We start from the raw sequence: 143076 nt of genomic DNA on the forward strand, positions 1-143076 counted from the left end.
TTGTAAACGCTGTATTTCACCTATGTTTAGCTTTACTGATTACTGATGAATTATATCTGCTTGTTGGTAATTTACCTTTGCAACATGTCACCAGCGGCATGGCGGCCATTGGGAAACTTGGGCATTACCTTGAACGGCAGGTTAATTTCCGGGATGATTGAAAAACCAACGCCCAAACAACCACCCCAGTACGCAAAATTTGTTTATAAGGGACAGCAAGCAGACATCAAACTGCTGAATGACGTAAAGTTGACTTTTTGAGACCCCCTTTCGCCCCGATAGTTCATATCCCGTGTGTGGCAGATTTGTCTGATGACTCAGCTGCTCTGCAATGTGCATTTTATTTCTTAATTATGATACCTTAAGTCTTGCCAGAGCATTGATTGTCCTTTCCTGAGCTCGTCAAGCCTTAAATCTGTGCCCCTCTGAAGCATAACTAATAAAGTAGAACAGGCACAGCTCCAGGAGAGAATAAGTTGTCAATATATTTCAAAGTATAAAATAAAATGATGGAACTGCACAGATTTCCAACTAAGCTATAACACTCCCGGGTGTCATTTTAAAATTTATTTCAAGGGTACAATGACACCATTCCTCAAAAAAAAAAGATTTTCAAAAGTGATTCGGATTTGAAAAGGTGCACTGGTTCTACAAATTCTAGTTTATACAACATCCCTTGTTTTCTCCAAGATGCCCTTGTATGTAATCGACTGAGTGCTCAGATTTTTATAGCCTGTGCGTCAGTGATGGGGTTTCGGTGGGCAGCGGGGAAGAGGTGGAGGCCTGCGGATGTTAGCAAAGGGGATGGAAATTACCTTTCGTAACAGCTACAACACAGTGAAATGGAAGGAGGTCGTTAATATTCATTGAGCACGGCACATCGCATAGCAAAGGGGAGTCGGAGTGGAGCGGAACATAAAATGTATGTGAAAATGAGCAGCAGCAGGTTAAAAAATGAGTGGCAGAAGCCACAGATGATCATAATCGCAAGTGCTGGTGTATACACTATGCAAATTCATGCTGGATTGCAGCACATAGTTCAGCTCTACATGATGGTCTGTCAATAGTTAGGAAAAAGATGGAATTTGATAAGGTTTTCAGGAGTAATTATGTGCTGCGGCTCATAAATGGGGATACAAAAAGGTACTTCAGGGGTTTCGCAGATTTCATTGTGGTTCCTGCAGGTTTCTGCAAATCTAATTTATAGCTTTTTAATGCCGTGACAGGAGCAGTATCTTTTTTTTTTTTTTCAAATCAAGAGCAAAATAATTGGAACATGAAGCCTATCATAATGATAGATATATATTTTTTAAAATCTCAAATTCATTTGAAACAATCGTTTTTCTTTACTTGAGCATGAACAACACCCTGCAGCATTAATGTAGAAAATGTTATGTTTTGAGCATTTAGCATACATGTACATTTGAACATATTTAAAAACAGGCTTGAATGTATTTGGAAATATTTAAAAGGATTAGTGATTCCATACTATATTGCTGGGCGTGTATAAAAAAGCATGCGTGTGGCTAATGACTTAGTTCTTAATAAGTTTGCCATCCATTATCCATGTATTAGCCATTGATGGTAATGGCACAGAGTGCCCTCTCAGATGATTAATTGATTTTTCACACAAATCCCCATTGATTACCAGTAGTGCTTTATTTTTTAATGCTCCCAAGAGATTGGTCTTGCTGTAATTTACCTTCTTGTTTTGCAAGCGGTACTCATTGCTATCTCTAACATTCCCAGAAGCATACATCAGGTCATGGCTGCTCACTTTGCTTGTGTCAGGAGAAATTATTCTGAGTCATTTTAATATGAGAATGCATATCTGTCTTCAAGGCTGCCACATTGTAATGGAGGCAAGAAATGGAAGGAAGAAATGTATGTCTTCCTTGATAGATGTGGAGGCTTCCGGGACAAAGATAAAAAGAGTGATGTCTGTACTGTAAATGAGGAGCCTTGTTAAGTCTACAGACTCTCACCCACCACACACCCACATTGATTTATTGTGATAAAATGCTGCTGAGGCGAAGCTGCTCCCAAAAGAATTGAAAATGCACTGCAGGGACTATTAACAGGACATTTAGGGCCTGATTTACTAGGATCCCAAATACTGGGCGCTAAATTGCACATGCGCGTGAAGAGACTGTGCATGTTGCTTATGAAAAGCCATGAGCCCAGTTAAGGCACATATATATTTGTATATACCGGTATACATATATATTTAAAAGTCTTGTCACTATTCCTCAAGATCAGTCCAACTGGAATTAAACTGATGAACTTAACAAAGAGGCTAGTATCATTCGAAAAAGTATAAGAATCCTTCTCTCAGCTTTGCTCCCAAGCAAGTTCTTGACCGAGTATTTTTGTGAAGTGAAAAAGCTTATTTACCCCGACTGCCTTCTACCCGAGAAAGGAAAGAACAACGCATGATTCAAGGCGGCTATTTTCCCTCGCATTGAACTATAGACTCCCGTAGTTTATTCAGGTCCACAGGATTTGTCGGTAGAAAGCGAGCAAGACAGAAGGAGCAGAAGGAGGAGGGGGAGATCAATGGTTTGCTGACCCTGACAACAGATCAAGAGCTGAGCTTTTCCAACAAGCCAAGAATGCAGAATTTACCAAGAAAGGAAGGGGGTTTAAATAACAAGAAAACAGTCAAAGAAAAAGAGTGCAGAAGAAGACGAAAAATCTCTTTTTACAGCATTGTAAAGGTATATACTACTTGGCTCATCATACCTTTATTAAATGAATTAAAAAAATGTTTATTGGAAATCAAGTCTTCTGAAGCCAATAAAATTGTGCTCCTGCCATGGCAAGAAACTAAATTTATTCACTGAAGTATTACAAATTCAACAGGCAAAGCTCGAGTCAATCACAAGACAATGAGATACAGTGCGTAGCTTGTAGGTACGAGCAACAACATGGCAGGCGACACAGTGACGAGACACCGAACAAGGAATGAGCAAAGATAATAACAAAACATGGAATTATAATCGTGGTAAAATAGCATAACATTTAAATATATATAAATCAGGTGGGTGATCAGTGAAAACATACATCTGCCAGAAGAGCAGGTGTAGTTCACCTTCTGCGATAAGCAGATAATTGGAATGAACCAGTAAATGAACACCAATAGGTTGGCCCATTATAAGAAAAGCACATTTCTATTTTCAATGCAATTTAATGTATGCAGATATTTATCAAGAAATTATTTGCTGCATGTTCTGCTTCTGAGTTGAACATTCTAATATCTAATGAACAAAACAAGCGCTTGGTACTCTTTTCACAGCATCACAGGAAGTTAGAAAAAAAGCTAAAACTGAATTGCGAGGTAGATGCGTTAATTACTCGGCCAGCATGCCACCAGGTTATCGTTAGAAAGCATACATCATATAATGAATTTTCCCAACAGCCAGCTTTTAAAAAACAAGACAAATGAGTCGTGCATCGACCCTGGAAGTTTAGACATGTTTATAACCCTTTTGGATTCACACACAGCTTGCTCGTTTAAAGAACGTGTGTTCACGATTGTGGTGCATAAAAATTCCCTACATGAGAAATAAGTTTCACAGAAGATGCAGTCTAAGAACCCAAAGGTTTGGGACCGCCACATCTGCAGAAAAGCCATCTTCTCTTGGCACAATAATGCAGTCATTGTGTGTAGGAATATGTGTGTGTGTGGCCACCAGCTTCACACTTTTGTTACTACCACTTAAATTTGCATAATCTAAATCTATGCTCAGACACCACTGGTAACTTTATGCAAAGAAAAAAAAACATTTCAAAATGTACTGCCTGTGCCTCCTCACCACAGTAACCACAGCCATCATTATGCACAGTGATGCCATTTTACAGATGCCTTTCAGTTACTCTATTTAAAGACTCTGCATTTCATTTCAGGTTTGATAAATCACACCGAGGTGTGCAAAATGAATCTATTTGCATCTACCCTTCCAAACTATTTGTATTTAAGGGGAATCAACGTGCAAAATAAATTGCACACAGACTTTCATCATTTGACAGACGCCGGTGTTGGCCACTTTGCGAATGTAAACCTTTAATAAATCAGGACAAAACAATACAAACAAGAACAATGAAACCCAAAAAAAACAGAATTCAAGGATGCTTTCATTACCTCGATGTATTATAAATTGTTAGATGCAAAGTCATGTCTCTCAAAAGTCCGGTAACACTAATAATTGACATATTTTTATGTTTTTTTTTCTTTTCTAAGAGTGGTGTGGGTGACTGGTAATAAACGAAGCGCTAAAGTAATCTCTATGTAATTAAAGTAATTCTTTAGGCAATCAAGTACTTAAGTGGTAACATAAGGTATTAAAGTATTGAAGCAATTGATTACTTTAGGTAATCAAGTACTAAAGTTATTACTGTACTTTAGATACAAAAGTAAAGTAAAATAATAAAAGTAATCAATAATTTAGTTTAGGTACTAAAGTAAATGATTACTTTAGTGCTTGAGTAAGTAAAGTAAATGATTGATTTGAAAATCGATTTTCTAAAACAATCGATTAGTACTTATTCTTGAGTAATCAAGTACTCTAGTGCTTGGTTTATCGAGTACCAGCAATTTCTTGACCTTCGTTTATCAAAATGATTGAAAAAAAAGGAACATTTAAATAAGTACCTGAATGTATGGACTCAAAAATCATTGTTGGGATTGAAGGAGTTAAAACATGAAAAATAAATGTGTTCTGCTTTTTAATCACATAATAGACAAAACTTGATCCCTTTTAGTCTTTTCTTCCTTCTCCTGTACTATCTTGTTCTCCTATTTTATTTATAGTAAAACGTCCAGCTCATTGCTCCAGGTGATCTGCGGGAAGCAGAGGTCAACAACTGCCCTTCTGCTTCTTCCTTTACTAAATTATTCATCCAGGCAAGAACTGACAAAGCCATCACTTGAACCAGAATGGGCACAAATCTGACATGACATTTCTCCTCAGGTTGTGGCCCTTCCAGTAACAAAGTCTTACCCTGAATCTGTTCTACTCTGGGCAACTTGAGCAACACATCCAATATTGTGAGAAAGTGAAGTATATAGCTGCAGGCATGCTTGTGGCCTTCAGTAGGTTTGATTGGAAAATGATGTACATGCTTGGAACTGAAAGCTGCCGTGTTCCCCGAATATGTACTTTTGCTAAAAGTTAATACGGGTGACATTTGGTCATTCACATTAAAAAACAAAAAAAAAAAACAGAATCCAAAATGGGAAAAACGAATGGGCCAAAATAACAAAAAATAAGTCAAAAAGGGCCCAACTTTTCGATATATTGATTGATTCCCCCGGATTTGGGTCCAAAAAAATAAACCACAAAACCCTGCCATATAAAATAACACGGAAAAAAAAAAAAAAAACCATAATTGAAAGTGTATCAATAATCCATAAAAAACGTTGGTTTTGTTTTGTGTTATATAAAACATCTCAAAATTGGGACATTCAATTGTTGGCTCAATTCAGGTAATTTATGACATTTCCGAACCCATAAAATTTGATTGTTTTGTAGATTATTCAGTAGACTCAACTTTTTTTGTGTTAATAACCCAAAAACTTGGATAATTTTATGGCCCAATTTGTTGGTGTTTTTTTGGGAGGGATCCAACTGATTCTCCCCAAAATGTGTTGATTTTGTGGTTTATTTGATTGACTGTTGAGTGTTTTGTGTTACATAAATAAACCAAAAAGTTGGATCAGTCCCTTATTTTTGACCCAACTCTTGTTAGACTAAACCAGTTCACACAAACGTGCAGGCATAATCCTCGAGAGAGCACTTCGGCCTCATTACCTGCTGTTGGTTGCAAGATTGTAAAAATGATCTGTGGATGTCATAAAAACACAATTTAGGGTGCGGAGCGCAATCCAAATACATTCATTTTGACATACGTATTGTACTAAATATTTTAATAATTAAAGTGTACTATATTTTTATAATCTGACAAAAATTCTTCTGGGAACACTGGAGCTAAAAAGGCCTGTATCCTTTGTTAAAATTGACCAGAAAATAATTTAATAGAATCATATAATATACAGTCATTAATACTTGGTTCAAGTTTCATGTTTTTTGACAAAAAATGACGCCATCCAATATTTTGAAAGGCTGATGACATCAAAAATTCAAGTGTCTTGAATCTGAGCTATTCCCATTGTTATATTATTTTCAGTTAACACCTTGGACAGTGAAAACAATTCCACGCTTGTCTGTTTCATGAGTGATGGTTGTAGAAAGAAAGCGGGAGCAAGAAACACAGGGGGAGGAGCAGAGGTGGTGTGGCCTGTTTCCATGGCAATGGCATGGAAGATAAATGAATTCGATTTGTTTGTGCCGCACATAAACATTCGTCTCCATTGGCTCCTCACTTCCTCAACTTTGTCATTCCTGAACTTTGACTTGCATTGTTTTGCTGGCTATTATTATACTGTACAGTCTGCGTTTCGGCTCTGGTAGAGCTAATTTAGATGCATAACACTCAAACCCAAAAAGACAACAAACTTTAAATGTTTATTCTGCTTACGTTACACTTGCTTTGTAGCAAACAACATTTTTGTTGTTGTTTGTTAAATAGAGCCATGTTGAAATATGTCACATTCATACCTGTACATTAATCAGGAGCTCTTTTGAGCGCTCTTTATAATCCCTTGAAAGAAAATTAAAACTGCATCTTTGTATTATTGTCACAATTCTAAAGTGTATACCCGTTGCTTTCCTTCAGACTTGTGAGTGTACAATCTAATTGAATGTCACAGAGCTTTGACAACAAGCGTTTTATTATAGTTACCACAAGCCTATCAATAATGGAAGCATTAAGGGAGGATAATTGTGATTTGTTTGTATTTTGTTAACAAGACAAATCTTTAAAGTGTCATGTAATTAAAAAGCATCGTACCTCCCTTATTTGTGCATATTGTGCAAGTATTGATTGTACACATTAGCTTTCGTGAAGAGAAATCCAAGAAAATAAACTGTACTAACTATAATGTATATTAAGAATTCTTGCAAACTTTTTTCCTTCGTACATATTACTAGTTTGAAACAAATCAGGGTTCACTTGAAATAGATAGCTAATTTACCGATAGAAACAAACGACAAAAATGATTTTCCTGATTTGATGTTGGTAGAGTAGAAGTTTATTTTTGAGTGTGACGTCATGGAAAACATGCACCTCATTTACCACGATGATCAAATTGTTCATCTGCTGGACAATGATATGCTTACTCTGGCAATAGTACTCTGATTCTAATGTATTTGGATTCAATAAGTGAACAATGGTTGCTGATCTGGGGTGTGAGTCCAGGCCTTTACATATATCTGCTGTTCTTTGGCAGGAGTACTTGTGTCTGCAACAGTGCATTGGCTTGATCAAAATAATAACTTGACTCAATTAAATTATGAAGTAATCTGTTAATTATATTGATCTCTGACCACTGAAAAAAAGGGATAAGCTCCTCCCAACAAAGTTGGAGTAAAGATTTTTGTGATTTGTTATGCTGCATTGCAGCAGAGGTTCCCGCATGGTGTATAGTATCTCTCTCCGAGTCGAAGGAAGATTAAGACAAAAAAAGGCAGTTCTTTGCACAAGTTTCCACTCATCAGCACATCAATCCAGCAGACTTAAATGGTTTGATCAGCACTCACACTGTGATATACACAGGTATTAAAGATGATCTCAGAGTTGTTTTTCCTGTAGTCTAAGACTTGGAGAGTTCTTCGTCACAGAACTCACTTTATCATTTCTGATCTTCCCCCTAAAATTTTCTTTTTATATTTGGCTCACTATATTATTTAATCCGTAGCAGTAATGCTCCTATCATTCCAGGCGTTTCACTCTCTGGACCAGATCAATGCAATTTATTAGCCTCTGCGCCAACACAGACATCAATTTCAAAAACATCGATAGCATTCTGTGCACGCTGTTGCTTGCTTCATGATGATGTGGACAGATTCGCCAAGCATCTTTCATTTTTGTGATAAATCAGCTAATCCCTGCAGAGAGCTGTAAGGCAGAGCTGGCTGAGGAAGTGTGGTCCTGGGTCAGAGTATTGACAATGACTTCTTCTGCAGCAGTCAAACCTTCTTAGACTTGCGGGTTACTTGTGACACACAACCTTGCGCGTAAGTGGGATGGGCAATAAATGAAAAAAACAAAAACGTTATGTTTTACCCTGTTATTTTTTCAATGCATAAAAAACTGATATTGTGATTAAAAAATGTTTTAAAGTGCATCTGCAATTGTATTAAAAAAGTAAAAGAAAGGTCTTAGTGAGGCTACTACAGAAAACAGTCAAAGCTCACTACTACATACTAAATCCAGTTTGTTGCTGCTTACTATCTTGTAATGATTTATTGCAGACGACAGAACAATGCATATTGTGGCTGAATGTTCACAAAAGCAGCAAGTGTCCAGAGTACCCAGCACCATGGAGATCAATGAGAGAATCAGTGTTCATGTGGAATGAAAATTAGTCGCATAGAATCGATGCTCCTCCCTCCTCTATCCTCCCACAGTTGAAATTAATACGCCTAATTAAGTGCCAGAGGCGACGCCGCATAAAGAACAAGAGACGCCGAATCTCGACTGATCAATAGGGCTTCTTAAATGGATCACCTCACAATCCAAAGATCACCAAAGGGTGAAGCTAAAAAATGGAGGTTAACCTGTATTGGAAAGTGGAATGGCTATGTTTACATGGAATGAGGTATTGTATTCCATTTTAAAATGATAATTAACAACAGTGTTCAGTAGAGTAGGGTTGTAATTATAATAGGTAATAACTATACATATTAGTAGCGCATTAGAGATATTATTGACAATAACAGCATTATCCAACGGCACCTGTGTGTCTAAATGTTTGCGGACATTGGCCTTGTGTTTTGTTTTATCTTTATTTTGCCACGTAATATGAGTCAAAATAAATGTTTTAATATAAATTCAAAACAACAAAAATCTTTTGTTAATTTACAGTGATGTACACTTGGCTCATAAAGACTTTTAACATAAGCTTCACGTATTTTATAGCTTTGTCGCTCTCCATTTTAGCCCGGAAATGGAATTTTCATCCGTATGAAGATATCTGTCCATTTGATGGGCTATAAATTGCATCGTGCTATTATGAATCGCATTCACTGCAAAAGCAGTGTCCAAGTTTCGATCATCGTGAAATCTTGTGAAATATCGCATACCAGTGTGCAGAGGCTCATAAGTCCACCCCAACACACAAATGTAATTTTAAGAAATAGATTCAAGTAATAACAACAGCAAATCTACTCTCAGCTATAAGAAATGAATCATTCCTCATCACCAGTAAAAAGAAAAAAAGACTCTTTTTAATTCAACACAACTCTTGCATTTGAACCTGACAAGTCTTTTGATATACTAGTGCTGTTTTTAGCCCGACTGATGACATAGTTGCAGTCAGAAAACTAGGAAACAAATTCCCTGGCTTGTCTAATGCAGATTAACGTCCTCTATCATGCTTGTGGTGTTGGCTGAGGGGCAGATGCCGATTAGTCACTGGTCGCAGAGAATTTATGATAGCCCTTCATTTTCACATTAGGTCACTGGCAAACAGTTTGAATATCATTTAGTTTAATCAACCATGTGAACACATTGTATTGAGTTTTAAAGACATGACTTCCTCTGAGCTTCATAAATTCTATCGTGTATCAACTGGATTATACTTTTACGATTTTCGATATTTGAACAGTAATTTGATGCTGCTTCAAATGTGACCCTGTGGGAAAACCTGCATTCAGATGGGTATTTTTAAATGTGCGGGTGGATTAAAATGCTGTTGTAGCATTCAAAGTATATAATGAAGGAACTGAATGGAATTATGAGATTTTGGCACTTGTTAATTCAAGCCATTACGCAATGGCATTCACCTACATTGTTTTAGTTGATAGGCTGTGGCCCAGATTCCGGCCCCAGGCGCTCACTCATCCGAACATCTCAATATACTCATCCTCATCCACCTCACAGTTTATCTCGCAAAAACCCCTGATATTTTGGGCTTTAATGATGATTAACCATGTGGCCCAATTTTACATTAGAACGTGTGTTCTCTTACTTTTTTTGGATGGACGTCAACCACAAAGAAGTGTTATAAAAGGAAATGCCTGATGAAAAGCAATGTATTATAATAGTTGTTTCTGGTGGTTACTTGAAAATGTGCGTGTTTGTTTACTCTTTCATGTTATTACTGTTTACTTTTTGCTATTTATGTTTCTCTTTGGCCTGAAAGATTTCATATTTAGGTTGGCAGCTGGCTATGTGAAATAGAGGGAGTTATGATTGAAAACAAATAGTGTTTCCCACAAGAAATAAGAGATGAACATGAACTAGTTCATTACCTAACTATTAAGTTCTTGAAAGTCAGATAACCTATTTAAGTGCAAAGAACACTTTGTGAGAAATAAGAAGCACATTCACCCAGTAATTATTGTTTAAATCCTGTAACAATCAAAAATCCTGTTATTATGCTGGTATTGCTGACCATTTTGTAATTATTCACAGGACTTCTTTTCATTACCTGGTTATGTTTTCACATTTAAAACTTGAGAATGTAATAATACTTTTTTGTGTAATAATGGTTAATAGAGGTTCCACTATCAAAAAGAGGGCTTAGTAATGTAGTGGGTAATGAATGCTTAACTGTAAAATAGCAATGGGTATTCTAGGTTGTATTTTTAGTTTCCAAGTGGGTCATATAAACTGCCTCTGTGGTCCTGTGATTGCAATTGATCTGTACAGGGCGTCAAATACATGACTGGTCGGGTGCACACACAGTACAGTGTTGTAATGTGTGCATCAGTAGTGCTTTGTTTGCTTTGCGACGATGCTGCAGTGTGACAGCTTGGTACTGAAATTTTGATACTGCATGTTCTGCGGAACACTTCTGATTAAACAAACATTATTATTCCTTGTCAACTGGTCTGAGATCATAAACAGAAGTACAGAAGGAGATCATTAAAAGCTCCTCCAAAACAATTTCTCTATGTTTACCTGTTGTGACGATATGAACAGTACTGTACTGTACAGTGCTGCTTTAAGAAGCCGTTTATGCTAATATCTAATTCCCTGAGCCTGAAATTCAACTCCAGCTAACCTGCGATAGAATTCCTCAAGGCAATATGGTAGAAGTCTCATTATGAAAAACAAAACAAAGAAAAACAAAACAAAAACACATAACGATAGAGAATATCACACTTTGCTTGACTAAGTACGCCCACGCACAACTGGAACAAGTTGCATATTGTATAAAAACCCCTACGGGAAAATACATAATAGCCTGCAACAGATGCATGCTTTGGATTGTTACATGAACCACAAATTAAAATGTTTTAATTAAGTATGAACTTATTTAATGAATAATATGAATATTTCATGAGGCCAACAAGAGAGACACAAAAATGTTCTAAGAGAATTATTAAACACGAATAAATATCTGCAACAATATTAAAAACAGGCAGTAATAACTAGAACTGTGCTTCAGAATTTTCTATCCTTGTGCATGCAAAAACTTACTGCAACACTCACAATGAGCAATGGAATGTGAACTGGAAATAGTCCCTACAAACATTTGCAACCTCTTCTATTACTCTTCTTTTTTGAATTTCATTTGTATGGGGGTGAAACGGTGCAGAGATCTGGCCTTTGCTCTTTTGGAGAGTCCGAGTCGGATTGGCCGTGTGCATGTCCTCAGAGGCTGTAGTCTGTTGACCTCCCAGGATGGTGCTGCGCACAAAAGCGCAGTGTAAAAGGATGCATCTGCCTTTCAAGGTTTGCATTTGTTTGATGGTATCTACAGTAAATGCACCTCACGATGTTTACACTTTTACTTTGATTATGCTGCTCTAGCTGTTGCCAGCATAGCATTCTTGTTCGTGTGAAGATTAATTGAAAAGATACTCTTTTAAAAAACAGATACTCTTTTAGAAAATGAACTCTGAGTGATGAACAAAAGCTGTCATGTTGCACCTTGTTACATTCAATTATCACTTGTACTCTACAGCTCATTAGTTGTTTGCGTCGCAAAATATGAAATGTCTGCAGCTGAACTATATGCCTTCTATAATGCCACTGACTTGCGCAAGAATACACTGAAAAGATAGTGACTGCAACTACTATAGTGTGGAAAAGAATGCATCTTTTTTTCACTGTGCGTGTGTTACTAATAAAACTGGACAGCACACTTGATACAGAGCTTTGTTGGTTGTTGTAGAATTAAAAATGGAATTTAAAAAAATACTAATGTCACATTTTTATAGAGAATGAATTTTTAGTTCAAATCAATAAAATTGTTCTGGTGGAAGCATAACAGCACATTAAGGTAGTACATTTTAATTAGTGGACAAGAGGTAACAGGTGTAATGCGATTTTGTTCTGTGACATAGCGTTTTTGGAGATGGGCAAGTCCTGATACCAGGTATCTCAAGATAGCAGCAGATACCAGCACCGGCCAATTTCTTTGAGCGGGTTCACGATAAAAAACAAGAAACTACAAATTAGAAGAAAAGAAAATTGCCATTCGTTTAAAGGAAAGGCTATTCTTGAATTGGAAGGTTTTTCTTTAAACTGATCGTCATGGTCTCTGTATTTGGTATTGGTGACGACAGAAAAGTCGAGTACCTGTCCTTGTATTGGTATTAGTGGTATGGTAAAGTGGTATTAAACATCTCTAATTGTTTTGGAGAAGACTTCAACCGTTTCTGAATGGAACCAACTTTCAAAGGGGAAACTCATCATTCTGATAGTAACAATAATCACCACCTTTGAATTAAGATTGTGATCACTGACTCACTGTGGCTTTGTGGCTGCAAGGGAGGTAGACCAATGAAGGACGGTGACCAAGCTGTCCTTTTCAGCCCTGTCTGCTGGGTCTCTGAAAGCGACATATTGAAAATGAGACACAGCCAGGGATGAGTGGCTAATCCGATTTTATTTGTTATCTGCTCCTCCTCATACAATGTGCTTCCATTCATACCAGTGTTATCGTTTCCCTGCAGGTAACTGAGGAAGGGAAATGAACCTCTGAATGCTTACAAGAGGTTACAAAATGATTTTTCCCCCCAGAATAGACCTCTTAAAAAATTACACCTTTGAAAAAAGTGAGGCTCAGGGAGTCCATTTAGATTTTCTGGAGCAAGATTGTTTTTAAAAAGTTAATGAAAATCAACATTTGGGTAATTGCACATGAGAACAATTTAAATGAAAACTAACCTTTGAGTTTCTCTGCAGCATGACTTGATGCTTCTGGGGAAATGTTTGAGCCACTGGGCATTTCCTGTTCACCTTCACAGCTGGTTATACCACAAGCCTCTGGACCTTTTATGCATATTTTCATGCTGCAGCCTTCATCGAGACCTAAATTATAATATATACATGGACACAATTTCACAAAATTGTCTCAAAATAGCTTTTGCAGTATGAAACAATTTAAGATAGTGAAGCCTTTCAAATCTAACTTAATGCTTTTTAACTTTGTGACAGAAACAGTTCATGTTTTGTTTTCGAATTGAGACCAAAATAACTGGAACATAATACAGTTTATTGCAAAAGTAAGCTGTAATGACTCCTTTGCAAAATGCTGTAATAATGTTATGGGGATATGCATTGTCATTCGTGAAGAAATTTTCCAGCAGACAAGCCAGAAATAAAACATATGAAAATATCATGTTACATTGTCGATTTTATAGAGTTGTTGAAAAAAAATATAACCAGGTATACCGCTACTAACGCATTTCCAAAATTTCAAGAATCATAGGTGTTTGGTAAAACACTCTAATAGCAGTGGTTAATTTCTTGAGGGTCCAGTCAACTTCAATTTTTATTCAATCATATATGCTCAATTAAAGCACATTCATCCAATCCCTGTCTATTTCTGATGTGAAATGAGTTTGATGACTTGCGAAAGAACAGGATGTTCTCTTCACCAGTGGCCTTAAGCCAGTACATAAAAACAACTTTAAATGAAAAATGAGTGGCCAGTTAATTGGAATACTAAGAGGAGTTTTAAATCTACAATGGTCTTGAAGTAACCGTCTCAAAGGCAATGTTCCTAAATAGTCTTGGGCCACTGAGAATAAAAAGCTCAAACGAAATGAAATTTAGTTACCTAAAGTCGAATCTCTTTGGAGAGCAAGTGGTGTGCTGCTGCTGTGACATTTGCTCTTAGAGACTGTATTGCACGGCTCATCACTGCACTGCTCAGGCGGAGTCCCATTGTCACATGCAATTTCACTTTTACAGATATCAAAATACACGTTCAGTTCCTTTAAGACCAGGTCGAATTCTTTTTTCATCTCAAACTCGGGAAATTGAATTGGATTGTTCTTGTTCCCGGCAGTGTCAGTGGAAAACTCTGAAGCAATCATGTCCTCCCCTGATAGCTCTTTAGTACTGTAGCCATCAGTAGTCAAATCTTCATTGGCTAAGTGCTCGACGTGACACTCGACTATTCCACCTTCATCTTGGACATTGTCCTCTTCCACCTCTTTTGGCATTTCTCCATGCTTGCCCACTGCTTCGAGCAAGTTCAGATCCATGTGAGGGGATTTCATAAGTTGTGTGGCCAAGCTGATGCCTTGGACAGCATCGTCATTATTTGGTGACAGTGGGATCTTGTGGAAGTTATCAAATCCTTCCTGCGCATGGCTGTAAGTCACAAAAGCAGATGGCAAACGCGAGAAGCTGTCCATACAGTTTTGTGGGTTTTGTAAATGACCTTTTAGGCTTAATACATGAGGGGCTGGTACAACGGCATTTTTTAATGAGGCCAAAAGCTCGTCTTTACACTCCAGTATGTCCGCTGTTTGGTGGTATTCAGGGAAACTACGTTGTGTGATGTCATGTCTAGCTTCCTCTCGTGATATTAGTTTGGTGTCATCTGTTAAGCCCTCGTTGGGCGTTAGTTCACTCCTGTCCTCATTGCTTGATCTATTTTGTTGGAGAGCCAGCTCATGTGATTTTATTTCACCTGTCATTTCTTCGATTTCCTTTGGCTTGTCCCTCGTATCGGTTCCAGGCGGTGAATGTTCGATATGCTGGAGCTTCAGGTAGTCGCAGCTGACAGGCAAACAGCTGAACTGCTCATCCAAATGATGTCCCGCAATAACACGGCTATGTTGTCTTCCATCCCCAGCTGGAAGAGGTTTTGTCGTCCTTTGTGGACTAACGCTTGCTGTCAGATGACAGCTGCCTTCATAGCCAGATGTGTTGTGTGTTCCAAAGGAGGGAACAGAAAATGACTCATTAAAATTTTTGTCTTCATGCTGCTGTGGTCTGATTAGGTTAGGAGACAGAACTGTCTGATCCGAAGTCCACTGTAATGGTCTGGCATCAGATGTGGGAGGAAGAGGTATTTCCAGCTCACTGACTATCACTGATGGAGGTAATTTTTCACCTGCGTTGCTCTCAGAGTTACAGCATTTCCCTTCAGCCTCCCTGACAGTTTTGCTCAAGACCGCAAGCTCAATTACTCTATGAGGATCTGCATCATTATCTCCTCCTATGCTGATTCTTGTAGACATGTGATTCTCGAGCATGTGATGAACTTTTTCAACCTCTGTTTCGCCCGCAGTCTCACCATGCTCTCCTCTTGCCCGTCCAAAGCCATTAAGATGTTCTGTCTCGGTTGAAATGCGTTCAGCTGGTGTAGCGTGGCAAGAGATAAGTGACACCTCACTTGTTTCTTTATCTTTCGCTTGGGCATTTGTTTCCCTGTCACACACAGCCCGACTATCGCGCATGTCCACATTTCTTTTATCCTCCGCCGACATTACGGGAATATCCTTATCAGGAGGCAAGACAAACAATTGAAACTCCTTAACATGACTGAGCGATTGCTTTCCCTCATTGTGTTTCACTCCCTGTTGGAAGATAGTATCAGTAAAATCCTCCTCCTTTTGATCACGCTTATCAAATGCAAGCAATTGGCTACAAGTACTCGGAACAGCGTCATGTCGGTTGGAGTCGCAAGAGCAATCTGACTGATGTCTGACTTCCGGATCATTTGACGATCCATTTTTAGAAAATAAGCTGCGATCAGCAGGAGGTTTGTCTTCAAGGAGGTGACTCTTGGTATGACTGGACACGTCAGCAATGGAATCTTTGAAAATGCTAGACCCTAATAATGGGTTAGGGCTGAGCTTGTCTAGCTGATCATATTTTTCCAGATGAAGGATGGGACCCTCTTCAGTGATAACACAGAGTGTGTTTGAGGTTGTGACTTCAGCCTGAGGCCCGACAGTTGAAACAGTGTCTTGAATTAGTTCACAAGGTCCGCTCTCCTCATTATGTCTATTTTGTTCTGTGCATATTGGGGTTGCAGCTCTGGGTGAGGTCAAAGACGGGGAGCCAACATTTTGTAATGTCAATAGATCTGGGAGGTCACCTGTGCTTCTATTGTTGTCAGTCGCTGTATCATCAGTCCTTGGTCTTTTCGGGGAGAGGAAGCTGCTTTCGATGTCTGTTTTAAGGCTTACATTTCCTTGCACTTTGACATCCATTTTCTCTGTAACTGTAAACAGTAATACATTAATTAATTTAATAATTTTAGTATTTATACATTTGTTCATGCAATTATTTCTTGTAGAATTAGAAGTACTGACTCTTCCGTAAATCAGATAATTATTCAGCATATTTTGAAATAAATACAGACCACATTGGATGAGGTAAACACTAATGATTTTCGAAATCTATTGCCAGAAATTCAACTGGTGTTTTGTGTCATCAAATACCTCCAAATAAGACACAACATATTGAGAAAGGAAAAAAAAAGCTAGCTAGCTTTCAACATTTTTGGGGGTGGGCAAACATGAGTTAATCTTCTATGCCTGTAATTAACAGAGAAATGTTTCAGGAATTTCAAAAGCTTGTTAAGGAGGCAACAGAGATACTTCCACTGTACATTTTACGGAGAGGAAAACACGTATTTGACAAGTTAGAGTATTATTTTTTGAGAATATCACATTCATACCAGCGTGACGTTTTCACGCAAAAATGGCGTCACGAAAAATGGCGGAAACTATTCAAAAGTCCTACAGTATTTTTAACACCCAAGATGCTCGGTGTGTTAAACTATTCAATTCATTCAAAGTAGTTTCTGAACAATAAAGAAACAATAATTAGTAACTAATTGACTCTACTCACTTTTTAACAAGCCAGGCAGTTTAACCAGTCTAAAACAGGAAGTCACTTTCGAACTTGCTAGCATCACGCTTGGAATAGCTTTCCGGTCAAGAATTTTTAGTGTGGCGCCAAACGAGTGATGAACAGTGTTGTCGGTAAATATCCCACTTTTAATTAAGCTTGTGCCGAATTCGACGTTTGTTGTACTTCGCCGATAGTTTCCACTGCATTTTGTACGTACGTTAAAAGGGTGTTTAATGCCATTTCACGTCACGCTCAACCAGGGGAAAAATTAGCGACAGACACACACACACACACACACACACACACGAACACGTACACACATGCATAGAGGAGATAAGCGCATCTCTCCCTCTCCCTCTGTGTCTCCTGCTCAGTGCATCACGGCAGTGTGCGTTTAGCAGCATCATCCTACGCACCTGCACCGCTCACTATTAGTCTCGAGTCGTACGATACGCACATACAAAAACAGGATAGAAAGAACGATAAAAGCCAAGAAAAGGCAAGCTTGTGGCTCGATTAAGGACACCGCTTTTTTTTTATTGCCTTTGCAGTTTCGGACCTTTCCAGACGTTAGATTGGACTTCCATCTTCGACTTTGCAGGTAGGAGACGTTCCGTTATCTATTTGCGCATTTATTTATTTACGTGTTATTTAACGTTTACCTGCATGGTGCAATCTAGCACGTGCGTCATCTCGTTTGTTTCTTTTGAGGATGTTAAAGCGACAATGACGTAAAGATCACGGAACGCACTCCTAAACAATGTTGTCAATGTATGTTTTTGTCACCAAATTTACATTTGTGTGGGGGTCCTTTGTGTGCGTCTTGCACCGATTCAACAATTTAAAAAAAGTGAAGTGTTGCTTTGACGCCTGTTTAGTATGATCGAAAATGGTTTTCATTAAAGCTGTAATGAAGTGCAAGTTGCAATTGTCTACGGGAGAGAGGAAGATGGAGTTTTTTCCATAACCTACATCATCTCTACTGTCACTTTTTGGCAACGAATGCAGCTTGACCACACCTCCACACCTCCTCTTTTTTCATAATGATCACACGCTTGCTGACAACACAAAGATATGCACACACACTTACATATGCATTCAACATATATGTTTCCAATATGCCATTGATCAGCCTGCTTTGTCCAAGCTTATTTTCCTCTCCCTCTCAAGGTCATCCCCTCTAAGAGAATAATGGTAAGGGAAACTGTGTTATGTAATAACCATCCCACTGCCTGACTGTGGATCTGCTGCACATTGTTCACAAGGGATGTTAGATCAACCTTTGCAATATGTCTTCATATCCGCATACATGCTGACGACTGTGCGTCATCATTTTTCTCTTTTTGTCCAGCCTCAAGGGTTAGAAGGACAAAACGCTTTTTAGTCCAAAGTCATTGTAGTGTGCTCTTCTGCAATGCAAACTGATTTTGACTTTGAAACTCACTTCCTCAACTAAAATAGACACACAATTAATAACATTGCATTATTTGGGGTGTTGTAAAATATTGCTAAGCAAGATAAGTGGGTGTGTTCAATGCTTTTGCACACACTGCTGGAGAGAGAAGAAATGAAGGCATCATCATCAGTTGCTGCATCTTTAATGGCAAGGGAGGTTTTCTTTTGTTCTAGAGTTCCAAAACACACAGATGAAAACTTTTCATGGAGATTGTTGGGAATTCTATGTATCCTCCTTAGACCAGGCCTATCCAGTTGTTTCCACAGTTGTGGACTTTTTTTTTTTCTATATCTTTCTGCAAAGTCCTAGTGTGATCTGTAGAGGACATAGTGGCCTTTCCATTGATATCTCATGTCTTTGGGAGGAATGTAATCAAGTTTGCTGTCTCGCTGAGACAAAATGGACACAGCAGTGGAGACTAATGAATAGACTGGGCATCAGGAGGATATGGAATGTTAGGTTTGCACGTCTGGTTCATTCGCACGCTCATTTGTACATTAGTAAATTAATATAAATTACCCATATTGTAATAACTGTTCATTAGGTAGCTTTTCAGGAACCGTTTTTGCCAAGATAAAATAGACATGACTCAACTTCAGCATGTGATTTAGTTTTGAATTTTTAAATAAGGTACTCATAGAAACATTTTGTAAAAATAAATATAGTATTCCAAAACTCTTCAATTAAATTTATAAGATTATCTGGAAATGTTCTGGATTTGCAACCTGCACTTCAATTCCGCATTCAATACCTCCATAATCTCTATGCGTCACTCATTACGAGGCATATAAATGGTTTGTTTTTTTGTCTTCAATACTGTGTACACACCAATGAGGAATTGATCTGGTTAAACTGTACATGACAGCCGTGATTCAGCTCTGATACCCGTGTTGTGAATGAAGAGGAAAGTGCATGTGTTTGCATCTGCGTGTGTGTGTGTGTGTGTGTGTGTGGGGGGGGGGGGGGGGTGCAAAAGGTCCTTTCAATCACGGAAATGGTCATGTCATGCCAAAGCTTGCTTTTAATACGATGACTGACAAAAAGAATGACATAGTCAAACATCTTAAAGAATAAATTGGTATAACTGAAAATTCCACTCAAACAGTGGAATCGCTGAAGGCCTCGAACTTGTTTTCAATGTAAATATAAGGGATCTGTTTTTGTAAACTGTTCAAGTCTAGTTCAAGCCTACACTAAAACTAATAAGCAACATAAACAATTGCTCGAGTACATATTAGTGCTGCAGCAAATAAGCAATAACTAATTGTAAATTATTTTACATAATCGACTAATTGTTTGGAGACCTAAACTTGTCCAAACCCTCAGAATTTCAGCTCCTTGACAGTTTATATCAGATTTCATTAGTCTTTCTTGAAACAAGACTCATTAACGGTATGCTTGATAAATTAATTGACAACTATTCGATTATCAAAGGAATCCACAATTATTTTTAATTTAGTGATTAGATATTTTTTTTTAAGTTTAAAATTGTCCAAATTCTCAGAATTTCAGGTTCCCACCAGTACATATTATCAAAATTTGATGCCCCCCATCAAAGCAGGTAAATTATATTCATATTGAATTAAAATAAAACATTTGCTTCTCCTTTGAAAAATTGTAATCATTCAATCAAACATTAACATGTATTTTTTTTCTTTTTTTGTCTCCGGCTCTCCAATTCATTGTTTAATCGACAAAACAAGCAACAGTTGAATGGATTATTAAAATAGTTGTTAGTTGCGGCTTTAGTTTAACAAAAGCAAAACATTACAAATATCAACCTTATTTTGGGAAAACAATGGTCAACACTGTTATTTATTTTCCCCAAATAGTCTCAAAATTCAGTATGTATCTGGTGGTATTTGTTGTGACAGGCTCTTCTTTGGAGTCTATCAGAGCTCACACACATTTTCAAAAACACACACACACACGTCTGTCTTCTAGCACCTGCAGCCTCAAGGCTCGCTCCATCTAGTCAATATACAGGAACAGGAAAAACGCTTTAATGAAAGGATTCGTCGACTCGCTTTCTACACAAATGCAGCATACATGAAGAATATTCAATACATTTGTCAAAATCTCAGTCTTTTAACACCTGTAAAACTGAAAGCACAAATTGGTTTTAATCTCTAGCATGCATGGACTGGTGGTCAGAATAGAAAGCTAACCTTGCATTCAAATGATCATATTTTACATTTGCAAAATGCATTTTGTGTCAAAGGTATCGTTTGAACAACTTAGTTGTGTATTCATGAGATCATTATATTTTGATGCCAATAAAGTCATAAAGAAAATATGTATGAAAACCAAAATATCACGGATTGGTAAAACATATAGTACAAAACGTCAGGTGAAATAATCTGGAATGTATGACACATCTGGCTGAGCTAATTTCATTTATTGTGACTGCTTCTAAATGTGAAACTAACAAAAACGAGGTCAAGCAGCTGATCAAAGGAAGCAAGGAAAGGTGTATGTCTCACAGCTGACCTTACTACGAAACAAAAACAACACACCTGAGGACTTTATTCAAACACACTTCAGGCTAGTCAAAAAAAACACCAAAAACGTTTTACCCTCCTTGTCTGAGTTTTCTAGAAATCTCAATTTTCACAATTGATGAATCACTGTTCTCTTTTTGTCATAAAAGACAAACATCTTTGCGTGTATGTGTGCACTTGTTTGTCTGCAGGCAAAATGGGGAAACAGAACAGCAAGTTGACCCCCGAGGTGATGGAAGATCTGGTGAAGAATACAGAATTCAATGAACATGAGCTGAAACAGTGGTACAAGGGTTTCCTGAAGGACTGTCCTACCGGACGTCTTAACCTGGAGGAGTTCCAGCAGCTCTACGTCAAGGTGAATCACACAATCACATGTACATTATCGAGCCTATACTCAATGTTTGGTTGCTTTCCATTGCATCTAAATGTCCATTTCCACTTTCTAAACCTGTAATTTGGTTTAAACTACTGAAGAGTCAAGATATAGTAGTGTGAATTCACTCCCAATTACATTTCTTTCCGTTTTTTGACTCACCAACTTAGCATTCATTCCTTGTTATTTTGATAAAAGGTTGTTTACAATCATGCGTCAGAGGAAAGAAAAGGGTTAGATAGCTTTGAAAACAAAACAAAGAGGAGATGAAAAATGTATGTACTATCTCACAATGTTTTTATTTGCAGCTGTTTGTCTGGCCTGTCTGATTCATGGGCCAGATGAGTGAATCGTCCGATTTTGGCCCTTCCAACATTATGAGCTGGAATCAAAACAAAACACAGAAACAGAATTTGAAATTCATTCAGTCATTTAAAGTCAAAGAGCATGGTTTGTGAAAGTAGTAGGCTTTACATAATCTGGATGTTTGGCGCCAATCATGATTGGTGATCATTGTGTTTTAAAATAACCGATAACTAAGCCAATCACAAGATGGGGCAATATGTCTTTTGCAATAACTTGTTTATTTACTGCTTATGAACTGCTATACAATTCATAAAGTATCAACCAAAATAGGGGACTATTGTCACATATTTGTGATGTTTGTTACTTTTATGTGCTTATTACCATATTTTCCGCACTATAAGGCGCACCCTCAACTAATGACATATTCTAAAACTTTTTCCATATATAAGGCGCACCGGATTATAAGGCGCACCCTCAATTAATTGCATATTTTAAAACTTTTTCAATCATAATATAGTAATACGCAAAGTAATAACAACAATAACTCAAATAATAACTCTAAACTCTCAATAGCATAATAGCTCAATGTCAATATGAGCAACGTTGTTTAACTGTAAACACACAAAAGAAACAGGTAAAGCTTACTTTATCAGTTCATTCCCTATCTACCAATCCCAATCTCAATATTCATCCATATATAAGGCGCACCTGATTATAAGGCGCACCATCAGCTTTTTAAAAAATTTAAGGCTTTTAGGTGCGCCCTATAGTGCAGAAAATACGGTACCTTTGTCATATGGGGTCCTGTATTGTACTGTTTTGTTCCTTGACATGACTGTTTCAATGCGGTTGCTATGATCCTTGAGTTTACTTTATTAAGTCATAGAGGATTTATGTATAAGTTCTCTGACATAGTCAGAAGGTCAAGCCAAGTCAAGCTGTCTTCTTTGTTTCTACAGGTTTAGTCTCCAAGTCTAGTCTTTCCAAGTTTGGCTATGTTTGATTTTTATGCTTTCTATGCCAAAGGCCTCCAACTTTTCCAATTCTTTGTCCCCACTGCTCTTGGGTCCAAACTCTGCGACTCAAATGACGATAAGTTAATGATTTTAGATGAGATCTATCGGCATGTTCCAATTTGTCGCTACTGTTTCTGGGCAGAAAACCAACAGTGAGGCAGATATCAGATGGGCACATTAATATGTAGCCTACTGTATCTCATTAAGTAGTGGGTGTGAATTATTCACCAACTGACAATGTGACAGTTATACTAATTTAGACCGTCACAAGTGGGATGGTTTCTTTGAGAAACATCAATAATATTTGTATAGTAGGCAACTAATTTGTACGGAGTGACATTCGTTTACATAAGTTAATTTTTTAATTGAATTAGTATTTTTTCCACATTATGCTTAATTTTTCAGAGTTCAGATGCCAGCCTGCATTGTGAGTAATGTAAGAATAAGCATTAATCTTTTATAACCGGTGCCAGGAAATGCCAGAGGGTGCTGCAGTTACGTAAGACCCTCCTGCACGGGCACTGAGGTCACAAGTGCACTTCCTTTAAATGTCAATGGAGCTCATGCATCAGCTCCCAAACAGAAAAGAAAAAGAGAAACTTTTTGCATCAGCGCCTTGAAGCTTTTGATTGAAAATTCACAGCTGAGCGTTAGCTACAAACATTTCCATTTGCAACTCATTGATCCTCCTCATCTGATTTAAACTAGAACATCCCAAAGGGCTTGGCTATGTCGCACAACTGGTAATTGATAAAATTGTTACACAAAGAAAATACATATTAATATCACAAAAAAAAACCACAAGAGTGACACATTTTACAAAAAGCAAATTCAGATCTGAATGGTCCTGTAGGTTGGGAGGAAAATCCCATTATTGATGCATCCTATTGTGTTTCTAGGCAACAGTGAATCCATGATAGAGCTTTATTTAAATCCAGCTAGCTGATAAGTGGAAAAACGGTCCGCTGTGACCTCACTTTAACAGGACACATTGTTCCTGTGAAGAGTGACTGTGTGTATGTGTTTGTGTGCGTGTGTGGGGGGGTTCATATATTTGTTGGGAGTTGCGTTTGCTTGAAAGCAGGAAACGAAGAGGCTAAGATAGGAAACGCATGCATGTTTTGTGCACATTATTTTTCGTCATTAACTCTAAAGGTGAGCGGGGTCACACCTCTGCAGTCACATTTTTTTTCTCCCACCACTGCACTAACTTCTATGCTTTTCTTTTCAAACTAAAGCCCTAGCTGCCAAGCTGCTAAATACACTGTGAAGGCACTTCTGATTAATAAATGTACTGTTTGGGTTGTTAAGAGTAATGGATGATACATGACATTGTGGCACATTAATTATAAAATGCTTGCTATAATTTCGAACGATATGTGTGTGTTATATGAGCTTCACTGATTCTAAAATACTTTTTAGCAGAACAGTGGCGGTAGCAGTATGACTTGGCAAGTATGACATTTAAATGAACTAAATCAATGGCCTTTCACAAGTTAAAACCAACAGAAAGCACAGATTATATTATTTTTTTCTTCAAATTTTGTAAACTTATATAACAAAGCATTCACAGATGTCTCCATGTATTATGGGAGGATACTACATTTAAGATGAGCCACTTTGGTCACTAATCAATTTGAATGTGTTCATGCCCACAACGGCGCTAATGGCCCTTTCTTTAACGCCGGTTAATGAACTTAGCAAGACCTGGACCTCAAACATGTTTCAAACTGTCATGAAAATAGGAAGTTCTGTATATACAGTAGGAAAACCCTTGACTAACTGGACAACACAACATTTGAGCTTTAGTTTAATATTAATTGGTATTTTTGATATTACATGGCATATCTTCTAATTTAATTATGTACTGAATTAAATCAATCAAATGATTTGTTAATCTTGTTGAAGAAATATTCACTGTTCAAGGTTGTATGATGCATTTGAAAATATATTTAAGTGGCTTAGGTACATCATTAGAGGTTTAACCTATTCATAAAGGCGGTTCTTACCAGTTTTTCAGACATTCCTTTAATCTTTCTCAAGTGAGAGGTTAATTGGATTTTGTTAAAGCTGCTTAAAATAATCAAATGAATTCTATGAAAATAATGAACACTAATGTGGACATCGGCATGGGTTTTCTGAAGCTTCCGCTTGCAGTTCAAAAACATGTATGTTTAATATGTTGGGGATGCAAAACTGACTTGAGTGTGAGTTATTACGCAAATGCTTGGGTAATTCATGTGAAAACATGTTGGTCAATAACACTGAATGAAAAACTCAAGACTTAGAAATCAAAGTTAAGTTGCAGTTATGCAGTGCTACTGTTGACACCAGACCAGCCAAAATGGATGAGTGGCTTGTTGTGACAATTCATTCACTGAGGCACTTATATGTCAGTGTGTGAAATTTCACATCCCAGACACATCAGTTCCTTTGTAAACCATAATGATGATGATGATCCTGAAACAGTTTGGCCGAAAGTTCTTTACTTTCTTTTTGATGCTAAACACAGTCAGAGATTGCCAGTATCCTTTAACACTATAGTACAAGAGGTTACTTCACAGCGGCTTGTTAGACATTATTATGCTCCAATGGTTCCCTTTTTTTTTTTTGCATGCATGCGAAGAAGAAAATCTTCATACACAAAACTAGACTCAGAAACTAGACTCAAACATGACCAAAAAAAGTAGACTTGGAAACTAGACTCTTAAAAGTAGCCTGAAGAAACTGAAATCTGAGACGAGATTCAGAAATAAACTTACAAAACAGCTTGAGAGCTTGACCATTCTAACCACTTGTCACTGAGAAGCGAGAGCTTGCAGTAAATCTTGTCAGACGTCAATCCTATTTGTCATAATAAAGCAACCATAGCAATTGCATGGCAACAAATACATCAAGGAACAAAGCAATCTAACAGTGAATAGCCTATTTGACAAAGGTGATGAATACACAAAAATGACAAAAGATGACAAATACATGAGCATTATAACAAAAGTGACAAATATATAACCATAGCAACTGAAGTCATAAAGGAAAGCAATGCAAGTGTAACAATAGAGTGACATCCATTCATTTACTGCGGCTGTTCTTGAGTCTGCACATCTGTGTCATGTCAGTATCTGTGTGTGTATGCTGTGCATGTGTGTATGAGTAATCAACAAACATAATGATGCGAAGGTAGATGGTGAGTCGGCCATATGTTGACATCATCTGGCCCATCACCTTCGTCAGTGAGAAAGCATGGAAACAATTACTAGAGCAATATGAAACCGTTTCACATTACTGTTTTGGGAAAATTCCATTCATTTTTACACTGTCTATTGTTTTTGTATCCTACTGTAGAACTGTGATCTGATTTAAAGAAATTTGGGACAATTTTTGTAGTGGTATATCTAATACATATCTTATTCAACTTCAGTTGGATGGATAAAAAATTGCCGCCAATGATCGTAATGGACTCATGCATCGTTGTGTAAAGGTAAACAAAACAAAGGCTTACAAAGTTTTGCAAAGGAGTCAATATAACATAAGTTAGCATCATGTTCTTCACGTTCCGATTATTTTCCTTTTCATTTGAAGATGAAACCTGTTACAATCCCATGTTTTCCTCTGAGAGGTACACATACTACCTTTGAAGAATCACTGCCCTATATGACTCAGGGTGAGATGTGAGGTAGACCATGAATGGATAACTCATGTTGACACATTGACACAGACGATCATTCACACCCAACCATAGACGGACACATTTTCTATATTGCTTGTCAAGTTCAGGGTCAGGGGGAGCTGAAGCCTGTTACAGCCTGCTTTTGTACCAGAATGGTGAAAGGCTATATCATGAACTGGCAATGGGTCAATCGGAGGGCACATATAGAAACAAGCATTCACACTCACATTCTCATTCGCGACACTGAGGGAACCAAACTAACGACTTACTGCACGGAAAAAACGGGACTCATTAAACTTGAGTACTTAACATACAGTACATGATTTTGAACATGTATCCTATAAATCAGCACACATTGTAACCGCGAGATTGGAATGTGGACGTTTTTAGTGCAAAAGACAAAAGACCAAAGTATACCGGTTGATTCCCCATTGAGTAGCTTCGATAAACATGTAATTACAAAGATTGTTCACGATAAAGCGCCAGCTCAAAAAACACAATAGCTAAATGCATCCTGGGGGTCATGAATACTGAATACATTTTAAATGCCCTGTAATTTTGTACTAGTCATAATATTAAACATTTTGGTGTTTTTTTTGTTGTTGTTGTTTTTTTTTTTTTTTGCTTTAAAATTCAAAGTTGGTCATGTAATGCTAAGTGAAGCAAAATGTCATGAAAGAAAAATTATGTTTCAGATAATCTCACAAACATTGTAGAGAAGCACCGCGGAAACTACTTTGTGCAACACTGGTTCCATATAGCCTATGAAGGTACTGTACATTGAATGGTTAGCATGATTATCTCTTCATCGAGCTCTGTGGGAGCTTCATTAAGTTCCTGATCATTTGAATCAGGTGTGTTATAAAGAGAAACTTGTAAAACATGCAGGACATAGGCCCCCGTGGACTGGACTCGGACACATTTAAACCTAAATTGAAGTGATTAAAAATCAGTATTATCTGACGATTTTGCACATGATTTATTTTGAAACGCATCAAACCTTTTTAAAATGAATGATTTTTTCTTACATTGCTTAATATGAACTAAGATTATTAATTATACAGCCACATTATGGGTTTCGGGAAAATGTAGCGGTTGCGTTTCACTGTTGCATCACTCGCACTTATGCATGTATTCACAGTCTACCTTTTCATGCTTTCGCACCTCTCTGGCGTTGCCTTTGCGCCTGAATAAGCACGAGCGCGTTTAAAAAGCTTGTCTCACCCCATTCAAGCTGCTTGGCGTTATATGCTGCCAAGCAAACTGCGTCACAATGAACCAAGAGCAAACCCCAGGTTCACCTGCCAAACCTGGCAGCCAAGCAGTGACTCACACTCTGCTTGTTGCACTGCTTGGCTGCCCGTCTCGATCTCATTTCAGTCAGCACATAGGGGGCAGGAAACGGCCACAGCGTGAATGATGCACACATTTGCAAGGGGGGTGCGTCGGGAAATACGTATACCCCCCAAGACAAAAAGGGAAATTGTGCTAGGAACAGCTGGGTTATCTTTAGTGATTTGAAAGGAATTTTAGATTATTCAAAGTATCCACTCTTGGTGTGTCAGTCAGCTTTTCAATATGGATTTTGTTTTATGACTTGGATGAGGGCGGCTCGGTGTAGCAGTTCGATTCCAGCTGGCTCCGGCCCTCCTGTGTGAACTTTGCATATTTTTCCCTGTGCCACACACCAAAAACATGCATGGCAGGTGTATTGGACAATTTAAATTATCCTTAGGTGTGATTCGGTGCGTGAATGGTTGTTCGTTTCTGTGGGTGCAGCAATTGGCTGGCAAGCAGTTCAGGGTTGCCCCGCCTACTGCCCGAAGTCAGCTGGGATAGGCACCAGCAACCCTGTTTTAGAAAATGGATGGAAGGACTTGGAATGACTTTCAGTTTACAGCTGCACATTTTTTAATAGCTTGTCCCATAAGAAGGAGTTTGTAGTAATAAATATAGCAATTGTTGAGATATATATTTTGTGAAATTGTTCTTAGTTCAACTCGACATCTGACTGCACAATCCACGTGATAGAACGATAACAAAACAAATGTCATTTTTTTGGTTTGTATTTATTTATCTGTGGCTACAGGTCAATCAGTTAATTTTGAATTTAATTTCATTGAGAGGATTTCTTTAAAAGAAATGTTATCCTCACTTTGGATGTCAAAACATTTTTGAGACTTTTCTTTTCTTGTGGGAGACAGTCGGGCTCTATAAATATTAAATATGGCCGACCTCCGTATACAGTATTTCACAGTGCGATGGATAATATCCCTGCGTTCAAGTACACATAAATCACATTGTGATTGTTGACTTCAAATTCATTGTGTGCAAAGGGGAAAAAAATGAATACCATTAGTTCTATTAAGAGTTATTACAAAAATGAACTGTACATAAAAATATCCATCCATCCATTTTCTATAGCCGCTTATCCTCACAAGGGTCGCAGGCTTGCTGGTGCCTATTCCAGCTGGCTTCGGGCAGTAGGCGGGCGGCGAGAACAATAGCAGTGCGCTGGCTGAATTTCAGTCTCTGCCTTGCATGTCACTGAGGGTTTATGTAAGAAGGAAAACAGCCGCTGTCCCTCTCACGCAGACCCGCTCAAACACATACAATCACACGTGGTAAATATCCTCGCAATGGATTATGCATGTACTGTATTAGCGCTTTCAGTTCCTCCCAAGCTTCCGTGCAAAGGAAGAAAAGAAAGAAATCTAAACAGTGCAGTCTGCCCGAGGTCCTGCCGGGTACTCCAAACCAGCTTCACTGCACCTGACAATGTTAGTAAAGCGATGCACGAGAATGAGGCATTATTTACGCAGCCCTCTGGCTGCACGTTAGACTGACAGGAAGCAGAGGAAACAACTGATAGTCGGACTGTGATTCATTTTGCAGTGGGGAAAAGACAAAGAGCATACCTCCAATGCCTTAAAGCATAAGCTTTAGACCTCTTCAAAAAAGTTGACCTACTTGCTGTTTTTGTTATTAGGCCAATGCGACAAACATTTTACTTTGGCGCCATCTTGTGGAGTCTTGCGTGCAAGGAAGTACGTATACTGAAGTGAATGAATGAGCTGCAAATATCATGCTTTCCCATCACTTTGTGGCATCTGTAGGACAGGAGCAAATCTGTTCATATTTTTTTAACGCAATCCATTTACAGCAACGGAATGTTTAACTTTTCAAATTAAAAGCAAACAAATTGAAACACGATGATACATATTGCTAAATTGTAGTATAGAAACTCATGTTGTTTTGTTTTTTTTCACGTATGCACACAGTCATTAATCACACTATTTTTCTGCATTTGAGCCATAACCATAACAGATTATATTACACGGTCTATATTCTGGAGTAGCTGAATAAAAGACTCCTAGAGATACCGCTCCAAATTGTTGTTCCAGAAAAAACAAGTAAATATAAAAATGTTAGAATGTATAAAATTAAAAAAAATCTATACATAATATAAATATTCAGGTTCAAGTGCAATTAATGATTATTTTAATAAATACAGTAAACCATTTTTATCATCTGATTGTTGGTTTTAATCCATAATTGGCAAAAATGTTGAGCATTGAGATCCAAAAAAAAATAGATGCTTGCAAATGTATTTGTCAAATTCAACACAGTCTGCTTTCATAGAAAACTAAATGAATCTGATTAGAGAAGAGAAGACAACTTTTTGAGTATCAAAAATATGGAGCGGTTACTTTGGCAATCAATTAGTTCTTGATCAACTCATTCACTGCCAGCCAAATGGATTTTTGATTTATGTAGCTTTTTAGACGTCTATAGTGGTCAATGGCAGTGTCCGAGATAATTGATTCATTGTTATACCTCCACAAATGTTTTTTTTACATGAAGAAGGTGCAGGTCATCGAATTTTTCGTTCCACGTTTTGTTAATGTATTTTTGCCATTTCCTTAATTCAATTACCCACAAAATTCAAGCAAAAGTGGAAATACTACATCAAACACAATGCATTAATTCGTACTAGATAAGCACAGTAAAGGGCGGAAATTTGAATCTCTTCAAATTGGAGATTTGTGAGGGATCTTTTTTCTTTTTTCACAATCTGGATTCATTGGATCCTTTTTAGTTTGCTGATAACTGCTGTCGAATATAATCCAGTTACATGCAATCTGCAACTCCCCAAACTGCAACAGAATGTGCATAGAATAACTAAATCAGCCCATTTGAAATCCTGACCCTTGCAAGCTCATCACTGAAAGCTTTTAAGCTGCAAGATGTCTGTCCAGCTTAGCTGTTATCTGAAGAGCAGCAAGCAAACACAAATGTGGATGTGGGAGCTGCTGCTAAGGGGGTTATTTTCAACCCAAACTTGCTAAATCCTTTTCTCACTTCCTGATGAGCTTCTTTGTGCTATTTCACCAGTGTGTGCGTCTGCGTGTGTGCGCGTGCGCAAAATTATGCATCTGTTCTTCGATGTTGCATCAAGGCTGTGAGAAATGGCTTTCGCTGAAGTGCGACTCGTCAAGTGTCTCCTATTTTCCCTTCTCTGCCAATCAAAGTGTTTGGATGAGCACCAGTGCCAGCTTGCAGCCTGATTAGAGAGGCTTTAATGTTCTGCTTAACAACAGTGTGTGTAGTGCGCGTATATGTTTAGCGTGTGTGTTCCCCGACCGGCCCGTGCCAGGCTCACACTATCACGCTGACGGGAGCTCTCATCAAGCCAGCTGTGTCTGTATAAACTCTGATATTCAACTTGTAAACCCGACCTCATCACAAAACCATCAACTACAACAACCACGGGATCGGAATGAAATTTTACGATGGTGACCGCTTAAAAGGGTCTGGAGCATTGCCATTTTCAGGTGTAAAAAGAAAAAATGTCACAAAATAACTATTTTTATGTTTATTAGGGATTTTAAACAGCCAATAACTGTTCAGCTCGTGAACGTCACCTGACCACATTCAGGGAGCAGGTTAGCGGTGATCGTTCGTTACCTTAACACTGAGCATGCGATGTCATTTTCAGGCGTCAGTAAAATAGCAAAGTGCGTTTTTAAAATGATCAGTTGTGCATGACAGATTATTTACGACTGAAAAAGACAAATTCAGTTTAGTATGCCTAAAAGGAGGGGTCCACACAAGACAGTTTTAACCTAAGACATTGGCAATTATACATTTTTGGGACTTTTACTGTTCAAAAAAAGGGGGGAAACTCAATATGTATAGATATGCATGATTCCACAGAATATTTTGAGTGCTAATGTTAAAAAAAGCAAATCATGTTTCAGTTAACTGGCTCTAAATTAAAAAGAACGATTAAATATCATGGCTAAAAAATGCATTATATTCACTTTGCTAATACTTACTTCGTATTTTGTCCATACATTTTCACATTTCACATCAAAAGGAAAGCATTGAAAGAAGACACTTGGGAGCTGAAATTTCACCCAGCTGGTAACATCATGCCAAAGTTCTCCCTCTTATGTGGACCCGTCCTCTACAACAATGAAAACATGCAAGTGTCACACAAGCACGCATTGACTTGTAATTGTCCTCGTGGTTCATGAACAAAATGAGGCGGTCGTCCCGAGTTAAATTGACATTCTTGCTGTCACTGCGAGCTTCTAAAAGTCTTAGTACATCAGTGACAGAACTCTGTGAGCGTCTTGCATTCCCCCTACCCCCACCCATTTGTCCCACTTTTTTCCTTCCCTCTCTCACTTATGATTTTACATAACACATTGTGTTTCATAACTTTGCAGATTTTTAAGGGGCTGCAGTTACTTCCTCTCCCCTCCGTCATTGCTTCATTTGCTTTTGTCCTCACGCCAACCCAACCCCAAATGTCTCCTGCTGTTCATCCCTCATCCAGGGTTTGGCAGCATGAGGAGCGGCAGGTACTTGTCGTGTGACGTGAGGAGAGTGCGAGACAGTCACTTGCCTCTTCATTTAGGTCCTTCACAAATCAGCGCGTCGACTCCGAAACAGAGCTGTCACAGTTCCTTGCGCTCGCTTGGATAAAATTGTCACTGGTCATAAGATTAAATGGATAATCTATGGAGAGTATTGCTGCAACAAACCTTCAAAATGATGTCTTTGTTCTTTTGGGAAGGTGGAGGAGTGGTTAGCAGAGTCCCAAGTTCAATTCCAGCTTGCTCTGGCCTCGCTTTGCTGAGTTTGTATGTTCTCCCCGTGCCCGTGCAGGTTCTCTCTGGGCACTCTGGCTTCCTCCCACATTCCGAAAACATGGTATCAATCTAAACTGTCCTTAGATGTCATTGGGTGTGCGAATTGTTGTTCCTCTATGTGTGCCCTACAATTGGCTGGCAACCAATTCAGGGTGTCCCACACCTACTGCCCAAAGATGGCTGGGTTAGGCACCAAAAAACCCGCGACTCCAAACCCTAGTTTTGGGGTATTTTGTGAATCAAAAGTATTGCTCACGAAGTGAGTATCACACTGATGTGGGTCTAAAAAATAAAAGCGATCTCAAACAGGCTATTTGTGTTGAAGGGAAAAAGTGGTTTTAATGTTCGCCTTTTTCTCTTTTTAGTTTTTCCCTTATGGTGACGCGTCCAAGTTCGCCCAGCACGCCTTCCGGACCTTCGACAAGAACGGTGACGGAACCATCGACTTCAGAGAGTTCATCTGCGCGTTGTCCATCACATCACGGGGTAGCTTCGAGCAGAAGCTCAACTGGGCCTTCAACATGTATGACCTGGATGGAGATGGCAAAATAACACGGGTGGAGATGCTGGAGATCATCGAGGTAGGAAGACCAGTAAATTCGATTCACTAGCTTTGTGTCTAACGTGCACTGCACAAGCACTGTATAGAATTAACAAGTTAATTGCCAAAATAAAATAAAAAAGGATAGTGATGTGAAATGACGTAAATACATGTTGAGCTAATGAGTGGAGCACAATAAAATAGTTTGTGCAGTGGCATTTGAATTTGTTGCCAGGCACCATGAGAAGACACGCTCACTCACAAAAAATGATCGTCTACGCAAAAGTACTGCAATTAACTCGTCTTCCTCAGTTTTATTCTTTGCCACGGAGACATTGTGTGAAACTGTGGAGTCATTGACGATGAGACAGGATGACAAGAAATAAACAAGGGAGCTCGTCGGTATGAGTCATCAAATTTGCCTGCTGGAAATCTTGGATCTGGCTGGCCAATTCACACATTTCCTTCGAGCGTGCGGCTTTTTGTCTGCGAGCTCCGAAAACAGGCAAGTGGAAAATCGGGGAGGTGGGAACCGTGCACGCTGTGAGTTTTCTTTGTCCTGTAACACCTCCTAGAGGGCGGAGGCGCCAAAGCTGTTCTTCACAGTGCACTGCAAGAAATAGAGAGAGGGATGATCATTTCCCAGCAGCCAAAAGGATCAGATCGTAATCGATGTGTTTGAGTGTATAAGTGATTAGAGATAATCCGCGCCGTCGAAAGATGAATGTGGCTAAACTTTAAACGTGTTTTTCTCAAAACTAATGAGTTTGAATTGGCGTTGATCAATTTGCTATAACTTTCGTCAGTTTTTGACCTACCTCCATGTGTTGTCGAGCATTGTAAAGGGAATTTAGTGTGGAATTAGACTATAACGATATCCCAATTTTCATTTTTGGAGACAGAGATATATATATAATGATTGAAAAAGTCAATGTCAAAGCCGTCTCGTTATTTTTCAAAAACGAAAAATAGAAAAACTCAAGCTTGGTGTTGTTGAACATACTTTCAGATTTTAACTGATATTCCAGTGTGTCTTTTCTTGCACGTCTTTGAAAATTCCACAGTTAATATGCTGACTGTGGCCTGTGTGACCACAGTGCAGTGGTAAAGTTCATCACTTATGCATCCTCCCTGCATTGCTTGTGGCTCATTTGTCATCATAAATGTTTATACAATTTGGTTATCACACATTTATAACACTTTTAAATGTTAAGTCAGGCTTCTTTTATGTCAAACAAACTGTTAACAGATTTTCTCTGACCCGGTTTTACCTTAATATTTAAAAAAAAAACAACCTGGGATTGATTATCTGGAGTCAGTAAAGAAGTACTGTATAAATGTGTCTGTGGAATTAAACGAATTAAAAAGAATGCCATGTTGGGACTAGTGGCGCTGCATAGAACAGATAGAACATTTTCAAATTCCACTTTAAGCCAAATATTAATTGCAGATTGCTTTATAGAGTGAAAAGGAAATCAAATTAACACAGAGGTGCCCTCCTCTTATCTTTCTAACCTTGCAGGCAATCTACAAAATGGTGGGCACGGTGATCATGATGAAAATGAACGAGGACGGCCTGACGCCCGAGCAGCGGGTGGACAAGATCTTTTCCAAGATGGATAAGAACAACGACGACCAGATCTCATTGGAGGAGTTCAAAGAGGCGGCCAAGAGCGACCCCTCCATCGTATTACTCCTGCAGTGCGACCTCCAGAAATAAGGTGAAGGGCGAGCGGAGCAACCCCGAAAACATGCCGCTGCCGCCTCCACGGACTGCACAGAAAGAATTTCATGTTCCATTCAGTTTGCAGCTATTTCCACTGAACAACAACAGAAAAAAAAAATGCTTGGACTATCTTTCAATGGATCTTGCTTCTTGTATTTGAAACACTCGTGTGCATGAGAATGTTATTTGCTTTAACAAAAAATACACATACAATGACACGCATACATGCGCATACACAACAATACGCCACTGTATATTTACACCACGCACAAGTAATATATGAAGATATATATATATATATATAAATATATTTAAATTATTTAATGATCAAATGCTAAAATGTGAAGTGTGCAATGTTTTATTTTCTTCCCTCTAGTTTCATTGGAGCATCAATGATGTGCTACACTGGGTTTGCCGCTATACTCGATTTGTTGTTCCACTGATGCTAGCTGTGCGTGTTTACTAAAGTCGACCAAACCAAATTCCTGTGGTATTGCAGCTGCCTCTATCCGTCAAATGTTAGCTCTAGATAATAAAACAGAGAGATGGCTTGTCCGGCATTTTCCTCCTCAAACAAATGCTTGTACTGTATACAAGATAAAACGTGTAAATAGAGTACATTTGCATGCCTTTAGGTTCTGCCTTAAAACTCGTCATTTTGCATCCTGCGATCGAATCAAGAAAGCCTTATTAAATCTGATACGTGAGGTCAACTTTTTATTTTGAACGGAAAAGGGTTGGGAACCACATTTTTTTTTAATGTTTTGTGTATCCGCACTTCTCGACAGCTTTAGTTGTGGGAGCATGTGTCCTTGTCGAGTAGCTTTAGTAAATGTCACTAAGAACCTGATTTTGGAGCAACAAAACTCACCTTGATTATAAAATTGCACGCCATTGATTAGAGGAAATTTGAATGGCGAAAGAAAATTTCGGGTGTCAAAAGGGCAAAGAAATGGTGTGAGTTTCCTCTAGACCAGTGGTGGACACTTCAGGGGGGTATGTTGATTTTGAACGAGGTTTCCGTAGGTATCACAAATTTAACGCTTTTTAATTCCGTGACAAAAATAGGACATTTCCTTTTTCGAATGAAGAGCAAATTATTTTGACAACAAAGCACCTTATTTCTATTATTGTGACTCCTTTGCTTTTATTATGTTATTTTGTCACTAAAACGCACATTGTAAATTAGTGACTGCATTTTTTTGCAGATGAGCCAGAAATAGAATATATGTTACACATTTTATCTTATGGAGTTGCCAAATAAAAGGTTCGAAAAATGAAAGTTTTTTTTTTCTTTTTCTTGATAAAAAAAATGCTGTGCGCTTGTTAGGGGATACTTGGCTGAAAAAAAAAACAAGAAAAAAATCACGGGTACCACAGCCCTAATCTTTTTTCATCAAGGAGTGACTGATTGATTTGGTATTAAATATTAAATATCAATAGCAGGAAACAGAAATCTGTTTACCACACAATATTTTTTTCACAAGATTTTTTTTCCTCTCCAAATCTTAGAAGACTATTTTGATTTTTACGTAAAAAATTCCACCTTGCCCGCTTTAAATCAACACATCCTATTTTCATTAGCAAGTGTCCTAATGCTCAGCCACATAGCTTGTCCTCATTGCTTCAAATTTCTTTTCACAATTTTTTTTATACATGTCTGTTACTGCAAAGCTCAAGATGCCAAATGTAAGCAAAAGGCAATTGTACAAGGATTTCTTTTTTGTAGCATGTGTCTTGTGTTCCTGATGACATGGCTGCACTACACCCTGTGTTGTGATTCAAACAAATAAAAGGAACTCTATGGGCTGCTTTCAACTTTCTTCTGCAAAGACTCACCAACATGCCTAAACGAATTTTTAAAGGTGCTTCAGCACCCTAAATATCAGTGAGACAAAACACTAATTTGGTGTTTTGTCTTGTTCCCAAGAATCACAACTTACAAACCTGTGTGACATACTACCAAAACCTGAACACATTTACAGTATGAGGCAACAGAAAAATGGTTTGGTGTGAAACTAAACTTGAAAATGATACAGATATGAGTGGTAAAGAGTCTTAATTAAATCTAAAATATACAAATAAGAAAGGAAACAGCAGAACTTACAGAAAGAAAGTTTATTTTACAGATAGCACAACAATATTTTGGTCAAGTCAAAGATGTTGAAGAAAGAAACAATAGAAGAAACATTAAGGTCTAATGTTGCAAACAGCATTCCTGCACTTAAGCCCAAGTCTGCCTTCAACCCAAATCTAACGTGAACATTTTCAGAAAAATAATTCCTCGTTCACAATTAAAAAAAAAAAAAAAGATGCCCACTTTCATGGAAGCGAAGTATTTGACAACCACCCAAAAAAAAAAAGGGGGGGGGGGGGGGGTTACATAATTTTACTTTGGAGGATCTGTATTGATGCCATATTTCTCTTTTAGGAGCTTCAACTGCTCTTCTTTCTTTTTTGTGTCCATTTTCTGGAATGCCTGTAAAACGAACATACAAGACAAGTAAAAACAACTTACGGTTAAATTTTAAGTCATGAAATAGCAAACATTAATGCAGATGACAGGATAAAAAAATCTAACAATCACACTTATGCTGATTTAGAAAAAGGAAAAAAGCAAAAGGCTCACACATACCCGATTTGCGTTATAGTAGAGAACCACCAGGTAGCGGTTGCAGACATTGAAGCCTGAGAGGTGATCGCAAGCATTTTTGGCATCAAAAATATCTTCATAAACCACATAGGCTGTTCCTCTTGTTTCTGGTGTATTACCTCTGAAAAGAAAAAAAAAGGTAGGGGTTTTAATTGCTGTAACATCTGTGGCACGCTATTGAAGAAAAATGTTTTGAGGTTTGACAAATATGATTAACTGAACCACAAAACATCGCATGATTGTCAAGGTGGATTTATATCGCTTGATACTTCAAAAATAATGGTTTGCTGAGATTTGAAAAACAGAAATGTGAGGATACTACTTGTCCAAGAAATTTCTGTTTTACTTCTGTGAAAGATGTAAGAAACTATAATCAATATATGTCGTACTTACGTTCTGATTTGACGAATTGGTCCATATTTTCCAAAAATGTCATACATTTCCTCCGCTGTGATTTTATAGGGAAGATTCCTGATGTAAAGGATTCTGTTTACTTCTGGAGGCAGTCGTATCTGCACAGAATAACAAGAGAGTGATGCTAACAAGTCAATGTACATACTCGCAGAATGCTAAATCCCGGAGCGTGTGACGTCATGCTAAGCGGGTTAAAGTACTCATATTTGGAGTAATTGGGAGGGAAATAAGCTCACATAACTTGCAATAAGTAACATTTGAAAGGAAAATTAGTATTGTGGAGTACAATTACGGCTTCATAGGCCGCACAATAGTCACAAAACGATGGTAGGTTATCTCGATCGCAAACAACATCGTGCTATTCATAAGGTAAATGCATATAAGGGTCAAATTGACCCAAAACAACAAAAAAAGAAGTAATAAATGACTTACGTTAGCGCGCTTCGCTGCTTGCATAGCCATGATGAATAAGTATTGCTGTCTTTTCGGGAGAAAATAAAAACTGAATGCGTCAGGAAAGCAACACAAGGAATCAAGATGGCACGGTCGCCTGTTGCTGACGTATTTCCGCTATAGAATTTGAGCTTGCCTGCCCTCTACAGGATAAGTGCACATTGTGCATCAGCATATTTTACTTTTTTGACATTATAAACGCCTGTGAACATTTTTCTTTTCATTACTTGTCTACTAAGATCGAAACACGAATTTATTTAAAAATGTCCTTTGTTTTCTTGAATCTTTTTCTATGAAAAAAGTGTTTTTTGAAATCCGAAATTGTAATTAGATCTTCGCACACACATGCACAACACTAAATATAAATAGACTTCATACGAACAACATTTATTTTTTATGATTAAAAATTGATGATTGAGTATATTGTTTTTTTTTTGGAGGGGGGATAAAATAAAAATAAATGCGAAAAGATGTCATTGTTTCTGGGTCTGAGACACTCAAACATTATTTTTAAAGTTAAACTTAAAAACTGAGAAAATATTAATAATTAAAAAAATATTTAAAAAAGGACAAATAATAGTAAATGAATAAAAGCTCAAAGGAAGGGGATTGTAATTTCCGGGTCCAGCGGAGGGAAAAAAATGGGCGTGTCTGGAATCGCAAGACGTTAATGTGAAACACGGTAGTCATCGACTTTTTCTGTCAACGTTTTCTAGTTTGGTGTACTATAAAGTTGATTTAGAATCGACAGTACAAAAAATATGAAGTAAATACTATTACACGTGTTAAATTCCCCGACATTTGTGAGACTCCATCTATCGAGTCCATTAGCACCTCAGCGGATTCCGGCGAAAGCTAAATTGGCGAAACAATCGACGCCATATTCAGCTCGAAAATCTACGACATCGCCTGAAAAGCAACAGAAGGTGGGATTGTGTATACAACAACAACATAAGTTGTTTCAATCACTAGAAACTTTTATCGCTTTTTTTAAATTTCGGTGTGTGCTTACAGGCTTAAATGGTGTAATTCTGTGCTCGACAAGGAGTGCTTCTTAATTGCCCTCCCCCCCGCCGTAATAAAAAAAAACATAATTATACTTAAAACTGTGTTCTTCATAACATTACCAATAAAAAAAATTATAAAAATTCAACTATCAACAAATGCTAATTTTTACAGGGTTTATACAGGTTAACGGTTAGCCTGAAACAGAAAAAAATGACTTAAAGTGCTCCAAAGTGCCTGAAAAAAAGTCAATCCTTATTTAATCTATCTGAGATTGGGTATTAATTAAATGAACATGTATATTTTTAATTTTGCTTGGTGAATAACAAATATAAACACAGAAGTAATTGAGATGAGGAAAAAGTAGATTTCCAAGATGCATTCATACAGAAGAACACCATCTAAAAGATTTAACTTAATAAAACGACAATTCCATCGTTGTTTATTGAATGGCATGTTTTAGGTTTAATTTACAATGACTAAAGAGATCACTGTATTTTTTTTTTTTGCTTGTTCAAAAGTTTTTTTTTTTTTTTGGATCACCCTGTATATTCTGAGTTTTCAGCTTTTTTCCCCCATGCATTTTGGTCAAGACGTAGCGATGTCAGAATCACAGAACATTAATTGGAGTCATTTTGGTCTGCTCAAAGGTTTGTTCAAAAACACCACAAAAAGACCACTGTCAGATTTTCAACTTCAAAGCATACATCATCCAACTGTTATCGTCAGCCTCCGATTGAGAGCACGCAGCACTGCTAGCTAGCGGCTAATTTGTTCTAGAAGCTGTGCTGCACGCATGCGATGTACAATATAATGCCAGGGTGAAACCATTTTGAAATCAGTATCATCTTTTTGTAGAAAGATTCCGAAGATATTCTTTCAAAGTGTTAACATTTAGCACCATACTGTATGTGCATTCATATCTTTCAGATCATCCACTGCTTACACTCAGCGATTGAAATGACAAATCATGGAGAGTTTGAATGAGTGAAACCGCTGCCATGTCGTTCATCGCTGACCTTCCGACGCTTGGCTCTAATGTAACAATCCAGATTACCAAAGTTTACTTGAAGCCACTTCATGAGCTCATAGAATTCTGGGCCAATTTTGGCCATGCCAGGAATGGGGATTATCAATCCCTGGTGAAAGATATTCAGTCTCCTGTAAATTTATTTCAGGAGTTTGATGGAAATCCTGGCGACTTGTGCTTGGTTCAGATTGAAGGTACATGGTATAGGTCACGCATAGCCACTAGAAATGGATCCAAATGCCAAGTCTTCCTCATTGATGAAGGGATCACATGTAGCACTACCACAAGGTTTTTGGCATGGGGTAAGAAGGAATACTATCACCTTCCGCCCAAAGTGGAGTTTTGTGTGCTGGCCAATATAAGGCCACATTCTCCTGAAAATAGATGGTCTCCATTTGCGCTTGAATTCATGCAGTCTCTAGGAGGACATACTGTGAACGCACATGTGCAAGACGTACTAACAGACAAAAGAATACTTCTTCTGGACATACCATGCATAACTGGACAAATGCATGAAATGGGACTAGCAAAGAAACTGGATCCAAGCACCTTCCTGGATTTTGTTCTCGAGTCTCTAGAGCCCAAATCTGAAAATTTTCACCAAACCTCCACTGGCGAGGTTGAGCAACTACACAAGAAAGATCTCTACTTGTTTCCAGAGCTGTCAGCAGGATCGGTAGAGATTGTTGTCGTCACAGAAGTGACCAACCCACAGCGAATTTTCTGCCAGTTGAAGATTTTTTCTCAAGAGTTGAAAAAGCTCTCAGAGCAAATCACTCAGCGCTGTAGTGGTAGGATGGTCAGTTGTAGTGTGAATCCTGAAATGATAGGATTTCCTTGTGCTGCGAGAGGAAACGATGGTAGTTGGTATCGTTCTGTTCTGCAGCAGGTATTTCCGCAAAGCCAGCTGGTGGAAGTATTGAATGTTGACTACGGTACCAAACAATTCATTCAAATGGAAAACGTTAGACCGCTGCCTTCAGAGTTCTTCAAAATGCCTGTTGTGACCTATGTATGCTCACTCCATGGAGTTGTTGACAAGGGGGTTGGATGGACAAGCGCCCAGATAAACTATCTGAAATCCCTAATATTGCACAAGACTCTCATTGCCAAATTCCAGTATCACAGCACCTCAGAGGGTGTTTACTATGTTACACTCCATGGTGATGAAAACACAAACCTGAACAAATTGTTTTCTCAGGAAAGTGAAAAAAGACTTTGCGATTATGGTGTTGGAAGCATGGCTAGTAGCATCCAGAGCGCACAAAAGAACGGAGGAATCGTGTTACTTCCTGGGCAGACCAAAGTGGTTGAAGCAAAGGTGGAGCGAAGCACCACGTTTCCAGTTGAGGACAGCATAGTCTGCTCTTCTCTAGACGGATACAATGAGATGAAAAAAGCGTCTCAAATCCCCGCTGAAATTTCAGAATTTGGATTGTTGGCTGGAAACAGTGACATTTCTTTTCGGACCCGGAGTAACGTTGATCCCACTGGCAAAGAATTAAAATTAGGAAAGTACAAGGAAACCATGTTTCCAATTGGTAGTGTCCTTGATGTCAGTGTGTCTTGTGTTGAGAGTCCAAATGATTTTTGGTGCCAGTACATTCAGAACTCAAGGAAGTTGAGATCGCTGATGCATGAGATACAGGCACACTTTTCAGGCAGCATTTATGAGCCTCTTACCAAGGCAGAATGTGCCGTTCGACACCCTGACAATGGAATGTGGTACAGAGGTCTTGTAATTGGCAAACACAAAACAACCGTGACTGTTCTTTTTGTTGACTACGGCCAAACAATGACAGTCTCTGTCCAAAACTTGAGAAAGATCAACCCTGAATTTCTTGATCTGCCCACTCAAGCATTTCGCTGCAGTCTCCTCAACCTTCTCGATATCATGTCGGTCGTAAATGATTGGAATGAAAAGGCACTCGAGAAGTTTCAGAACTTTGTGCAAACTGCTGCCTCAAGCTTAGTTCCGTTGAAGTGCACTATCTATGCCGTCATGTACAATGAAGAGAAACTTGCTCTCAACATTGTGGATCTAGAAACTCCCTTTGAGAGCATCAGCACCAGTATGGCCGAATTTGCAGGTTTCACACCTGACAGGATAGTACCGAGTTTTTCTTACTCCCTGGACACATACTACTACTCACCACACAGCATCAAAATCGGAAGAGAAGTAGTAGTCACAGTGACGTGTGTAAACAGCGTCAGTCAGTTCTACTGCCAACTTGAGAGGAATGCCGATGTGCTCGAGGACCTCAATAAGAAGGTCAATGATCTCTGCCGTCAGCTTAGTAAAGTGAAGCCTCCGCCGTCATTTGGAAAATTGTGCTTTGCAAAGTACACTGACGGGCTGTGGTACCGGGCACAAATCACGTCTCTCCAACCATCAATCAAAGTTCACTTTGTCGATTATGGCGATACAGCTGAAGTGGAGCGATCGGACTTGCTTCCTGTGCCTAAAGAAGCCAAGGACATAATGTCTGTCCCGATGCAAGCGGTTTTGTGCTGTCTTTCTGATGTCCCAGCAGATGCTCCCAGTGAGGTGAATAACTGGTTTCAAACATCTGTGACGGAATGTAAATTCCGAGCACTGGTCATAGCCAAAGAACCCAATGGGAGTCTCCTGGTTGAACTTTACCATAACAACACCCAAATCAATTCAAAGTTGAAGAAAATGTACAAGCCGCAGGCACACACTAAAGGTCAAGAACTCTACAAGAATCAGGAAGCTCCCCAGAATGCAAACGGTAAAGAAGTAGCAATGTCTATTTCCGCTCATGTCTTCTCAGAAAGCAGTGCAGCTGACCCAAAATCAGCACCTCTAGCGAGACAAGCGACACAACCTTCAAAACGGAGTTTGCAGGATGGGCAGGTTAAAACCGTCTCACGAGAACTCTACCAACCTCCGCATCAAAGGCTGAATCAGAGCAAGAACATTGATCATACCAAAAAAAAAGAAAAGCCCACAGACAAATTACAAATTGTTTCTGAATCACCTGTTAAAGAATTAGCCAGCATGCTTCCCCGAGCTAAACATCCAAAACGCACTAAACTTGAAGACTTGCCCCAAAACGTGATCACATTGGATATGGAGGCAGATGTATATGTTTCACATTACAACAATCCAACAAGTTTCTTTGTGCAACTTGTCAAACAAGAGGATGAATTATTCTCCCTAGTTGACAAGCTTAATGACTCATCATCCACTCCAAAAATCAGCATCACTGAAGTAGACGCAGGTGACCTAGTTGAAGCTGAGTTTCCTGAGGATTCTTCATGGTACCGGGCCAGCGTCAAAGAAGTACTCTCCAACTCGACAGCTCTTGTGGAGTTTGTCGATTTTGGCAACACAGCACAATTACCATTGTCCAAACTAGCCGAGCTCAATCCGGATTTTGTGCAGTTGCCAAAGTACAGCACACACTGCATGCTATGTGAAGCTGAATGTCAAGAGCCTCTTGATGCTGGAGCGGTGTCAACTCTGAAAAGAGATATTGGCACGAATGCGGAGAAAATGTTCAAATGTCGATTTGTGAAGAAGAATTTGGATGGCATTTGGCAAGTCACTCTTGAGGACAATGGTGTGCAGGTCACATGTAAAGCACCAGCAACAGATCCTGAAATCCCATCTGACACTGAACCTAAAATAGAAAAGACCATCCAGAACTTAGATCCCTCACAGAATTCATATTACCACCGTTTAGAATTCTCTGAGGGACAACACCTAGATGTTTACATCTCAGCTTTTTGTGATGCGCTCACGTTTTGGTGTCAGCCCGCGGACTCCACCGCGCTTGATGTGATATCTGAAAGTCTCTCAAAAATTGGAAATGACGCTTCAAGTACACATCTCAACATGAGCGCGCTCTCACCCGGCACACCGTGCATTGCGCTTTTCGCGGAGGATGAGCTTTGGTGCCGTGCTAAAGTATTGAGTAAAGATGGAGATGAGCTGTCCATTCTTTTTGTAGACTATGGAAACATAATGAATGTAAACAGCACAGATGTGTGCGAGATACCTCCTGATCTATTCCAAACTCCCTTACAGGCATTTTTGTGTAAGCTCGAAGGTTTCGATGACTCTCATGGCTCTTGGAGGGACGGGGCTTTCAATGCATTTTCTTCAATCGCAGAAGACAAATTATTGCAGATGACTGTCACCGGGCCTTCTCAAGATGATAAGAACGTGTACCTTGTGCAGTTGGAATGTGAAGGTCAGAGTTTGAATGAGACTATGAAAAGCTGGTGGATGGAAAACAAATCGGATGTTGCACACATCGCTCTGGATGAAGAACTAGACCCAATTGATGCAACTGTGGAACACACTGACTATGAACCCCCATGGAGTGAAAGCACAAGACTCGCTGGGATAGAGCCGAATGATGCTGACTGCATGGTAACAAGTACTCCAAAGGACATTAAAAGCTGTGTAGATGTTCTTCAGTCTTCAATTTTTTCAACCGAGTCCCCACTGGAAGAGAAGTATTTCGCTGAAACCTGTAGCCCAAGTGATACAAATTCATCAGAAAACACGGTCCTCACTCTCTTGGTTCCTCACAATGAAACCAACGTTTCACAGATTGATAGTGGACTACAAGAATCAGCGTTGCCCATGCAAAATATAGAAAGGAACATTGTAGAAAGTGGCCAAGGCTTCCATAAAGATTCTTCCTCTGTAATGGACACAACACCTCCGTCAGATGACATAAAATCTCCACAAGCTGAGATCCTTCAGCATTCCAATGATGATTCTGGGATTCTGGTGTCTACGTTTGAAATGGCGGATAGCCACAACACCAGTCATTTCTCTTTTTTTGGGACCAATTCTGCTGGTAAGACCTTCATGTTATCTCTTATCTATGCAGGGCTCGATATTAACACCCGCCAAATGTCGCCATGTTTATCTGTGGTGTGTGACGAGTAGAGAAACTGATATATTCTTTTTTTCAGGGCCAATACTGATCTTTAAACCATCAATGATTAGTCAAGGATGTGGATAGCTGTTTTTCATTTTCAGTAAAGGCGTAAAATAATTGGTCAAATATCTTTAACTAGGCCCATTGGTCACCAAATCATTGCTTGTAAAAATTAAGATTTGCTTCATTCTGTACAATAAGCAGAACATATTTCCTGATAGATATTTGAGGATATAAGGTTATGGCCTGGAACTAACGATTATCTGAATATTTAATCCATTATGTTGTCAGTGTATCAGATTATTTAAAACATGATTTAATTTTACTCTTAGAAAAAAAAAATCAAATTGACATTGGAAAAATTGACATTTTTTCAATTTGGTTGCTGGTTTAGTTAGCAAAATCAGGAAAAGTGTTGATTACTGTTTTCCAAAGTAAAAGTCAATGTTTATTTCCAGTCGAGAAATTCAGAGAGTGGGTAAAAAAAAGAGTTAATATCAAGCCCTGAATGTATATCAAAACGATACAACGTGTTTGATATTGTATTTTATGTACCTAGATCCAAATGCCCCCATTGATGACAACAAGGTTGAAGAATCACATCCAGTTATGAGTGGGACAAATGTGAAAATGGTAAACCTGATACTAAACCTTAGAGGTCTATTGTGCAGAATCAAATATTATGTAGTCATATAACAGTAAACAGTGTCTCTGCAGCTTAGAAGTGCTCAGTTTTATTATTACAAAAAGCTTGACTTTTTTTAAGGTCGCTTGTGATGCTGTGATGAACTTTGCAGTTCTTTGTGAGACAGCTGTTGACAGCTCTGAAGAATCACAACTGGTATTTTGCATGTTTTTTTTTTTTAAACTCCAGCACACGTCTTAAATTTTCATCTCTAATACATGCTACAGTAGGCTACATTTGTGATTGGGTAGAATCTATCTGTTTTGTTGCCTTGTAGGTTCCAAGTGAATCAGTGCTGCCTTTTTTTGTGCCCGTTGGTCAGCAGTTACTTGGTGAAATGTTTTCTCTCTCTCTCTCTCTTCCTTTCTCTATTATTTATTTATTTTGCAACCTTACAATGCTGTATTATTCGACAGATGCTCCGGAGCAGCAAAATAATTCTGAAGATGTTATCCCACAGCATGAGAACATGCAGACAAGAGAGCAGGTACCAAAATCCTAACAAGTGAGATTTTGAAGTGATGAACTGTGTGCATCACACGACGAGTTTGTCAGTTAATGGCATAAAAACTAATATTAATCTGATTTCAATGATGGGCTGAATGGATTTTCATACCAATTTTAAGACTTTTTTTTTTTTCCTTACTGTTAGCATTGGTTAGTGAAGGATATTTATTGGCCTTGAGATTTTTTTTCCACACAAATATGTACTACATTTATATAATAAAATGAAAAGACTTGGAACACAAATTCAGGTTACTTTTTAACTGTTGGGACGAATATTGCACAAAGTACCAGTACCAAAAAGAATTATTTTTGTGATAAATGTTCTTGATTTTTTTCTTTTTGATGAGGGGGCTCTGTACGCCACACAGTTGCATCGCATGATAGCGATTAAATGAAGTTATATTTTGTCTGTGGATCGGAAATAGGGTGCAGCTAGTAATTATTTTTAGTTTTAACACCATACACATCTCAGAATCATTTCTTCCTCGGACATAGCCTGCTAGCTAACACAAAAATGAATCAACCTAAATGCAAAGTTAAGAGGATTTTACAAATACAAATGAAAATACAGTACATTGAAAGTTTTTTTTAGTAGCTTTGTATGGGGACTATGATCAAGTAAAATGAAAATGTTGGTATTGTAACAACACTATTTGGAGCAGAATTTTGTTGTAAACTGAGGACAACCTGTGCAATGTTTTCGTTATGATACCACAGTATGCCACTATCTTTTTTTCCCTCTTGCAAAAGTTTATTACTCATGTTAAAATCTTTTTTTCTTTTAGAGCGATATTACATCTGATGACAAGGTGTTGGATTTAATTGATGTGAATTCATGTTCAGGTGTGTTCTCCTCAGCCCCACATAGTAAAATGTGAGCCCCTGATTTATTTGAGTCTTTCAAATGTGTAGATCTTCCTGCTGACACTGACACCATATCCAGCGAGTCACTTTGCAGCACTGTTTTCTCTACAGAAGTAGTAAGAGCTCATTAATTACTAGTCTAACTTTTGCTTGTAGAAAATGGTCATGTAGAGTTTGTTGCTTTTTAGGGTGCCGTGCTTGAGGAGGTGATCCATGCTGTTGTAGCGTTGACAGGTATCTACTGTACAAAACGTCTCAACTATTCTTGAAGCTGCTTAACATGCCATGAGATTATTATCCACTAGAGGGCAGCGTTTTCACATCTACATGTGTACAAACTGGAAAAATAACAGAAACCCTTCCAAATATCATAAAAACATTGTAAAACCCTTTCGGCTGGGGGAGGGGGGGAGACAACTTAGCATCGCATTTGTTTTGCAGATCCAAATGAGCAGAGTGATGGCACAACGGCTGCGACAGAGCATTGTTGGAAGGAGGAAATGGTATTTTGCATCACACTAAATTTCCACATGAGTTGCGTACACAGCTGCAGTGTTTTTCATGTGTTGGTTGAGTTCATGTGTAGAAGTCACAACCAAAGATATCTCGATGGATTATTTTGCTCTCATGGGCTGCACCAATCTGCTTAGAATAGAACTGAATATCAATGGTCATTTTCTTATGAGAAAATCCAGTTGTGGTTATGTTGACCAATTTTTCAGTGACATCTCAGTTTCATCACAAGACAAATTTTCATCTCCACTTTAATTACGAAATAAATCTTCCCCCAAGTCAATTTTTCCAGTCACAAATGTGTTGTGTGATTGCAGAGTAACACGAGAGCAGAAGCTGAGATTTCAAATTTTCCTCAAGGTGAACAGCTAGGTTTGTAATTGTTTTTCCATCCGCCCCCAAGTTAAAGGTAATTATTTTCATTCCGTTAATAAAATATATATGTATATATTTACAGCGCCGATGTTTGATCCTGAGGCAGGATCCCACATACATTTTTGTTCAGATGAGGTAGTAATCATGATTCCTTTTACAAAAAAAAACAAAAAACAACTTAACAAATAACAGATGTATGCTAAAGTCAACTACTTTTTAGGGCAACATTGAGGAGGTGATCTGTCTCGTCAGAGATTTGTGCTTGACAGACGCTCATGACCAAGACACTGCCGCCTCCTTGCGTGGTAATAATTGACTTTTTGAAGAGATACACAAAGTACATACGTGCTTTGAAGACTAAAAGATCACGTGCTTCTGCTTTGTAAAGTTATTCCTGTTGGAGACCAAGAGGAAGAAATGGAGAACAGCAATGTAATATGTTTTCATCGATAAGCAATTATTTTATCATAATGTATTTTATTTGCGCCACATAACTGATTTTCTTCTTCTCCAAAGGTTCCCACTGATGCAGTGCATGTGGGTCAATTGTTGCCTCATAATGATGACTATCCTGGTAGGTGTTGAGAATTGTATTTTTTTATATATATAAAGTACACCATCATTCTTGATACATGGGACCATTACAGTTGCTGGGGTGGCACTTTTATTTCTACTGAATTAATGTCATTCAAATCATTTTGTTGAAGACGAAAAACAATGTAATGGTTATCCGCCTTGATAAGTTGCTTTTTTTTTTTCTTCTTGATTTTTCATTTTTAGATGATATATTGTCAGACCGCACTCCAGTTGGGGTCATCAAGGATGACTCTGCTGACACTGAGCTGGAGGAGTGACATGTTCACCGTCGTTTTGTTCGCGAAGTGTTCTTTATGTTTTTCGGTGTTGGGGTTAACGGGTGGCACAACTGTTTGCATTTTCCTTGTCATTTACTTAGCACTCAAAACAAGACTGATGTTGGTATATAAGTTTGCATGTTCATTTTTATTTACTTAGCACTCAAAACATGACTGCTGATGTTGGTATACAATTCTGATTTATTACAATTTTGATCAAAAAATAGACTTCAGTCAACAAAATAAATGCCTGGATGTCATTTTTTTAATCTAAATTGATATACTGACATACTCTAAAAGAAGGCACAGCTCACATTGTTGCGAATGTAAATTCTGGATGTACTTCTTCACAGTTGATTCATACTAACACACGAGTGAACTGATTTGGCACATGAAGAAAAAGGTAAAAACAATGTTGCTGTCAATTTTAAAGTAGCTACGTAAGGTTTCAGTAACTATACACAAAAATAGAGAATATGATTTAAAAAAAAAGATCATTTTCTGGTGAATAAGAATAGATATAAATAATACTTAAAAGTGGTCAGTCATGTGCAGCAAAAAGTGTTCTCCAAATGTCCATTTTAAACTCCCTGAGCTTAAAATGTCACTCTGCTTAAAATTGTGGTGGTCATCTCAAGTTTGCAGTATGAGGTTTTTTTCAAAGGCTCCAGGAATTCACTGTGGCTTAGTTTGTCAGATGGCCGACTGAAGCAAAGTGACATTAGTCCCTGGAATGAGGTTTTCATCATCACCTTCAATCAAACTATTCCACTGATTGAAGTCCTTTTTCAAACCTTTGAAGAAAAAAAATCAGGCGGGACTTATTTTAATTGAAAGAAGAAGGGTTAAGATGGGTTTCATACCGAGATGCCGCTGCAGAAATGCGAGTGATGCTTTGTTTGAGAGGCTGATCCCGATTTCTGGGTCGAGGTCGCCCTTCAGTTTCATTAACTTGCCGATCAAGTCTCCTGTCAGAAAAGTAAAATCTGGGAAGGACTGGTGCACAGTTCCCCTAGAGGAATGAAAGAAAAAAAACACCAGAAGTAAAAAAAAAAAATCCATGTGTGTTCTGCTTGTACTACCTGATGGTTATCATTTTCCTCTCTATGTCTGATGAATCCAACATTTTGATGCGCATAATGTTCTCTGCCCACTGAAACTTCTCAGAGTTGATAAAAAAGATAGGCTGGTCGACTCGAGGGAAGATTTCATCTTTTAGCGGGAACATCCAGGCATCAAGCGCTACGGCACACCTGAAAGAGTGGAAGAGCAAGGTAGAATGGACAAGTTAGTACTTCCTTTTAAACTCACACAAAAGTTGCACCAAAACTAAAAACTTGCTTCTTGTAGTTAGTGAATTTAGAAAGAGGAAAAAAAGAAATCCATCTAGCACAAAATTTGGCTGAAAAGAGCTCCTGCTTAATGAAGAAAATAAGTTGATGTGAAGGACTACACTTACTTGAATTTTTTTTCTTTAGCTAGTGCTTCTATGGATGTCGCTCCCCCAAAGGAATGGCCCATCACGGCTACTCTGTCAAGGTCCATGGAGTTCTGTATTGAGCAGGACGTTTTATCAGAGGTAGCAATACAAGGACTGACAACAAGGTACATCACCATACATACATATACTCATATATATATATATATATATATATATATATATATATATATATATATATATATACACACACATATAGTGCCTCAAAACTGCTAAGCTCTACTAAAATGTGACACGAGAAGTTTATATTAAATACATTGCAAAAAATATAATTTACTGTACCTCTAAAGTCTTCCAGTCAAAATTAGTGTGCAAAACATTTTGCATCGACACCCCTGAGTTTATGTCCGTTAGTTTTTGAAGTGCACGGATGCATTCATCTGCCCTTTGTTGCACCTGGAAAAGATAAGATATATAGTAACATCCTGACTAGACTTTACACAATCAGGACAATACAGCCAATCGCAATTTTGCATAAAACTCTACGTCGGACGATCATGATCAAGTTATCAGTCTAAAGTCTGATTCTTATATTTGAATGTATACAGTATTTCACAGCTCGAGGTCTCATATGTAAAGATACTTTAATAACAGCTGGCTTCTCGTGTTAAAATGTAACATATCGGATATATAACAACTTATGGTTTCATACTTGCTGGTTTCTGAGGGGAAATTCTTGCTCTCCTGGTTGCAGACTTCTGTAGTACATCCATTCTCTCACCAGGGTATCTGTGAGTGAGGTTTTCAAAGAATTCTTGTTAGCTGTCTCCAACTCGTTCTTTGGTCGTAGGAGGTACGTAGCCGATGCAGACTGGTCTCTGCAGGAGGGGGAGGGGGGCATTTAGTTCTGTAATGTTCATTTGAGGTTGAACAAGCTGGCAAATTTCAAACATGCATTGCTTAGTAAACTGAATTACTAGCTCAAATGTTTTTTTTTTTTTTTTCTGCGGCTTCATCCAGCTGATACAAGCACGCGTAATGCTTGAGGCAGACCACATATTGGCTTCATCAGCTAATGTGCTTCCCAAAATAGATTTCCTAAACCGATCCTTACACAATGTGATGCAAATAGTCATATTTCTGATTTTTGTCACGAGGGAGATTTTACAACACATGGTTGGTCTCTGAAGTTCCTGTATAAATGTTTTTGAACAAAATCAGGAAATAATTCAGGAAGGCTATTGTGGCGATCCGTAACTAAACCTGGAATGTACTCAAGAATGGTTGTGCAGCAAGCTATCCTTTCAAATAAACAGTGCCATTGAATAACCTGTCCGGTCAGGTTCTTCTTCAGCTCAGTCAAAATTACCATTGTGGAAAATAATTAAGCTTGGTTGGCTATGGTAACACTATAGTGTGCAGAGGTCCATTGAGTAGATAAGTTTTAAAATGTTAAGTTCACATACCTATGCTCCACAGAGGCCACAATGAAGCCTTGAGAGGCTAGTTCTGTACATATTGCTGAATACAAAGTCCTAACAAAGGAAGGAAAACACAACTCAAAACATTACTAAAAAAACATACATTAAACTACAATATTCAAATGAGGCAATGTCTGCAAAAAAAGGATAGTATTCACCTGAAGGCTCCCAAACCATGTGAAAAGATAACAACTGGGCATTTTTCATTTGAGGTAAACGGAGCATCCAAGTAGGCTGGAATCTTAAAGGACCCTGAAAAAAAATGGTTACAAGTAAAGTTCACAATTAACTGCTTGGTCCTATATGAAACATAATAACAAAAATTGAATTAAATTCAGACCATCAAAAGTTCCTCAAACTAGGTTTCCATGCACTGCTGTGGGTCCTCAAGCTGTAGCTTGGGGGTAAGCAATAATATTGTGATCCAATAAATTCTGTTTTTAGGATAATTGATGGTTGGTTGGCATGAATAAAATGTCAACCTAAGCTTTTTTTCTTTAAGAATAATTGTCATGTATTGACTTGTGGGGCCACATAAAACATTCTGATGAATAACAGGGTCTGTGGAGTATGCTGTACACAGCGGTTTTGGTTCACCAATTTTGGTCATATGACGTTCACAAGCTGAGCCGTGATCGGTCATTACCTGAGCCCCGATCAATATGGACGGCCACAGAGTTGGATAAAAACAGATGGATTTAACTCATATTTACTGTGTGTTGTGATGAATTACCAAAGAGGCAGTTGAATATTCTTTCACTGAAAGTTCTGTTGATTTTCATAAAATCTGCCAGCCCGTTAAAATACTCTCTGCTCGGAATCCAGTCTGGCATCTCTGCTTTATCAGTCTTCTGGCATGGATAGTAAAGGCGGAAGAAGCTGCCCTGTATGGAATACAAATACAGACGTTATCAAAAAAAAAAAAAGAGAGAGAGAGAGAAAAAACAGGCTGGTTGTTTGTCCTCATCCTGAGATTTACCTGCACTGTGTGATCCATCATAAAGTCAGTGCATCCTGCAGCATTTGGGCCCTTGGGTGAAGGGATTTCAAGGTTATTACAGGAGATATTCCCCATGACTGAAAAAATAAGATTTACACCTCCTCTGATCTGTGGACAAAAGGGGGACATGAATTAGCTCAAGTCAAAAATACACACACAAAAAAGGCATGCCACGTCACAAATATGTGCTGCGGTGACCGCTTAATTAGATAATCAATTGAGTGCTACTGAGATTGTAAAAAAAAAAAAAAAAAACGCACACAATTTAATCGACTAAAAAAATCGATTACAATGGTTTATTGTTTATTATACATCATTTACAGTTGCAAAATACGTTTGATCCCATTATTTAAATATTAAAGGATCTAAATTAAATAAAGTCAGTTAATATCCGGCGACAATATCAACCTAAACCACCGTTACACGTTCTAAAGAAAATAATAACCTTAAATCAATTTAAAGTACTGTTCCAATTTTGATTTTAGGAAAATTGAGGTAAACAAATGTTTGCTTAACTTCCGAAGCAATGTCACACTACTATTTTGGGACACTAACGTTCCGTTAAAGCTAAAGAAGGAAACACAAAAGAGACACCAACCTTAAAACAAACTACAGCTTACCTGGGGAGGTAAATACTGCTCGAAGTCTACTGGGGAAAGTTTCCGCAATCCATGTCGCAACATTCAAATGACTTAACCTTGGCCACTTCGAAATGTGAGTCACTAGGGAGTGGTTTTGACAGGTTCGAATGCGAAGGTAAGATTTCCTGTTAGCCAGTCCATAGTGTACGTTTTTGTTTAGAGATCCCATCTACATTTTTACGCATTTGCCCCACAAGAAGTTGTCATATGCGTAAATAGTATGTTAATTCCACCGCAACGTAAACAAAACAACGGAAGTCTAGTTATCATTATGAACCCACACTCTTCCGGCACCCGATAGGTGGCGCGCTGCGTCTGGACGTTTGTGTGCAAACTACCAACGAAGCCAGCGAAGAAGAAAAAACACGGCTGTAATGGTCGCAAATTCAGTACCTGTTTGACTTTTTATGATGCTTATTCTGTACCTTCTTCAAAAATGAAATTGGTATGTAATAAATATTTATATGTGATTATTCGACAACTGTTTTGACGGGATGTCGCACCAAGAGTTGTTTTCTTAGCAATTAGTATCCAGTGTCATTCACTAGCCGGTGTTAACTAGCACGCGCAGATGTTTGGACATGTAAAGATGCTAATATGCTACGTCTGTATATACTGCACATTTATTTGCTTTCTGCGCAGCCGATGATGTTTTTTCCCCATTTATTGCTTTCCATTAGTACTGCCTATCTGGCCACCCCACATTGCCCTGCAATGTACTCAAATTTAAATCGACCACCATCATGCTGGATTGTGGACTGGACACCACGTCTGTCCTCAACTTTTTGCCCCTTCCTCTTGTGCACAGGTGAGTAATAACGTCAGGCTATTGAGTCTTTATTGGTTAAGGTGATTCAACTTCCCCCTTATTTTAAATTCTCATTCTTTGTTTAAAATACCTTATGCAAAACGTGTTTTTTTCCAGCCCAAGACTCTCAAAGCTACCAGGGTGGAGTACGAAAGATGGAACTCTAAACTTGGAAAAGGTACAACATTATTATTTGTCATGCTTTTTTGCTGGCGGGCTCATTTTAGATCAAATTCTCATGCGTTATTTCTAGGAACTGAAAGAGTGTGCTGGCAGAGTGTTTGTGGACTCACAGCCAGAGTTCTGTCTCCCTGAGGTAAAACATTGCTGCAAACAAACCTTTTTTTAAGGTTAAATGGTTATACAAAGTTGCTAAAATATGCCAATGTTTCACATTGAGGCCTCACAGCATATTGAATAGCAATAGGTATGTAAATGAGATTAACAATTCCTGTCAAAAAATAAACAAACAGAGGGAGCTGTTGGATCTGTCAACAATTGATGTCATCCTGATCTCCAATTACCACTGTATGATGGCCCTGCCCTACATCACAGAAAACACAGGCTTCACTGGCACAGTGTACGCCACAGAGCCCACCCTGCAGATTGGAAGGTAAAGTGAACCGTTTGCAATGGAAACATATCTGACATTTTATTCTAGTTTTAAAGTGCTGTGAAGGGTATTTACCCTCTATCAGTATCTTTGTTTTTCATAGCTTCCCCACTTGCATGTTAAAGATCATCAAATTAATATAAATATTCCCCGTATATGTAATAAGTTAGCCACAATCAGCAATAACAAATGAATTTCTGAATTTGGCAAGTGACGTTCACCAGGATGCCATTTTCAAGTGACAGCAAGTGCAGTATAAGGAAAAATAGCCATCCCCCAAAGAGAGACAAAAACAAATGGAATTTTCCCTTTAAATCGTATTCCAAAAACATCATTTAAATCAAATCAATCAATGATATACTTTAAATCATCAGTGTGGTTGAGCTACTGGGCACTCATAGAAAATATCTTGAATTAACTTTCATTTAAATATGTCATTACTCAAGAAAAAAAAAACAATTCCATATATTTGTGTTTTCTATTTACATTTGGTTGATCTTTGAATATTTTGCTAGGGAATGGGAAAAGTGTATCAATGAATTTGGAAATAGGCAAATACTTTTTCACAGCACCATATACGGAAAATCTACTTGGTGTAAGTTACTCCTGTAAATTTCATTTGTGCGTGTTTTTCTTTTAAAATAATATACTACTTTATTATTGTTCAGACTGCTGATGGAAGAACTGGTGAAGTTCATGGAGAGAGTTCCCAAAGCCCATTCTGCCACCTCCTGGAAAAAGAAGGAAATACAAAGGTATCTAAACTGGGCAATATTGTTCAAAATGTTTTTTTCTTTCTGGGATTTGAGTAAATGTTCATCATCAAATGGCATAATTCAACTGACCTAAATGTACAAATGAAAGTAACACCACACAGGATAGACTTGGCTTTACTGTACTCGGAAACAATATAGTTGTGTTCTTAAAATAAATCAGGTTGTGCTAATATGTTTTTATGAATACTCATATACATTACATTCATGTTGAATTTTATTTCCAAGGTTGGTTCCTGGACCACTAAAGGATGCTGTTGACGTTTGGACTTGGAAACGATGCTACGGTATGCAAGAGGTTAACTCGGCCCTCAGCAAAGTGCAGCTTGTGGGTTATTCACAGAAAGTGGTAAGAAGCTGTAATCATTTTGTTGGATAGTTACTATGTATTTGTGACATTTAAACAGATAGTCCATTTATTTAGCGTTTTTTTTTTCCAGTAAATTCAATTATTTTTATTGTTCACTATTTTGTAAAGCCCTATTTTGTCGCTCCTTTTTAGCCTTACACTGAAAAATATTCGGAAAATCATAAGTATGGACTCTTAAAAACGTACAATTCTGTCTTTGGGATTGAATGAATTAATTTGATAACTGAATTATTTTTCACTTATATTGAATACTTTTAGAAACACATTTTTTTACTTGCCGTTGACGGAAAGTGATATCACATGTGCTGAAGGCTCAGGTAACAACCAATCATTCACAACCAAATTACTTCACATGTAAAATAATTGATCAAATCACAGACAGATTATTCAATTATTATTGCTAAAAATGGCAATGTAAATGGAACATCTCTTATGTTATGAAACATGAGTTTGAAATAAATGGTTGACTTTTTGTTTAGTTTTTTCCCAATGAATGCAAAATTCTAGGTCCCTGTATTCAATACATACAGATATTATTTCTGAGTATTCAAAAGTCATCAGCAACATCAGAAAACATTTCCGTTTCTTTTCTTGCAGGAGCTGTTTGGAGCTGTACAAATCTCTCCATTAAGTTCGGGCTATTCATTGGGTAGCTCCAACTGGATCATCCAGTCCCATCACGAGAAAGTTTCTTACGTATCCGGGTCATCCCTCCTGACCACGCACCCGCAGGTATGCAGCCACTGTCCCATTCTGCAGCGAGCGGTCAAGAGTGACGTGATATTTGCTCTTATCTTCTCCCAGCCGATGGACCAAAGCTCCCTGAAGAACAGTGATGTTCTCATTCTGACAGGCCTCACTCAGATGCCCACTGCCAATCCTGATGGCATGCTGGGAGAATTCTGCAGCAATCTAGGTTGGCTAAAATGTGTTGGCTGGTGAGATTTGACCCATTTGAGGCGCATCTTTGATTTTTTTTTTTTTTTTTTTCCTCCCCCCCACGTGTGCCTTAGCCATGACGATTCGGGCGGGGGGCAATGTGCTTGTGCCGTGCTATTCTTCTGGGGTCATTTATGACCTGCTGGAGTGTCTGTACCAGTTCATCGACAGCGCCAACCTGGGGACCACCCCCTTTTACTTCATCTCCCCTGTCGCCAACAGCTCACTAGAATTCTCACAAATCTTTGCGGAGTGGTGAGGATAGATTTTGTTTGACACATTTTGCCGTAGAACACAACATATATTTTTTTGAGCTGACTTTATTTTAATTATTTTAGGCTCTGTCACAACAAGCAGTCAAAGGTTTATCTTCCAGAGCCCCCATTTCCTCATGCGGAGGTATGTCCTTGTACGACAGCAGTGCAATTTGATGTGTAAATCGGTGGTTCAACACTTTTTTTTTTTTGGATCCTTGATTATTTATTCTTTTATTTCTTGTTCATCTGCTGGAGTCACTAATGGCAATGTGCGTGCATATTAAAATAAATACAGACAAGAGTTTGCAAAGGAGTCACGATCGTGCAATACAGTATGTCAATAAGTTGCTTCATGTTCCAACTAACTTGCTCTTAATTTGAAAGGAAACATTTACACAAATGTAGATAAGTGGCTCCTTTGTGGATTTCACAACAAATCGGGATGCTCAGTATACAGAATACCAGCCAGAATTCTTATTATACTTTAGACTAAGAACTAAAACAAATATATGTTTCATTGCTGTTTGGTGTAATCCTTGCATCTACAAAACCATCTGGAGGACATTTTAAAAAAGTTCTTATATACTCTAAAAGGTGTGTACGAAAAGATGAAGCATCCAAACAACGAAAAAGGATAACAGATTTTTGAACATTTATTTTTGTTTGGGTCATGCATCTACACCTCTAAGATATTGGTACATTTTTACACGAATATACAAAAAACCAAGTTGTAAAGTTTCTGCCCATTAGTTTAGGTGTGCTGAAAATGCCATGTGTTTCAGTTAATCCAAAGCAACAAGCTGAAGCACTACCCCAGCATTCACGGTGACTTCAGCAGTGACTTCCGCCAGCCGTGCGTGGTGTTCACCGGCCACCCCTCCCTGCGCTTCGGGGACGTGGTCCACTTCATGGAGCTGTGGGGCAAATCCAGCCTCAACACCATCATCTTCACCGGTGAGGAGCACTTTAAAGCTTGGAAATGCAACTGTTGCTTTTAAAAACGATGTTTGAGTACTTTGTAGTAATGTCATTCATTTGCTGCCGACAGAACCGGACTTCTCCTACTTGGATGCTTTGGCTCCCTACCAGCCTCTGGCCATGAAGTGTGTTTACTGTCCCATTGACACGCGTCTTAACTTCCATCAAGTTTCAAAGCTGCTCAAGGAGGTCCAGGTAAGATACCGCACCGTTGCGGTGTATTTTTACAAATGAAATACACGCACACTCTCTTCCCGCAGCCTATCCACGTGGTATGTCCCGAGCAGTACACCCAGCCTCCAGTGAGCCAGTCTCATCGCTCGGATCTGATGCTGGAGCTGCAGCCCCCTCCAATGGCGTACAGGCGCTGCTCCGTGCTCAGCCTGCCCTTCAGGCGCCGCTATGAGCGTGTCTATATTCTACCTGAGGTGAGGTGCTATTCGGACAAATCGAGACGCTATTGTGTGTCTTAAAAGTCCTGTCAGTAAGCGAGGACAATTCTTAAGTGTGGTCTTCCGCTTTTGTTCCTAGCTGGCCAACTCCTTGGTGCCTTCTGAGATCAAACCTGGCATCTCCGTGGCAACCGTCTCGGCCATGTTGCATTCGAAAGACAACAAGCACACGCTCTTGGTGAGTCCGCTACCGGTGTAAAAATGACCTCCAGCAAGGCTGAAATATGAACAGATGATGTCATTGTCCAAGGAACACATTGTTATCAACAAATGACATATTCCAAGGAACACGTAAAACAATGACATCAGCGTCCATGGAACACATTGTGGGCACAGTACATGAGAAATCATGAGCAGGGCAAGAAAATGACTTTCTCCAAAAATATACTCTTAACTGCTATCCAGGTATGGTTCCATTTTTTTAAATTTTTTTTTATTCCTAGTCAGTTCCAAAGCCTCCTCCAGCACCCCCTACAAAGAAGAGGAAACGAGTGATGGAGGAACCCCCTGCTGGTCAGGCGCCCAAACCTCTCCTCAGTGGGGTCGTACCCCTGGAAGCTTTCCTTGCAACTCTGCAAAAGGTTTGATTTGTATTTTTTGCTTCGTTTTGATGTATTGATTGAAAATTACACACAAATGTCACAATAGTTTGCCAATGTTTTGCTTCTGTAATGAGTTTGTGTGTTTTTGTTGTGATAAGAAATATGGACCTAATTCACCTATGTGGGCATAGCAAATACAAAATATATATGTACCGGTATATAGATAAAAAATAAAACATGAAATATTAAGGGATCCAAATTCTTACAGCATGGCATCACAGAGGTCAAAGTAGAGGAGACGGCAGACGGGCACATCCTACACCTGCAAGCCGAGGACACACTAATTCAGTTGGAAGAAGACGGCACCCACATAGTGTGCGACAACAACGAGCCGCTGCGCACCACGCTGCGAGATCTGGTACTGCGCTTCCTGCAGAAAATCTGAACTCAGTTACGTTACGCTGTACAGACATATTGTGTAAAATAGTATTTTCTATTAAAGTTTTTGCTAAACCTCAAAAAACACACACATGCTTTGTCATTTGATAGTTTAATTGTGACTTAGTGTACAAGCAGCTAAAATACATTTGATCAAATACAAATGTACAATGTTTTACAATGTACCATTGCTGAAGCAATGCAAGTCTTGGGAAGCAAATACGCTCGATTCCATTTAAGGTTCCAGCTTTTTAAATGAACCACTTAAAATGTAGAAATAATATCATAAGCGAGTTATCTTTAAACTCCTGAGAGCCAGACTATTAATTTGTGTCCACGGTTTCGTCCTTTTGTCTCACCAAGACCGCAAGACCTGGATGTTCTCTACTGAGCACATTTGTACTCAATAGGGTAATTGCAATGAGTCAAAAGCAAATTACATAAATAAATGCGCTGGCTCTGAGGAGGATATGACAAAAAATAAAGGGTGTTTTATTTGTTGCGTTTCAGCGGATCTTTACATACAAGCAAAGTGTGTTCAATTCATGTGTAAGAAACCAAAACATGGTGCCACAGAGCCCACATTGACATAGTCACAAGCACGTACATTATAAAAGCTATCTTTTTACCAGTAACAATTCAAGACAGAATTGTCCCTTCCTTACACAAATGTATTTGGATTTTTTCCGGTGTGATGTTTGTGTTCTGGTCCAACTTGAACAATAATAGTGTGAAGTTATGCAGAGTAGTTTAAAAAAAAAAAAAAAGTAGGTTGCTGCCATGAGATCCATCGTGTAGGTTATTTTATTTGAGAGCTAGTTCTGTCACCTTGCCACCTAAACAGCTCATACTGAATCACATCTACATTGTCAGTCAGAAGAGTCAATTTTGTCTTTAGAGTGCAACGTGTGAGATTCAACCGAGTAAATGTCTCCCCCTGTTTAGAAGAAGTCCAACTTGCTCATCTACTTGGAGTCTTTCTCAGCATCCAGTAGCGCAGACTGGACGCCCAGTTTCTTTAGTTCCTCTACCAAATCGCCATTCTGGTGCATCTGGAGGAGGATGTCGCAACCTCCCACAAACTCTCCGTTGAAGTAGACTTGCGGGATTGTTGGCCAGTTGGAGAAAATTTTGATTCCTGTAGGAAGTAAAGGACTCATATCAGTACGACACACACAAATGAAACGAGCATGACCCTGGTCTAAACTAATAAAAGCTGCAGATGGATTCTGCGGCCTGTTAGGCCAGATATTTACGTTTCCACTCATCATGATGACTTGGGGATTTTAACAATACATCTGATTTCCTTGGTTAAAGTTAAACTGACCTATAAAGGATTCGAATTACACATACAGCTGCTGACATTAATATTGAAACAACTCCCGACAATTAAAGCCGATTTTTAATTTCTCCCCTAAACTCCGTTGGAACAGCTATATCAATTTTGCACGGCTGATTCGAAGCACCACACCCGACGGTGTTTCTGCAAAATACTGATAAGTCAAACTATGTTTAGGGGAGTTATCTGGGAACGTTGGTGACGTCACAATCGACTCGCGACGTCTTCGGTGTATTTAGTGTAACAGGAAACTGCCACGACATTAAATAACGATGAGTCATTCGTGGGTGACACAAACGCAAAAAAAAAAAGTGCTATGCAAATAGTTAAAATGAACTTCTGGTGACCACTTGTTACTGTTAGTGAAATATTCTGACCTTCTCGAAGCTGCTCGTCCGCCAACACGTTATACGAAGCGTAATCGTCCACTCCGTGCATCCGTAGAATCTGGACCACGGCGTTACTAAAACCGCACATGGGCTGAGCCGGTGTCCCTTTCATAAAAACAACCACCTTGTCCTTCTTCACCATCTCGCCAAGGTCTTTCTGGAGGTCCGACGCCGCGCACAAGAGTCGTGTCGAGGCCGTCCACACACGTCCTTGCCCGGGTAGCGAGTATGCCGCTCCGAACCGCAGACACCGAGAAGTGGTTCGTATTAAACTATTCATGCTGCCGATTCGATTGTATTTTTTAAATAGAGCAGGACATATACGTGAAGTGGATCTTGCCTCTACGCTTTGGTTTAGCGACTCTCGGGGGGGAAAAAAAACACAAGGCGGGACCAAGATGTCAATTGATGATTGGTTAGGAGAAACGTCGATCATATTTGTTACACAAATGTAGTACACCGCCGACGTTTACTATTTAAAACAAATAACAAATGATTTAAAAATAACAGTCACTCATTTTGTCATTGAACGAGAATAACAATTTCAACCATGTTAAGAAAAAAATACAAGAAAATTAACTTCCGGGTCACTCTACCAAGGACGCGTCAGGTCGGCTGCATTAAAAGTCAACGAAATATTAAATATATATATATTAAATTAAAAAAAAAACCATGGACTATTCGATCCAGATTGCAAAACAATAATTATAATAATAATCACAAACACAAGTAAAAAATTGAAAAGGAAGCTTACGACCGGCGAGTCCAGGTTAGTCGCTACTTCTAAACAAACGTTTACAGTGCTAACCAAAGTATATTTTGGTATTTCTATAAAAATAAAAGTCTAACATACAGTGACTATGCTATTCAATTGTGATTAAATAAAAGAACTTCTCTGTAATGAACATGGCTGCAGGGATAATGCCAACAAATATTAAATATCTATTGTAAGTTGTAAACCAAACACTGAAACTCTGAGCCAATAAACCTTACAATATAAAAAAATAAAATAAAATGACATGCACGATTCGTGAAGGGCGGAAGTATTCGATAAGCTTTTGGGTAATTTTTTTCGTTTTAAATACACGTTCTCAGTGCCAACCAAAATGTTCATACAACTTTTAAAATGTCAAAATAATATTACACGTGACTGTTATCGGCTAAAGACGTTAAATAACTTAAAATATATATTGTTGAAAAAAAAAAAACACAGTATAAATACTTCCGGGTCTTTCGCGTAAAGCGGAAGCATTTGATGGCTTTGATCGTTATGCAAGATGGCGGCTCCCGAAGAGAAAAACAACAAAAAGTCAAAACCAGGTGGAAGAGGCGACCAGCCGCTGGTCATCGCCAAAACCCCTGCGGAAGAACAACGCCTAAAGTTGGAGAGATTGATGCGGAACCCCGATAAACCCGCTGCAATCCCGGACCGACAGAAAGAATGGAACCCTCGGGCTCCACCGGAGTTCGTGCGAGATGTGATGGGCTCCAGCGCCGGTGCAGGCAGCGGTGAGTTCCACGTTTATCGGCACCTCCGACGCCGAGAGTACCAGAGACAAGACTTTCTGGACAAGATGTCGGTGAAGCAACGCAAGGAGCAGGCCTACTTGGAAAAAGTGGAACAAAACCAACGGGAAGCCGAAGAGAGGACGGCAAAGCGCAGGAAGAAGCGTGAAAAACTGAAGCAGAAAAAGCTCATGACGAAGAAAACCAAACAAGAGCAACAAAACGGAAATGCGGAAAAAAGCCCAGATGCTAGTGAAGACGAAAAAGAGGATGAGGAGGAGGAGGAGGAAAAAGAAGCTGATGATGATGCTGAGGTGCCAAGTTTCATCATGGGGAAGAACTAGTCCATTTCGCGAAGGCATGGACATTTTTTTGAGACATTGTTTACCGTTTTTGACAAACGGATTAAACGTTCTTCTTGTGAAAACCTCGAATATGTAATTTGGACTCATCCATTGCTGCATTTGACGCTCGTTTTGTAAATAATTTTAATAAACACTTGTAAGAATTTACACGTGTCCAGTAGTTTCCTACAGAGACATTTCTGCACCCTTGGGATGTTGCCACTTGCACATGTCTGTTGCTAGTGGACACAACAAGGTTGCAAACAGCAAATCAAAGAAGGAAAAGGCGTGACTTGTGGAGCTTCCAAAGCATCACGTGCGATATTCTTTGGACAAAATTCCTGCTGACCACGGCAGTGATGGGCTGGCCTGTGGACATCACTGTTCTTGATGCAGGTAGATAAAAATGGCAGCCGGATATTGTCTGAATCAGGTGAAGCGTTTCCTGTTGGATACTGCTGGCTGTCACAAATTTCAAAATGGAGTAGAAGAAAACTGACTTCCCTCTTATCACATCAAAAAACCAAACAATCATGCTTCATTTGAAAATAAAATTGATATTGCAAAACTTTGTGTTGTGGCAATTTTTAACAGACTACAATGGCTTATGAGAGAGACGGGAATCGTTATTTTCAAATTAAGAGCAAATCACCTGGAATATCAAGCATCTTATCGTGTAATAAAATACCAAAGTACCTACACACGAGCCATCTGTCATAAGCTCACCATTTAGCCAATAATCATGCATGTGGTATTTGCACATTTTGGGCCTTGACTTGAATGTAGAGAAAACCATTTTGCATGCATAAAAATAGCTTTTGTCTCTATGATATTATTGAAAAAAAATGTCAGTATGTAAAAAAACTGTAAAAAGTTAATTTGCATCTTTGCATATTTAGAAAAGCTCTACAAGAAACCTGCTTATAAGTAGCAAAATTTATTTTTAGGATATGCCGTGGGCCACCCAAAAATGAATGGAGAGCTGCAAATGCCTCCTGGGCCATAGATTGGACACCAGTGTACCAAGGAGTGATAGAATTACTCATAGGAATTTTAAGATGCAGGTGTAAACCCAATTAAAACTGAAACTGCAGTTGCTGAATTGAAAAATCATTAACTTGCTAAAATATTAAAATAAAAAAAAAAAAAGCAACGCTGTGATAAATATGTGAATATCCACTGCATTTTCATTCCGGAGATAATGATGATATCCAGAATAATATAAAAATAATTAGGGCAATAATATACGTCCGAAACTGTTCGCTCTCAAACTGGAGCGAGCCGGATTGAGCAATGAGCAGGTGCGCCACGACTACCAATTACAGCATTTGTCGGACTAATCAAGAATTTTATTGAGGAAACGTGTGAATATTGAAGGAGTGCAAACTCTAAACGCAACGAGATTTTGTCTTTTTAAAAAAAAAAATGATTATTGAAAAGTTTGTTCTAAAAAGCATAGAGCCCAATTTGGCCATCGATAGAAAAACACGCGGACGTAATTTGTGTTTTCAACAGCGTTTACTTTTGAATTCTAGTGCTCGTGTGTTGACCCGTTTTTATTTTTTATTATTATTTTTTTTTCTACTTTGGACAACTACTGTATTTGGATTGGAACACAAGCCTCAGGGAACCGCTATCAAACTACAATTTCAAGCGTCATTAGAGGTAAGGCTGAACATTTATCATCCAAAAGTCGAATCGATAATAAAGTAATTTACTTTACCTTATAAATACTAAAAAGCAAGTATCAATTCTTTACTGTTTCTTTTTGTTTCTCCTCTGCTTGCACATTCCTTTTTTGTCTTATTTTCCCCTTTTCTGAACTGAATTAAATAGTCTCATGAAATACAATAATTGAAAATGTTGCTTATTCTTGAGGTACAATTCTTCAAAAATCCATTCAGGTTTTTCGAAAACGATATTGTTTGTTTTATATGTTCATGGGTCTTCACAATAAGTCTTTTCAAACAATTTTTACATGAATTTGAGCGTTTTTTTGGTTGTGAACTCAAAGAGTTGAATATTTATGAAACGTGTTCTTTCATATGACAACACGTGAGAAGGTCGAGACCTTCACGTGATTAATTAAAATATTGTACAACATTTTATGAACGTAAAATGATGTAATATCTGCATCAGTAGCTTTGATATTGGTGCCATTATTGATCATAGATATCATACAGCTCTTAAACGACAACATGTGATCCGAGGCTCTTACAGGACTTTTGAAAGCGTTTTCTTATTGTTTGGTATGTCCTGCTGTCATTTGATCTTGTCATCAGCGGGTAAAATTTTAACAATCACTTCACAAAAGTGATTTTCCATAAACTTGAGTCTAGACCTATGCTCATCATTTCCTTACCATGTTGTTTACCTGTTGGTTTTCAGTAAAAACAAACAAAAAAATGTGTTATTTGTCTTTTGTGACTTTACTAAGAATCCAATGTCATTTCATGACCACATTAAAGAGAAATCCGGTGTTAATTCAGGTAAAAGCACGAATGCTATATATCATTTAACCACATCTCTTGGAAGAATGTTTTTCACCACAGCGAGGCAACAGAATTTGAGTTGCGTAATTTTGAAGGAGTGGTGCAATGTCTGATGAATTTCTATGACAGCGTGCTGGGGCAAGACTTCTTTTTCTTCATCCACTGTTCCGCACACCTATTTTTGCCACAAGCGCTTGGGATTTCAAGTGATCCGTTCATATCACCGCGATGGATCAGATGCAGTGCTGAAGCTTTATTTAATGAGAATGCAGGACAAGGACAGAAGCAGTCAGCCTTGTGGAAATAAAGACGTGAATCATCTTCAAGGTACATATGACACGCTACTCTCTCTCTCTCTCCATGTGCTAGAACGTTTCAGTTTACCAAATGCGCTTTTCATGGCCGGCTCACTTCTTTGTCAAACATACGAATTGAAATATACAATACAGTAGATGTAAGTTAATATAGTGGTTCTCAAAAAGTGATAGTTTTTTTTTTTTGCAGGTAAAAGTAAATCTAACTTAATGCATTTGACAGTGACAGGAACAATGCATTGTTTTCAAATTAAGAGCTAATTAATTGGAGCACGGAGCAACTCATTGCTAAATTGTTTAATAGTGGCTCCATTGCAAAACAATGTGCGCTTATTTTGTTATGTCTTACACACATAAATATTTTCACAAATATCCAGCATATATTCCACAAATATATTTTCATCCAAAATTGCTTTTTTTTCAATCCAGATGAGAAGATAGCCATGCAGAAGAAAACCTTCAGCAGGTGGATGAATTTTTTTCTGCAGCAAGTAAGGCAAAAATGATCATTCGAATTTAATTTAATTTAATTGTATATTTGTTTATCATTTTTTTATGTTGCAGCGCGAGCCTTCAATCAAAGTGCATGACCTGTTCATAGACATCCAAGATGGGCGGATACTTATGGCTGTGTTGGAAGAACTGTCTGGGTCCAAACTGGTAAGAATCAAGTTACTCAATGATTAACTGATTAATAGCTAGTCAAGTTCATCGATAACAATTTCGAATAATCAATCAATCATTTTGAAGACCCGGTTTATTTAAAATAGGCCCAATCCATTAATTTTAGCTTGTCATGTATATTATTATTCTATTTATGCTATCGTACTAACTATTGATTAGTTTCAGTCCTATATTTACAAACATTTGAAATGAACAAGAAGCACAAACATATGGTCTTTTTCTTACAGGTTTACAGGTTTAGGTCTTCGCCTAACCGTATGTTAAAACTGATCAACGTCTCCAAGGCTCTTGCTTTCCTGGATGAAAGAAACGTAAGATTGTCAAATTATATTTACAAAAGAATCAAATATGAAAATGTTTATGTCAAAAAAATCTTCCAGAGACCCAGCCTATTCATTTATGACTCTTACCGCTCAGGTGAATCTGCTCGGCGTCGATGCTCCCGGTATTGTCGACGGCGTCCCCTCGGTGATTCTTAATCTGATTTGGAGCATCATACTGCATTTCCAGGTCAGTCTCATCGCACGTTTTGAGGAAAGTTGAGAAACTCACATGCCGTCTGATCATTCAGGTTGGACGGTTGACCGCCGGATTCCGAAAGTGTTTACCTCCAAGCCGAGCTTCGGTATCGGTGAGCGGTTACCCGTCATCGGGTGACCTTTCACCCCGATTAGATGACGGCGACAACTACTGCAGCAACACTCTGCCAAGCAAATCCAGAAAGAATCCAAAAGCAATTAAAATTCTCCTCTTATGGGTCCAAAAATGCACCTCAAAGTGAGTTAGGAAAAATAAATCATCTTTATGAGGATGAGAGTTTCTGATATTTGTTCATTGACAGGTTTGGGGTGGAGGTTCATGATTTTGGGAAAAGTTGGAGAAGCGGACTGGCATTCTTAGCATTGATTAAGTCCATAAAGTCAACTTTGGTCAACATGAAGGAGAGTCTATCCATGGAGCCAAGAGAATGCCTTGAACAGGCTTTTATGATCGCCCATCGTCACCTGGATATACCAGCTTTACTTGACCCGCAAGGTAAAATTAACATCTGAATATGTTAAACATATTCATTGCTTAACTCTTTCGCTACCCATTTTTTTTTCTTTTTCCCTCCAAAATAAAACTTATGGCATATATTACTTGTTTGTAAGAGTGATTGTGAAAAAGATCACCAAATTACTGCAATTTATAGTAATCAGCGTAACCTATATTAATACACACATATAGCACATATCAACATATTTCCGCAGCATGAGATGGTTAATTCACGAGAAATTGCACTACCCAATTTACCTTGATGACAGCACTGGCTTATTGTGTAAGGAAAGTTGCTAAATGCCACTAGAATCTGTAAATCGTTCTGTAATGAATTGACAGGATGCCATTTCATGTTCTTGCTATGATTCATATACAGGCAGGGATTTTTATTTTATTTATTTATTTATTTTTTTTAAAGGTTTTGGGGTGCATTGTACTAACGGGAGTGAAAGGCTTAACATTCATTAGAACAGTAGCATATGAGCCGACCTTTTTACTACCATCTTTTGTCATGAATCGATATATAAATCACTGCTGTTAACTTGTATAGGTCACGATTGCTTAAAAACAAATCCTATTTCCACAGATATGGTATGCATATCATCACCAGATGAGCAATCCGTTATCACCTACGTGTCCATGTTCATGCAACATTATTCAGTCACCAACAAGGTGTGTGTGTGTGTGTGTGTGTGTGTATATATGTATATATGTGTATATATATATATATATATATATTCAGTATCCTAGGTGGATGTATAGGTCCCAATATCTTTGCATATGTACGCTTTTTTTTCCATGTATTTTTTTCAAATTGAAATTTATATTACAGAATCAAACTTCTCAAATCGAGGATAACATTGGTCAGATCCCAAATTTTGGCAATGTTGAGTCGGCGACCTTAAGCCGGACCGCGCATCCCGCAGCCCAAAGTGTTTTTGAATGTCTGGAGAGGAGCAGTGAGCAGGAACTGTGGAAACGTTGGGCAAAAAAGTCTTCAGGAAGCCCTCCCGCTAACTCCTCTGACATCTCCTCCGTTTCATCAAGTCACAGATGTAACGTGGCAAAGCGCGCACCGCAGGAAGCCTCTCAAATAATTGGAAAGAATGTGGGCCCGACCTTACGGCCCCCAAGCCCGCTGAAAGCGGGAGGCATCAGTCAGGAGATTCGATCGTGGATGGCGAAAGGCTCCAAGGATCACGGCTGCGGCAAAACACGAGTTGATGAGGCTCATTTGTCCATGAGCTCCGAGGAGGGGATTTATAGCTTGTCAACACTGGACTCTGAGGAGGAGGAGGACGACGACAGCTACATCATGGACCTGAGCAAAGATGTTTTTCTACCGTACGCTCAGATCAGAAGAGCGGTGGCAAGAGTTGAAGAGGAAAGCGTGGAAGAAACCATCCCAAATGGAGAGAAGTCCGATCGTGTCAAAGTCTCCGACGTCCTGCCGTCCTCAGCTCACGATGTGAAAAATGAAGTGGAGGGAGTTATCACCGGGCGGAATAATGATGAGACTGATTACAGTGAAATAGAGAAGGAGAAGCCTCAGACGGGAAACCCAAAATTGAAAAATGATACTGGCGGAGGCTGTGGAAGCTCCCATTTCAGGTACATGATTATTTTTGAGTAAGTATATTCTGAGCCCTGATTGACAGAGTATTACAGACTCCAAAAAACGTATTCGTTAGATGAATTTATTCACTGGCATTGATGGTTATAGAAGTCCAAATCTTTTTACTGGTCTAGCGTTAAATGAGTTAATTCTACCTGTCACTATACATTGCTGGCATAAATGGAAGAATACATATTCAGCGCTTGGAGTAAATAAATAATGCTGCCGTGACTTAATCGGAAAAAAAAAAATCATTCCTTGACATTGTCTTCGGACCCAAACTGGGCGTCATAATTAATGCGCTGGATCTAAACACAATCAAGGTTAAAGACATTTATACCCAATGCATTGGGTTCAAAACCGGGCCTAGCATGTTGGGTCGATGTTTTGATGCGGTCTAAACTACTCATACTGATGATTGACCCAATATGCTCAAAATCTACGGTGACCTAGGAAGTGGGCAAGAAACATAATTGCAGCACTTCCAGGATTAATATTTTTTGTGAAGTAGGTCAAAATAATCCACAGCTTCTCAGTGAGTGGGTCAGGAAAACAAGCTGTCACTTGTTGGTATGTAAGCATCGTTATTCTTCAATCCAATCTGCAGATTCAAAGCAATTCACCTGACCTTGGGTATACTGAATAAGTAACCCAATCTTGTCAACCCACAGCGAATTTTCTTTCATTAGGAAAAGCACCCTCATTTTATTGTGTATCACAAAAACTCAATGCAGTGTATTTCCCTGCATTTGTTGTCATTGTCTTTTGTAGAGTTTGAATTTCTTAGCCTGTTTCTAACTTTTTTTTTTTTTTTTTTTGGCTTCCCCGCCAACAGCAACGGAGGATTCTTTCTTCAATTTTCTGCTCCCTCTTGTGATATAAGCCCATTAGAGGTGGAAATGCTGCTGTTGCTGTGGCTCCTGCTCTACTGCTGCCTCATTGTGCCTCAAATGAGCCTTTGAATTACCCGGCGGTACACCCTTCTTATTAAAATGTACCGTTTCCACGGGCCAAATGAGGCATTTGGGGTAGGGTGACTCTTCTGTTTCTCTGTCACACAATTTCCCGGCAGACAACATTTAATGAGTCTGTTTGGCCATCTCGCTTTCAACAGATGTGTAACAGCACAGTTGTACTCATAATTACTCACATTTGCTTGCTCTGATAAGCGGCGCTTCCACAACACAACTTGTGTACTTAGTATTTGTAGTTTTTACTTGCGTAATGTCTGGAGGGCGGAATGTGTGTCTCACAGTCCAAGGTTATCATGGCTATATCTTTACTGTGTAGATTTTGCATCTTCATGTGTGCTTTTCTCCCAATATTCTGGTTTAATTGTGAATAGTTGTCATATATATATATATATATATATATATATATATATATAATATATATATAATATATAATATTGGACATTTGATTTTTGTCTATATATTTGGACTCATCTGAGCTATCCTACAAGTTGTAGTTTGGTTAGTAGAGAACATCCTGGCCTTTCAAATAAAGTCATATTTCCCATAACTATGTTGTCTTGCTGGCAAAAAATAATGGACACAACAGTTGACACAAATGAGTAGGCGAGTAGGCGATATCTCGCATAGGATGTGTTATTTAAAAATTTTCTTGGACAAGAAATGCGGTAAAAAATGAATAGTTTGCTTCGCGTGTTATTCTCAAAATTACCACTTGATGGCACTGTAACATCAAATGCACAGCTACCCTAATCCGGAGACAAGCGAGAATACCATTTTACCTGTTTCATTATGAACTATACAGACATAAAATGAAGTACTTTGGTATTTTATCCTCCGACTTTTTCTTCTATGTTATTTTCAAGCACAATTACGATTCAGCCTACGTATGTTAAAAAACAAAGTTTTTGAAAAACCCAATCCATGGCCAAAAGGGCACAAAAAGAGTTCAAATTGAACCCAAGTGGTGCTAGATCCATAATTAGGTCATTTTTAACCCAATTTCTTTTTTTTTTTTTAAGTGGATTTTTCCAATGATTTGTGCATTAGTAGAATGTATCCACTCAGAACAACAGCATGTGACTGTCGTGAGGCAAATCTGTGCACTACTTGACATCTCTGTAGTATGAGTCATAATAGTGCTAAAGATATTACCAAGCAGAATTTTTAAATGCCAATCTTCGTTCTAATAGCGTGTCGTTATAACTTACCGAAATGTCAAATTGGGCAAGACCGTATTGGAAATAAAACATTACTGGTCTAAATTGTTTTAAGTGAGTACAAAGGATCTTAAATGTTGAAATACCTGGACTACTTTAAAAGATAAATCCTTTCTACCATTTATACAAAGCATACGAACAGGGATGCGCATACGCCGTACGTGGGTTTGCCACATCCCAATTGTTGCACGCACACACAACTAGGGAGTTTTCTAAGAAACTTAAAAAATCAGACTGCCATTGTTTGCTTGGAACTCAGCCCATGGGTCAAAGCTCATCCCGAGAGATCAATAGACTTTCAGCACAACCCACTCACAGGGCAAAGAGAGCAACACTTCACCAAAACCGGAGGTTGGCGTCTCTTGTCTGAAGTCAAAATAGTACCTTGAGATCTGCCAATTCAAGTAGTTACAATAAAGACCACAGCGCATTGGTCTTCAAAAGCACTGATGTATTAACAACTGTGAGATGGTTGTTATTTTTAAATGTACGGGAAGTGTTTATCACTAATATGTTTGAAATAGCAGGTCCGCCTCACAGTTCGGAGGCCCAAGTTCAATCCCTGCTCCCTCCAGCCTGCCTGTGTGGGGTTTGCATGTTCTCCCCATGCCTGACCGGGTTCTTTTTGACCAAAAACATTCGCAGTAGGGGTATTGGATACTCTAAATTTTTCTTAGATGTGATAAGGTGCCTGACGCAGAGATTGACATGTGGTATCCCCCAATATATTTACTTTTTCACATTATTATTATTCATCTCAAATATCCCCCTTTATGAATTAGAGATAAATCACTTCTCTAGCAAGAAGCAGGGAAGAAGTTGAAATTGTCCTCAGGTACGACTCGCGAGTGATGCAAGTGATCTTTTCAGAATGCCCCCCCCTCCTCAAAGCCAAGCTTTAGCCCCTTGAGGACCGATGAGGCTGCATGAGTGTTTTCAATGTTTTTCACTTGAAAGCATTTTTTCCTTCTTCCTTCTTTCTGAGGGGCACATAATAGAGCAACTTGTTTTGAGGGGATGTTGATTAAAAAAGCAGGGCGGATGCCCGAGAGACGCAATTATTTAATAGCTTGCTTAAATAACATACATTTCTTCCTTACTGTCTTTGTCTTGTAATGGAACCAAGATAATGGGTTTGTTTACGTCCGCTACCGCTCCAATGTAATTAAGCGAACAGAAATCCCATTTTTCTACTTGGCTTCATGAGACGATCAGTCGTGATCAGGAACGGCACGGGCACTTGAAAGAAATTGCTCATTACAGTATGAGGGGCATGTACGTACAGCATGCAGTTGAACGTGTCCACAAAGCGGAGTTCACGTCCTCTAGAGAGGCCGCGCGGTACAGTACATCGATCCGTCTCACGGAGCACCCTCCGGCTTGTTCCCCGACGCTCCACTTCTTTCATCGCATGATAAATGATGCCGAGTAGATTTCAAGTCGGCAATAATTATCGCTCTCTTCGTCAGTGAGCCGAGACAACCAGTCAGCGTAGAGCAAATTCATTAACACGCTGATTGCTGTTTTCACAAGGAGGCAGCTCTCAATTGGTCGCAACGTTCTTTCATTTACAAAGCCTCCTGAGCTCCGGAGCGCCATCACCCTTTCTTGACCTCGTTCCGACGGGGAGACTTGTCGAGAGCCCGCAAGGTTTCTCGTCGCCGTCCGGTTATGCTTGAGGGCAAAATGACATGCCGGTTCACTTGCATCGTCAATTGACAAGCAAGTCTCATCCGATACCAAACCCTCGATAGTCTCGCTGGTTACGCATCATTCATTTTCTTATCTAATTTGCATGCACTCAGCATCCAATCACATGGTGAATGCAGCCAATCAAGCATTTACAGCAATGAATCTCAAACTTTTTCAGTGATGTACACCCTGTGAAATATCTTTTCAGCCAAGTACACCTTAACTGACGCAGAGCATTTTTGGGCTAAAAAAAACAAGACTTAAAACATGCCATCAGTGTCTGATTCATTCGTTTTTACACCCTTTCAAACTTCATTTGTATCGCTCCACAAAACATAATCAACCTAAAGTGTCGTCTTTTGCATCATAGAAGAAATCTTTTATCAAAAAGAAATAATTATTAACAAGTATATTTCCACAAAAAATAATCTATGTAAAGTGTCCTGTTCGAAAAAGAAATAATTCTAAATAAATATTTGTCCAAGGAAAAATATTCAACTTAAAAGTGTCCTCTTTTGGATCATAGTCGAGATGTGTTCACAAAAATAAAGCATTGACAGGTGACGAGAGGCGGCACATGACAAGTTGGGTCCAACCATTCTAATATAGTGGAGATTCTGGCTTTTTACATAATTAAGCAACGTCATTTCCTCCTGAGACCCAGCCTACTAATTTCTGTCCACTGTGTACATTATGTCTCAAAAACATTAATTGCATCCCATCAAAACGTATGCGGATCCTCTACTGAGCACACTAGGACTTTTACTCAAATGAGTCAAAAGATATAGACCAAAATAAATGTCCGTTATAGTGGACACAAAATTATTGGCTGGGTCCAAGGAGGATATTGATTTTCTTTATTCTTTATTTCTTTATTGATTTTTCTTTTTAAAAGAAAAAATGCAATTCATTGAAACTGCAAATTCCATTGCTTATGCTGTATTGATTTGTGATAAAATACCAAACCATAAACTATTGATTGCTAGATAGAGAAAGCAGACATAATGATAACCTTTTATTATCTTGAGTAAAACAGTATACAAAAACAAATTGACACACACAATACACATGCTGACCGTGGCTTGTTTTGACAATCCTAAAATAATCACGATAGGTTCACTGAAGTTAAAAATGTGAATGCAAATGGCGGCCAGTCTCTGTAAGACCCTCGCCAACGACCGGGAATCTTTTCAGGGCGTACATTGCCGCCCGCCAAAAATCGTCTCGGCAAAACTCTCGCTCGCATGCATGTGGACAAGCCATATTAAAAAACTGATTTATTGCAATTTCCTCTTGGAAAATCTTTCAATTTCCCCCTAATTAATCAGATGTTGACGGCATCACAGAAGGGATCATTTTTCAGCTGAGATACCGCTTCAGGGTATGTTAAAATGACTAAAAAATAGATGAATCCAAGTTACTGATAAGATTTGTCTCCAAACAGACCACAGGCTTTTTACCCCTTTGTTGCACGTGTAAGTTGTTATATCAGTGAGTCTGGTTCAGACAGATAACCTATCTCTTTGCTAGGACAGTGGCAGCTCTTCTGGTTAATCTTTAACCAACGGGACTGTCAGACGATGGCTATAAAAGGGTGAAAATTTTGCTAATCAGCCCGCAGCAACGAGGACTTTGAAAGGTAAGCAATGGCGACGGGAATCTTGAGCAGATGCGTGTGTAGGCTGACTTTTAAAAGACGTCACCGTATTGAAGACTTGGCGGTGAATTTTTTGGAGACAACTCGCTAAAAATTTGATCGAAATCTCCACTCTGTAATGTGCATAATGTAAAAGGCGCCGCTGAAGTAAATATATATATATCCTGTATATATTCTCCGCATATGACAAAACCGAACTGCCATCCAGCTCAACCCGTTTTTTCCATACTAATATCACGTTCGCTTTTACCCATGATCTTGGCTCAAACTTGCCTTTTCCAAACTGCTCCGTTCAGGCTGTGAAGATGCAGGGTTTCTTTGCAAGCTGTACTCTGGCGGCACTGCTGCTGGCTTCGTGCCTGGCTGCCCCTGCCCACGACCATGATCATCACCACCACCACCACCACCACGGAGAGGACATGGATTGCCACGAGCTGTCCCCTCCCAATGCAGATTTCGGCTTTGCCCTTTATAAAAATCTAAGAGCCAAAGCAGGCGCCGCCGAGAACATCTTCTTCTCCCCGCTGGGTATCTCCACCGCCCTGTCCTTGTTGTCCACAGGGGCGCGCGGCGAAACCCTTAGTCAGCTGTTTTCCACTCTGGGCTACAGCGGCCAGACTCAGGATAAGATCAACCAAGCGTATAAGCATCTTTTTCATATGTTCGGTCACACTCAGGAGCACCTGCGCCTGGATGTCAGTAATGCGGTCGCTCTAGACGACGACTTTAGTCCCTCTGACTCGTTCGTGAAAAACGCCAAGGAATTCTACTCCGCCGATGTCCTCAAAGTAGACTTTAGCAAATCCCAAGAGGCTGCGGCTGAAATCAACTCATACATAGCCAATAAAACTCATAACATGATTAAAGAGCATGTGAAGGATTTGAACGAAGCCCTGGCTATGATGCTGATCAACACCGTCTACTTCAAAGGTAGGAGAGCAAAAAGACCGAACGCGCCACACAGACGCAGTCTTTCAAAAAACTTTTTCTGCTTACAGGAGAGTGGGAAAGAACTTTCAACAAATCATACACAAAGAAGGCTGACTTCCAGGTGGACGAGACCACCAAAGTGGAAGTGGACATGATGAGGAGGACGGGTCGCTACGACATGTATTATGACCAGGACAACAGCACCACTGTCCTCATGCTGCCGTACAAGGGCAACACTTCCATGATGATCATCCTGCCCGATGAAGGCAAGATGAAGGATGTGGAGGGCTACATCAACAAGGATTACATCAAGCACTGGCACGACTCTATGTATAGACAGTAAGAATCGAACTCTTTCATCTAAACTGAACTTGAAACATCTTATCGATTAATTGTGTTATGGTGACCCCTTTGCAAACGCTGTACGCCTTTTATTTTTTTTATTCATTTCCGCGTCTCAATTCGGCGTCTCGTCATCAGCATTGACACCATTTTACAGCCGATAATCCAGATCACGTTAGAAAATCTGGTTTCAAAAGTTTGGTCAATCAAACACAAACGGCACCGCATACTAAAAACATTTTTTCATCCACCCAAAGTCATCCCTGAGTTCCAAGCAAACAAATTCCTCCCCCCCGGAGATTTTTCTCGGTCTACTTCTCCTCGGTGCGTTGCGCATTGAACTGACAACCTCTTTTTTTCTTTCAGATCTGTGGTTGTGGCAATGCCGAAATTTTCCATTTCTGCCAAAGCTGATTTGGACAGCACATTGAAAGAACTGGGAATAACCGCCGCTTTTGAAGACACCGCTGATTTCTCCGGCATCACCGACGATACCAAGCTTAAGCTATCTAAGGTAGAATGAACAACCACGCGCGGATGTTTTCATATGGTTCAAAGGTCTCGTGCATTTACCTCTTCAATTTTCCTTCTTCCCAGGCGTCCCATGAGGCCGTTCTGAACGTTGATGAAGCCGGAACTGAAGCCTCGGCCGTCACCACCCTGGAGGTTATGCCGATGAGCATGCCCATGACGGTTACGATGAACAGGCCCTTCTTGGCCTTGATCGTAGAGGATGCCACCCGCAGCATACTTTTCATGGGCAAGATCAATAACCCCACAGCCAAGTAAATAAAGGGGTGTCCTGCAAGTTAACATCTTTGTCACCTTGGAAGAGCCTGTGTTGCCCATCTAACATTTGGTCATGTGAGGAGATATGAAATGATCAGACCCAAGACGTCGGATGACGCTAATGTGTCTTTTCATCTTGCCAACAGTTACCAGAACCAAGCCGACAGTCAGTCGGAAAATATAGGCAACGAATAACCATTTACAAAAGAACGAGGTCTTTGTAACGTTTCGACATTGTTCAACTTGATGAAATAAAGACGATGAAGAGTTACGTTCGATTTTGTTGTGATATCTTTCAATCCGAAGACATTCTGCGCTTATGCAAATGATCAATCACGTACATACGAGTGTCAAATGCTATATTTTGAGCATCTCCAATAAGCCCCTTTGAAAATGGGATGCGAACAGTCGAGTCAAGAATTCATCAGGGTTTGTTCAAGGTTGCAATTGCTCGTAAGATGTTCTGAAGACCTTCCGAAACAGACGCATTTTTTTTTCTGTCCGCTTGAGACGTGAAATACTGTTTAAGAAAAATTAGAACTTTCAGAAAAGTATCATTTACATGGCGATAAAGTGATTTTATATTTTCGTCCCCCCCAAAATAAAACTCACGGTTTACGCGCTGTACAATGCGCTTTGGATTATAATGCTTTGGAGAAAACTGAAGTCTTTTAGGTGCCCCTAATAGAGCGGCGAATACTGTAGATGTTTTAGAAGTCTCCCTACTGCTTCAAGATGGTTATCCAGTCCTGCAGACTTTACTCATTGATTGTTTGAATCCGGTGTTTTCTAACCAGGAAACATAGAAAACATCCATTATACCAGCCCTCGAGGACCAGGATTGTAGACATCTGCTATAAAATGGAGTTTGCCAATCAAAAATGTTTACTTTGCATAGGTAGTGCCATTCCTCTGTTCTGACTGATGTAATTGGTAAATTATCCACAAGTACAACTTTTTTTTTCTCAACCTCAAGAGGACCTCCAAAAATGTGCAGTTCTAAAGCAGCTTGTGCTCTGTTCTTTCTTTCTTGGACTCATAGAATGGAGGGACCACTTTTCAAAGGGGTACTATAAAAAGAAAAAAAAACAAGGCATTATTTAATGGCTTGCTTAAATAACATTCATTTTACTAAGGCTATGTTTCGTAAGGGAGTCATGTTAACAGTTCTGTGTATGTCGTCTCTTTTTCAATAGCTCCGAGATATCTCTGCTCCCACTCCAATGTAATTGCGGTAACAGAAATGCAATTTCCCTGGAAATTACATTTGAAATCCACGCTACTGTGTTTCAGTGGTGCTGCAAAGCCCATTTTCTTTTGATGTTACGTTTGAAGTCTCGGTATTAGTATGATAATGTACCCGTGGTGCCGTTGCAAGCATTTACTGCAAAGAATCAGTGATGATCAACTAACAACAGAGAGAAATGAGCCATTATATACCCGCCGCATGTATGTACATGACATCGCATGCAATTGCGTCAACAATGTGGAGTTCATGTCCTCTGGAGAGGCCATGCAGTACAGTACATCGATCCGTTCTATGTGTAGTACAGTTAAGGTTGTTGCGCTATCGCTGGAGCACAGCAGAATGAGATAAGAATGATGGCAGGGGAAACCAAATGTACTGAAATTTATGAAAGTGTTTGAAGCGTCCTTTTGCAAGACACTGGACACATTTCTTCAAAGTTGCTATTGTAAAGAAGAAACTGTTTGAAATTGTGAGATGTTATATATGCTCCAATTTTGAAGCAATTCATGGGGGGGACAAGGTGCAAAAAAGTTTTCGTGAAGGAAAGCGTGATTTTATTAATTAAATCCAGAAACTGTACTAAATTTATTTCAAGACTTTTGGTTGCAATTTGATTAAAAAAATAAGTTTGATATTTAACTGATTATTATATTCTTTTAAACTCTTTGTCTTGGCATGGATCGAAACAGTCTTTTAATATAACCAAGGGGTATTTTTTTCTACTCTTTAGGCATTTTCCACAAATCATCTTTACTCTTAATTTGTGATTGAAAAGCTTGACTGATTTATCTGATTGTTCTTGTTGACCCTCCCTCTAGCGCAGCTCCATCTAGTGGATGCATAAAACAACCCAGCTACAACTGTAGCTTCTATTCTATGTGCCTTATAATGCAGTGTGCCTTATATATGAAAACAGTATTAAAATAGGCCATTCACTGAAAGTACGCCCTATAATCCGGTGTCCCTTATAGTGCAGAAAATACAGTAATTTTATTCAACATAAGACACATGGAAGGACTCTATAAAAGGTTAAGTGATTTCCCAACAATTAACCCATTCACTGCCATGGACGGCACTGCTACAGACGTCAAAGATCCTTTTGATTGGATTTTTGACCTTTGATACATTTTGAGGGAATTAGTTCTGCTTCCATTTAGGAAACAAATTTGATGTTTTTATCACTTCTATTCCAGATCCGCTTGTGCCTACTTGGAAGGCTGGATATTGACACTAATATTGTAGGCTGTGCTGGCATGTTTCATGTGGTGAGGCTCAAAGTCTCAGAGGCTGAGCTGGTTAAACACAGCTTGTAAAAATATCAATACGCTTCAACGGATGCGCATATTAGATGTGCACATGGTCGAACAACATCTGAAACCCATTTTCCCCACGCATCTTTCTCGCTTATGAAACTGCACTGTTGTACGAAATGTTTCAGTTAACTCGCTTGAACATGACAATATGACAAGGCCAATTGCGTTTTTTTTTTTTTCCTGATGTTAGAATATTGACAATGGTGAGCAACAGCAGCGGGAAAGTGAAGTGCTTGTAAATAGAACATTTATTGACACTTTTTCATCCATGTAAAAAGTTGTATCTATTAATTCATGTCCATTTATACATCTGCATATATAGTGTTGATTATTCATGTACAGTTGACTCATGCACTGCTCGTCTCATACTGCGCAGTCTCATTTCCTGATATTAATATGTCTTTTGATTCTCTGATATTATTCTTGTGTGCTCCCACCGTTACCTTACTTGCTGTAAATCCTGAATTGATAAAAGTCCATTCTATTCTATTTTGTTGTTCATTTGAAGCAGTGGTATCGAAACTATGGCCCGGGTGCCATTTGTTGGCATCGGTCTGTTTGTAAGAGGCCTGCGGTGAAAATAACTTTGACTACTTCTGAATTTGTTATGTTGTAGAGCTTTTGTGACTATGCAAATATTCAAATGAAGTTACAGGCATAATGCTAACACAGTAGTGACTGGACGATAAGTTATTTTAAAGCAGAATGGTTTCCTCCGCTTTTGGCTTTGTGTCAAGGTATAAAATGTGGAAGTATCACATTAAGGATTCCAAAATAACTGCTTACAAAATGAACTTACAACAGAACGCTCATGTTATTATTCTCATTGTAGAGATGAAATTTATTTGCTGTTTAATGACCTCAAAATCTTGTAAAATCCTAAATGATTTTTATTTTTTATTTTTTGAAAAGCTGTGGGATGCATTGTCCCAACGGGAGCGAAAGGGTTAAGGTAGACTACCATGGACATAATTTTGCAACGGCTATTTCGAGCACCTATGTTTTATTGCTATGTAAGGTCTACAAGAGATGACATGTTGATATTTAGCCAGTTGAGTAAAATGATGAATGGAGAACAATCCGATGTCTAACAAAGCTGATCCATCACAAATAATACAAATGTCAGACTGCAAATGAGTTAATCAGTCTTTCAGCATGACACATTTATTCCCATCAGTCAATTGAACTTGTCGAGGTCCCCAAAGGTCCATTGTTATTTATATTGCATCCTGTTGACTCTTATTAAAACTTTGATGCATGCGCCGCACCGCTAATGCGAGGAGCAAATTACACTCCGTATCTTTTTCAACAATTACAAGTTAATTGCTCAAACCGTCTGTGTGTACGATATGATATTTCTCTTTATCAAACACGTCGGGATTTCCATCGCCTAGAGGAAATTGAAATTGGAAATAACATCTCATCATTGTCCAGGCCATTCTCCCCAGGAAGTCCTGTACACTTTTCATGTCAGATGAAGAGCTGTGCCCCTCTTGTTTTAGTCTGATCCTTGTTCTAACGCTGGTGTCATTTCTCCTCTGTAATCAGCTTTTGGGATAAGAACAAGATCCAGAGAGAAAATATAATCTTCTTATAAATGGGTGTACAATTGGTCTCACTGATCCAGTTTAAGATGTGTAAATTAGGCCCAAAAAAACCCCAATGAGCACAGCACACTGCTGCTTTTTGTTGTTATTCTCAACCTAGGCTCCATAATTTCTCTTTGATCGATTTTTCTTTTGCTCCTCATTTTTCCCGAGTGAGTTGAGGAGATAGAATTGAGTAATGTACAAATAAGATGATGATGAGATACAGAAAAACTACTGTGAGGAACAAAGTTTTCCTCTGGGTTAACGCATACTGTGGTGCGCCATTTGAATGCAAAGATAGATTTGCCATGGAAAAAAAATAATGTTTGCTGTATTTTGGAAATAAACAAAACTCTCATAACTAGAAGCAAGAGAATCAATGCAAGGACATTTTGTGATCGGGCTGCAGGGTAAAACTCTATATGGAAAACTTGTTCTGGTAAACTATGCTATTTTGATCAGTGAAAAAATAAAGCAGCATGTAAAATGTATAATGAGGAGGTTGCATTGTTCATTTTTGTTTAAAGTCAATATCACAGTTTTTATTTTTAGCTCCATGGAAAGCGTGGAAAAAGATGGGTGGTATATCATACACTTTTTATTTTGGCTTTCATTTATAGGGCTACACAATTATGGCCAAAACAATAATAATCGGATTTTTCAAAATGGGTCTCAGAGAGCGAGCACTGTAAATATTAGGAACAAGTTGAGAAACTCAACGCCATTTCACACTGGTAAATAATATATGACGGTGAGAAAAGCAGGAGCTTTGGTCATGCAAACATATGGGTAACATTGCCCCCAGGTGGTATGTTGATAAAGCGCTTGATTTGACTTGTAATAAAAAAAATGGATTGACTATTTAAATGTTAATATCGCAGAGGAAAAGTTGAATTAATCGTAGCAGCAATTTGATTGATTGCGCAGCCCTAGTGTGTGTGTATGTATGCTGTATATGTGTTTATCTATTTTTAGTTTGATATATATAATGTATATGTGTGTGTGTATACCATATATACGTGTATGTGACATTCTGAAAGCATTTAATCTCAAATTTACACGGGATCTTAAAAGAGGTTCAATGTTAGGAACGTTAATTACACTGCATATATCCCAACAAATTGAATGACCCAAAACACCTTTTGTGGTTGAGTGAATGACGTTACTGCATATGAAAAAAAAAAGACTTAAAATGGTACCAGTTTCTTCTCGTTTCCCTTCATAGTTCAGTAGCTATGAGGATTTGAAATGTGCCCAAGACTCCTGGAACAACCAGTATATACGTATTCATATGTATTCATACAAGCAAAATCAAATCGTACCCATCCAGCAGATGCACTGACATTGTACAGCAGAATCGCTCAGATATCGCCTTGAATTTCCTGCACAAAACCTGCATTTGAAGTCATTCTCAGTGTTGTGGTTCAGGTTTCCCATTCTTTTTTTGTGAGTCTGATCCCAGCAAAGGTTTCATCTGTGCTTCTTCTGATAAAATGATGTCTCTGCCACGTCTGACACGGTCAAGATCAAAAGTCTTGAAAGTAGCATGAGGAAACATTTCAAGGTAGCTTTGTCAAGAGAAATGATTGCTTCGGCAAAGTTTTTCTTCAATATGTTCATCTCTCCTGTTCAGCTCTAGCTGCATTAAACTTATGGCCGTAAAATCCACCGGTTAGGGAATACCAATTTTCCAGGCGCCTGTTTACACAACATCCCGACTGCAAATGACTCCTTGTCCTTTGACCTTGTCAACAGGAGGTTTTACACAATCAGCACACATACACTTTGTCTCCATCTTGCCACCCCCACAGTCCGATCCCAGCGGACACCGGGGAGAAATGTTCATATGAAAAACCTGCGTGGGTAGCACTTTAAGAATAATACTTACCCTGAGACATTTGGTCCCATACACCAAGCTATGGTAAGAAAAAAAAAAAAAAAAAAAAAAGCTCCTAAAATCTTAACCATCTTGCATTTTTCACTACGTATTTTCCAATACGTTTTAACGTAATTCCAAAGATGTTTGAACACACTTGCGCACATGCAAATATGTCTGACTGCACTTGTAGACTAAATGGTAAAAACGAAGCATTTGTTCCGATTATGGGTATGCCATGGGGCAGGGGTCGGCAAACTTAAACATTCAAAGACCCATTTTGACCCGGTTTCCACAGATAAGACAACACTGGAAGTCGCAAAACACTTTATTACATCTGAAATCAAGCAGCTTTTGTTAACCTAGGTTCTACCACATTATTTTCATTAAAAGAAGCAAGCAGACCGAACCAACGTCTGAATCCATCCGTGTTCACAAACATGGGCATTAAGATGAGATTTTTTCTGTGTCAAGCGCTGCAGTTTGTAGTGTTTACTTAGCTGTTTTATCTTATTGTGAAATATCTGGCCGCACTGTATTTCCTGTTTATGCTCTCCGATCATTGTTTGTGTTTGGTTGTTGCTTTAGTACAAAGGTTGTTACCGCCTTGGTTTCAAGAAATGAGCTAGCAGACTGACTGCGTTTGAACGTATTTGCAAGTACATTCATATGTTTTTACAAGTACATTTAAATGTTGTTGAAAATGCGTTCGTACATACTTTTAAATGTCTCAAGATTAAAAATATTCACTCGGCAATGGCATTGTATGAAAACGGCCCCTTAAAACCATCGTAATTTTTTGTCCATAGTTTTAGGTTTGTCAAATCATGAACCATATTGTTTTCCGATCATATTCGCAGAGGCATTCAAATCCGTGGACACAAAGATAACATCTCAGAAGCAATCTGGTTCGGTGCAGGAAAGAGGATCTGAGAACAGATACGGGACGAACTTTTATTGACTCCTTGAGTGATGGGCCAGGGGAGTCAAAGCCGGATGGGGATGTGAGATGAGGTCCGGGGTTGTGAGATGAGGTCCGCAGCTGCGGAACTCTGGTGAGCAAAAGGTGAGGCGAGCAAAGCAGGGGTGCAGGCAAAGAGGCTTCTGAAGTTACCCTCAGAAGACAAATCCAGGTTTAGATCAAGAGATGAGTGGATGCGACTGACTCAATGACAGTGTAAGTGGATCTGATGGCGTGATGGAGTCCAGGACAGGATTAAGACAGTGTAAGTTGATGATGATGATTACTTGCAGCTGGGTCCCTGCTCTGAGTTTTGAAGTCTGGATTTTAGTTTTAAATTGTTTTATGTTACTTTTTATGGAAGCGTGGAGCTGACTGGAATAAACGTTTCGGACCGATTCCAACGCATTGTCGAGTACAAGTACGTTTAAATATATTTTCAAATATTTTACATTTTAAAGTATGTGAATATATGAACGTATTTGCAAATACGATCCAATTTAATTCCAAATATTTGAAGGTACTTCTGAGATAAATACCAAAAACTATTTTTCCCCCCATGATACACATTGCAAAGCTAGGTTGGGTGAAGAACCAGAGCCACTTTCAGGCAACAGCCTGACCCCACAGTCTAAAACGCTGTCAAAACCTTAAGATAGGCAGCACTGGACTGGTTTATGTTAGGCTACGCTTATAATACAGGACTCGAATTCAGACGACTCTTGCTTTCCTGTGTGGAGTTTGCACGTTCTCCCCGAGCCTAGAAAATACGCATGGCAGGTTGAACACACTAAATTGTCCTTAGGAGTGATTTGGCGCATGAACGATTGTTTGTCTCTGCGTGCCCTGCAATTTGCCGGCGACCATTTGAGGGTGTGCCCCGCCTACTGCCCGAAGCCAGCTGGGATAGGCACCAGCGACCCTCGTGAGGATAAGCGGCTACAGGAAAGGCATGGATGTGATCTTACGTACTCAAAATGAATTCTCTCAATAACGAGTTTGCTAAATCACTTGTGCAAATGGCATTATTTCCAGGCTTGAAATATTCTTAGCTCAAAGTCGAGGCGTCGGTTAAGTTAGTCTAACAAATCGCGCGCTGCAGTAGCCACCCACACCCGCACCACCAGCAGCTCGCTCTTGAAAGCGCAACAAACTCACCATCTTGAAGCCGCCGCCGCACAAAGACGCGTTCATTAGTCTTTCTAGTGTTCTCCATCTTCTGAAGATCCCCTCAGATCTCTCGCCTTTGGTTTTTATTCCATCTTCAAGAAGATCAAATGCGTGGCGCGCATGAAAATGAAGACATGATGTGACAAATTGTAAAGTCCGCATGCATAATTGATTTCTCTGCCAGGTCGAGGGCGTACCGTCGTAGTTATTTCAGTCTGTTGCTGTGCAGATGAAGTGTCGAGGTGCTCATGGAGATGTTCTCAGTCTTTGCTGTTTGTTACGCACGATTACACCTCCAGATTTCCCACTTCGTTTGGCAAAGTTGACATTAAATTGATGGACGCTTTCAGGCCAGTGGCGACGGCATGAAATTTAAATGGGCAAAATTTGATTCTAAAACAAAAAAAAACTTCTCTAAGATTGTAATCATTTATTTTCAGCACTGAATTTTAGTTTGTTAAGGAAATGTGAAAAGACAGGTCGGTTAAAATTAATTATTATAATTATCGCGACAAAAAACAAAAGGTAGGCAAGACTTTTTAGACACGTGGGTTAGCGTTAGCTAGCAGCATTACTCGATAGTCATCGCATGATCAATTGATTGGTCAAAGTGGTTTATGCTATTGGGAGGGGTGCACTAAGAGGAGACTTTATTATTAAATATGAATTTAGCAGGAAATGTCCATCTCATCTGAATTTGTTACATTGCTGACTGACGTTGCTCAGGTAACGACCAATCATATCTCACCTGTTTTTTGAGTTCGGTGACAGGGGATTTCAAATGTGAATTTTCTCAGATGTTTTTTTTTTTGTGTACAATGAAAGTAAACAATCATTGTGCTGTATATAAGACATATCTGTTTTTTTTTTTTTTTAAATGACAAAATGACAGAGATTTTAGTCTATTTTCTGACATGTTATCTACCAAACCAGAAAAGGATTCATAGAAAAAAATGCTAAACATTTTCTGCACTGTTAATTGAAAAAAAAAGCCTAGTTTTTGAATGGATGTAACTTATATAATTTATATAATTAAAAAAAAAAAATTTCATCGATTTATAGTTTGAGCTGTTTGGCTGCGAGGAAAATGAAAGTCCAAACTTTTTGCTGTTCTGTGTTACTAGAAATACCAAAATGGACATCTGTCAAATTTCCGTTAATAACTCAAAACTAATCTCAGCACCATAAGCTTGGTTTTGTGAAAATAGAATATTCATATATATATATATATATATATATATATATATATATATATATATATATATATATATATATATATATAGGCACGAAGATTGAAGATTACAATGTGTATACTCCTTTCAAGTGGAAAATGTTTTAATTCAGCTGTCAGGCTTATCGATTTCCTTGCATATTATCCTCTCCAGTGCTCATGGAGCTGCGCAGAGAAATGAGTCGATATGAATAAAACCGCACTCTCTGCACTCAGGTCTTTTGTGATGAGCTCAGCGATCTGAGTGTGACAGCTGGATGTCATTCTTCAGTATAACCCTCAAGTGATCTGCTTGTGTTTGCTTGCATAAAAAGGTTACTCTCAATTTTACCCATAATCCTACAGGAGCCCAGACATTCTGTCATATGGCCTTGCCGAAGTGACGTATTACCGTATCGTGAATTCAACTCCTAATGACGAGAGTGTCAGGAACAAAGAGTAGGGAGTGTATTGTGCTTGCTAGCTCAGCTTCCTTTGCTGCATGGGTTCCCATCGGTGCTATAATAGTGATGGATGAAGAACCAGTCCAATTTAGTCAAACTAACAGCAGCGCTGCAAAATGGCCCGGCGCTGCGGTAAGTCCTCTTTCTGCGACCGAATTATCTGGAGCAACTTTGCCCGGAGAGGCGCCGCACAAACACAGGAGGCTGAAATTTCACCATCAAATCGAAGATGCGCCCGTTTTTACAATGGGACGCTTACCCCAGGGGTCTTCTCGCGTCAACGCGTGAATTTTGATTGACAGAATGCTCCAATGGTCGTTCAAGGTTAATATGTAAAATCGTAGTTGGCACATTGTGTTACATCTTCATACAATGAGTGATTAACTTTGTATTTAAACATTATTAGTACAGCTAAAAATGCTGAAATAAATTATTTAAACTTGGTCCTACATTATTAAAGCTATTGTTAATCAAACGAGCAGTACTAAAACAACTCCTAATTAGGTAACACTTAATAATATCCTCGGAAAAATATCAGTATAAAAAATATTGAATTTGCACACAATTTTTCTCAACTTGGTACTTGCAAGGAGCTCGCTACAAATCCACATTATAAGCAGTTCAAAATGTACAAATTACATTTTTCTTAGTGTTCTAGGGTATTGATGCTCAAAGGCGGGTTACATGTACCCCCGGGGGTGTGTGAAGGCGCTTCAGACTTTAACACGATTTCTGCAGTATGAACAAACCCAATTTAATGAGTCTTACTGCCGTGACATATGTACATATTTCTTTTTAAATGAGGAGCAAATTACTTCAAACACAATCCAAATTAATTCAGCGAAATTAGTTAGAATTATAACTGTTTGTGTGTGTGTGTGTGTGTGTGTGTATATATATATATATATATATATATATATATATATATATATATTTTTTTTTTTTTTTTTTTTTCTGAAAGCAATTGTGAGTACAGGTCATTGTACATGAAATATATAAAAAAATCCAACCAATCTGGAATGCATTTAATGCATGTGCACATATATTTGAGTTCTATTTCTATTTTCTACCTCTCCTCTATAAGGCCTTAAGTTATTGGTTCATACATAACACATTTTTACATTTCTCAGGCGCAGAAATATTAATTCATAAAACCTGGCAGGACACAAATGTACCAGAAGGGGACACTGTGGTGTTACAGGAGCAGAAACTCTTTGTTCCCATCGTGCTTCACTCATTTTTGAGTTTATAATTTGGACCAAAACTGAAGCGCAGCCGCTCCTCCGTTTATTGGTCTACTTTAAACATCAAAGTCAAATGAGCTTCATGGCTGGAAGGTCATGGAAATGCTCCTATCATCTGTTCTCATCTATGTGCTGCCGGCTGCACCACAGGCCCATCCGGGGAAGCACACACCAAAGGAGAAATCTAGGGGAAGTTAAAAAAAAAAAAAATAATACTCCCAAAAAACAAGCATTGTTGCAGTCAGATCGCACTCTACTGTAGAACAGATGCTTAAATCCGCGGCCATTTGTGTTTAAATAGGACATTCAGTCACTGATTATAGGATCCCATCAGTGTTTGTGCTCATTGTGTATCTTCTTTCACAAATACAAAACCGTGGATGACTAGATTTGATTTTAGTGTATTTTTTTTGCCATTTAGACTCACTGTAGGAGTTTAAATTGGCTTCCTCGAGATCACCCAGAGGATGACGGTGATGTGCAGAGCACAAAAGCTGATGGTTCCTGTCTGTAGGGCCACTATAACCCACTGAGTACACGCAAGTGGCATCGACCCAGAATGTTGTGTGTCTGCGCCTAACCTTGTTAATAGTGAATCAAAGCCGTAAAAAGGAGGAACGGCACAAGACAGGCTGACATAACGAGGCTTCTTCTGCGTCGAAGATGTACAATAATAAACCTTATTTTACATGTCATTATTTTTGAGGTATAGATAGAACGATTGGCTTTTTCACTCGACGCTAAAACTCAATTTCCCTCCATTCTATTACTCTGGCAAAAAGTTTTGATCAAGTATCAAAATTGTCGCTTACTCTGGTGCAGCAAACTTCTTAGACATTTTTTTACACTGTCATAGTGTATGCTGTAACATGGGACTGTTGTTGTTCATTTCTGACTTTGCTTGAAAAATTTTGTATGGCGTCATAAAGTTTTGCCATGATTTAGATGCAACTGTCTGCAAATGTGGAATAAACATTTTTGACGAGCAATGTACTTGTCAATACATTACAATTTGTTTGCTGTTGAAAATTTTTAACTTTCACAGTTCCATGCTTCCCATTAACCCTTTAAGATATAGCCATTAACCAGCCTCTACCGCCACCTACTGTATTGAGGTGAAACACACATCAACAAAAATTTTTCTCTTTGCTGACAGTTTGACTGCAGCTCAACGGGATGTTGCAAAAATCGCAGAAAAATCATTGTCATTAATCCTATTAAAATGCATCCTAAAAAATGTAATTATAATGGTTTTGTATGGTCCAAAATTTGGACAATGATTATTTTTGTACACAAAATCTCGCACGCCCAGCTGCAATCACATAGAAACGCCAGACATTTTGAAAATGTACGTTTTAATCATCTGGTGGAAATTTACATTATCTCATAAACTCAGCCAGCCCCAAAGCAGGTGAAATTGATCCAGTGTGCTTGTATAATGTACAAAAATTGTGATGGTTTTTCACTACAAGTCATAGTTAAAGTATAGCAAATATAACAAAGGAAAATTACTTTTCAGATCCCTACTATCGCTGTTCGTATGTTTAGTGAACACCTAAAAGTTGCCAAATATTTCGCCTAGCCAAATGTATGTAAACAACTCACATTCTATATGCTGTTGTTTGCAGAAGACTATAACTTGATGCTGTGTCTCCCAAGGTGTTTGTTATATTTTTAAATTAAAAGCTTGTTTGGATTGACGTGTTCATCTAACATCACAAGGCAGTTTTGCTTGATCTCCATCAAGCTATATTTGAGGTTTTCTTGCATGGCAGTGATTGGCAGGTGTCAGGTTCATACAACTGATTTATCCGATCTTTTTCAAGGAGTCATAACTCTCTAAAAATACACGGGAAAGAAATATTATTACACAGCAGATATCTAAACGTATGACAGACGCAGAGATATAACAAAATGTAAATGCGTTAGTTTATGAAATCATCATGTGTACATGGCTGATTCAGCTGCGATTCTTTAGTGAAAAGGTACGTTTATTGTCAAGCATCTCAAAACACAGTTGTGGACACGTTCATAAAAAATTGCGTCTTTACAACAAAATGAATGGAATAGTTGATACCTGAAGCAGAAAAACACATTTGGATTAGAGAGACTGTTATAAACATAGCATTAAGTCATATGTGTCGAACTGCAGTCCTCGAGGGCCGGTATCCTGCATGTTTTCCAGTTTTCTCCCCCCAACGCACCTAATTCAAATGATAAGGATCATTTTCAAACTCCTGATATTGCTGATAAGAGGAACATTTGAATGAGCTGTTTTGGTAGGGGAGAAAAGTGGAAAACATGCAGGATACCGGCCCTCTAGGACTGGAGTTTGACAGCTGTACATCAAGTTCCATCCACCGATGATTGAGGAATCAATCGGATGTTAGATTATTTTCTTGTTCCATTTTTTTTTTATACTCACCTCCCCTGATGTCTATCAATACTGGGCCATATAGTTTGGGGAAAAAATATCAGAATTAGTAAAGCAGTGGACACCAGACTTGAACGTGAACCTGCTAGCTACTTCGTTTGGATTATGGACGAAAAATCACGATCATACAATGTTTTAAGAACGGATCCCCGGCTCCTCAAGTAGTCCTTGGCGCTTACCTGGCCCGTGGGCACCAGGTTCCTAAATTAAACCAGTGTTTGTCACATTGAGAATATGCATATTAGGCCCTACAAAAAAAGTGAGCCGAATGTTGGGAAAATTGGCCATATTTGATTGTCTTGTCTTGGTCTTATTACCATAACCGACACCGACAGTCCAAAGCACATCGCTCACTAACCGCGCTGACCTTTCATGTCTAGGAACCTCGCACAAAACACACAAACGTTGCGAGCGAGTCGGGTGTTGCCTTGAGGATTGTTTTCTTCTTGAACGCTTTCTTTGATGCCCTGACCCTAAAATCTGAGCATGTCTGCAGCGTTGACAAATAGGATCAGACGCGTGTTATGACAGAAAAAAGCCCCGTGCTGGAGGATTGATTGTCTCGCTACCTCTCCGTTTTGATATCACAACCAATCAGTGGTGAGACATGCAGCTGCATTAAACCGCTCGGCCCAAACAAGAACGGCGCCGCTCGGCCCGAGTTGTTTGCTACACGAGTTGACTTTTATTCCTTTACAATATTCAGCCCTAATGTGAACGTCATTGTGAATAAATCAAATCTAAAGTGTTGCAAAACGCTGGCGGCCTGCTTCACGTGCACGTAGCTCCACAACTCAGTCTGATAAAGCCTGCGAGTATTTACAGAGCTATGTAAATGATCCGCAAGGGTGCTCAAAACAAAATAACATTAGGTAGCGTTTGATAAAACAGCGCATCAGGCGCCACGAGGGTACGAGTGCAATAAGGTAAACGAGGATTTCAAGGTGATGTGCCGATGGCGCAAACGGAGACGGATTTCAATCAATTTGTCCTCGATGTGGTGTTGTTCTTTTCAAGGTCACTCTGGAAAACCGAGACTGCTCTCAAGACTATTCTTCAAAGGTTTTTGGTCTGATAGTCAAAGACGTTTTTACCCTGTAAAAACTGACTGGATTTTTGTTCTAGAATAATCGCTACAACTACTATTACTACTACTACTTCTGCCACTACTATGAACCGTGAAATTTTGCATACTTCAAAGTGGTGAACATCAAATTTGTTTAAATTTGAGATGATTCTTATTGTACTATTTTAACAACATAGTCATTTAGTTTTTGTTGCAAATAGATGTATGGAGTCTTAAGTCTTGCCTTGACCCCTAAAACTCCGTCTCCTCTAGTCTCGATGTCTCGTCTCAGTTGATGTGGTCTCGACTACAAAATTACCGGGGAGCTGAGGTTTTATCTTAAAAATTTGTCTTTGATATGCGGAGTTTTGGTCTCTAACTCCAAAGATCTCGGAAAACTACTGCAGGCTTGGAAACCGACTCGGAAACTTGACTGCAAAAGACACTAGGAAGAGACTTTGACTTGGTCACTGAGTACCATGATTCCTTTCTTCAACATATTTGTCCGTCCTATGCACTGTATGTCTTGATTTGTGATGACGTACATGTTTGTTGCATGTGCAATTTTTTTTCTCCAGATTTATGCTATAGCGATTGCTGGGGACATGGCCAAACTCCTGTTTTTTTCTTCCTCCCATACCCCTACCAACAGGCTTTTCCGTCTTGTAGATCTCACAGCTGAAAGCATGTGAGATCCGGTCTGAACTTAGCATGATAGCGCAAAATCTTTCAAATAAACATGTAGTACAATTCCGACAAGCTATTTCACGTAAAATGCGAAAAAAAAGTGCCTTTATGTGATGGGCTTTATGTGGGTAAATAGACCAATTAGTTGATATTGTGGCAAAAAAATCCTTTACGCTTAATTGCTAGAAAAAATGGTCCGTATTCCGCACCAATGAAAACGCTCGTGAGCAACTCAGCCGTCAGTCAGCATCAAGCACATTTTAACATTCACACCCGCATGTTAGCGAGCGGTAAGCTAGTAAACTAGCAGAATGCGCCCGGCGACATATGCGCATGAATATTGATACGCTCACGTTCCGAACCGTCGACTTGGAAGCAAAGCTTGCCGTACAAGCAAAATGAACAAAGGCGATGTTGCCGAAACTGAAATGATTTAGTCATTATCCACTTGAAAAACGAGTTTATTTATTCATTACATTTTACCTCTCATCCGTATGCCTTTTGTTGCCAGAGTCCCTCCATCCAAAATGCGATGCCAGTATGGAGGTGGCTCACTTCCTCTGACCGTGCTGCCAATACTACAAAGTCTTCAGAGACGCAGCGAGTTTCCTCAGTTCGGTTCCCAAGTTTTGGAGCTCACAGGAATGTGCCTCTTTGTCATACCTTACTTTCACTTTGCCTTTCACTTCACTTGCACAAAAGTTGGTATGTGTGCCTCGGGCTCACCTGGAATCTATCCAAGGATGCCCCCTTAGAAACCGGGGACGGGAGGTTAGACCGAAGCCATATATTTCTACCGGCCGTGGTCTCCTCTCTTGTGGCTGCGGTGTCATGTCTTGCGCTAAAATCGTCCTCAAAGACGCAATTCACACTTGTGGGAAGTTGGTACAAGTGTGCAGTTGTGTCCCGAGGCCAATGAGTACTTGTTGAAGTGTGTGTGTGAGGAAGTCTGCCTTGCAAAGTTTAAAGTATTCAAGGGGGAAAAAAAGGAAATCAGTGCAGTGGTGAGGAATTATTTGTGGTTTGTTCATTGTTTTGGTAGTATCAGTTGCTATGGTCACCTTTATCAAAATGGTCCTCTACTCGCCACATATTGTAATTTTAACGTATTTATCATCTTTTGTTATAGGTTCCTGTTTGAGACCGGTTGCGAGTTTTATTCAAAGTTGCCATGCAGTTGCAGGGGTTCTTTAGTTGGCCTTATGATGTCATAAAGGATGATGTCGATAGTAGATAAGCTCTAGGGCCCGGTACCGGTCCGTGGATCAACTGGTACTGGTACTGCGTGGGCCGCATGCAAATTAATGTTATCGAAATGATTTAGTTTAACAGTTCATTCATTTAAGCTTTGTGTTTTGGCGCCACCTCTGGCCACTTTTGATGATACGTTTTGTAGTGAGACGGATGGTGTGGTTCTGAAAGCAGTTAGTGACGCAGAAGTTGTTTCGTCTCCTTAAAATCTGGCCCATGACTGTTTGTACGTTGTACTTATTTTTATAAGAATGTTAATGAATGATAATATACCCCAAATTAGTTTGTATGTTGATCCAACAACTTTTGACTGTGGATAACATGCTCGCTAATAGTTCTTATCTTTATCTTGTTATGTAGTGCTGCTCTGTAAGTTTTTTGCTTGTTTGCATTTTCGTTTGTGCGGGATATTTCCCTTGAAATTAATAGCTTTCATAATTCAGTTTTATGATTGCCAATGTAATTTCGGTACATCTCCCCCAACCACTGCTCAAGACTATTCAGTGACAAGTCGTCGTTTGTCAGTTTTTCCAAGTCTAGTTTCCGAGTCTAGTGTCTGAATCTAGTTTCCGATGCTGATTATGTTGGATTTTTTTCTGTATAAATACGTTCCATCTTTCAATTCCCTTGTCCTATTTGTGTTGTATCCAAATTCTCCTCCCGTGTTTTTTTTTTTTCACACAATCTGCGGCTCATCTGTTAAGTGCAGCGCTTAATGAGAAGTCTGCCACAGATAAAAAAAAAAAAAAAATCCAAACGAAATACTTGAGAGCCTACTTTGATGGCATGATCAGTTTGAGACCCAGAAGGCTTATCCTCACTTATCGACATCCCGCTTAATAGCCTTCCCCGAATAAGCAACATTCCAACTGCGCCGCATTGCTTTTTGTTGTTGATTTAGCAGTTAAAAATCTCACTCATCCTCTAGCGGCCTCACTATTGAACTGCTACGTTTTAACACGGCCGACTATGAAACGAAAGTACCGATTTTATTTAGCTCGCATTCGGAAGCCAAGCTGAGCCGTCCGCATCACATCGGACACCAAATATTATAAACAACCTTGGTGCACTCACCGCCTCCCACTACAACCCCCGTGCTATAAAAGAGAGCAGAATTCATGACTGGTGGCTGGCCTGATATTGCTGCTGGATGGCAGAGCGGAGCATCGCTGCCTTGTGTCCTTGTTAAAAGGCCTCTCCGCCGTTTATGTGTCTGCTGACACTGTGAACTGTGGCCTTGGGATTTATAACATCTCATTACGGAACTATCATAAAATCCATGTTTATAAATGTTAATGCTCGTGATTTATATTTAAATGTCACCTGTATGTCGCGGCTGAAAGGTGCGCTAATGAAGGGTTGACAGCAACAAAGGAAGTCGTAGAAAGGCTGATGAATCGGGATGTCGGATTGAGAGGAACGTTTCAAAAGTTGAAATGGAATTACTGGGACCACTTTTACTCTTGCTTCCAGCCCTTCATCTGTTTTTTAAAAAAGAATTGTGCTTTGTGGCCTCTCCAATCTGACATTTTTGAGGAATCTTGTCATTTGGCTTAGTCCATTTAAAATATTAAAAAATGTAAACATTTCAAGTAAACAAACAAAACAAATATACACGTCAACCAAAGTATGCTGTACTTTTTTTCCCTTGTAATTTGTGACATAATTACTGTAACGTTGTTGAACTTGGACATAATTTTATGCGTGTGTGGAACTGCCAAATGTGAAGTTAACATATTTGACTTACAAACTTGTTCAAAAGTGTTTGGAAATGTGTTCAAACGCACTCTGAGGCTAAATGCTAAAAACAGCAATTTTGCCATAATGCCACAAAGTATTGACTTGCGCATACTGTAAACATGTGGCATTATGGAAAAACATACTGGAAAACATACATATTGTGGGGAAGAATGTTCAAATATCCCCCAGAATGCCCTGTCCATTGACCACAAGTACATTTATGACGTAATTATTTACTATTATTTTTGAAAATACTTGGTTGTTCATTTGAAATGATTCAAAACAAGCGAAATGTTTCCTCCTTTTCGGTAACAAAGCGCTTCCGCGTGCTTTAAAGTTTTACAATCAACACAATGAATTTAGCATCCTGCAATCGGTGCAGCATTCCGATAGTTTAAATATTGATATTGCAGTATCTCCTAGACAAGATTTTATTTAATACATTACACCACTATAATTGATGGTACTCCTTCGGGAAATACGCCGGTGTCAAGCCTTGTATATGGTTCACAAATCAATTAGGAAAAAGGATAAAAACGGGCACGCAACTGTAAAAGAAAAAAAAAAAAAACGTTCTCATTAAACTGAAACCAATTTTGTTCTCCAATCGACTATACTTATTATATTATGAGAAATTCTGGCTCTTAAATAACAACGCCTTCCCCAATCTGCTTACGCAAACCTAAATTGACTAAATGCTTCGATGTGATGATGAGTTCAAGGGGACAAAGGTTTAGTGCCAAAACCTTGATTGATTAAAAGATTTTTCCAAATCCGGTCAATGCTAACCTTACAAGGTGAGAAGTATCAATCTTCAAGATGACATGTTGCTAACACACTGATATCATCAGTCTATAAGCAGATAAGCAGACTTTTTTTTCATAAATATGCATTCATTGAAAGAGGCTCGACTTTCTTATACTCCATTCACAGATCAATCTTAAATTTGATGAATCGTTATTTGACTAAGGCTGTCATGTGGTTTTGTTGACACGTATCTGTGATCAAATGCAATCAGCATGCTAAAACTTAGTTGTGCCAAGCAATCATATTGTTTAGCCAAAAGGCTTGCAATCCCCTGTGCAGCACTGATAAAATAAGGCCAATCTATATCATGAAAAGCAAACCTACCACCTGCCTGTGTCCGTGCTGTTGTCATGGTAACCGTGGCCAAGGGCACACTGATCTGCTTTGTGGAAAGAGAAAAAAAAAACAACACTTCACCATCAGCCGGCTAATTAAAGACAAAAATGACAAACAAGGCGAAAATAAAAAAGGGTCACCAGAAGGTATTTTTTTATTTATTTGTTCTAATCCAATGCAGTGGGAAGCACAAACTATATTAAAACCAAAACATACTGAGTCATCAGAGGGCAGATGTGGGAGAATATTTCATAGATAATTAAGCTGGTGGGATGGTGGGCTTTGTCATTATCGTGGGGGACATAGGCGAAGGTCCCTGGAAGAGGACAAAATTGGGGATATTCAACATGCACTCAATTTATCCTCCTGCTTATTGTAATCAAGACACCATTATGGAGATATTGCTTACAATTTCATCTTCTAAAGCCTGCTATGCACATTGATATATAACATTTTTGAACTGTACACTAGTTACATGTACTAACATATTTTTATGGTCAGGCATAGGACAAGTTTGAAAAAAATACAAATAATATTAATACATTGACATTGATTAATTTAGGTTTGAACTAGTGGTTGAATAAGATTGTTTCCAGGCTGAAATGTGCAAACAATTTGAAGCTTGAATGCTAACCATGCTAATGATAGCTTTTTGCCACGTAGGCACAACCTATTGCCATTTTGTGTTGCATTCGTTTTTGATGATATTGGTTATTTTACCATGTTATCAATGATATTTTCTAACACTATGATCCGTGAAATATTGTGGTTCTAATGTCACCAATATTCTCCTTGTTTCTAGAGCGGATTTACTGTATTTGCATTACTTTTATCATGGATGGATGATTGGATAGTTGGATAGATGGATGGATAGATAGATAGATAGATCTAACAGCCTGTTAATGCTCGATCTTGATAGATAGATAGATAGATAGATAGATAGATAGATAGATAGATAGATAGATAGATAGATAGATAGATAGATAGATAGATAGATAGATAGATAGATAGATCAGGGGTGTCAACCATCCGGCCGGTGGGCCAGTTTTGGCGCCCAGATAAGTTTACTCCGGCCCTGGAGATTGCGAAGTATAAAAATAAACTTAATTTTATTAAATATACGAACAACTTTAAATGTTTTTTGATTAATAGAAGGGCTGCACAAATAATTGAATTTTAATCGCGAACACGATATTGGCTGGCATTATTAATTAAGCTGATCCTCTGCGATATTAACATTTAAAAAGCCGGCTTTACTACATGTCATATCAAGCACTTTGTCATCCTACCACCAGGGGGCAACTTAAGAAAAAATCCGGAATAACCAAAAATGGCATTTTGGCTGCCAATTGATTAAATTTTGCTTAAAAGTTAAAAAAAAATTCCTTAGTTCTAAGTAGGCTTCCTTTTTTGTCATTGGTTTGCACTCTGTTATAAAAGAACAACAATTCTAACCCTTCCCACCATTGACAACATACAATATTTACAGGAAAACCCATTTCATTGCGGCCCGAAAAATGAAAAAGAAAAAACCTTTAAGTGCAAAACATTTGCTGGAGAACAACTGTGATTGATTTGATCTCCCACCTAGTACGCGAGAGTCATGCACTCAAGTGGCTGTTAGTGAGAATCGGGTCAGCGAGATGAGGGAGAAGACGAGAAATATATATATATATATATATATATATATATATATATATATATATATATATATATATATAAAGCTCCCAGGATGTCATTTTAAAGGAGATCCTTGGTGTATTGATTTGTTTTTTTGTTTTTTTTTTTATGTTGGCTACAGCCTATTCTCTTACATTATGAGAGCGGGTACAATGTCCCTTTACATTTCCATTATGATCTTCATTGAACCTGATCATTTATTTCCTACGTTAAATGTCCTGGAGGAACTTATTAGAGAGTGATCAACAAGCTGGTGAAAAGTTGCCCCAGCCTCCTTGATGTTGTTTTTGCATTAAACGGACGCTGGCATTTCAAAATTTTTTATGTATCCCAAAATGTAATTATAATTGACATTAGTTTTGCCCGGTGGGTGGAAGAAAAATGGCAGGTTGATTACAGCCATTCAACATGTTCCACGTAATGACGAAGCAGGGTTACCACAAACTATAAAAGACATTAATCACCTGGTTCATTTTAGGCCCAGCTGCATTCTCGTCTCTAGATATTTGCTCATCGTCATTGAAAAGCAGATTTTGTTTTATATCAGGAACAAAAATGATGTGTTTTGTGAATATTTTGTTCGATTTTTGGGCGGCGGGTGGCAAAGTTTACGAACAGCTTTCGAAGCGCACTCACCTTCGGTAACGCAACCTTTTTGATCATGTGTTTGCGTTTTTTCTCATTCCGACGTGAAACGCAAACAAGTCACGTTAGCCAAGGTTGCGCGAGTGTTAGCATGATTTATTGTAAACTACCATGTTCACCTTTCCCTCCTTTTCATTTTCACTCTGCTTTTGTTTGCTAGCCGTATGGCTAATTGTCATCTTTGAGTGACAGTTCATCGCATACCGTAGCTTTTTCTCATTCAAATTAACAATTTGCCACGTAAAGCAGTAAATAAGCATATATTTTGATATAGCCTCATTTTAATAACCTCACACATTTTACATGCACTGTAAAGAAGACACGCTAGCCAAAGCTGCTACACTGTTGGCTTGACTTCATGTAAACTCCTAAATTCACCCTTGTTTTGCATATTTCTTTCTGTTGTTGTTTCTTTGCTCTGCTTGTTTGCTAGCCTTATGGCTACTGAGCTTTATAGCTAATTGTTGAAAAATTAGTTCTCCAATATTCACCAGCATAAATGCCAAAGCCCAAGGTAACTTGCTCAGTGTGAGACTATTAAAAACGTCCTCTATCACACGACAAATGATTGACACATTTTTGGCCATACCGATCTCTGATTGGTTGTTTCTCCTCAGTCACGGTGGTTTCTTAATGACATAAACTTGGGCCAAAGAGGATTGCCAAAATCCACTGCCAAAACAGATCGCCAAAAATGGATTGCGAGGAAAGGGTGTGAATATGTTTTCATGACAATAACTGGGTATTTTTTAATTTTGTCACCAGATTCTTTGTCACTCATTCTTTGCAAAATTTGAGGATTCATCCAGATTGACTCGAGAGGCTGCAGGCTTTGACCGACACACCAACTCCTGTCCATCCATTTTGGAGGTAAAAATTATTTTATTTCATCGGTAAATTAATTATTTAAAAAAAATGCTATAAATAAACACAGGCACACACAGTTGTGATTTGAGGCTATTATATATTTCTTTTAATTTTATTAGCATACCGGCATGTACCTTACTGTTATATTCCAATGTAAAATATTCAACGTGATAATTGTTTTGCAAAATTTGTCTGAAGGCGGTGCATTTATAAAAGCATTGTCTTTTCCAATTTCCAAATTTGGTGTTCAGCTGTTGAATTGTATGGAATTTCTTTTTCGCCTTTGTTTTGGGACATTTTACAGCAAGGCTCACATCTCACGTCGAAATATTACTTTGGAGCAGGCAGACTAAAGCAGTTTCAACTAGTAACCCTGAATGACATTAGCCAATGGCGTGTGTAAAAGCAAATCAGTTGAGCCAATTAGAGATAAATAACCGTGTAATCATCAGATGTGAGCTGACTTTGGATCATCACATGTGGTACGTTGTTAGCAGAGCTTGATATTGACCTCTCAAACGTTGTTTCAACTTACTGGAATCTTTTAATTAGAAAAAAAAATCAGCCAAGTATTATTTTTGTATTGTAATGACATTTAATGAGAAATTAACAATAAATAATAATTAGGGAATATTATTTACGAGGGATAGGATGAGACACAGGATTTATAGAGTGTCTTTGGGCTATAGGGAAGGCAAACGAATTTTCTCTTCATGTTCACAATTGCTACGAGAAGTTCATTTTTTCGGCCATGTTTTTAAATCAAATCTGCCCATGCGCTGTACCACTGGATACGCCATTGCATAAGATTGAAAAGTGTATCAGTCACAAAGGACAGAAAATTCCAAAGTAATTTTAATTTTAAAAAATGGTAATAAATGTTTTACATTGATTAAATAATTCCCTTTTCTGAGGTGTTTGAGCAACCCTGGAAATCTCATGGCCCCAAGCAACTGACAGTGTCAACTTTGTATGGATATATGACAGTCCTCAATGGAATTTGTCTCATTTTCTCACTGGAAAAATGTCAGTTTTAATTCACTTCATTTTTCATTATTTCGACTCAATCACTTCCCCGGTTTTATGCTTTATCGATTTTGCTGCCTGTCCACGTCAGCGACTCATTTAATGAGTTTTAACTCGTGGATAAAACTAAACAGTTGGATCTCAAAAAAAAAAGAACACTTTCACTACAGATTCTAGGAAAGATGCTAGGAAAATTGCTTACAAATTTTCTATTTGCACCAATAAATACGACTGGGCTTGTATGTCCCATAGACACCGATACTTGAACGAAAAACGCGCCAACGAAGTGAAAACGACCCCAAAACGCCTACAATAAATAGTAATCAGTGTACTCTATAGTAACACGTCATAGATCAATTTATATCCACAGTATTAGATGGTTAATTGATGAGAAATTGCACAATGCAACCTACCTTGTCAGTTGCTAAATGTCACTAGAATCCGTAAATAGGTGTGTAATGAACCACTAGGATGACATTTCATCTTATTGCTACCGTTCCTGTACCCACTGCAATTTTTTTTCAAAAAGCTGTGAGATGCATCGTCTCAACAGGAGTGAAAGGGTTAACAGCTGTGTCGGGGGGAAAAATATACTGGAATTATTTGTAACTTCTGCACACAGAAAAAAGCAATGATTCAACTAAAGATGTAAGCTGACCTATTTATCGTTTTGTCATGTTTGGAATACAGCCTGTGAACTAAAATTGCATTATAGTACCACAACATTAGACAGGAGTTTATTGCACATCCTGAATTTAAATAATTTTCAAGTTTAAATGTCTTTTTCTAGATGCCTAATTTTATTTTCCAAAATACTTCTTTCAATAAAAAAAAAAAAAACAATTTTCCCCACCCTTCTCGGGATGTTCATTCAGCTGAAAAGAGCGCGGTTACGCAACTCTGTCACCCAAAAAATGTTGACATTTTATTTCCTCCCAGACAAAGAGCCAGTGATGGGTGATGAGTTTGTAGCTGCCGAGGGATTTGACAGACTCTGGGGGAATAATAAAGCAATTTTAGCCTGTCACACACATCCGAACAAATACAAGGGAAATCGTATTTCAGGATGATTGAAATCTATAATTTCATTTATATTACAATTGACGTCTTGGGAAAATTTATAGATGTTGTTTTTTTGCTCATATTTATGCATCATACATGATATATATGTTTTAAAATCAGCCAGCTTGTTTGCTGGCTGGGGCGTGAAAAAATACTTCCCTTACTGGTTGTCATCTTGTCCACTGTTTGCCTCTAGCGATGACATATTTGAAAAACGCTCATTAAAACGTTTGAAATCACATGCAAGCAATGGATTGCGATTCTCACAATGTCAAAGTTGCAGCATGTCAAGTACGGCACAGTTTTTACTGAAGTATCTGTGCTCACCTTAGGACATCAATCACAGTCATATGACAAGATCCTGTTTTTTATTTTTTATTTTTTCAATGTCCAATGAGAAGCACATGTTTTGCATGGCATGTAGTGACAGAAATGTCTGCTATCATCATCTGCCTTAAAAGCTTTTCCTGGTGTTTTTGCCTTGACATTGCATCCATCATTACCTGTCACATCATAAAGTTCTCGTTCTTCTTTTATTTTGCTCGTCAACAATATTTGAATTTTTTTTTTTTTTTTTTACTACCACTTAAACTGAGCAAATTACCTGCTGAGTCATGTTTGATCTGTGTGATGACAGCAGGCTCGCGTGACTAAAAGACAAAGGTAAAAAAAAAAAAGAGGCTTTTTATTATGGTAATTTTGCCTTTCAAAAACAGTAACTTTAAACCTTTGCTCTCCGAGTGCATTGAATTATTTTGACATGCTGCATTAAAGTAAAAGCTGAGTAGTTAATCAACTGTAGGATGACATTTAAAACGTGAAGAAAACACTTTGGGTTCAAGGGGGAAACATTTTTGGCCGGCAAACTTGCTAAAACATATTTACAAGTAGATTTTTGAATGCATTTAGTGCGTTTGAATATTTCCAAATATTAGTTTGCACACATATGAGGTGTAGAGTGTTTGAAGTAATACAGAGATAAGTGCTATGGAGTAAGGCTGCGTGATATGGGGCGTGAAAAAAATCTAATCTTTTCTGTCTTTTGGATGATTACATATTCGATTTTAAGCAACGTAGTAAAAACGTAGTGAAAACCAACAAACCTTAAGATAGGAGATTTCCTGATACCAATCTTTTCTTATCTAAATATGACCTAATTATTCGATTGGCTGGCAACCAGTTCTGGGTGTCCCCTACCTACCGCTGTAGAAAGGCCATAGAAAATGGATGGATGAACAGTCGTAACTTGCTTGATTGCCAATTATGTACTTGGCAACCAATATGAACATATCTTATAAACTAGCCATCCAGCATTATGCTATTTGAGCAAAACCTAAATTTCATGAATTTCTTTTAAAATTGTCTCATTTTTGAGGAATTCATATTTAAAAGTATAATATAAATTAAAAATGACAGAGGGCCTAACATTGACCTCTGAGGGATGCCACTGATCATTCTCTGAAACTAAACTTCCACTGCCGTCCACACAAAAGATTATTTCGCAAATAATTTTGCCAAAATCCTAAACCCAATAGACCTAGCCGCCAGACGCATTCCGAGCGACAGTACCTTCGGTTCGCTTTCTTGCTCTAATCATAATAAAGTGTGCAAGTGAAACAGACTATGTCCTGATTTCCATGCAATGCAGATAGAGCACCCACTCAGAGATTGGAGGACACACGGGGATGGGATCCATTTAATCAAAATTGTTCACTGACTAATAGCTTCGCGCACACTCACAGAATTTCTCTCAGCGGCATCGCAACATGTAGTACAACGGCGGGCTTCACCAATTTCCTCTGTGGGGAACAAGGGAGGCTGCGTTCACTCAGGCAGCCATTGGAAACTCATTATCACACTACTAAGTGATGGATCATTTCCAAATGATCACGTACACCTCAACAATTAAGCCGGCGGCAGTGCAATTACAGATCAGCAATATAGCCACGGTACGCTGATGTATTGCCGGGCCCTAACCTTCGAACCTGGGGACGGATTACGCTTATTAAGCTAATGCTTTATTGGACTTATAAAAGCCATTGTGCAGCCATATCAGTCAAGGGATCAGCAGAGTGGACGGTCTTGATGCCAAAGGGTCGCGCTGCCAGAAACTTGGACTGATTTACTGAATTTGTTCTGTTCATTTAGTTCAAGTGTTAATGTCTTATTGATCTGAAGTGGAGAGCAAGTTTGAGTTTCAGCGGTCTAGCATGTTCTAGAATGCTTGGCTTATTTTTAGGTTTTTAATAGTACCGGGTTTGTCGGTTTTGTCGACTTTTAGTCAAGCATGGTCAAAAGAAAAATGATGCTGGACCCGCCATAGGTTGTTTCATAAGATTAAAATGATTATAAGGTAATAAGGTTGCTGGATAACCGCCATGAAAATTATTTAAATTTACCTCTGCATTTTAGGTCTAAATGTGTTTTTATAATGACATTTTTTGCAACAGCCTGTTTAAAATTTGGATATTTTTTTTATGGAGACAAGCCGCAAAACTTGTCAAATTTGTCAAACAACAACATCCAGAAACAGTTTTTAAAACAACAAAACAATATATTTCAAGGTTTTTGGTTGCAATTTGGTCAAAACGTTTGTTAATTGAATTATAATCATTCTTTAAAACTCTTGATTCGTCTTCGTCACAAATGTAAACCGTCTAAATGTAATCAAGAGGTATTTTACCCCATTCTTCAGATAGTACTTTCCACATGTCTTTATTCTGAAATTCTGATTACAAAGTTTGACTGACTTATTTGATTGTTTTGTTGCCATTCCCTTTAGCGCAGCTCCATCTAGTGGCTGCATTAAGTAACCCCAGCCACTATTTTATCTTCTATTCTATATGAAAACAATTTAAAAATAGGTCAGTCAGTGAAGGTGCCTCTGAGGTGTGCCTCATAGTGCTGAAATTATGGTACATATATTTTAAGTCATTCACTGCCATTTATTCATATAATCATTGAAGATCCATATTTTCTGGATTTTGCAGTGAATAAATTAACCCATTCTCTGCTATTGACTGCTATCCCAGCCAAAAAATAATAATAATAACTGGACTGGCAGTGAATGAGTATATGAATCATTTTGGGATCTTCTCCAAATGCAAGACAACACTTACTAACAAGCTAACACTTAAAATAAAAGATTCTATATCATTTTGAACTTTTGAAATATTCCTATATATATATATTCAAATACTCCCTCTTTTTTTGGACCATCTGTGTGTGTCTTTCTGTCTGCCGGAATTGTCTTCCCACGGATGCTGCACAACAACTGTGTCAGCTTCGCTGCAGAAGCTCTGCCAACATGACACGTTGATGGCAAAAGTACATGATTGCTACCACAGGGCTGGGTTGGAAAAAAACAAGTGTTGACATTTGGACTCACTTCAAAATGTGCAGCGGAGGGGAAATGGGAGTGTGTATTTGCGGAGAAAGAAAGCCTATTTCAACAAAATAGCTGGAACGAAAAGATTTAACTGACGAGGACAAGTCAACTACTTGAGACAAAATTATAATTGAGGTTATTAGGATACTGTAACTTAAGTCAGTTTCTGTGAAGCATCCCCTAAACAGCGCAAAATTTGTGGATGGAAAAAAAAGTCATTATTGGTTGTTATCTCTTGGCGTACGTTAATCAGCAACTCCAGAAGACAGATCATGAAACATCTATCTAGAAATACATTGCTTCATGTTCCAATTGATTTGCTCTTTATTTGAAAAGAAAACCTTTGCTGTCACAGCATTGTGAAGCTTGTTAGCATCTCATGTTCACCCCTGGAATGTCTTCACATATCTCATTTGAGAGCCACTCACAGAAATAAATCGGATTATGCATTTGGAAGTAGTTTTAGATCATCTTTTCAAATTCCTATTTACGTATGCCAGAGCTAATCAGATTGAATATTTTTCTCATTTGCTTATTTATTTACTGTAGTAAATGAAAACGCTTTACGCCTTGGCAGAGGTCTGAGTGCTTAAAGGCTGAAGAATGATGCATATAAATACAATTTTAACAACAAGACCGTGCGCTTTTCCTCGAAACGTATCTCAAGTGGACACTCACAGCATGAGCATCATATAAGTACTGAAGAATAGAAATACAAAACACCATTTTTAAGATTGAGGAACAATAAATTGCGCTGGAGATATCCCTCATCCGTGTCCATTGTTGCAACTTATGCATTAAAACGGTAATTACTGTAATACATGACTTTTTGCTGTAACGTGGCAGTTTAAGGCATTACATTGGGAAAAAATTGTAATATTTTACTCAGAACAAATAACTGTAATGCTCGTTCCAATGCGTTATAATATATAGCTAAAAAAATGCTTTAAAACCTTTACATTTATAATAACTGAAGCAGTTGATAACATGAATGCAGTCCGTTCGTTTGTTTGCCTTGAGATGGCGCTGGTGTATTGTTTATGCAGTAATCTTTGTTGAGGTTGTTTTATTTGTACATGTTCCGTGATCTAGTCATCATTTCATGTCCAATGATATAAATTTTGGGATTTTTTTGAGCATGTAAGTTTCCTTAAGTTTAGTTAAAGGTCATTCCACTGTATGCGTTTTTCCTAAAAGAAACTTCTTGAGACTGCACTTTATCTGGCGCGCCGTACAGCCCCCCAAATCTGCTTAATATAAGTATAATTGACACATTTTCACTTTAAAATTATGCTTGCTCATTTGTTGTCCGCTCGGCATACTGTAAGTGTTCCCAGAATGTAATTTTTCATGCAAATTTATCATAGTACTATTTTGCCTATCAAACCCGCCAATCAAAAGACCAGCAGAATGAGTCAGAGCCACCTATGCCCTATCTTTGTGTGCTCAGGAATAAAATGGTATCGTCTATGGTGAAGTGAAATATTATGTAACACAGGTATAGGAGGGGTAGAGCCTGGAAATTTTGGATGTCAGGGCCACCAGTTTCTGTGTGTGTGTTGAGTATCGATGTCAAGCAAGTGCTTAAGTAAATTAGGAAGAAAAATGTGATTTTTGTAACACATACATAGTTAATGCAGGGCTCAATAAATGAGAGAATATGTCAATGGGACTGATTAAATTCAATGAGTTGTGAAAGAAGATTGAGATTCTGTAGTTGCTTGTTGACATCAACATGTAACTTTTTACTTTAGGGAATTTTCCAATACGCGACAAAATGCCAATAATCGCTCTATCCCTACTCTAATTTATAGTCTTTTTTTTGTCTTGATTGAAGGCTGGTTGATTATTCAGGCTGCATGATCTGCATGGTTATCGTTGAATATGCAAGGTATGTTTTTTTTTTTTTTTTTGCTTGGATAAAACGATGGTGTGGAGTGTGTGTGTGATTTGGGTGCCGGGGTCAAGATGAATTGGTGCGGCACCTTAATTTCGACTCAATCAGCAGGCACCGAGTGTAAAGTGGAGTGAGAAATATTACCGTGTCGTTTTCTTGAATCCCACTTGTTCATCAGCTGTTCCAGATCATTTAACCGAAATAAGACAGCAATTCAAGTAGGTTTTTATTACATATTGATTCATATTTAATGCCACATTAGCACCCCCCAACCCCCTTTGCACTTTTGCTTCTTTTTGACTCGATGTTTTCCTCTCGGGGGAAGTGCTCACTGTGAAAATTGGAGACTGACAGTCTTTCATTTGCGTTTTATTTTTCTTTGCTTGGGTAGACAGAAGTTATTATGTTTTGTTTCATTCATAGTACACATTTATTATTAATCCCCCCCCCCCCCCCCCCCTTCTTCATTATTCCTTTAATTTTTCATTTTTGCTAATAGTGCAAATGCTCAATTTCAAACTGGGCCAACTAACCCAAAGCTACTGAAGCATGGCAAAACATTGCATTGCGTCCATTGTTGTGTCCATTTTGTCCCAGGAAGACAGTAAAGTTAATTACCCAAGCACATAAAACATCATTGAAAAGGCCAGGACTTCACTCAGCCTTTGCACAATAACTTCCCGTTTCTCTGTTTGCTTCTGTCAATTTAACCCTAAGCCGCCATTGGCCTTTTCCACATTCCCCGTTCTCAGCTCCAAGATCTGTATTTCATAGTTGTTGTTTGACTTCTGTTTTTGAACGTAACTTTTTGACTTTTTCACAACATGTCACAAAAAAACTGATGCACGTCCATGTATTAATTACTGATCATATGTTTTATATTTTACAGGAGATTGCTTTAACTGTGAATCCTATTTCTGAAATAACATTCTTAGAACTCTTGTTTTCATTAAATGATTTTTACCAAGGGCGGCACGGTGGAAGAGCGGTTAGCATGTCTGCCTCGCAGTTAAGAGACCTGAGTTCAATTCCAGCATACCTCTATTGAGGAGTTTGCATGTTCTCCCCATGCCTGCGTGGGCTCTTTGGACAGTCTAAACTGTCTGTAGATGCGATTAGGTGCGTGAATGCCTGTTCAGCCCAAAATCTCCTATTCTCCTGAGGAATATCTTATGGGTGGGGCTAAAATGTAAGCAGATGAGCTTGCAAATAATGAAATGAGATTTACTCAAAGACTGATGCTGCCATCTGCCTTGTCCGGTTGGGTTAGGAGGAACAGGGAATAAAGGAGTCCGGGCCGGGGTGATAGAATGATCCGCAAAATGCTAGCTCTTGGTGTGGTAGTAAAATGGACCCTGTGAACTATCTTTTGATTTCCCATAGGAAATCATAGCAGTCCACGGTAGAGTAGTGGTACACTTGGCCAACTTTTGTGCTGGCAACGGGAGATCGATTCCCATTACGTGACTGTAGTTGTGAATGCAAGTGTTAATGGATTGCTGTCCCTGTGCTCTGTGATTGACTAGCAACTAGTCCAGATCGCAGTCAAGTGACATGGGCTGGAGCTTCCCTGTGACACAGAACAGGATAAGTGAAAATGGATGGATAGAATGGCAATTGACTTTATTTCAGGTTTATATGTTATTGCTGCTATTGAAATTAATCCGTTCCGGGTTTGGATCGTAAGGCGAAATCGTCATAAAAGAAAAAATATAGTAAGTGCTACTTATATATAATATACACATATACAATTAAATAAAATCATAACTAAAAATATATATATGAAGGATTTATTGACCTAACTTGAACTTGTTGGCCATATTCCTTAACAAGGGTAGCCTACCCTAGCTTAGCCTAGCCTAGCCTTCATATTTCTTGATTATCTCCAGCTTCGTTTCCACACTAATCATCTTCATTCTTCTCTCTTTAACATCACGAGCAATCTTGGGACCCATGGCTAACCAATCAAAGTTTGAATTAAGCACTAAAATGCACAAAAATACGATATTGTAAGCACTCACACTAGGATCAATTCTTTAGCATGTCTGCATCTCAGTAACACCACCTTAGTGACACCGTTATGCCGACCAATAGCAGACCCTGATCTTAGTGAGGCGTTGCAGCGCAGGCAGTTTAACGCGACCATAAAATAAATAAAAAAAAGAAAAGTGTCTGAAGAGGGAGGCAAAACAACATAAACACAGCCAACCCTATTGGTCATGACAGTTCTTGATGCTGTAAAGTGGGGAAAAATGCCGTAAAGTGGGGACAAAAACAAATAGTATTCTACTTGGTAACAAGAATAAAACGTAAGCCAGGGACGCCGTAAACCAGGGAGCCACACACATATTTATGTGTGTATATGTATGTGTGTGTGTATATATATATATATATATATATATATATATATATATATATATATATATATATATTCAATTGAAAAATTCCTACAGAACAGGGGGAGAGGAAACATTTAAGATGACATTATGCTATCAGACTCACTTGAGAGATGGCGCACACAGTTCTGGAATTAGTCTCCGATTTATTTATTCGTTCCCTTCAAAGAAGCAATTTAATGCATGACATAATCCATCTTTGTGATGTCGCTGCTGCGCCTTCCGCACCGTGTGACATGAGCTGCATATTTGGGGCTCAGATAAACAGTCACACCCCAAAATAGTGGATCACTGCGAAAGGAGGGGCGTTTGGCAGACGCTAAGCCTTGCGATCTCTCTTTCAATCTACGCCTGTATAATGGCCACTTTAAAAACACGCATTTTATTCGCACATGACCCATGTGTGTGTGTATTAAAAAAAAAAAAAAAGATGGGTTTGATTCTCCCTGGATGAGATCTTCTTGCGTGGGTGCTCAACCGGCACTGATCCGCTGGCCTCGGTAATGCCAGACGGACGAATCGGGCAGCCAAAATCAGGGGTGTTTGGAGGCAGGTCCTGCTGTCTTCGGGTCCCCGAGTCCCTCCGAATGGGCCAAGAGGACAACTAAGTCGGGGGGAGATAAACTTGTCGTGGTGCACGGGGGAGCGGAAGGCAAGCCTGGGTTCACATAGATTGTAGCATATACTGGTGAGCCAAACATCTGCCGGGTATTTGGTGGATGTTGAATAAAATCGCAATCTGTAAACACAAGCTTCCCCCTCAGCTCAGTGACAGAAATCCTGTTCTTGAAAAAAGGATTACACCAGTCTGATAAGAAAAGTACCAATTTCACTCAGGGTAGCGTGGAACATGCCAACTAGAGCAACATGTGAAATATTTGCCTCATTTGTTGTGGAAAATTAGAATGACTGTGCAGTTTACTATAAATCATAATTTTTTAAAAATATTTTGCGCTATTTCCATTTGGGTTCATTTCCTATAGTTCACATTTTTTTTTTCTTTTCATCCCTCCTGCTTAGTTTCGGAGAAGAGTCCACAATCCATATGGTTTTCTATAGGGTTGAGGTCTGGGGAATGGCCATGGGTTAGCTTAATTCTGTGTTTGAGGAACCCCAATGGTTATAAAATCTGTTTCATTTTTATTCTGTTTCTATTCATTTTTTATTTGAGGCAAAAAGGGTTAGGGATAGGTTAACACGCTAAGATAATTCGACACAAGTAGATTTGGTCATGGAAATTTACTTGGTGATTGCGTCAGTTTTTCCTCAGAATTGAGTGATTCCATAAGTTTTCATTCTGCTTAGTCAAAAAAAAAAAATCACTGTTACAGACTACAATATCTACTTCGATTAAACAGCGAGCTATAGAAAGAAAAAATTGTCTCGAATGTATATCATTCCCTGATTTTCGTGCTAACACAGTGGTTCTAAAACTTTTTGCAAACATTCACCCCAGTGAATTTTTTTTTCCAGGCAAGTATCAAATTACCAGCACAAAGCATGTGCCATCCATATCTGATTTAAAAACTTTGGAACTACATTTCTAGAGATATCTCCAGGGATTGTTTTCTGCGATACCAAGACAAAGATCATGTAAAATCATCCATTAATTTCTGGTTTGTCTACAGTAAATTTGGGTCACTAAGGACAATGCGCATTCCTGGAAAAAAAAGAAAGAAAAAAAATTGCTAACTAGTCACTATAATGTAATTTATCAATAAGTTGCTTCATGTTTCATTTAATTTGCTCTTATTTCGAAAAGGAAAACTATGGCCCATGTCACTGCCTTAAATAGCAGTAAATCAAATGTGCCGATGCCTGCAAAAACCCTGTTAAAATCTCACATACCCCCTGAAAAAGTCTACACATATAACCCGAGTCTGCTTGATCCCCCTTTCGAGAACTACGGTCCCAGGAGAATCTAAATAAGGAGCTCAATCATACAGTACACGTCCACTTTAGTTTTTATTAAATTAACTCCATAGAAAAGCTATCAGCGCCCTAATATTCTTGGACCAAGCTGTCCAATACATTCCCGAGTCCACCTGAGTCATCACTTCCCCCAAATGAAACCGCAACATCTCAGTGAAATCTTTCCTGCGTGCTATCAGCCAGATGGCACAAGAGGGAGAATTTGATGTTATAAAACTTTTGGTCTAAACAGTGTGCTCGCTAATGGCTAAACTAAATGTTTGTGCTTTTCAAGCTCCCCGGGCCTGCTTGTCTACTAAAGCCTATATCAAGTCACCGTTCCGCTGCTTGAATGACCCAATTACACTGAGAGAGTGTCTTGTGAATTACCCTCAGCATCTTCAGGGAAGGCAGAGCCCGTTTTTAAAGTGTGTGGGTTTGGCAAAAAGCCTCTGTACTTTTGAGCCTCATTATTTTCTCCCTGATGGTCTCATTTTTACTACTTTACCCAACAGGAACATGCTTTAAAGGCGTCATTGCTCTTCATTAGTCACATCTATTTTTTTTTTCTTCTTGTAATTTTGGGGTAGGTTTGGAAATGTACGTTTTCTACTAGTAAAAGTAATAATGCGCCGCTTCAAATCCAAGGAGCCTTTTATCCTTCGTTCCACAGCAGTCAACAACAACTTCACAGGCGACAAACAAGAAAATCATTTCAAGCAATATCAAGGAGTCTTTGTGATGGATTTTTGGTAAAGTGATACGACGCAATAATAAAGATGACATCAGTGGCCTAATTACGCATTTAATTTTCTTAGCTTAACGTTCATTTGTTTCTGTCTTAAATCAACCTCAAACAACAGTCGGAATGCGGGTCAATGAACACAGACTATTAATAACGTTGGATTCATTACTTCCTGCCTGGAGGAAAGTAAAAGTAGACGCCGTGCAATTTTGGAACAGCTTGTCTTTAATTAAATCTTTGATGAATAGGCAGGTTGTTCACTTCTGTAGACTTTTATGAAAACCTGCACAGTACAGCCTCTATTCCCGATGGAATATTAAACTCAACCGTGTAATGTAAGCAACAGGAGAGTTCCCCCATTTTTCCGTGCAGCAAAATTATAACAGGATGACACATGCCACCTTCTCAACAACTCTTGGAACCCTCGGGAACAAGAAGACATTCACGAAGATGATAATGCAGATTAGGGCGGTTTATTGCTCCTTTTTTGATATATGTGATGCGTTTTCACAAAATCAGGTTTATGTCTCGAAAATTGAGATATATATTCCAGTTCTACACATATTTCCCTTTAAAATGATATATAATACGTAAAGGTTGCTCAAACATTGACAGTCACAGCAGTTTGAATGTTGCCAAGGTGAAATCCTTAATTTGGAGTACAGTTTTGGCACATTCATCTTTCAATGGTGCGGTTACATGTAGACAAGACCATAGACTTTACATTAGCGTGATTTCTCAGGAATTACACGTTTGTACATCGTTGATGATGCCCAGCCTATTCATCGAAGTTACTACACTAAGTCCTAGCGTCCTCAGTCGAGGATATCCTGGCCTTTCCAATGATGTCTCGTGCTTGGGTGGGATCCATTGACCTTTTCTCTTCTGCTGAGACTTTATTCATATCACAAAAATCTTACTCTTGTGTCCTCCCTTGTTGCCACAGACAAGAGTTTACTAAATTTACAGTAGGAAAAGAATTCACACTTTTTACAGCAATTCACTGCATGTTGGACAGACAATCCTGATTTATGGAGATGTCTGATACTGAAAAAGCACCATGGACATGATGAGACATATAGTAAAAGGCAAGCCGGTAGATAGTGGGATACTCAACAGTCGGCATGGCTACTCTAATTTTTATATTCTTCTATTTCTGTTTTACCCCCTACCTTTGTTCAGCACCGCCAGGTGCAGCCCGCCAAGCTGACAGTTTTTGCAATGAATACTTTAAGAGAATCCTCTCTTTGTGGGGCATGATGGATGAGGCCTGCAGAAAATGCTTAAAATTCTCTGCTCAACCCACAGGCGGAGAACCAAATTCTGGGCCCCTAAACATAAATCTACTAAAGGGCCTCTCATCCCATCATATCCCCGAATACTACTTTATCCTGAATTTGTACTATATATCACAGTAATGGACATTTGTCAGTATTGACAGATCTGTCGTTCAATGACTGATGAATGACGGGAAACGTGGAAAAAAAAGACTAAGCACTGACAAAAATTAAAACAATTATTTTCATAAACTTGTCTGTGAATTGTTTTGTCAATTAATCTGATAAAAATATGTTTTAATTATCATTCCTTGTACAAAAATAGCTCGTTATTTCAAAAAGAATGGGCAAGCAAAATATTCATGATTTAGTTACGGGTTTGGTTGGTAACGTCCGAATTCATGCGTGCATTTTAAAAAAAATTCTAAACAAAGATGATCAGACAGCCGTGATGGAGATTAAACTCGTTTAATTTGGCAAAGAATTTTGCTACATTAGCATCCTTGTTGCTAATGTTAGCAGTGGCTGCAGACACAGTTGTGTGCTTTGCAATTATGTGGTAGGCTAAACTGGAGCTGCTTGAGATCATTGACATAAAGGGAGTTTTTGATGGTTAAATTTACAATTCACCAGATTCTCTCACACGCTCGTCCATTTTCACGTCTTCCTACTGCTCCTGAACGTGCCCTCCCACCCACATCAGGAGCCTATCAGGTTTTGCCAAACACAATGACGGCCAAACAGTGTCCACTCCAGGGAGTGATTGACCTTTGTTTTCCAGTGCCTCGACAACCGAAAGCATAAAGTTTAATATATTACAACAGACTATGAGGCTACCATTTTGCCTTTTTTGCAAGTTGGGCGAAAAAAAAGAGCATCCGACGGTGTTTGATTGCAGCTTACATTAACATTTCACAATCTTAAGTTCTTCCTCTTGCAGTAAGAAAATGCAGATGCTGACAAAGGAGCTGTTCTGTTTATTCCCCCGAGACAATCCTTCTCCTGAGGGAAAGTTTAGTTTCCCGTGGGATTGGATGGATCGACAAGCAATCAGCTGACTCAGATGTGCAAATGTAGCACTTGAGCAAAACGTACTAGTTACTGAACTGCGCTGTAGTTAATATGAGCTGGAAGTCGTTTAATGACAAAGTGCCTGTTAAAGTGTTTCAGTCTGGTCTCAGCCTTAATCTGTCTGTCACCTGTTATTATGTGTCACTCAAGGGAGTCACTAGTGGACGGAAATATATATATCACACCCTTTCATCAGTCGACGTGTACTCTGAGAGTAATAACACTTGAAAACAATACATCAAGCGACCGGACCGCAAGCTATAAAACTATGCCCCACTTCTCGTTTTTTGAGAGATTCTGCAGGTCCACAGCGAGAGACGGCCATCCAAAAGGAATATCGCAGGAGTAGGCAGATTGGATACAGCATGAGCGGAGGAATTAGCAATTCACAGCAGCCCCACCCACCTTGAGTCATGTCTACTTCTGGATACAAGAGTGCCTGAAAATGCTTCTGTCAAAATGCATGTCGGCTTCTTTGTCATACTGCGCGCCGACTGCTTTTTACAGACCGTCGGAGCTGCCTAAGCATTTATTTTAGGTTCAGAGAAAGCTTGACACACAGCAGTACGAGAACCTGACTTCCACCGACTTCAGAAAATCACGACTGTATTTTAAAGATGGCAAGATGATAGAAAAACTATTTCATGCGTTTACGTTTTGCCATTTTTTGGCTTTACCGGCTCTTGACCAAAGATGCAATTTGCATAATTTTAGGGATGAAACTACAGATTATTGTAACAATTGATTAATCTGTGGATTATCTTCTCAATCAATGAATTAAATAAACAAAACGTTTTAATTTATTCTCATACAAAACAGGATATTATTTCATACATTGCACAAACTATGATTCCTGGACGTCAGGAAATTGGCAAACATGCTGATTGGAGCTTTCCAAAGGAAAATTAATTGTTTTATTTTGATTCAACGCTATGATAGTTGCCTTTCAATTTTATAATTCTAATTTTTCAATCCTTTGATCTTTACATCAAACAGATTTCGCATCAGGGTAAAAGCAAACACCAGGGAGCTGAAATTTCAGCAGATGGTGACAAACTTCAACATCGCACGACTACTTATCACACTAGCAGGAATGTGCCATTCCATGCTAAAACACTGCAAAAATGATGAGCAAAAAAATGACCCCAAAATGGTCCAAATATTGCTAAAGTGTTTCATAATTTAGATGCGTTTTTATCCATCAATTACAAAGATAGTCGATTTATTGATAGTAATTAATTTTTGCACCTCTAGTTAATTTAAGATTCTGATCATACAGATATGTTAACCAAAATAACTAACAAAATAGGAAAATTGTACTGTGAATTAAAGTACTTTCAATTCAATTTGACTGTCATCATGGAACTTTTTTTTTTTCAAATGCAATTAACAAGTAAGTAACATTTTAACATTCATAAAAGAGCAATTTCTTGCGCTGCCTGCCCTTCATTCAAATATGCAATAACACAAGTAAATGTTTTCTTAGCTGCTTATTTCCATGAATGTCTATCAAAACAAACATTTTTTTGTGCTCTCATTGTTTCTAACCTTCTTAAAAAAAGTAATTGAATGTGATGGTAGGTGCTAAATATTCTGACAGTTGCAAAGTTGATCTTATACGTATACAGGTCGTCATCTCCGAGCTCAATCACACTGTTGTAACAACCTGATTTCATCTTTGTAAACAACTATAACATCAATCACCGTTCCATCATAGGTAGCCGGTATTCCATCATCGCCACGGTGACAACAGAGACAATACTGTCCTTTTGAAAAGGTGTCCGGGAAGAGCCACCGAATGCATCATACCGAGCGCCCTAATCATTAATTCACCGTTGTCATGGTGATCAGTGTGATGCTTTTGTTCTAAAAATCCATCAGCATTGCTCCGAAAGATTCTTCGGTTCAAAAAAAGCACATTTTTCTCCGAGTGAACGCGCTTATGTTGAGTAAATAAGTCTTCGTTGGCTGCTGTTGACGGCTAGAGGCGTCGAAGATCTATTTTACTGGGCTGCCAGTGAACGAGTCAACGTATTCCTCTTTTGAACACCGCAACGTTTCGATTTGTACCGAAACAAAGCAATCAAAGGAGCATAACATTACGGAGCCCAAATGTAAGGTAAAAAGCTCGTCTTCGACAGTGTTTTAACAGCTGCCGCAGCGTTTGCAGACATCAAAATCCTCTCTGCTTTTTCAATGAAGTCTTTCATTGCGTTTCTCTCCCCCCTTCAACCACAAAGGTTTGCTTCAATCAGACAATGGAGGAGAACTAGAAATTCCAGCCCGGAAGGGATTTAGTCCCTTCAAAATCACATTGTATTAGGCTGCTCTCCTGATAACTCTCGGTAATCCCCAAATATATTAAATCAAGAAAGAAGCTTGCATTATTTCGCGATTAGATCAAAATCCAGGGATAGTCGGAGAAGCGTAGTTTTTTTTTTTTTTTCTCTCTTTTCGAGTGTTTCAAAAGCTGCAAAAACTCAATGACACATTCCTGCGAAAGCTCAGCCAGTCACACAGCTGCGTGGTTTGATAACATACTCGGCACAGCCCTGAATCTGACCTTTCCATCTGTACTTAACTCAGCAGCGCTATGAACAAACTGCCACTCGTCACTAGGCAACCGCTTCTGATGAGATCCACTGTCTGCCCATTGAGTTTCACTCCAAAATAGGGGGGCAGGAAGGTGTGCGCACGCATGTGTTTGTGTTTGTGTGGGCCCGTGTGTGTGACTGCAACCACTACGCTTCTGTTTTGGTCATTGAGTGCCTGCTGGGAAGAGAACTACTTCAAGGGCCTTGCATGCGTCTGCATAAGCTTGAAGTAGTTATTATTGTCCTTACATAAACTCTGAATGGACTCGGATCTTTTCAGGTGCATACCGTTCCACTTTTCTCTTTTGATTACAGGAATACTTTGAGGATTCGAACCAAGACTTTTGTTCAGGGATGTGTTTATAAAAATTGTAGTTTAGTGTAGATATAAAAACCTATGGTAATTAGCTATAATTACCTGTAAAACCCCAGGTAAAAACATCACAATTGTATATAGATATTAAAAAACATTAGGTAATTTTAGGTGTATTATCATAAATTACAACATTTTTACAAAGAAAATACAACTTGCAGACACACGTGAGCCAACAATGTGCGTTTCACCGACAGTGACTGCTCTCAACTCGAGCCACACCGTCTTTCCTCACTACAAAATGTAATATCAACATCGGCCAGAGATGGCGCCAAAAAACAAATCTCAAGCCAAACAAACAGACCGGTTGTTCGATTACCTCTGGTTAACAGCATTTTACCAAGCCGCCATATTCACTCTTTGGAAATATTTTTTCGACTGTATAATCCGCTCACCATTAACCGATCAAAAGTTTTCATTTTTAATTCAATATCACACCAGAGAAGAAACGATACAGATGATGATACACAGCCCAGATGGCCTCATTGACTAATTGTCTAACAGTTTAATATATTGCTCATTAGCCAGCTAAAACATACTCAAACACTTCCTTCCTGATGAGAATATGCTGTGACACATTTGAGTCGAATGGGAAAAGTCTGATATGGCGTTTGTTTCCGACATCCAATTTGCTACTCGAGAAATGTTAACACCGTTCCATGCTCGAAAATGTGATGCAAATTAGCGACAATATGCAACAATGGGATAACGTTACGCGTTCCCGTCTCAGGTATGGAGATTTTTTTAAATTGACTAACAAAATTGACTGTTTGTAAATGCAAACGGCGAGGACGTTTACATACTCACTTTTATTAACTCATTCACTTCCAGCCCAATCAAAATGGACTTCTATAACCGCCAAGAGAGGGAGTTTAGTTATTCACTGCCAGCCCAGTAAAAACGCATCTTTGACATCTATTGCCGTCAATGGTAGTGAACGAGTTCAGGAGAAACGGATCAATAACAAGTTGTAATCTTTGGCTTGAACAATTACTGGCTTGTGCAGGGTCTACAGAAAAAGAAGGAGGCCGCAGCAGTATCTCTCCAGCGTGGGATGCGCCAGGGCATAAAGACGCCACACAAAATACGAGAGATGAACCGCGCTGGACTCTGCTAGCCATGAGTGTGACATGTCCTGCTAAGGAATCGTTTGTCTTGCGCAGCTTCAAGCGCACCGACTTGAAGGTGTGTGGCAATGAATCCGCTCCTGTATTTTATAGCCATTCAGAAAACATCAGTAGAAAAGGAGCGATTGTATATTTTTAGGAGATTTCTCAAGAGATGCGTAGGCAAAAGGTCGTTTGGTTTCGCTATGCTGATTAAGTGTTTAAAAAAATATTTTATTTAGGGGGGCTTGTGAGTGTGGAGAATCAGGAGAATGAAAAATAATTGGACAGAGAAGCTTGTTGTGGTGGGCTAGCAACTTCTCAAGGGACACAACGAGAACCCAAGATTCATCAGTGTGTTTGGTGAGTGGAACATTTTTATTTTGAGTATTTTTTTCAGTCATTTCAAAAATTATATTGGATTGATTAAATCCATCAGGCATATGAAAAAAAAAACTGGGGTGAAACTTTACAAATGAATGTTTGTCAGGAACACCTACAGTACATATGTCTTTCCAGTTTTATGTGGGCGAGAAGCATGACAGCAAAAATGAGACATTTTCTGGCAGGCTACTTTTTATAAATACTGTATTGGCCTTTCTCGCAACAGTAAAAGAACAACAGCAACTTGTCACAATATAGTAACATCACTCCACTGAGCTTTGTCTGACCTGCATCCTGACAATATTTTTTTCGTCTCATGACTTAATGAGAACAGAACAGGCACAGAAAGAGAAAATGTTGGTGAAAATTAAAAAAAACCATACGTCACTAGGACCAGTCAGAATGCTTGAAATTGCCCCATGTGTACTCATTACACACACGCATATATATATATATATATATATATATATATATATATATATACACAGTATATACAGTATAACAGTTTATCAAAATGAAAAATTGTTATTCACTTAGTTCTCTATTTGAGTGATTGTTGCAGCTCTACTGCACTTACCTTCTTGGCGATCATATTTTATTCATCTGCTCAGACTACACTGTAAACATGATCTAGTCTAGTTTAACTCTTCACTACTGTTTCCCGAGAAAAATAAAACTTGCCATAAATTACTTATACTATGGATACTTGGAAAACTAGTCAAAAAATTTCCACTGATTAAGTCACACTGATTTAATGCCAGCCCAACTGAAATGTATTTTTGACTTAGTGGTCAATGGCAGTTAAACTTTAAACGTATTCATGGTCAGGCCAGTAAAAATGGATCTTTGACGTCTACAGGCGTCAATGGCAGTGAATGAGGGGGAAAAAAAAAAAACATGTAAATGTGAGCATCTTTCTAATGGTCTAATAAGATGACGTTTGAACCCAATTTACCTCCGTGATCTTATATAAATCTCATCGAGCTCAGCTTGTACTTATTTTTTAATGCATTACCTTTTCTTTTTATCCCATCTGGAGCTAAAGTGAATTAACACTAAAATTCGCTCCACCGCTCCTTATTGCATCAGTAGAGTGATTAATCAATGAGTCAGAACTACTTTTTTTTTTTTTTTCGCACTTCACCTTGTTCAATGACTTGCCGGCTTACATGGGCAAAGTCAAAACACATCCTCTCAGACTTGTACCTTTTGCGATGTTTTGCAACCGCCGCAAACTGCTAACAGTTTAGAAAATCAGTGTACTTCCTGTGAGAAATGGTCCTGCCTCCAGCTTTTTTTGCTTCTCGTTCTGGGGAGACGCTCTTGAAGGGCACCGGTTTACAGTAAGGGGTGACAGTCAATTTGTGGTGTAGCTGGCACAATCATCAGCCTACATAAATCATATCAGCGCAACCTGGCCCCAAGGAAACCGGCGAGGTGACACTTACGTGGCCCGGCTCCAAAATGCTACCTGCCAATCAGGCGAGAGTGACAGATAACAGAGAGTAGTTACTCAGAACTGTCACTCAGATAACACGGCGTCGCGGGACTATTTTAAGCGTGAAAACTATAGCGATTTACAAATTACATGCATAAAGCTTTAATCAGACCGGTGCATTATTACTATAACAATGACAGACAATGACAATGAAATCCATGAGATTGAATCCACTCCGTACTTGATAAAATTATTGGACCTTTTGGCAGACGTTTGCCTCGGACTTTTTGAAGAGTAATGATCAAATGCAGGACAAGTGGGACGTTTAAAAAAAGATTTGGCTTCGATCTTAGGAGGAAATAGGCAATTTACAATTCTGACGAGTCAATTTAAATACAGGTACAATGACATCACAAGCGCTTGAACTCAATCCCGCCGCATAAGTAACTGAACAACATCATCAACAAGGTCGCACTTCAGAGATCTCAACCCTATCTTTTAGAAAGTGATAACGAGCATCCTTCCGAGATGGCGCATCCCTTTGGGCTGCGGCGAGAAGTTTTGCTGTCTTCACAGCAAGGTTTTCTAGCCTTTACTGAGCCCAGGCATATATCGGATGGACCGGTAGCGCTAAGTGCGGTGTAAAAAAAAAACTATTCTTCCAGACTGCTGTTAGATACAGGGATAAAATGCTTCGATTCGACACACGATATGTTGGAAGTGTGGGCCTTGGATTTCAAGTGTGTTTTTAAATGACATGTAATTATCATCAATTAAGTCATTTTAATAGTAATTTTAAAAGTCATTTAAAACATTAATATACTTGTATACTTTACAACAATATTTAACCATATTTACAGTTATTTTTTTCATAATTGATAAAAAGCTGAATAGTTACTGTGGGAAATATGCAAAGCTCATCGCTAGCGCTGAAAAAAAGAGCTCAGTCTGATTTGAGTCTAGGTCTCATTGCTCGCAATTTTCAGCCTCCAAAGCGTTCAATCCTTTGCCATGACCATTGGCCAGGGGACTGGCAAGGCTCTGGGCTTCAACTGGAGAGCTCGCCTTCAAAAAATAGGACCCAGTATGTGATTCATCCACTCACGAACATTTTTCCCCCAAGCTTCACAATTTCATCTGTTAGTACATCAGAAATTGTAAATATGTATAAGTATTGGTGTAAAATACAAATAGTGAATGTGTAGTGTCTACAGGTGGGCTCCAACTGGAGATGTTGCCTTCAAAAAATAGGACCCAGTATGTGATTCATCCACTCACGAACATTTTTCCCCCAAGCTTCACGATTTCACCTGTTAGTACATCAGAAATTGTAAATGTGTATAAGTATTGGTGTAAAATACAAATAGTGGATGTGTAGTGTCTACAGGTGGGCTCCAACTGGAGATGTCACCTTCAAAAAATAGGACCCAGTATGTACGATTTCCCTTATTAGTACGTCAGAAATTGTAAATATGTATAAGTATTGGTGTAAACTACAAATAGTGTTGTGTATACGGGTGGGTGCCAAAGATTTTATTTCAATTGTTCATTACACACAAGGATGTTAGTAGGTTGAACTTTGCTTGTGCTCATCTTGAGGCATTTTCTCCTCTCCAAAATTCTAAATACAAGACCTCAGGGATGTTTGACTTACTGTTCCACTATATGCATTTGTTTTACAGTGTGCGCGCGAGGACCGGGGAGAAATAACGTGGTCGGTCATGTCTGATTTATGGTGTTGCCAAGTGTGTTGTTGTCAGGAGCATAGTCGAAATGAATACAATGCATTATTTATAGTCAAGCAGGGAGATGGCTATCAGAAGGAATGCCTCCACCAAGAAGTATAAATTATGATGTTGTATCGAATGGGAAACACATTTGTAAATTGTCTGCCTTTTAATGGTCCATATGTTCAACATGATTTTACTGAATAACGGTCAGCCTAATCGTGATGACAATCCGTGCGCTGCGTACGGCAATTGTATGTTTTTACATTGGACAAATTGCTGTTATTTTCTCCATTGCTTTGCCTCTGTGTATTTTTAGATCGAAAATACTAGAATGGCCACATGGTAAACAAAGCAAGGTGCATGCTCGTCTTATTTCATGGCAGCTGTTGAAAATGACAAAAGTGCAACAATGTGGTAATTGCTTTGCATGACAACTGGCTGCAATACTCATTTGCATCTTGAAAGTTTTGTTTGCTGTATGAATTTTGGATGCATGGGGGGATAACAATATTGTTAACACATTTACACATTCTATGCAATCGATATAATTATATGACCCCCCCATTCCCATTAAGTTCTCAAATTTTACAATATTATATATAACATGTTTATTACTACTCTCTGTTGCTATGTAAATCCTTTTGACAACTAAATTCTCTGCTGTAGCTATATAAAATGTGCACTCTTGTCCCTCAAATTTATAAAGTTCAATATAATGTGATATAGTTGAATTTATGTTTTTCTTGAGCGGTCTCCAAACATTGAATCGTATTTTTGCAGAAAAAGCAGAATTTGAGACGGATTTCTACCAATTTGGTTCTTAAACTTATTTCAATGTCATACGCGCTATGAAATACTTTTTCAGCAAAATACCGCCTAAAAGTGCTTAAACACAAGAGAACTGTGAGCATACATGTAAAACTTAGCATATAAAATAATATATAATAAAAGCATATATCTTGCAAGTCTCCAACGCAGTTACTTCATGTTCCAATTGATTTGCTCTTAAATTGAAAAGAAAAATATAACTGTTAGCGTCATGGCTTTAAAAAGCATTACATAAAAAAAAAAAAAACAACTGTCAAAACCGTCAGAAACTACATCCAACTCTCACGTGCCTCCTGAAGTGCTTTCACATACCCCCAGGGGTACTCGCACCCCCATTTGAAAACAGCTCTCATTTGTGACCGATGCCTTGAAATTTGTCACTGTAGTTTGAAAGGTCCCCACCAAATGATCCGGGCCTCCCTCTGCAGACATCTGCCAAAGAATAAACACAATTAGCGTGGCAAATATTGGGATGACAGAGGCTGTTTGGACAATTTTGGATGAATATCAGCTGGTGACCTTGTGAATAAACAACAGGCTGGTCTGCCACCTCAAATAATATATCCCCTCATCTGACTTTCCATCTCATCAAACCATCTCGCTCCAGCGTATAAGAAGTCAGGACCAGCATTACCTATTTATTATTCGGCATACTCTGAGACCACGTGTGTCTGTATAATTGAATGTTCTCTTGTGTCACATGATGTAAAAATACAATGCTGTTTAAAAATAGAGCACAAAACTAGAATCAATAGAAATGAATTTGACAGGAAAGGTATCTTTAATTATGATTATGTGTGAATGCCTTTCTTTAGGGTGTCTTTCAAATGAGGGGTCTCCTGTATCCCTCCATGAGCTGCTCTGGAATGCTTTATCACCTTTTAAACCATAAAACGTGAGCTATGTTGATACCCTTAACGATGAAACATTAACATTAAGGATGGACCGACTGTCAGCCGAGTCGAGTAGCAACATCGGCCTTTTTTAAATGTCAAATTGCCGATAAATCAATACAGTATTTTGGCCAATCCTTTGAAATATATATATATATATATATATATATATATATATATATATATATATATATATATACACGCACACGCACACACACACACACACACACACACAAATTTTAGTCACTAAAAAGCTGAATTTTCACCTCAGTTTGAAATGGTATGGACACCTTAGTTATATCACTTGCAGGAAAGTGCACAATACACAATAAAGCTGTGTTTACCTCAGGAAACCAGTTTTCTTTTCAAATTGAGAGCAAAGGAATTATAACTTGACAAAACTATAAATTATGTTATAGGGACATCTTTGCAAAATATTGTGTGCCTTTATTTTGTTTGTTTTTGTTTTTTATTTTCATGGCAGCCTCCGGAGGGGTGCCACCCCCCATGTAACATAATTTAATGATAATCAAACCGACAATTATATTTAAAATATACTTTTGTTTTTTTTTTGCAAGTTTTTGACATTTATAATTCTTTCTTTCTTTTCAATGAAAAACGGGCTAAATCTTAGAAATTGTCCCTTTAAAGCATAGTTGGCTAAAACTATGAGAAGTGCCCTTAAGACAGTCTCTTGACCAGCTGCGTTTGTCATTAGACAGTGAACAAAAGATAACCCCATCGGAAGCCATTCATCAAAAAATGATAAACAAGACCAGACAACAGACTTCACTAATATGGAAATCTTTGATTTATGTGCCTGTACTCAGCGAATTAATATGATTACAGTCATTAAATTTGCACGATAATGAGTTATGGAAATGTCAGCTCATGAAAGCTTCAGCAGACTGCCAGTTAAACATCATTTATAATCAGCTGCTCGGTGTGCAGCGAGGACACATTTATAGCGCCGCGCATTACCGTATCAGATGGCTAATATTTGGTATGAGGCGCTGAAGTGACAGTGGCGACATTGTATTGACATTAATGTTGGCATGAATAATTTCACTCAAACGTCAGGCTTGAAAAACATGGCCGGACTAATCGGATAGGACATGCGCTCAAACGCACCGAGAACAATTAAGCAAACGTCACACAGGAATGCTGAAGCAAAGATTCAAACCGTGAACCCGACGCTCAGGAGATTTTTCAATGATTTATGTTAAATGGGCGTCATATTGATGCTTAATCTATGCTGCCCTATGAATTATGATTTTTTTTTCAAACTGTCTTTCGAGAGTGTGTGAAGTAGTAACATCAAGGTCAATTATTTCCGTAAATTCCTTGCATGGCTCCCCAAATCGTTGCCTGGGCTTCCTTTATTTTTAATGAATGGTCAGAAGAATAACCATCAACAAATTTTATCATATATATTTAAGGTAAACAAGGTTATGGGATGGAATTATGTTTAATAAATGTTTACCAGTGTTATTTGTAAAAAAAAAAAAAATCTGTAAATTTTTAGGGAAGATAAAGGTTAAAAGTTAAAGTAATCGGTAAATATCTAGGCCATAATTTAACTGACTGGCTGATTAATCATCCGGGTCCCAAAAATCATCTAATAGCAATGCAGATGCATATGAAACTGAACAAAATAAAGAATATAACATTTGACAAAGAAATCACGATAACACATTTTAGCAGTAAGTTTCTTCATGTTCCAATTAATTTTCTCTTATGTTAAAATAAATATATACTCTTCCTGTCAAACGCACAAAATTCGATCTGCTGATACCTGCAAAAACTCACACTCCGCCAGAAGTGCCTTTTCGTACCCCCAGGGGCGCTCATACCTCAGTTTGAGAACCGCTATCGAAGAACGCCATGCTGCATTAATTCAACATAAAAAAACAAACGTTAAAACTCATTTGCACAAAAACTACACACTTTTGATGTTCATTCTCTGTGGCTTTGGAGGTTCGGTGTCTCTTTTCCCTGCAGAAATCCAGTACTTCTACAAAACAAGGCTTCAGCGCTCAGTGTCAGCCCTGGGAAATAAAAGCTTTGCGTAGAAGCAGGCATGCACAATAATAGACAAGCTCTATCAAAGAAAATAATCATTTTTAACATAAAAGTGTATCTGGCCGTGGTGTCGGGCCGTATACGAAAACAACTTCATTAGTTTTGGAGATTAGGAGATTGCATTGGGGGTACAATGTGTTTTATTACAATGGAAGCCAGATGACAGTCCTATTTCCTTTGAGACTTTTTTTGTTCACCGTCCTTCATTATATTAAACCAAATCAATTATCTGGAAGGCGGAACGCCGTAATAGGAAGCCGGGTGGGCTTTTTGAAACAGACGAGGCTCACTCTCCAAATGCAAACGTGCAGTGTGAGATTGCAATGATGAGGGCATTGAAATCTTGTAATTGAGACATACAACATTATGATTGCACGCTGATTGAGTATAATTAGCCAGGGCCTTTCGTTTTTTTTTTTTAGTTTTTTTTCTGCTTACACCCTTTTAATTAAAATACTTTTCAGGCTGAGTGGATTAACGCTATGAGAGAGTTTTTGTTAAGTGATTAGTATGGTCGGACTCAAGAAAAGATTAGCGAACAAATGTCCAAAAGTATGCCGCGGTTTCCGACATGTACCCGCTCTGACTGGTGGAACTTGAAAACTGCATGGTAACTACCTCAGTTTTTATTTGATGTTTAACCAGGTCAGAGTGATAAACCCGAAAATATTAGCGTCCTAAAAATAATATTACAGGCTAATGTAATTGGAGGATTGTTAGAATACAGCACCAACACAACATTAATATGCCTGTTTTCCATTTAATAGCGAAGAGTAGTATCCCTTGTAGTGGATAAAAAGTTCAAATGAGTTCAAATGCAAGATCAATACTTCACTAGCATCTTCCTTTGTCTCTCTTTGTTTACCAGGAGATTGCCCCCTGGTGGCTAGTAAAAACAACTACAGATAATCCGCACAACAGCAGGGTTCAATGTAGAAAAAGCAGAGTCTTAGATGAAATTCAAGGTAGAGCTATTAAGTGTCATGGCAGGAAGGGTGCATTTTTCATTTCAAATTAAGAGCAAAGTAATTGTAACATGAACCAACGTATTGCAAAATTGGGCTATAGTGACTGAAAATGTTGTGTTTTGTAAAGTTTTATACCGATGCACATTGTTGTTAGTGACGTTTTTTCGCAGATGGGTCAGGAATAAAACATGTAACATATTTTATCTTCTGAAGTTGCGATTTAAAAGTGAAAAATCAGGCTTGTGAATTCAAACGCTCAAGGCTATCCTTTTTTAGTTTTTAAGCCAAGCTGCGTCATCTTTGATTTTTTTTCCTCACGTTTTGTTTTTTTCCGCGCCAAGTCACGGCCAAATAATGATTACGTTTAAGTCATCATAATTTCCACCCTGTGGCACAGACGTTCAAAAAGCGGCAAATGAGCGAAAGCCGATCGATTTTTGCCCTCTCGGCTGGAAGCGGCGTTCCCCGAATGCGGCATGCCCGTGGCGTGTAGTATATTAAAGGCGGTCTCCTCCGCTTGTCTCTGTGGGTGTGAGGTCCTGTCCTTGCAGAGCAGAGTGCACTCCATCCCTGACAAGAGCTCTGCCTTTATCACCTGATGCTGGGAGAGCCAAATGAGGGTTGGGCCATGTTCCCTCATTTATCATCCGCCATCAGCAAGCGGCCACGAGGAGACCTTGGATGCATGCGCACGTTTTTCCTCTTTCCGTTTGTTGTTGTTTTTATTTTTTCAAGCTGGCCGGGTTTAGTCATTCCAGCCCGCTCTGCGGGGACAACATATATCAACATAGTGCTGTTCTTCATGTCCTTAACTTTCTGGAGATGGAATGCTGCAGGTATTAGCATGAGATCATCTGGTTTGTTTGTTTGCTGAGACATGGCCCTACGTAATGTATTGCAGAATTAGCAGAGAGCATAAGGCAGGCGGGCGAAATCATCTAGCTCAATTGATTTAGTACCTTTCATTTGCATTTAATAACTTTGAAATGAGTCAAAGATATTTAGAGGATGATAAACAGTAATTAACACACCCGCAGAGGGCAGCAGTTGCCTGAAGAAAAATGATTTGTTTTTCCTCAAATGTTTGCTTCAAACATTATTATGGGTACTCTACGTAGTACTCTATTTGTTTTTTTCCGGGGGTTCAAGATGGCTATGCTTGAAGTGTTGATGGTTGCGTACTTTTTCAACCTCATAAATCCATCCATCCATCCATCCTTTCCTTCATTTGTTCTGTGCTTCCTTCCTTCCTTCCTTTCTTTGTTCTTTCCTTCCATAACATTTATACATCCATCCTTCCTTTATTCCTTCCTTCCTTGCTTTCTTCCTTCCTTTCTTTGTTCCTTACTTCCTTCTTTGACATACATACATCATTTCTCCCTTGCTTTCTTCCTTCCTTCCTTCCTTCCTTCCTTCCTTCCTTCTTTCCTTCCAATTTATGTTCTTGCTTCATTCCTGTCTCCTTCCTTCCTTCCTTCCTTCCAATTTATGTTCTTGCTTCATTCCTGTCTCCTTCCTTCCTTTCTTCGTTCCTTCGTTCCTTCCTTCCTTCCAATTTATGTTCTTGCTTCATTCCTGTCTCCTTCCTTCCTTCCTTCCAATTTAGGTTCTTGCTTCATTCCTTTCTCCTTCCTTCCTTCCTTCCTTCCTCCCTTTCCTCTTCCTTCCTTCTTCCTTCCTCCCTTCCTTCCAATTTATGTTCTTGCTTCATTCCTGTCTCCTTCCTTCCTTCCTTCCAATTTAGGTTCTTGCTTCATTCCTTTCTCCTTCCTTCCTTCCTCCCTTTCCTCTTCCTTCCTTCTTCCTTCCTCCCTTTCTTTGTTCCTTGCTTCCTTCACTGACATACATCCACCATTTCTTCCTTGCTTTCTTCCTTCCAATTTATGTTCTTGCTTCATTCCTGCCTCCTTCCTTCCTTTGTTTCTTTCCTTCCTTCCTTCCTTCCTTCCTTCCTTCCTTCCTTCCTTCCTTCCTTCCTTCCTTTCCTCTTCCTTCCTTCTTCCTTCCTCCCTTTCTTTGTTCCTTGCTTCCTTCACTGACATACATCCACCATTTCTTCCTTGCTTTCTTCCTTCCAATTTATGTTCTTGCTTCATTCCTGCCTCCTTCCTTCCTTTGTTTCTTTCCTTCCTTCCTTCCTTCCTTCCTTCCTTCCTTCCTTCCTTCCTTCCTTCCTTCCTTCCTTCTGTCCTTCCTTCCTTTCTTCACTGACACCCATCCATCCTTCCTTGCTTTCTTTGTTCCTTTCTTTGTTCCTTGCTTCCTTCACTGACATCCATCCGTCTTTCCTTGCTTTCTTCCTTCCTTCTCTGACATCCATCCATCATATCTTCCTGGCTACTTCCTTTGTTTCTTTCCTTCCTTCCCTGACATTCATCCATCTATCCATCATCCTTCCTTCATTCATTTGTTCCTTCTTTCTGGGATCCATCCATATATCCTTCATTTCTTTTCTTCTTCAGTCTTTCCTTTGTTCCTTACTTGCTTTCTTCATTCCTTCCTTCATTTCGTTCCTTCTTTCCCTGACATGCATTCATTTGTTCCTTCTTTCGCTGGGATCCATCCTTTCTTTTTCAGTCTTTCCTTTCTTCTTTCCTTCCTTGCTTTCTTTGTTCCTTCCTTGCTTTCTTTGTTCCTTCCCTCGTTCCTTCCTTCCATGATGTTATTCATTCATCTAGCCATCCTTCCATCCATCCATCCATCCATCCATCTTTCTTGCAGATGTCTTTTTTGAGTATTCATACGCAGCAATAAGTGAGTGTCGTGCAGCCTCTTCAGGTGAAGGGCCTGTTGTCCTTGGTGTCTTGAGGACTGCGTGCACAGATGTTTCATTATTTACGTATTCTTATTTTCTGAGAACCAATTTGCACAGACAACAAAAACAACAATTACACCTGCTGGTTTCTGGGTGAGGAAAGGGAAAAAAAGTGCTAAAAGCAACACCTGTTTGAAGGAGGGCAGTACATGGTGGAAATAGAAGGAGAAAAGAGTGAGCAAAAAAAATAAAGACAGCAGTGACATACTCTGCAACGTTGTGTTCCTTGACTTCTTTGGCCTTTGGTTATTGCGGCTTCACTCAGACTGTTAGGGAACTCAAAACATTGCTCAAAAATGCTGCTACGTGATTCGGAGTGCCCTGAAAATGGAGTCAAGTGCAGGCAATACGAAGAAAGTAAACAGGCGCTTTGAGAAATTGATGTGAGTGAAGCGCGCCCTGCATTTGAGGGAAAGTCCACTTGAGAATGGCATTTCTTTTTATTATTAAATGGCTTACTTTAACCAGAATCCAGATTCAGAAGGTAGAGAAACGTGGATTAATTTGCCTTTAATTCCTTGCCATATAATGTGAAATCAACAGTCTAGTCCATCCATGCTGCTTACAAGTTGCTTCCTATTTATCTCCTACAAAGTCCTAAACGTTCTTTAATTCTGTTATTTCTGATGATCGTCCAATCTTGTCCAGTTATCCAGGGGGTGGTCCTGATAATCCTTTTACAAGGGTTGACGTAAAACAGATTGGAAAGCCAGGCCAAATTCTAAGCTGGTTCCTCGCCTTGGGTCATCTTCTGTGTTCTGCAAACATTTCTCAAAAAACACAAGCAAGCTCTTCTCTGAACAAAGGAAACATTTTGAGTGTGTAGAGGTGTCCAATAAAACAACACTTAAAAATAAAGCAGCTTTGTAACCATATACATGGAAAATAAACTGTGGCTTTTTAGTTGCCAGAATATGTACCATATTTTCAGCACTATAAAGAAGACCTAAAAGCCTTAATTTTTTAAAAACGCTGATGGTGCGCCTTATAATCAGGTGCGCCTTATATATGGATCAATATTGAGATTGGGATTTGTAGATGCTGAATGAAGTGATAAAGTAACCTTTACCTGTTTCTTTTGTTTGTTTACAGTTGAACAAGGTTGCTCATATTGACATTGAGTTATGCTATTCAGAGTTTATTATTTGAGTTATTATTGTTATTACTGTGAGTATTACTATATTGTGATTGAATTTTTTTTAAATATGTCATTAATTGAGGGTGCGCCTTATAATCCGGTGCGCCTTATAGTGCGGAAAATACGGTACTTTTAAAGGTAAAAGCCGTAAAATCTCACTAGAAATGGCCACCCTGTTGGCACCCCCGATTCTGAGCCCTGGCATAGAGAAACATTTGTGTCAAGAGGTGGTCACAATAAGGTCATAAAAACTAAGGACCTTTGTTTATATGGCCGTCACTTATAATCGATATAATAGATAAAAGGGCGTTCTTTAAATGATCCGGTTTAGGAGTAAACAGTCTTGTCATTTATCGGCTTTTCAAGCGGGCCACTTGACCGCGCTAGAATGCGTGTTGTGCATGACTTCATGGAATTCTTCCTGTCATGCCGATGAATCTCATCCAAAAGGCATGCTGTGACACAAACCTTCTTGTCATCGCTTGTACGGCAGCGACAACATGGAGGCTGGCTGCGGGTCTCAATCCCGCAGAGACATGTTAATCACCGTCTCTGCGGGGAGGAGCGCCGGAGAAGCGGTAGCTTCTCAGCTTCTGTCTGAATACACGCAAACAGACACACGTCCATGTAAACATACAGGGGCATCCCATTCCACATTTGTATGCTTGGATTTGTTTGTAAACGCCGTACAAACTTTATAACCTCCGAAGATATCGTTTCGTCAATCAGCAATGAAACGAAAGCCATGCAAACCCCGAAATATTAGCCTTATAAAACCACTAACAGAAGTGAGTTCACTAATTAAATCCCTCCATTTTTTTTTTCATATTTTATCAAGTCCACTTCACAAAGTAACATTTCCTTATTAAAAAGACGACGTTATTTCCCGTTAAAAGGTCAAGAACATTCCTACATTTCTCAGCAAATTCAACAGGAGAAAGTTATTTTGTGAAAATTCTCCTCACCTGAGTCTTGCTCATTATTAATCTAAAAGGTGAAATTCAACTGTTTCATCGGTAGCTCGGCGGAGAAATCAGTATTGTTCATTAGTGTTACCTTATGACAAATGTCTGGGCAAAGACCCGCTATTTAATACTTCGCCTGATCTTTAGGATCAATACTTAATTATGTCGGCTGTTTCAAGTTTGGTGGATTATTGCTTGGCAAGGATAGGATAACCCTGCCGGCTTTTAAAGAGAAACGTGGCGGCGATCATTAAATACGCTTCGATACTCCACAGTTGACAGTAACGACGTGTCTTGAACCGGCCTTAATCATATGAGAGATAGAGAAATGGGTGGAATACAAGTTAGTAATTTGTAAGACGGACTAATAATGCTTGCGTGGTTTGCAGTGCGACTGCGAAAAAGGGGAAATATTGAATGATAATGACTCATTTAAATGAGCAGATCAAAATAGAGCTGGGTGATAATTCAATGTCAATATGTATCGGGTATGATGTGATCAGTAGAAAAGCCGGTATTATGTATGTTGTAAGCAGAGGCTAAACTACTGTAATTTTACTTTTTGTGTATACAAGAACTGTTTTTAAGAGGGTAGATCAGTAGTTCTCAAATGAGACTTAAACATGGTTGCCGCAGCGATCAGCAAATCTACTTTACAGGGCTGTTACAGAAGCATTACGGGTTACTTTTCAAATTAAAAGCGAATTAATTGGAACATGACACAACTTATTCTTAAACTGTGTTTTAGTGCCTCCTTTGCATAACATTTTATACCTATTGTTTTGTGTGCTATATCCTGATGTGCATTGTCATTAGTGACAAAATTTTGGGCAGAAAAGCTGGGAACAATACAGATAACGCTACAGAATGGGGTTGCTGAATAAAATATATCACTCAAAATAAAGTAAAAAAAATATAGTCAATCACAGCCAAGTGCTCTGTTGTGGGTGTTTTATTAATGTACAAAAATCTTTTAAAAACTGACAAATTTGAAAAAAGTTTGAGGAAGTTTACGGAAGACAAAGCTGTCAAGAAATAACACTTCAATAAAAAGTGTCACTTAACTGCAAAGAGGAAGTCGTCACGATTGGTATTTTTCACCAGTCAAAATATACCCGCACACAGTCAACAGCATAAGCTTGTTTATGCAGCATGTTTGCAATATTTTAAGCAGTGAAATGTGGTTATTGATTGCAAAGAGAAAAATATTGACTCTTGAAATATTGAGCATCTGGCCCGGACATACTTCCTGAAAACCAGCAATATAAAAGTCTGTTACTTTCACTATATTCGAGACAATAAAACAGCTTCTGGTGCCCTTACAATGTAACCATTAAAATATATCAGGGGCTACACTTGGAATGGGTACCAAAGGACTCTTTAGGTCGTTATTACAAATCGATAACAGGGAAACAAAAATGTAATTACTGGTTACAATTGTAAAGTGAAAAAAAACCTAAACATTTTTTCAGGGGCAAATAATATTATTTTAATTGAAGACATAAGTCTGCTTGAAATCACGCTAGATCTCAAAACTGTTAATTGATTGTGAAAATGGAAAATTGTGAAAATGTGAAAATTAGGTTTCGGCCTCCATTAATCAATGAATCGGTGCAGCTCTACTATTTTCATTCAGGATAGGCAAGTGCTGATAAGTATTGGTATCAAGCCCATACCTAACGCTATTTCAAGGTATTGGAGCAGTTTTACGATCACTAAAATATTACAAATCAAACAAACAAAAACATTTCCATTAATTTCATGAACCATGTGGGCAATTCAACATACGGCCCGTGGGCCGGTTTTGACCCACAAACAGGCGCAATCCGGCCCAAAAGATGATTTTCTTACGCAAAGTATGAAAATCTAGTGATGTTGATGAGTTATTTGCAGAGTGAATATCAATACTCAGTGACAGTGATGAGATTGAAGAAAAAATAGCAATTTCGCCAACTTTCACAGAGGAAAAAAAAACAGGGTGAGCGTTTTTTGCAGCTTTAAAAAGTTGGTCCTTTTTTTTTCCCCTAATCAATAAGCCGTTTTAAGTATAAAGGTCAAGATTATCTTAAATTATTCTCCTGCACAGTTGAGCATACACCAGGGACGGGCAAATATTAATGCTTAAGCATTTCCAGCTTTTGAGCTGATTCTTGTCCTTTCAGTCCTGGCCAATTTCCTGAAAAAAAGTTTCACATCTAACAAGGAAAAAAAATAAACGTTTGGGAACCACTGCTTGAAATATTCTTTTAAAAAGCTGGCCACGAGAAGTTAGCAGCGCTACGGTCACTATTTATTTCATGTCTCATAGACTCAGACCGCTTGGCCGGCGGTTACATCCAATTAGGAGCAAATCATCCTGCAAAGGCAAACGACAACAGAGATAATCCCTTCTATCAACTTGGCTTCACCTTTTTGTCCTCTGTCCTCATTGACATAGGCTGATGTTATTAAGACCTCATTTAGCACAATGTGGCAAACAATGGCTCCGCGGAATGCAAACACAATGAGATAATGAGCTAATAAGATTTTTTTTTTTTTTTTTTTTAGAGAAGATAAACATCCAGTAAATATCACTGATAAAGTAAGTTATCACCGTGTACATTTTTCACTTTTACTTATGCATTTTAGTTATAAATGTGTTTTTTTTTATTACATTTTTTATAACATCATTTTTTGAAATTTTGATATGCTATAAATGCTCCAATTTTGAAGGAATTTGTATGGGGACAAGGCACAAAAAATATGAGTTTTTGTTTGAAAAAAGAATGTATACATTTTATAAAATAAATCCAGGATCTGTTTTTAAATCACCAAAACAAAAGATTTTTTATTTTTTTTTGGTTGCAGTTTGATTATAAAATATTAATTTTAATCTTTAATGGATTCATAAAAATATTTTTTTAAACTATTGATTGGTCTTAGCATTGATCTAAACAGTCTTTGAATGTAATCAATAGGTAAATTTCTTCATTCTTCAGATAATCCTTTCCACGAATCATCTTTATTCCTAATTTCTGATTGTCTATTAATAACGGTTGACTGAGTTATCTGATCATTTCCCCATTTAGCGGAGCTCCATCTCGTGGATGCATGTTGCAAGCCCAGCCACTACTGTAGCTTCTATTCTATGCGCCTTATAGTGCGGTGCGCCTTATATATGAAAACACTCAAAATAGCCCATTCGTGGAAGCTGTGCCTTATAATCTGTAAAAGATAGGTAAAATAGGTGACATTATCTGAAAATCAGCCGATGTTTGATAGGCCATAATCCGTCGATTTTAATAAGCATGGCCCCAGTTGAGAACCACTTATATAAAAGATAGCTGGATAGATGAATCATACATCGTGCACCGTATTTTGTAAAAAGCCTCTTCACAGTTGGTAAAAATGCATTTCTGATATATACCCACATGTTACAAGGTTACTGATTTGTATGCAATAAAGTTCATCTTTTAAACGTGTTTGTTAATCTGCGTGCCCTTGCAGCTATTTGTTGGCAGGTGCAGATATATATCAGTGTTGGCAAGCGAGTTCAGGCATGGCCGTGGAAAAATGCGGTAGGGAAGAAAAAAATTTGCCAGATAACTGCGATGCAGCTTTGCATGCTGACAACTTAAATTTAAATTCATAGCCCGACATGAGCGGAGTTAACGCCGAGTAGCTGCACCGGTTTTACCTCGCTGGGCATTCTTGGGGAAAGACTCCGCTTCAGCCGCCTCTTATTGAGTCAATAGATTTTTAGCAAGCAGCGCTACGCTTGTCAGCCTCACTTGATTGCGTGACAGATTTCTTTAGTGTCTCTAGGCTCATCTGCAGTTGTCACGTGTCCAGATGCCCCCGGCGATTCGCTTAATACGCCATACATGCGCCTCCGTTTTCAAAGCTAGGCTTCGGCCAGCGCTGTCTGTAGCGATGTCTCCGCTGACCTTAGCGGCTCTTTCCATTTGGCTCCGGAGTCGCCACGTTACATCTTTTTACTTTTACGATGCCTTTTCACTCCCGCTGGAGGTTCTGACCCCCTCATTGTGCCTTTTGTGACTCACCGCGATCCAATCTTTTCCTCTTTCATTCCGTTGCGTTTTTATACACTTCTGCCTTTCTTCCCCAGCTTGAATTCCCTTCTGAAATTTTAACAATTGAAAGGCTTGTTTAGAAACTTTATTTTTGCGGCGTATTTTCGACGTGTTTGGGTCATTTCGTTCCGCGTCATTCTCGCCGTATTTTGGCAAAGGGGTTGTACATTCCTTGTGGTGTGTTAACCATTTTGAACTTTGATATTTTGTCACCATCTGGGTGAAATTTCAGCTCCCTTGTGTCTTTAAAATGCCTTTTATATTAAGATCAAAGGATTGGGCAAAATACCTCACAAGGGTTAGGAAAATAGGCGAAAATGTTGATCATAATTTCCGAAATGACAGCATTTATTATGATTCAACACAGATATAATTAGTACAACCTTTACAACAAAAACAAGGCTGTTTGATACCAGTGCAAGTATTTAATTCTTAAGTAATTTTGAAAAACAAAAAAGTTAGTTAAAGTGTTATTACTGTACAGCACTTTCATTCAAAAATATGGAATTCATCGCAAATCTTCGATTTTGCCATTTGTTTTCCGTGATTGTAAAACCGCTTCATTAGAGCAGCTGATTGGTTGAGGACTCATGCGACTTGAAATAAGACCACATATTGGCCTAATACCAATACTTGAGATCGATGCTAATTATTGTAGACATAAATGTCTGTTTTCCGTAAATACCGTCATAAAATTCTCTGCAGTGAAGCTGACACAATATATATATATATATATATATATATATATATATATATATATATATATATATATATATAAATTCAAAAGTATTTATCAGAATTTGGTTACTAGAGGATGTTTTGTGTCACTAATAACGGGCCGCAAACTGATACTTAATGTGACTCGGTCAAAGTGGCATCACTACTTTGCCCATGAAACTTCTACATTAACTATATACTTACAATAAAAGAATCTTAAACAAAAGAATGACGTTTGCGATGAGTCCCACTTCACACAGAGGCAAATGAAACCTCCTCTGCTTGAAAAACACTGATGAGGTGAATCCAGGTAAAGTCCATTATCCCTCTCAGATCTTATTAAATCCATGCCAATCATTTGGGAGGAGCCAGAAATGAAATAGAAGAGAAGAAGGATTTAGAATCTTTTGAAGCATTGTGCTGAACAGGGCTTCGGTTCTAGAACGCAACCGTCCTTAATATTACCTTCGTTTGGTTTACGGTCCCTCTTATGTGCTCACCCAAGCAAGAACCGATGCGTGAAATTGTCCTTTTTCACTGTCTCCATAGTAGTGCGGGGCCCGTGTGATAAATCACATTCATGATGTGGATTGTGTACTTTTTGCCCCAAAACACACAAAATTGTTACTGTAATGCGTCTCCTAGGATGAGTCTTACAGTTGAAGTTGGATTGAAATGAGACACAGGAGAAAGTAGGCGACATCATCTGTTAGTTTGTGATTTTATTTGTGGAGACACAGCTTTGGCAAACTGTCATGCGTACATTTGCTTTGTTCAGGCGTTATCTGCTCATGAAAGTTTAACTATAGCCTGCAGAGAAAGAAGGGCAAAAGTGGCTTGTGACAAGTTTAATCTATGTGCGGATGAACCTTTTCTTGTAAACACGTCAGAAAGTAGGGAATGTCGCCCTTTTTATCAGGCTAAGAGTGGGACATCAAAATTATTTTAGCTCAGGGGCCACATGGAGGAAAATCCATTCTCAAGAGGGCCGGACTGGGAAAATCATGGGATATAACTTTAAAACACTTAGTGTCACTTCTAAGTCGATTTTTGTTTTTGCCGTCCTGTGAATATATTGTTGAAAAATAAATGCAAAAATAGCAAAGTTAAAACAAAGCAACTTTTGCATTTTGCTTCTGTATACATCCCAATATGTTAACATATTTATTTCATAAAATGAATGGAAATGTTCTATTATCATTTTTCCATTATTCAGAAAATACATGTTTCGTACAGAACACATCAGATGAACTCAAAATAAATTAATCGAACTCTGAATGAATGCATGAGTGAAACAATGGGAGAAAATGCCTCTATCGAAATATGTGGTTGTACAACTACTTTTCAAGGAGTACAGTGAAGTGCAAAGAAAATTAAACAGAATCAAATAGTGCTGTAGTGTCTCATTTTGAACAATGGGTGGCACTCAAGGGATGGCATACATAACAGAAGAAGTTGAAAACTCACAAAGAAGAAGTCATGACATCAGAACAAAAACATAAGCGACGCGTGCTAACTCCTGAGCAACGAATAAAGTAAATTTAAAAAGAAATACACGCAAAATGTACGCTAATGGTCCGGATGACGAGTCACACCCATTGTGAATCTTTTTGCGGCGATGGGAGGATTTTACCTTCGCTGAGCGCAACAAAGGTCGATACAAATGCTAATGCTAATGTGAATGATAATGTGAATGCTAATGTGAATGCTAGCGAAGTGTTCTACTTTCTATCACTGAAGCGATCAGCAAGCTTTTACAGTTCTTTGTAGACTTGCATGAAACGCATAAAAGCCAGAGCTGAGTTCTCCGAGAACATAAAAAAAAAAAAAAATAACAATCATAACTTATTTATGTAAAGTACAAGTTGTGGCCTTCCCATTTCTTCAAGGTCTCTGGAGCACATTTATCAAGTGTAAACAGTATCCTCTTGTTTACTAAATGCAAAACATTCAGTAGCTGAAAGAAGAATAATTGATGCCTACATATTATTTTCCCTGAATGCAATTAAACGCAATCTGGTATGGAGCACATTCATCTCTTTCGTCTGTTTTTTTTTTTTTTTTTTTCTCTCTGTAGTAGCCACAGACATACTGTAAATAATCATGCATGCATTTCTTCCTCTCATTTTTTTAGTGGATTGAAGGGGAGTTAATTTCACAGCATTATCATGTTATCCACGACGCAAGCCTGTGGTATGTCCTTTGGCTTGGCTGGCTTGTTTTTCAAGCATGCATAATGCTGTATATTAAAAATTCATCGCTTTTCTGTGACACAGCCGTTAGAGGACAGACAATAGGACCACGTAAAGACTGCGGGAATACTTTTTGTAGGTGGAATGTCGTTTGTAACCTTTTTCGTTATTCATGAGGTGCGCTTGTTGAGTGTTGGAGAAATTGTCATGATGTCGGAACAGGACTAATGTTGATCGGCAAAATATTGACAATTTTTGCTGAAATTCAATATCAGTCATTTGGTGTTGTGAATGATCTAAATCTGTCCTTGAGCTAAGACGGAAATATAAATATAATAACAGGTTTTACTTTTAAGGCAGTACAGTGTTGCGTTTGTTAATGCAGTGATGTTCCAAAAATGACTCACAATAAGTAAAAACTGTAAAGTTGATTTTTAATGTTTTTTTGTTGTTGTTAATTTTTAGATATTTTTTCATTTAGTTTTTCGATTATTCATTGATGCTTGTTGTGTCTTTCTCTTTATTATTATATCTTAATTTATTACTCTTTTCATTTCATGATTTGTTTTATGTGTTTTTGTTTGTACGTTTTTTATTCATATTTTTTCCTTATGCATTATTTCCTATTCTTCTGAATGTATTTTCATTTTTCTGTTTATTGCAAATTTTTAGTTTCTTTCTCTTTTATATTTTTTTGCAGATTATGTCTTTTTAGGTTTTTTCTTTATATATATATATATATATATATATATATGAACATTTTATTTTATACACCGAGGCAAATTATACATAACATTTTATGGTAAATAAATTTAAGTCACACGAAAGTGAAGGAAGAAAAAACTGTCCCGTTTCGTTCTACATTGGTGTTTTTTTTTGCTAATCTTACAATGTCGAAAACTAAATTAAGCCAGTGATAATGAACAAATGATCGCATGTTAACGCCACAATGTCTGAGTTGCCATTGGAAGTGTCCAAGGCTTGGTTTGAACATATGTCAAGCACAGGAGCTGCAATGTGACCATAGCAGGGTAAATTTAAGTTTTATTACTTAATATGTGTGAGCTGTCAAGGCAGTCCCATGCGGTGCCCTTTCCTGTGAGGCTCCCCTGATAAATCACGATGCATCTTCTTCCTGCAGCGCCATGTCTTAGAAGCACATTCACTCCGCCTGAATACAAAGCCCTATTGACGTCTTTGCACAAGATAATGCATAGCAGGCAAAGTGTTCTTGAGTTTAACATATTGATTCCAATAGTTTGTCATTTTTCCAGAACATTTCCTTCTTCTCGGTTTATTCTTTTTTTTAGAAGTACTTCCTACACACAGGTCCACAACACTCAGTCCTCTTCCTTCTCTCTGTCAAACTCTTGTAAGGAATAGTGGGCCGAGCTTTGCTCGGGTGGCTGGACTCTGGGGATCTGGTGATGTACCAGAAGACAACCGCATCAGATTGTATTCCCAGCATAGGCATACAATCATACGGTGAGGAGAGGAGAGGAAAGTTGAGCTTCGGCGCTGGAATACTGATGCGGCCCGTAGAGGCTAGGGGATGCATTCTTAAACACGTCTTTAAGACTTTGAAATATGTTTGGCATATAGACATATATTGTATGAGAGGTATTATGTCAAATATGTATGGATTTGTTTACAAAATGTCTGACCTTGTAAACAAAGCACAGGAGCATTTTTTTTTCTTTTATTGACTATTTCTTTCATAATTTTATATGATTTTGAGTTTAAAATGCAGCTGAGTGCTTTCATAGTCAGAACATCTGCTTCACGTTGAAAAGTATTTGGAGGCATCCCGTGTGGAGTTGGCATGTTCTCAGCTACTTTAGTTCCATCCAACGTTCTTAAATTAGACCATATATTTCTGACTACAAGGCGCTCTTAAAATCCTTTAGGTTTCTTACAAAAAAAAATGCCTGCGAATAAATGTTGAATTGAAGCTGAAGAAAAATTTGATTGAGACAGTGTATAGGATTTAGCACCATCTGGTGGCGAATTTAACATTCATATAAACAAAACACTATACATTTCAATAATATGCAAAAAAAAAATCTATCCCATCAATTTTAATTTTCTTGACGATATTGCAGGTCTAATAATAGCTAATTACATGCACTGCTTGGGTTACAAACAAATTCCGTTCCCTCTTATTACTGTAAATGTCTCGATAACTACCCACAGATATGCGTTTCGCTTTTTTTCCGACCTTTTGATGATATTTAGCTCCATTTCCATCGTAATGGCTTTCCTCTTGGCTGGTCCAGCATCACTAGAAGATTCTGCTTTCTTTTTTGGGACCAGGGTAAAAACGGCGAGGATACCGAGTAAATTACAGAGCACAAAAAGACACTCTACACTGGTGGGCTCCTGGAGACAAAATGGCGGACAAGACTCAGGCGTTTTTAAAGTCGAAACAACATTGATTGCGTAATCCGAGGACTGCCTGTACAATACGTAGGTTACACAGAACAAGTTCACATGTATTGCAGCCATATATCTGCTACAAATACACAAATATGAATAACTTTGCGAATATATTGTAGTGGTAGTTTATTTGCGAAGGTTGGTCAGTCTGACACACCGTAACGCGTAACCTTAAAAGCATAACACTGCGCATCAAAACCCGGTTGATGGAATTTTCCAAAAATAGACTTGCTATTTGGGCCTGTGCTTTATTTAGTCGGTAAAATGCGGTACATCAAAAATTATATACTGCCAGAAGGTGAGAATTGAATAACAGCTAGCTTACGGTGTATCCAACTTTTACTTAAAGTCGACTGGAATCGGCTTAAGATCGCACAATCCTGTTTCCAGACATGCTTCAATAAACGTTAAAAATCCCGTCAATGTACAGCAAGAAAATTGCCACAAAAACGCCATAAATTAATGTTCGCATTACTTACCCTGCAAATTTCTCGCAATAATTATGTTATCGGAATAGTCAATGCAATGTATGGAGTGCTCAAAGCTGTGCAAGCCTTTTGGGTGATTTAAGTATTATCCCCATCTAATAGCTGCTTTAGAACACTAATCACGCATGCTAATTTGTGGTTTATATGACCATCTTCTATATCGTTAATCCCACATACACGTCGGTAGAAATCCTCTGCAAAAGGGCTCCTCATCATCAAAAATGTTTCCTTTAATTATGAATTCCCTCTTGAGACTGCTTTGTCGGTATTTCCAGCTCAAATTCATGTGGAATACCAAGTACATGCCCTTGATCAAGCAAGTCTACACCATAAATAGTCAGAGAAATTGGAATTGATGCCCACTCTCTGCCTTATGGATTTTACACTCTTATAATAACCAATTATGTCACTCATCATCGGATATTTTTTCTTGATGGTTGCTATGCAGTTGGCAGTTATGGTCCTGACACTTTTGTCTTTTTTGACCCAGCCAATAATCATTTGTTTCCTTTTAGTGGACATTTGTTTTTGCTTAATATGGAGCTACCCTACTGAGTGAAATTCTGGCCATTCCAAAAATGTCTTGCTTGAGAGATATGCATCCAACTTTTCTGTTTTTTCTGAGACAAAATGAGCACAACAATGGACACAAATGAATGGCCTGGCTCTCCGATTTTTGTTCTTTGAATATCGCCCGTTAAACATGACGCACATCCCATTCATGTGAAAAGCTATTCACGTTGGAACGAAGCATACATCATTCGTCCCCGCGGTCATCTTTTTTTTTTTTGCTCGTCATTGTCACTTCACTCTCCATTACTCTTAAAGGATCTTAAGTCATCTTCTGCCTGTGGTGATACTATTTTAAAGTATTCTGTCAGGCGGGAATAATCTCTTGCAATCAGACACAACTTTCAAAGTACCCCATGGGTGTCTGTGGGAGTGAAACTGACCAGAGACACTTTCCAGAGTACTGTGAAATCCCTGATGTGCAATTTCTAATTCAAAACAGCTTCTTGGGTCATGAGTCAGCAGCGTGTTCTTGTCTGTTCTCGCATTCTCACTTTTTAAAGTGCTTGTTACTCATCTATTGGGAACACGGATAAACGGGCATTCAAGGTATTAGAATACAATTCTGAAACAACATCCATCCATACATCTTCTTTCTCCCCTTATCCTCACTAGGGTGGCTGGCTTGCTGGTGCCTATCCCATCTATCTTCTGGCAGCAGGTGGAGGAAAC

At 38.6% G+C, this 143076-nt stretch overlaps 11 protein-coding genes, 1 long non-coding RNA gene and 1 other non-coding gene across 16 annotated transcripts; 8 read left to right on the forward strand and 5 right to left on the reverse strand.

The window, feature by feature from the left end:
- Positions 1 to 11416: 11416 nt before the first annotated feature.
- On the reverse strand, positions 11417 to 17505 carry LOC148407057 (uncharacterized). Of its 2 annotated transcripts, none has more exons than XM_088403100.1 (5): positions 17393 to 17505; positions 14138 to 16540; positions 13243 to 13386; positions 12824 to 12904; positions 11417 to 11757 (listed from the first exon to the last, which is right to left on the reverse strand). In XM_088403100.1, exons 2-5 carry the CDS (start codon positions 16527 to 16529, stop codon positions 11618 to 11620), a joined length of 2757 nt encoding a protein of 918 aa, XP_088259226.1. In that variant the 5' UTR covers positions 16530 to 16540; positions 17393 to 17505; the 3' UTR covers positions 11417 to 11617. The 2 variants fall into 2 exon arrangements, with proteins under 2 accessions (XP_088259226.1, XP_088259225.1); XM_088403099.1 differs by having other exon boundaries at positions 17173 to 17453.
- An 18-nt stretch (positions 17506 to 17523) lies between these two features.
- vsnl1a (visinin-like 1a) lies at positions 17524 to 36732 on the forward strand. The gene is made up of 4 exons (XM_088403102.1): positions 17524 to 17776; positions 21324 to 21490; positions 33024 to 33239; positions 34722 to 36732. Exons 2-4 carry the CDS (start codon positions 21329 to 21331, stop codon positions 34917 to 34919), a joined length of 576 nt encoding a protein of 191 aa, XP_088259228.1. The 5' UTR covers positions 17524 to 17776; positions 21324 to 21328; the 3' UTR covers positions 34920 to 36732.
- On the reverse strand, positions 21783 to 25713 carry LOC148407059 (uncharacterized). The gene is made up of 2 exons (XR_015863781.1): positions 25593 to 25713; positions 21783 to 21890 (listed from the first exon to the last, which is right to left on the reverse strand). It is a non-coding gene; the product is annotated as an uncharacterized LOC148407059 (long non-coding RNA).
- Positions 36733 to 37028: 296 nt separating the features above from the next.
- On the reverse strand, positions 37029 to 38581 carry sf3b6 (splicing factor 3b, subunit 6). Its single transcript, XM_088403418.1, has 4 exons — positions 38425 to 38581; positions 37972 to 38090; positions 37561 to 37699; positions 37029 to 37404 (listed from the first exon to the last, which is right to left on the reverse strand). Exons 1-4 carry the CDS (start codon positions 38452 to 38454, stop codon positions 37315 to 37317), a joined length of 378 nt encoding a protein of 125 aa, XP_088259544.1. The 5' UTR covers positions 38455 to 38581; the 3' UTR covers positions 37029 to 37314.
- A 536-nt stretch (positions 38582 to 39117) lies between these two features.
- tdrd6a (tudor domain containing 6a) lies at positions 39118 to 49722 on the forward strand. Its single transcript, XM_088402975.1, has 16 exons — positions 39118 to 39371; positions 40381 to 45318; positions 45962 to 46035; positions 46169 to 46243; positions 46365 to 46419; positions 46504 to 46574; positions 47380 to 47437; positions 47507 to 47574; positions 47647 to 47692; positions 47900 to 47961; positions 48289 to 48343; positions 48429 to 48481; positions 48567 to 48651; positions 48735 to 48778; positions 48863 to 48920; positions 49127 to 49722. The coding sequence occupies exons 2-16, from the start codon at positions 40434 to 40436 to the stop codon at positions 49198 to 49200; spliced, it is 5763 nt and encodes a 1920-aa protein (XP_088259101.1). The 5' UTR covers positions 39118 to 39371; positions 40381 to 40433; the 3' UTR covers positions 49201 to 49722.
- pla2g7 (phospholipase A2, group VII (platelet-activating factor acetylhydrolase, plasma)) lies at positions 49330 to 54037 on the reverse strand. Its single transcript, XM_088402979.1, has 11 exons — positions 53740 to 54037; positions 53099 to 53227; positions 52853 to 53003; positions 52278 to 52371; positions 52105 to 52173; positions 51351 to 51516; positions 50981 to 51094; positions 50660 to 50751; positions 50283 to 50453; positions 50064 to 50212; positions 49330 to 49994 (listed from the first exon to the last, which is right to left on the reverse strand). Exons 1-11 carry the CDS (start codon positions 53800 to 53802, stop codon positions 49894 to 49896), a joined length of 1299 nt encoding a protein of 432 aa, XP_088259105.1. The 5' UTR covers positions 53803 to 54037; the 3' UTR covers positions 49330 to 49893.
- Positions 50370 to 60294, forward strand: ints9 (integrator complex subunit 9). Of its 3 annotated transcripts, none has more exons than XM_088402977.1 (18): positions 50370 to 50487; positions 50679 to 50805; positions 54441 to 54568; positions 54686 to 54746; positions 54822 to 54884; positions 55042 to 55181; positions 55850 to 55936; positions 56183 to 56303; positions 56922 to 57056; positions 57129 to 57240; positions 57338 to 57518; positions 57602 to 57662; positions 58303 to 58474; positions 58569 to 58693; positions 58759 to 58926; positions 59030 to 59128; positions 59394 to 59531; positions 59761 to 60294. In XM_088402977.1, exons 3-18 carry the CDS (start codon positions 54504 to 54506, stop codon positions 59935 to 59937), a joined length of 1905 nt encoding a protein of 634 aa, XP_088259103.1. In that variant the 5' UTR covers positions 50370 to 50487; positions 50679 to 50805; positions 54441 to 54503; the 3' UTR covers positions 59938 to 60294. The 3 variants fall into 3 exon arrangements, with proteins under 3 accessions (XP_088259103.1, XP_088259104.1, XP_088259102.1); XM_088402978.1 differs by having other exon boundaries at positions 50383 to 50474; XM_088402976.1 differs by lacking the exons at positions 50370 to 50487; positions 50679 to 50805 and adding an exon at positions 54044 to 54205 and having other exon boundaries at positions 59761 to 60293.
- glrx5 (glutaredoxin 5 homolog (S. cerevisiae)) lies at positions 60027 to 62383 on the reverse strand. The gene is made up of 2 exons (XM_088402980.1): positions 61647 to 62383; positions 60027 to 61068 (listed from the first exon to the last, which is right to left on the reverse strand). The coding sequence occupies exons 1-2, from the start codon at positions 62092 to 62094 to the stop codon at positions 60896 to 60898; spliced, it is 621 nt and encodes a 206-aa protein (XP_088259106.1). The 5' UTR covers positions 62095 to 62383; the 3' UTR covers positions 60027 to 60895.
- An 81-nt stretch (positions 62384 to 62464) lies between these two features.
- On the forward strand, positions 62465 to 64076 carry prkrip1 (PRKR interacting protein 1). The gene has a single exon (XM_088402981.1). It carries the CDS (start codon positions 62936 to 62938, stop codon positions 63506 to 63508), a length of 573 nt encoding a protein of 190 aa, XP_088259107.1. The 5' UTR covers positions 62465 to 62935; the 3' UTR covers positions 63509 to 64076.
- Positions 63706 to 63981, forward strand: LOC148407066 (small Cajal body-specific RNA 13). The gene has a single exon (XR_015863894.1).
- On the forward strand, positions 63915 to 118698 carry LOC148407067 (uncharacterized). Its single transcript, XM_088403937.1, has 5 exons — positions 63915 to 63941; positions 64744 to 64809; positions 65129 to 65173; positions 99740 to 99844; positions 118588 to 118698. Exons 1-5 carry the CDS (start codon positions 63915 to 63917, stop codon positions 118696 to 118698), a joined length of 354 nt encoding a protein of 117 aa, XP_088260063.1.
- Positions 66164 to 70963, forward strand: clmnb (calmin b). Its single transcript, XM_088403500.1, has 7 exons — positions 66164 to 66327; positions 66744 to 66805; positions 66879 to 66974; positions 67226 to 67309; positions 67416 to 67508; positions 68869 to 69647; positions 70487 to 70963. Exons 1-7 carry the CDS (start codon positions 66261 to 66263, stop codon positions 70611 to 70613), a joined length of 1308 nt encoding a protein of 435 aa, XP_088259626.1. The 5' UTR covers positions 66164 to 66260; the 3' UTR covers positions 70614 to 70963.
- On the forward strand, positions 75054 to 77523 carry LOC148407069 (alpha-1-antitrypsin homolog). The gene is made up of 5 exons (XM_088403501.1): positions 75054 to 75173; positions 75488 to 76121; positions 76190 to 76460; positions 76830 to 76977; positions 77061 to 77523. The coding sequence occupies exons 2-5, from the start codon at positions 75497 to 75499 to the stop codon at positions 77250 to 77252; spliced, it is 1236 nt and encodes a 411-aa protein (XP_088259627.1). The 5' UTR covers positions 75054 to 75173; positions 75488 to 75496; the 3' UTR covers positions 77253 to 77523.
- Positions 118699 to 143076: the final 24378 nt, after the last annotated feature.

The sequence above is a fragment of the Hippichthys cyanospilos genome, chromosome 20 (genome assembly GCF_059441005.1).
Source record: "Hippichthys cyanospilos isolate Australia breed blue-spotted pipefish chromosome 20, RoL_Hcya_1.0, whole genome shotgun sequence".
Lineage (NCBI taxonomy): Eukaryota > Metazoa > Chordata > Actinopteri > Syngnathiformes > Syngnathidae > Hippichthys > Hippichthys cyanospilos.

Bases quoted from the DNA above. Each gene is read 5' to 3' on its own strand.
- ints9 (XM_088402976.1), top strand. The intron at 57,241-57,337 runs GTTGGCTAAAAT...CGTGTGCCTTAG, and splicing joins AGAATTCTGCAGCAATCTAG to CCATGACGATTCGGGCGGGG. The intron at 57,519-57,601 runs GTGAGGATAGAT...TAATTATTTTAG, and splicing joins TCACAAATCTTTGCGGAGTG to GCTCTGTCACAACAAGCAGT.
- LOC148407067 (XM_088403937.1), top strand. From the start codon at position 63,915: ATGGCAGCCGGATATTGTCTGAATCAG. The intron at 64,810-65,128 runs GTGCGCCACGAC...TTGGAACACAAG, and splicing joins CCGGATTGAGCAATGAGCAG to CCTCAGGGAACCGCTATCAA. The intron at 99,845-118,587 runs GTAAAAATTATT...TGGCTTGTGCAG, and splicing joins CCTGTCCATCCATTTTGGAG to GGTCTACAGAAAAAGAAGGA.
- pla2g7 (XM_088402979.1), bottom strand. From the start codon at position 53,802: ATGTTGCGACATGGATTGCGGAAACTTTCCCCAGTAGACTTCGAGCAG. The intron at 50,454-50,659 runs GTAAGTGTAGTC...CCACTCTTTCAG, and splicing joins GCTAAAGAAAAAAAATTCAA to GTGTGCCGTAGCGCTTGATG. The intron at 50,213-50,282 runs GTAGTACAAGCA...TCATTCCTCTAG, and splicing joins AGGAAAATGATAACCATCAG to GGGAACTGTGCACCAGTCCT.
- LOC148407069 (XM_088403501.1), top strand. From the start codon at position 75,497: ATGCAGGGTTTCTTTGCAAGCTGTACTCTGGCGGCACTGCTGCTGGCT. The intron at 76,122-76,189 runs GTAGGAGAGCAA...TTCTGCTTACAG, and splicing joins CAACACCGTCTACTTCAAAG to GAGAGTGGGAAAGAACTTTC. The intron at 76,461-76,829 runs GTAAGAATCGAA...TTTTTCTTTCAG, and splicing joins CACGACTCTATGTATAGACA to ATCTGTGGTTGTGGCAATGC.
- glrx5 (XM_088402980.1), bottom strand. From the start codon at position 62,094: ATGATCGACGTTTCTCCTAACCAATCATCAATTGACATCTTGGTCCCG. The intron at 61,069-61,646 runs GTCAGAATATTT...TACTTCCTACAG, and splicing joins GGACGAGCAGCTTCGAGAAG to GAATCAAAATTTTCTCCAAC.
- prkrip1 (XM_088402981.1), top strand. From the start codon at position 62,936: ATGGCGGCTCCCGAAGAGAAAAACAACAAAAAGTCAAAACCAGGTGGA.
- tdrd6a (XM_088402975.1), top strand. From the start codon at position 40,434: ATGAGTGAAACCGCTGCCATGTCGTTCATCGCTGACCTTCCGACGCTT. The intron at 47,438-47,506 runs GTGTGTTCTCCT...TCAAATGTGTAG, and splicing joins TGATGTGAATTCATGTTCAG to ATCTTCCTGCTGACACTGAC. The intron at 48,344-48,428 runs GTTTGTAATTGT...ATATATTTACAG, and splicing joins TCCTCAAGGTGAACAGCTAG to CGCCGATGTTTGATCCTGAG.
- sf3b6 (XM_088403418.1), bottom strand. From the start codon at position 38,454: ATGGCTATGCAAGCAGCGAAGCGCGCTAAC. The intron at 37,700-37,971 runs GTAAGTACGACA...TTTTCTTTTCAG, and splicing joins CCAATTCGTCAAATCAGAAC to AGGTAATACACCAGAAACAA. The intron at 37,405-37,560 runs GTATGTGTGAGC...TTCGTTTTACAG, and splicing joins TCTACTATAACGCAAATCGG to GCATTCCAGAAAATGGACAC.
- vsnl1a (XM_088403102.1), top strand. From the start codon at position 21,329: ATGGGGAAACAGAACAGCAAGTTGACCCCCGAGGTGATGGAAGATCTG. The intron at 21,491-33,023 runs GTGAATCACACA...TTCTCTTTTTAG, and splicing joins TCCAGCAGCTCTACGTCAAG to TTTTTCCCTTATGGTGACGC. The intron at 33,240-34,721 runs GTAGGAAGACCA...CTAACCTTGCAG, and splicing joins AGATGCTGGAGATCATCGAG to GCAATCTACAAAATGGTGGG.
- LOC148407057 (XM_088403099.1), bottom strand. From the start codon at position 17,236: ATGCTAGCAAGTTCGAAAGTGACTTCCTGTTTTAGACTGGTTAAACTG. The intron at 12,905-13,242 runs GTTAGTTTTCAT...TGTCGCTTTCAG, and splicing joins TGCTGCAGAGAAACTCAAAG to AGACCCAGCAGACAGGGCTG. The intron at 11,758-12,823 runs GTGAGTCAGTGA...TTTTGTGCGCAG, and splicing joins CTTGCAGCCACAAAGCCACA to CACCATCCTGGGAGGTCAAC.
- clmnb (XM_088403500.1), top strand. From the start codon at position 66,261: ATGAGAATGCAGGACAAGGACAGAAGCAGTCAGCCTTGTGGAAATAAA. The intron at 66,975-67,225 runs GTAAGAATCAAG...TTTTTCTTACAG, and splicing joins AACTGTCTGGGTCCAAACTG to GTTTACAGGTTTAGGTCTTC. The intron at 69,648-70,486 runs GTACATGATTAT...CCCCGCCAACAG, and splicing joins TGTGGAAGCTCCCATTTCAG to CAACGGAGGATTCTTTCTTC.